We start from the raw sequence: 144,179 nt of genomic DNA on the forward strand, positions 1-144,179 counted from the left end.
ATGTTTTAAGTAACTTCTTAGATGTCTCTCAGGCTGTATTCAATATTATTTTAATTTTCGACAATCACACACACTTAATAAGCTACTTTTATGAACAAACTCAGTGTCTTCTTTTCCCTGACGCTTGGCCATTATTCTATTAGCTCTCTGGTTTTTTTAACTGCAGGACTACGCTGTTTGGCAGACAGTGAAGTGTCAATATAGCTTGTGCTCAAGTTATTTCCGGCACCATTCCCTTATGCTATGAGGGTTTTTTTTTAAGTTAATATCTTGAATAATAATCTTATCTTTAGAAATAACAACTTCATTTTCCTTACAGGACAGAATGAAATGCTGAGATAAAGGCCGACTGTATATTTTCAAAAAAGTTCTCTTACAAAAATCGAAAAGGCCTCATGACCGCCCTGAGAAACCTTGGCGACCTATAGCGGGGGTCAGGACCCCCAGGTTGGTAAGTAACCAGTGATATACACTGATGAACAGCAATACAGGTAAGAGGAGAAAAATATGTATTTTAAATTTTTAAGTGAACTGTCCTTTTAAGGGATGAAATGAGAAACAGCTGTGTGAAAAGAAGGCAACAGCTTTGAAGGGATAGTTCATACTTTTTTTTAAGTGGGGTTATCCACTGACAGCATATTACATACATTACAAAATCAATATTAGTTTAAGTGTACACTATATTTAGAATATTTTCACCACTTTCCCTTGCTGTCAGACAGTGATTTCCGGCGGAAAAATAAAGCCATTATATCACTCAATTTAAAGCCAGACTCCATTGAGAAAAACAGTGATTTAGCACTGCTTCAACACAGGAGCTGTTGGTCTATCACTGCCTCACTCAGATATTTTGTTTGTGTAATTGTGTGACTTCAGCGTTCAAACGGGTTAGTTCAGAATCACCAAAGTCACACATTAACACAAATAAATTAACTGATCGGGGTAGCGGCAGACCAGCAGCTCACATGTTCAGCAAGCTTAAATGACTGTTTTTGTCAGTGGAGTCTGGTTGATTTGACAACGGCAGAGATGGGGAGCTGAACCGTCGAAATGGGCTGTCTGACGGAAAGCTAAAGCAGTGAAAATATTCTAAATATAGCGTAAACTTAAATTGTTATTGATTCTTTTGGGTGGGACTTTTAGAGGTCGCTAAAATATGTTTTGTTGCTGGCCCCCATCCACAGCAGTACATTGCTTAGCTTCTGTGCTAGATTCCAGCCTGCTTCTCCAAACTGGGGGCATGCTGGCATACATCTGCTTTAAATACTAAACTAGCTATGGAGACATATCCCATACAACCTCACTTTTAAAAAAGTGACCTGTCCCTTTAAGCCATTATTAGTATAGCTGATAACCTTGGCAGTTTATTACCTTTCAAACAAACTTACAAGTCTCTAATGGGTGCAAAACTTCACTCCAGTGTACCTACCAACACATGACATAATGTACTTTATGATCAAAACCTCTGCCACAAAGGAGGACATAAAATCAGCAGCTGTTGTTTGGTTGTAGTGCAAACCTGCATGCACCAGAGTCATGCCCCACATAGTTAAAAGCCACAAGTGAATGTGTACTTTATCAAACTCCTGCTGCAGCAGTTACAGCAGCCACCAGCTGGGACAGACAGTCTGCTGGATAATAAGACTACCACAGCAGCTCTTGGCATTAGCTTGGATGTAGCTTTGACAGGGGCATTAGCATCCAGTAAGCTCGTTAATGACTTTCATCGTGCAGAGCGTTTAGAAAGTTGACGGCAGCCTGTACAGATCCGCAGCACCGCCAAATAAGTTAGTGTACAATGGGAGCAAAGCAACAGTGTTATAAAAATATCCCAAACATTTAAAAATGGCGTGTGTAGCTGGTTAAAACCACCTGCCGAACTTCAGCTATAGCAGGTTAACCGATTAGCTTCTAGATGCTAGCTAACTCTGTTAGCATTAGCTACACTGCCATGGACGGCAGCTAATGCTAAGAAGGGGAGGTTTCCTGCTAAAGTACTTAGCACACTTGTCCAATGTGTAATGTAACATTCATATCTCACAGTAATTAGCTGTAAATGTAACGTTACATTTAATGAAGTTGTAACTTTAGCCAGCTATGCTACAGACGTGAGCTCCCTCCTGAAGCACACAAGTTTTGAGCTAGCCTGGCATTCAGTGGAAACGATAGTAACGCTGCTGCTCATTACCGTTATCTGGGCGTTTATTCTGAGCTGATTCTGACGTCTCTCCTCCTCCATGGCAAGCTCTATTTTGTCAAGCTGCCCTCGGACCATCTCCCGCTGGTGGAAATGGAGAGCTGGGTGCAGAGAGGCCATGGTAAAGAGCAGCGCCAACTGCTCCAGAGGTCCTGCCGCTGGCTCGTTAGCCGACGAGCCGCAGGTCTGCTCCGACCGCCCGTACACACTCCCGTCCTGACACGGCGGGTGAAACGAGTGGTGGTGAGGGTCCCTGAATGGATGAAGGGAGTAGTCATAGTTTTTGTAGAACATGGCCGGGTCTACATGGCTCAGTATCCGAAAGAGTATTCCAGCACATTCCCTGCTGTCAGACCCGAGGAGGGACAGGCAGACCAGGAGTTTAGACCTCACAACCGGATCAATCACGTCCGTTAAAAGCCCCAATTCGCTCGGACTATTCGCCCGGAACTCGAAGTCTCTTAAAACATGGTAATCTTTCCTTGTAAGATCCTCCAAGTAAGATCCCAAAAAGCGGAGCTCCAGTGCTTGGCACATATGTAGCAGTCCGCACATGAACTCGATCCGCTTAGCGGGGTTTAGATGTAGGCCAAACCATTCGAAGACAGTCTCCTTGTTCAGCTGGGATGGACACACACCGGGTCTGGGCGACTGATCCAGTCCGTCGGACACCGAGGAAGGAGGTGCCGCCCTGGGAATATGTTGGTGCTCCGGCTGATCCAATGAGTCGTCCTCGGCCGTTTCGTCGCCTCCTTCCTCGCCCGTTTTCATCGGTAGCTTCATTTTCAGCATTATCAGCGCTGCGAGAGAGGCTTCAAAGTGTGAATGACGGACCAAAATACATTACTGACAACTTCCACCGGTTCGTAATGCTGAAAAGAGAGGCGAACTGTCAGTCGTTTTACAGTGTTTTTACTATTAGCTAATCATCTGACGCGACGATACTACTGTAGCTTTTTCCTACGGTACCTTCTTCTTCTACTCCTTATTTCCGGCAGAGTAGCTGTGGACAGAGGGCACATTACTGCCACCGCGCGGCTGTTAGTGGAACTGCTGTAATTTAGCCTGCATAAGGGACTGTACTTTACTTATCAGAGGAGGAGGAGGAGGAGGGATGGCTCGGGTCAAATTGCAACATCATTCATTAAAGGCTTTTTTTAATCTCGTGGGACATTCAAATAACATTGAAAGTATACCGATATATATTTAGTTGATCAAGGTATTTTCAAGGCTCAAAATGTGGGGCCCTTGCATCACAGCATCACACAAAGAAGTGCACAACTCTGCTTCTGAACATGATATTTCCATATAAGTTATGTCTATCATCAGTTTTTAGGATGCTCTTTAACGTATAACCATCAGATATGACTTGTTCTGCATGTGTATGTGCAGTGAGGCAGTACCCTTACCCCCAAAATGACTTTTCTTTGAATCCAAACATTAATTTCTGTAACTGCTTATCCTGTTCGGGGTTGCGCTTGGGCTGGAGTCTATCCCAGCTGACACTGGGTGAGAGGCAGGGTACACCCTGGACAGGTCACCAGACTATCACAGGGCTGACACATAGAGACAGACAACCATTCACACTCACACTCACACCTACTGACAATTTAGAGTCACCAATTAACCTGCATGTCTTTGGACTGTGGGAGGAAGCTAGAGCACCTGGAGGAAATCATTTCACCCAGACCATGTAACGGTAAATTGTTGAAACGTTGCCTTTGACATTGAAAAAAGAATATTCCACTAAATCCATGATGGTATGCTTTTAATAAATGATGCAGGAGGGTATTAGGACCAACAAAAAGTACCGAGGTTGGGCCCATTTTTGAGTTAGATCGACTGACTATTGACCCTCCTGGAACCTACAAATACTTGTCCTTGAGCCTCCCCGATTGATTGATTCCTCCCCCATGATGCAGCACAGAGCGCCACAGGAAGTCATTCATAATTATCTATTATATTTAAACGGTTTTATAGTGACTTGAACGTGCAATTATTCCTTGCAACACTGCCTTAACTGTGCAATAACTGGTGCAATAATTCAACTGTGCAATATTCTTCTACTACAGCTATTATTATAAGTCATACCTCTGCTATTATTACACTCATATGATTATTATTGTCACATACACATAATATCATATATTAGTATAAACACATATATACTACCAAAATGCTGTTATTATTATTATTATTATTATTATTATAATCATTATTATTACTAAAAATAAATGTTACTGTAGCTTTTGTCATATGGATCACTCTGCATTTATCATGTTGATCTGTTCTGTACGACATCTATTGCACGTCTGTCCGTCCTGGAAGAGGGATCCCTCCTCAGTTGCTCTTCCTGAGCTTTCTACCATTTTTTTCCTCGTCAAAGGTTTTTTTGGGGAGTTTTTCCTTATCCGCTGTGAGGGTCCTAAGGACAGAGGGATGTTGTATGCTGTAAAGCCCTGTGAGGCAAATTGTGATTTGTGATATTGGGCTTTATACATAAAACTCAGTTTACTAGTCAATTCTTACCAACAACTCTTGAATGTAAATATCTAACATATAATGTCTAGTGATGGCCAAATGAAGCCTCATGAAGCATTTTCTTTATTGTCTGAGCTGGTCACGGAACCTAGCGGCATCAAGGGGAAACACAGCAGGACAACAATGAAACTTAAAGGATAACTTCGGTATTTTTCAACCTGGGCCCTATTTCCCCATGTGTATGTGTGCGTATGATTCATAGGTACAACTCGTTTTAAAATTGGTTCAGTATTGAGGGAGGCGGATGCAGCCGGGAGCTGTGAAACGAGCTAAAACGGTAACGGGGGCAAATGCGTCCCGCATAAGTTTGTGCATTAAAAGTGCTTTTTTTCATTACTGACCGGTTCAGATCGCCAGTGCTATCTCTGTAAATAGCATAGTAAACGTTTCCCTTACCTCTGGGCTGTGTGTGACGTCATCTTGCGAGAGCTTTGCTCCACTGTGTCTGTAGCTCTCTCTACTCGTGGGACAGCTTTTTTCTTGAGGAAGAGGTGTTTCGGGATTGGATGTCTTCTTCGGCTGGCAGTAGTCATCTTGGGAGAAGTGAGCACTGCAGACCTGATGGTCTGCAAGGCGCAGTGTCTGGACAGGAGTGTTAGCATCCATTTGTAGCACAACTAGCCACAACTTCAGCATCTCGCCGTTCGACAAAGGCAGCCTATGAAAGCTGTACGGGGTGTTGCACAACATCCTGTTCTTGCAATTCGGATAAGCACAAACACGAACCATTGTTTTCAATTGATGCAGTAAAACTCTCAGCTGTACTCTGGGACAACCAGCTCCGCTCTGAGCGGCGCTCAGCATGGCTCCTCTGTTTTCTTCCAGCAACAAGCAAAGGGAAACATTTACTATGTTATTTACAGAGATAACACTGGTGATCTGAACCGGTAAGTGGCGAAAAAAAGCACTTTTAATGCGCAAACTTATACGGGACGCATTTGCTCCTGTTACCGTTTTAGCTCATTTCGCAGCTCCCAGCTGCATCCGCCTCCCTCAATACTGAACCACTTTTAGAACGAGTTGTACCTATGAATCATACGCACACATACACATGGGGAAATAGGGCCCAGGTTGAAAAACACTGAAGTTATCCTTTAAGGCAGCAAAAGTCTGAGTGGGGCAGGTGGGGGTGGAGGTAGTGATGGCCAAATGAAGCTTCATTAAGAATTTTCTTTATTTTCTGAGCCCACTAGATGGCGCTTTTTGTTCAACAAAAGGCTGAAAGCACACTGAATTGCCATTCTTTGAGCCTCTCTCTTTAAACCATGAGCGCCATCTAGTGGGCTCAGAAAATAAAGAAAATGCTTCATGAGGCTTCATTTGGCCATCACTTATAATATCCATACTGTGCATATTTCTTATTTTTATCTTATCGATAATCTTAATTTCTATTTTATTGTATTTTAATGTGTTTACTTTATTTTTTACAAACTTCATACTCATCTAATAAAAGAAAATAACCTTACACTCCAGCCACCCCCTCCTCTGATCTGATAAGCAAAGAACGGTCCTTTAGGCTAGGGTCGACCCAGAGGAAAATTTCCCTGCTCACAAAAGTCTTTTCTTTGTCTTATCAGACATTAATCAGCTTCTTAGATGGAGATACTAAATTCTGATCTGTTTCTCCTAACCCTCCCTCCCCCACCAGAAATAAGTAGCAAAGGAATAAATCAGCACGAGTGTTCATATCAGAGGTTTCTCAACTCAGATAGTTGAGACATGAATGTGATCACTGAGAGAAATTGTGCAGATTCATTTATGAGTCAATCAAGTTTTCTTTTGGGTCTTACTGTTGTCCCAAGAGCTGACTATTTCAGTCAAATAAAGATGAGCAGTGACAGAGGGGAAAAAAAACCATTTTAAGATCTTAAATTATGATCAGGCAGAGACAAGAAGGCTATTTCTCTGGAGTCTAATTTAAGAAGTATGGGAAACTGGTCAAAATCCCATATTGTTGTTGTTATATTGAGCTCAGTTATGTCTAGGAGAAACAGACTGGAAGAAGAAGAGATCTTATTTTGAATGTTCCTGTCCCCAAAGTGAAAGTTAGTGCAGATACTTTGTTCCAGTTAAAACCCAGACAGCAGCACTGGTTCTGGGGTAAAAGCTGTAACTGATTATATCAGTTTTGGGGAGTTTATTGCAGTAATCCAGCCAACTTGTCATGAAAACACACAAAAGAAAACAGCAGTGAGTATCTGGCTTTTACAGAGAAGTTGATTTATAGATTTGATTAAGAAGCAAATCTATGTCTCCTCTCTTTTCTTTCTTATGAGAAAGTTTTTGTATAAGGGGGTGAAAATTACCTTAAAAAAAAAAGGTGTTTCTCTGGCTTCATTTGGCCAACACTGCCCTCTAGAGGACACATGTGACAATTACAAAGAAGAAGACAGCAGGTGAAGGTGGCTGCTTGGTGTAGATGTGTCAGTGAATGAAACCAGCTATTGGAGTATTTGCATAGTCTGGATCTGTATACACAAACAGCTGCCTCCTTTTTCATAACTACATTTCCTGCTGCGTGCCAAAAAAACTTAATGGATATTAAAATTAAAAGTTCTGTATTTCCATATGAGGAGTGAAGTTAAAGAACAGCTTGAAAGTGGAGCTTAAACAATGTCCAAACATCCACCAATTTAAATTAAGATGTAAAGACATGACATTCAGGAGCTGCCTTCTGCTTACTGTCTCTACTTCTGTGACATTAATAACAGTGTATTGATATGTAAATAAGTAAGTAATAAGTTAGTCATTTATGGGTATGTGGGTGAACATGTACCGGTATATACTGGAGGAATTACGTTTATTAATATTTTGTATATATTATGTATTAATTTATCATAATATAAAAAAGATAACAGAACAAGTTGATTAAGATTTGTATGTAATGTTAATATTTATTTAGATTTTTTGTAAGGCAAGGATAATTGGTAATTTATATTATATGATATTATATTATATATATAATATAAATAAAAATATAACATAATATAATAATAATAATAATAGCAAAAAATATATTATATTATATTATAATACCATACATTACATTTAGTAATTAATAATTTATATTTATGTGGGTTATTTTGTGTTATAAAGTTAACTGTTGTATATTTAGAATGGTCTAAGGTTTATCTATATGAGGAAGTTGTCTTTTTCTTTTCACTTAATGACTTATGGAGAAGGGGTGGGATTTAATACGTTAATACTTCCTCCCACTCCATTTTGGATCAAAGAAACTTTACATTGACAACTGCTTTTACATTATGCTTTTATTATTTGTAAATATAACGTTCACTCTGTCTGTCCGCTTGGTTGTGTGTCCATATCTTTTTTCAACATGTTTGAAATAAATATCAAATACAAATATCAATATCAAAAATAATTACCCTATGTGCTCCATTTCAAACAGAAAGTAATGTGTAGGCTGGAAGATCATTGGCAATTTTCACATATGATGTACATTCATTTTATTGATTCTAACACTGTAGTTCCCACTAGTGGCCTTTTAAACACGTTGTAACAAAAACATTATAATCCACAGCTTTCTTTAATTCATTCTAATTTAATTCCTGCAGGGAAAGAAGGAAACAAAACAACAAAACACAGTCCTCGCATCCCAAACTGTCCTGATACTCCTCCTCGCCTTCCTCTTGGAGCTTATCGTGGTCCCGTGTGTCGTCCAGCCTGGTGCGGTCTGGTTGGAGAGGAAGTGAAGGCACATAATTGGGAAACAACAATTTAAGAGCTATGATTGTGCAGTCTTTTTTATTTGGTTATTTCCCAGAGCTCAGACAGAAACTGGCAACAGCAAGGCCCTAAAGTGGCACAGAGGGAGCAGCAGCCCTGATCACACTGGTCTCTGAGAACATCTTCACTGTGCTGCTCCAACAGGGGGCAACGGCACCTCACAGTTCCTTGTCTCTGTATGAACACAGTGCCAGCCACTGATGGGCAGCTCCACAGCAGTTCCTCAGTGATGGAATCTGATGATGTATACATCTAATTAACATTTGTAATGAGTATATGTCTGGGGTAAATGTACTTCTCATGAATATTTACATTTTATACTTCTACTTCAGTAAATTTCAGAGGAAATATTGAACTTTTCACTGCATTATTTTATTTTGACAGTCATTTGATGCATTGCTATACATTAAAGGTTCTATACCACATTCAGAACATTAATATGGCAGCAAGCCACTATTTTCTTTGTAAAGATACAGTGGAGTGATAGCATCCTGAGGAGAGAATGAAGTCATACTACCTCTCTGTGTGCTGTAATCTGAGCTTCTTCGTCCAGTGTTTTGGTAGATGATCAGGATGCGTGTCACTCTGCAGTCACACCTCCAAAACACTAGATGGCAGCAGGGTTTCTGTGATGTGCTGTAAAGTTTAGTTGGTTCAAACACACATTAAACACACATTAAACATGGCTTAATAGAGACAGTTTCAAACACAAGAACACAAATCAGCTTCACTATAACTCGCAGCATTCACAGACAAACACTTGTCTTTATCTGGACACATTTTCCCCACAAATACAACATGCTAACTTTATTAGCACAAGCCTATGGCATTTTACATTGTATAAATTAGCCTAGTGGCTAGCAGACTTTTCCTCTACTCATATGAAGCCAGGGACAACAGCAACATTTAACAAAGGTAACGTTACAAAATTCAGCTCCATTACAACTCACAAGGTTCACTGACAAAACAACTGTCTTATACTAAACACATTTTCCAAACAAATACAACATGCTAACATTATTAGCACAAGCCTATGGCATTTTACATTGTATAAATTAGCCTAGCTACTAGCGGAGATTTCCTCTGCTCATATGAAGCTAGGATAAATCACACACAAGACTTAAAATGCTATTTTTGTGGAGGCTTTATTGTCTTCACAATTTATTGTTTCTTATCAGTGGAATTAAAGTAAATAAAAGCTTTGTTTCCATTGAGGGAAATGGTTTCAGCTGACAGAGACAGACAGGAGGTCTGCGTTGCTGCGATGTGTAGCTACATTTCTGGAGAGGTGCACGTCAGGCTACAGCGTAGGTTACTGTGGGTATGGTGTCGATTCGATGCATACTGCAAGGACAAATCCCGCTTTAGCTGCAAGCAGCTGATTCAGCCACCTCCATGTTGAGAGGTGTGTGCAAGGTGATCTCTGCAAGTCGCACATAGCTCCTTTAAACGGGTCAAATCAGCTCCACCTCGACCAACTGAAACAGTAAAATGGTACTCACATATTGCACTGGTCCTAATAATATAAGAATATAATTGTATAGCACCCTGTGACTGACTGCTATACAATTATATAAGAATATAATTGTATAGCAGTCAGTCACATGGTGTTATTTTCTACTCTGAGCACTTTTACTTTTGATACTCTAGGTACATGTAGCTGATGATACTCATGTGCTTTTGCTTCAGTAACACTTTCAGAAACATAATATTTTTTTATTCTGTGGAGGGCCCCGCTTAACTGAGTTACCTTGATTTGAGTGTTTCTCAGTTCTTCAAAACTTACTTTAGAACAAGTCCTTCAGCTCCAACCTGCCAAACACGCAGGCTTCTGCAGGATAAGGTAGGCTAGGTGTTAGTGCTTGTCAGGGATCATCAACTACATTTGTCCAAGAGCCAGTGTTTTTCTAGGCAGACACTGTAGAGGTTGGATTTTCAATGAAAAAAGAAAGAAAGTATTCAGACCAAATTAGCCAGTCATTGTTTATTTATTTGATCAATAACAAAATAATAACATTATTTTGAAAGGTTAAGAGAATGTAATGTTGAATAAGGGCATGTGAAAAAATAAAAGGAAATGTTAAATAAGAGCATGTGGAAATAATAAAAGGAAAGGTTAAATAAGAGCATGTGAAAAAAATAAAAAGATATTGAATAAGAGGATGTGAAAAAAATAAAAGAAGATGTTGAATAAGAGCATGTGGGGAAAAAAAATAAAAGAAAATGTTGAGTTTGTCCCTATTCTTGCATGAAGATATGGCACAAACTGTATTATAAAAGATGAGATAGTTTCAGCTTCACCAATCCACTCTGTACCATGTAACCAGCAAAAATATGGCTTTATCAAACCACCCGAACCTGACTCAACACGCAATCTGCCAGCCTTATGCATTATAGAAGCACAACTGTTCTGAGGACGGAGACACAGACTGAGCACCGCAGTGTGTGAGACAGAAAGGAGATAGATAGAGACGGGGGAGGAGAAGGTGGAAGGTGGACTATTTCATGCTTTGTTTCTGTAAGTTATCCAGATATTTTCTAATCAGCCCTGTGGGTTGTGGGTCAATAATAAGCAGAGAGATGGATTTATAATGTCTTAAGTACCTGCAGGTCAAACGCACATATTTGGGGTTGGTAAATTATTCCTCATAAGATTATTTCCATCTCAGCGGTTTTTGGGGATGCTAGCTATCATAACACATGTTCCTCCCCAAATTTTATGAATTCATTAATATTCTGCGGGCCAGATGGGAAACGTTGGTGGGCCATATGTGGCCTGTGGGCTGCCAGTTCACAATCACTGCTCTGTGTTTTTCTTTCATGAGACACCAAAGCCAACAGTGTGTTAGTTCGTCCATTGTGATGGCAGTGTCAGCAGCCAGAATTGGGCCAGCTGAATTGGCCTTCTTCTCGGGCATCATTCATGCAGAATCTCAGCTGAGTCAAACTGGATGTGGCCCAACTTATTGTGCCGAGTTTGCGTCAAAGGCAAAGTCATTTTTGATAAGTTTCAGCCAAGGCGGGAAACCCGACACAGCTGACTAATTTCATCTGACATGCTGAGTTTGGGCTGATGCTGGGCCAGGTGATTTTGGCTAGCTGGGTACTTAAAATGTGAATCTTTAAAAATGGGTCACAGATAGGCCACTGAACTTCCAGTTCAGTAATATCCCAAACAGCTGGGCACAGTCGCAATCATAAGTTCTGGCTGTAATGACAGTTTGGTCATTGACTGTTTAAAATAATAGATGCAGCCATTGTGTCGTCACCTGTTGATTTGTGGACTCCCATTTTGAAGTATCGAGTTCAACATTTCAGCTGTCACCATCTTGTTTTTCGGAGCCAGAAGAGACCATGTTTGGACAAGAGGGTGGAGCTGTGGAGGACTGAGGGCTGGGTCTGACTGACAGATTGTGGTGATGACAGACACAAAGCAGCCGTACCCTTAATTACGCATAACTTTAGACCTTAATAAAATATATATGGGTGAGTTATATAAAAATTTCCCCCCTTACAGTTGTCATGAAGGGGGAAATCAAAACTGTTTTTGTACCAGGCTGTCAACTTGTTTGTTTCTGTTGTAAAGTTGGGCATTTTAACATGGGGGTCTGTGGGGATTGACTCGCTCTTGGAGCCAACCTCAAGTGGTCATTCAAGGAACTGCAGTTTTTGGGATCCCGGTCTCACTCCAAAGTTGTTGAAAACCGTCCTTTAACCTTGGCATGATACGTGGCTGGTCACAGAGCCTGGAGGCATCAAGGGGACACACAGCAGGACAACAATGAAACTTAAGGCAGCAAAAGTCTGAGTGGGGCAGGTGGGGGTGGTGGATAGTGATGGCCCAATGAAGCCTCATGAAGCATTTTCTTTATTTTCTGAGCCCACTAGATGGCGCCTTTTGTTCAACAAAAGGTTGAAAGCACACTGAATTGCCATTCTTTGAGCCTCTCTCTTTAAACTATGAGCACCATCTAGTGGGTTCGGAAAATAAAGAAAATGCTTCATGAGGTTTCATTTGGCCATCACTAGTGGTGGATGGTTCCAACAAACACCGACGCTGGTTTTTGAAGGAAAACAAAACAGTCAAATTGCAGTGTTGTAGCTACGAAGTGCTTTTATTTTGAAAGAGACTGTATGCAAACTGTACATTTTCTGTGAAAACAGAAGTGTGTTTTGAAAACAGACAATGCATGTAACGGGCAGAACTTGACACGGCGTCCCAGAACGTCAACAACCAACACACCCAGGGTACCTTGGATGACTTACGTGGACGTGGAATGTCCATGACCAAAATATCTATATGTGACGAGGTCAGAGTGAGAATGTGTTTTTGGCACTTTTGCGTTGGCTTTATTTACTGGCCCCGGAGGTTGCCGCTTTAAAATATTGTTAATAAAATGAAATTATCGACAGCATACAGAATTATTTTTTTATTCTTTCATAATAATTTTTGGACATCAGTGGAACCCTAAAGCACAGAGGAATAAGATATTACCAGTAGTGATGGCCAAATGAAGCCTCATGAAGCATTTTCTTTATTTTCTGAGCCCACTAGATGGCGCTCATGGTTTAAAGAGAGAGGCTCAAAGAATGGCAATTCAGTGTGCTTTCATCCTTTTGTTGAACAAAAAGCACCATCTAGTGGGCTCAGAAAATGAAGAAAATGCTTCATGAGGCTTCATTTGGCCATCACTAGTTATCAGACCCTGGAAACAGACACAATATTTGTTCGTAGATACATTCATTGCTGGATTGGGTCTGCACATGGGAAAAAATATGAGATACTTCCATCATTATCCTTTAAATTAATCTGGTTAATGACCAAGCCTTTGAAAGTTTACTCCATCCACAAACTCACTTCCTTCCTTAGAGGCAACAAATCAAAAGCGACTAGAGATTTGTCATTTAGATACAAATTAAATGAATTCAATACTCGTATTTTTGCAAACATTTACATTTATTTAGTCACTTTTAATGACTTTTAAATCAGTAATGTATAAATCATTCCACACAGAGTCTTACAGAGGTCCAACATGTGCTACAGTTCCTAAGTCATCTCTTGCCACAGACTTTCTTCAACCTGTAATTTCATTAAACTCCTGCACTGCTGCAGCAAAAACATGCTGGCTGTTAAACCACAGGGCTGCTCCAGTTTAACGTACGACTACTGCGCATGGTTTCAACTCTCCCACACGTGATCCCCTCATTCTAAAATAAAAACATGCTGCTGTATTAGCTGGATTAGCTGACATTATTTCAATCATCAACCTGTGTGTAGTATTAAATAAATGCCAGATGTGAGCAGTGATTCACTGTGATTAATATAAGACTTTCACACACACACAAATGCATTTTCACACTGTGGTCACTCCACACACATCAGACGTGTGTGTGTATGTGTGTGCAAATCCACATTGGGTCCACACTGGTCTCGGCAGTGTCACATTCTGTGGTGAAGCTAGCCATGATTTACAAAGGCTGCCCTGACACTCCCACCACTCCCTCTGCCAACCAGAGGGAGGACTGTCACTACCAAGTCAGGACTTCACTCTCTTCACTTTCTCCCGCACAGTGGCATTCATCATTGCCTACCAGCAGCTGGGAGAGAAAGGTAAGGCCCTGTCATCACTGTTGTTCTGCATGTGCTGTTATGTAGAGGGATTGTATGGAGGGTACGTCTGTCTAATCAGAGTGCCAACTGTTTCATATATCTGTACAGGCTGTCATCATGTTGTGATGCACATACATGTACATCACAAATTATGATCTCAGTCAAAGTGATGTTAGTCATACGGAGACTTGGCTGTTGCTTAATTTAATCAGCAGCTGTATATACATATGTCTATGCATGCATGTATCATCACTGTTTTTTGTATCCTCTCCCAAACTTGATGTTACCATGGCACGGGTTTGGTTTGGCCGCAAGTGACCGTCAGGACAAAGAGAAGACAAGCTAAATATACAGCATAACTGCATACATCAACCTCTGTGATTATGGGTCAGCGAGGTTGTCTGCCTAAGCGCAAGGCACCAGCATCGCTCTCTCTGTGTCTCTTGGCATTTCGACGTTATGCTGTTTGATACGTGCACAGTCTGAAATAACTTGGTCCTCCATCCTAATTACTGCATGTTCAACTGCTGAATGAATTGGACATGATGGAGAAGGTGTGTGGGGTGGTGTTCAAAGATAGTCATGGCAAAGGGCAGCTATTTTCGGGTTTGGGACATATAGTTTCAGCATGTAAAGATAAGTTCAATGCTGAATGTCAGAAAAGTATAGTCTTCAGAAGTAGTCACCAATTATCTGTCATAGAGGTTTTACATGATGGCTACGATACTTTGCCAACTGTTTTTCTGCTCGGACTTGGAGTCATTCATGTCATTAAAATACCTTTAAACAAGTCTATGTACGCAGAAAGAAGAATCAACACAATTGTCGTCTTACAAAGGAAATATAGCTCATGGCGGCTAATGACTTGAGTTACATTTTAGCATTCATCATTACCCTTTAATGTCAGCTGAAGCGATACAGTTCTGCTGTACTTAAAGGGACAGTTCACCCCAAAATCCAAAAAAACATATTTTTCCTTTCACCTGTAGTTTTATTTATCACTCTAGATTGGTCTGGTCTGAGTGTTGGAGGTATCAGTTGTAGAGATGTCTGCTTTCTCTCCAGTATAATGGAACTAAATGGTGCTCGGCTTGTGGTGCTCAAAGTCAGAAAAAAAAATAAATAAATTTGAAAATCTCAGCAGCAATGTCTTCTTTCAGAAGTCATGACCTGAATACTCAAGATAATCCACAGACCTTGATGTGAGCAGTTTCATGTAGAAACTATTTTCTTTCATGCAAATCACTGCGCAGTAGGATGTGTGCATCTACTCATGGACAAGAGGCTCGTGCTTGTGACTGCCATTGATGCGTTAAGAGAACTGGAAACAGCATTGAATGCGTGGGCCCGTTTATTCCTATGAGAGATGCTCAGTGGTGCATGAAATTGTTCAGTTGCTGTGTATAAAGTTACCTGGATCCGCAGATGAGTGTCAGTAGACCATAGAGCAAGTGCACAAGGGACTTACAGTGGCTGAGTGTGACCGATTGGCCAACTACCGCAACTTCTGGTTTAGCGCTCCAGTTTCTTGAAAGAGGATAAAATTATTTAATCGTGCGGCTCTTCTCCAAACTAAACTAAGCTAAACTAAACTAAACTAAACTAATGGCTCAAATCTTGATAGTGAAACGAGTCATTTTGTGGCAGTTGTGATGCTTAAAAAGATGTATCCAATGATTATCTGATGTCTCTTTTTCCAAGTCAATGGGAAAAAGTCTTTTTGGGCCGCAGGGCATCACATGACGGGGTAATTACAGTGTTTGGCCACTACAAAAGCATTGCGCACTTCCTGGGGGCCTGGTGACAGCGTGAGATGTAAACATTAGTGGCGTCCTCCTCGACTGAGCTGTAACTTAAGCTAGCTCGGTGGTGCTAGCTAAGCAAGCAGTAGATGCACTGTTCCTTCTGTGTGGTGGCAAGTGTAGTTCAGTAGAAAGAAAGTAGTTGCTACATGAAACTGCTCACAACTAAGTCATTATGTCTGGAAAGAGACATTGCTGTTGAGTTTTTCAGATGGGTGTTTTTGGCACTTGGAGCTAGTGATGGCCAAATGAAGCCTCATGAAACATTTTCTTTATTTTCTGAGCCCACTAGATGGCACTTTTTGTTCAACAAAAGGTTGAAAGCACACTAAATTTCCATTCTTTGAGCCTCTCTTTTTAAACCATGAGCGCCATCTAAAATGAAGAAAATGCTTCATGAGGCTTCATTTGGCCATCACTACTTTGAGCACTACACGCCATCTAGTTGCATTATATTGGAGAGAAGGCAGACACTACTATCTCCAGCACTACACACACCTTGATTGAGAAATAGCCCTACAGGTAAGAGGAAAACATACAGTATATTTTTGATTTTGTGGTGCACTGTCCCTTTAAGTTTAAAGGACCATATTAATGTTTTTGCGAGCCCTGTTTGTGACCCTACCACTCCTTACAATTCACTGTGATTCAGTCACACCCTGTTCCCTACACACACCCTGAGGGAAAAATCTAACTTGTATTTTTTACCTGTTATCCAGCAGAGAAATGCTCTTTTGGTGGTTCCCCATTTATCTGCTGTCTCCTCACAACTTTAAAATGTTTCCCAACTCACTCTGCTCTTTTTCACTGCTGCACTAGCTGTGACAGGCGCAACAAATCTGTGGACACATTGGGTTTAAATGTTGGTTTTATCAAACATTTTATTTTCCCAGGTAGACATTTGTGAGATCATAAAAATACCTTTGAATAAACAACCTGCTGCTGGATAACACATAAATAATACATTTGATTTTTCCTTTAAGATCTGTGTAGAGAACACTGTGACACCAAATCCCAGAGTAATACTGAGTGGTGGTCCCACACAAGCAAATACATGGAAAGCATTGACTGCACAGTTGTAAAACCAGAATCAAAATGTACAGTTGTATGTAAACGTTTGGGCACCCTTGTCAACATTTTATTTATTTACTGTAAATAGCCAAGTAATTAAAAGATGACCTCATTTCCAAAAGGCATGAAGTTAAGATGAAACATTTCTTCAACATTTTAAGCAAGATTACTTTTTTATTTCAATCTTTTCCAGTTTCAAAATAACAAAAAAGTTTGGGCACCCTGCATGGTCAGTGCTCAGTAGCGCCCCCTTCTTCTAAACACTTCTTGTATCCAGCTCAGAGGCTTTCAGTTCTTCTTTGGAGGATTTTCACCCATTCTTCCTGCAAAAGGCTTCTAGCTCTGTGAGATTCTTGGGCCGTCTTCATGCTCTGCTCTTTGAGCTCTATCCACAGATGTTTAATGATGTTTAGGTCAGGGGACTGTGAGGGGCGTGGCCAAACCTTCAGCTGGCTCCTCTTGAGGTCGTCCATTGTGGATTTGGAGGTGTGTTTAGGATCATTGTCCTGTTGTAGAAGCCATCCTCTCTTCATCCGCAGCTTTTTTACAGATGCTGTGATGTTCGCTTCCAGAATGAATCCATTCTTCCCTCTACCTGTGAAATGTTCCCCGTGCCACTGGCTGCAACACAAGCCCAAAGCATCATCCATCCACCCCCGTGTTTAACAGTTTGTTCTCCAAACATACCTCAAAGTTCTGTTTTACCTTCATCAGTCCACAGGACTTGTTTCCAAAAAGCATCAGGCTTGTTTCGATGTTCATTTGCAAACTTCTGACGCTGAATGTTGTGGTGAGGACACAGGAAAGGTTTTCTTCTGATGACTCTTCCATGAAGCTCATATTTGTCCAGGTGTGTCTGCACAGTAGAACAGTGCACCACCACTCCAGAGTCTGATCAATCTTCCTGCAGGTCTTTTGCAGTCAAACAGGAGTCATGATTTGCCTTCCTAAAAATCCTACGAGCAGCTCTCTCAGAAAGTTTTCTTGGTCTTCCAGACCTCAGCTTGACCTCCACAGTTCCTGTTAATGACATGACAAACTGAGGAAACAGCTCCCTGAAAACACTTTGCTATCCTCTTATAGTCTTCTCCTGCGTTGCCACTTACTGGTTTTTCAGAGTGCTAGGCAGCTGTTTAGAGGAGCCTATGGCTGCTGATTGTTGGGACAAGGTTTCAGGAGTCAGTCTAGTTATAAAGCTTTGACATTTGCATCACCTGGCCTTTCCTAACAATGACTGTGAACAAGCCAGAGCCCTAACAAGCTAATTAAGGTCTGAGAGCTCAAATGTCTCGGATGCCTAAATTTTTGCATGGTGCTCCTTTCCTTTTTTTTCCACTCTAAAACTGTACAAAACAAAAATAACACACTGATCTTGCTTAAAATGTTGAGAAGCATATTTCGTCTTTAACTGCACTCCTTTCAGTTTATCTTCTACTTACTTAACTATTCGCAGAAAACAATATTTTGACCATGAGTGCCCAAACTTTTGCATGCCACTGTAAAAAGACACAAAGAATAGTTGTGTAAAATATATCTAAATTAGAGCAAACAGGATTCAAAACACTGGCCTCTTAAATAAGGTATTTGATCACATTCGAGCCCTCTGTCAGAAATGTTGTGCATCATGTCAGGAATATACGGCACTGTTAGCATTGCTCTCTGCAGTCATCTTTGTCAACCAAAGGCGCTGAGCAATCCTAACAACATCTGTGCACAAGGAATGTTCTGTGATGCTGAAGCCAGTGGGGGCGGTTGATGTGGCTGGTACACAGCACTTCTGGTCTGCCAAATGTAGAGTGAGGTTTGGAGGAATTCAGGTTCACTACCCACCTATCCACACTGTGTGTCTGTAATGACGGGTGTGCTTTAAAATGAAAGAGTGAGGCACTGAGGAAAGGATGTATAGATGGATCCAAGGGAGGAAAAAAAATTAAGCGTATTTCTGAATCCTGGTCGAGACACTTTTAGAAATAGTGAAACATTTGAAACATTCTCCATTGGCATGCTGTCTCAGTGTTATTCACTGTGGTGTCACATGGTGTGACTCCTGGTCCTTCTCGCCTTGTTCTCCAGGGTTTCTCTTTTACTGTGATATTTCTACTTATTCGTGAGCAGAAATATTGTTTTCCCAGGTTTCATTCAATACCCAATGGTAACTGAACTGACATAGAGACGTGGCTGAATTGATTCTTAAAATCCACACGCAGACTGTGTTTGGAGCTGTCTCCAATGTTAAGCTTTATGACCACTGGAGACAGTTGGTATTTATAGTTTGTCTTACCATTGTTAGTCATGTTTCCATCCAAATTTAACACAAATTTCTGCAGAATTTCCAGGATACTGACTAAAGAAAATGAGAGTTAATGTGTTGAGCAGTGGAAAGTGCAGACTGATTCATAAGGCATTTAGTTTATTATAAATTCCATGTGAGGTTCATGTGATTTTAGGCATTAATTCTGTAAACCACTGCAGAAGACCATCCATTCTCTAGATAAAATGTTGGCATTGTTCATTTCTGAAACCATAGATACATTTAAATTGCACATTATTAAGTAGTGAATACACTAAAACGTTAAACACTACTGTAGTTAACATGTGGTTAGTTTCAGGCACAAAAACCACTTTGTTATGGTAAGGAAAAGTTTTGGCTTAAAATACCTGCTCTTCATGGTACTATCCTGGCTGGAAAAACAGTGATGGATCGTCAAAAAACACACAGTTTTGGTGCCTGAAAAGCCACTGGAAAAACAGTGATGAGTTTCTAAAAACACATCCATGTTTAGTGCCTAAAAAGCTGCTCAAAAGTCAGTGATGGGTCACTTCAAACACCCATGTTTGGTGCTTAAAAATCTGCTTGTAAAACAGTGACTGGTTGCTAAAAAACACTCACCTTAAGTGCCTAAAAAATGCTTGAAAAACAGTGGCGGGTCACTAGAAACATCCATGTTTGGTGCCAAAAAATCTGCTTGTAATACAGTGACGGGTTACTTTAAACACTCACGTTTGGTGCTGAAAAAGCCGCTGGAACAACAGTGATGGGTTGCTAAAAACACCCACGTTTAGTGTCTAAAAAAGCTGTTGGAAAGACAGTGACGGGTTGTTAAAAACACACATTTGGTGCTTTAGAATCTGCTTGTAAAACAGTGATGGGTTGCTAAAAAACACTCACCTTAAGTGCCTAAAAAATGCTTGAAAAACAGTGGCGGGTCACTAGAAACATCCATGTTTGGTGCCGAAAAATCTGCTTGCAAAACAGTATTGGCTTGCTAAAAACACCCACGTTTGGTGCATAAAAAACTGCTTCTTAAATAGTGACAGGTTGTTAAAAAAAGAACACCCACGTTGGTGCCTTGAAAGCTGCTTGAAAAACAGTGATGGGTCACTAGAAACACTCTTGTTTAGTGCCTAAAAATCCGCTGGGGAAAAAGTGATGGGTTTTTAAAAACACCCACATTTGATGCCGAAACATCCGCTGGAAAGACAGTGATGGGTTGCTAAAAACACCCACGTTTGGTGCTTTAAAATTTGCTAGAAAAACAATGATGGGTTGCTAAAAACACCAATGTTTGGTGCCTAAAAAGCTGCTTCTTAAATAGTGACAGGTCATTAAAAAAACACCCACTTTGGTGTCTTGAAAGCTGCTTGAAAAAGAGTGACGGGTCCCTAAAAACAGCCACGTTTGGTGCCTAAAAATCTGCTTGAAAAACCATGATGGGTCACTAGAAACACTCTTGTTTAGTGCCTAAAAATCTGCTGGGGAAAAAGTGATGGGTTGTTAAAAACACACACATTTGGTGCTGAAAAATCTGCTGGAAAGACAATGATGGGTTGCTAAAAACACCAATGTTTGGTGCCTTAAAATTTGCTAGAAAAACAGTGATTGGTTTCTAGAAACATCCACGTTTGGTATCAAAAAATCCACTTGTAAACAGAGTCGGCTTGCAAAAAAATACCCCTGTTTGGTGCTTAAAAATCAGCTGGAAAAACAGTGATGGGTGGCTAAAACACAACCGGTGTTGTTTGTCGGTCTCAGACAGTGGTCTGAACCATCATCCCCTCCACCTCCAGATGACAAATTAAGCTCATATACTAAATTTCTTTAGAGATGCTGATAAGATACATGTGAAATGTACAAATGTGACACATCTACGAAATGATGGGTTAAACTTCTAATGAAACAAAACGATGTGTCCCAGCGTTTTCACTCAGGTTGGATAGAAAGACATTCACTGAAACTCTCTCCGCCATGAATTTAGCTGCTATATTCTAAAAAGCTGTCTTAAGACTGCACTTGTTCTTTTTTATCCCAACAAGTCCTTTGAACCAAAAGATTCTCATCATTTGTCTTTGCCTAAAAACAAACCCTACAGTTTCTGATGGCTGTTGTCCGAACAACACCGTTTGTTGGTGCTCTCCAAAGCCGTTACAAGTCGCAATTATATGAACGTTTCCTGATCTGCCATCACTATGGTTAAAGTTTGGTCTTACACAAAAGCAACTTAGTCAGGGTTAGAAAAACACTGTGGCCATCCTGAAAAGAAACCAATGCTGAGTTTTAAATGAACAGTGATCCAACCATCCACCCTGACCTTCCCCTGATGAGGCTCTGTTCACAACAGAGATATGCATTTGTTAAATGGGTATCATATTTGGACGGTGGCTGGTGTTGCTGTTTTGTTGGGAGGACGGCCTCTTTTATTCGTATGATCAGCAGGGACACAGCCGGGCCAAAGCTGATGAGCGTAAATCATTTTCTTATGTTCATATTCACAAGCTCAAATGAATGAGTTGCAGTGTTGTTTAATAGGAAACAAGAATTGTGTGTGTGTGTGTGTGTGTGTGTGGTGAGGGTGACTGGCTTCAAACTGGCTTCAGAGCCGAGGAGTCTAACGCAGCTGTTAATCATGCCAATAACTGCTTGTGAACTGATTTTGAATCGAGATTCTGTTACTGCGTGGCCTATTTCTCACCTCGCATGTTTCCATAAACATGTTTTAGTGCAGGGTTTAGCTGTCAAATGAGAGATTTGGTCTCACAAACTTTCTCATTTGACAGCTAAACACAGTTGACAGCTGCATTTGAGACTCCTCGGCTCTGATCAGTTATATTTGATGCGCCATGTACGATTCTGTGCCAGTGCCAATAAAGGCAGTAGGACAGGAGGACGGACATGACAGTTAATTTCACTGTGTAGGTCAAATCAAAAAGACGTTTAAAAGCCATTGCCGTTATTCAGTCAGCAAATTAGACAATATTAAAGGGGAACTGTTACGCTCATTTTCAGGTTCATATTTACCTGCATTCATGTTTTTTCCTCATACTGTCTGTGCTGTAACACCTGTCACTTTAAGCCCAGTCTGCCCTGATTGGTCAGCATTTTCAGGTCTGACGTATCTTGCCACATCTGCACCATCTTCCCAACATTTACAAGAGGACCAGATCAAATGCCTTGTGTGAGAAAGCTGCTCTTGATTGGTCAGAATTTCCATGTGGGAAAAATCCAGGAAGTAAAGCAAACGTTGCAGAAGAGTACACTTGCAAGATAAATGTGACACTTTCTAATGTCACAATGGAGGGACAACTACGCAGGTTGATTTTAGCGCTGCTCATCGTGGACTATATTGCTGTCATTGTTCATTTTAGTCAAACCATACAGTTTGAAAACGAGGCGCGGCTCCAACTAGAAAACAATGTTTTGATGCATTGGATGTGCTGAATGTGCATATTAAGGCAGTACAGGAGGAGGTGCACATTAATAATCCTCCAGGACTGTAACATGCTCATGTTTAACCCAAACAATGTGTCATGTGACTGCAGTTGCTTCACATCCAGGTCGGAACACCTTCTCACCACAAACCAACCGCACCAGAGTTCCTTTGTCAATGGATCAAGACCATCTTGAGTAGGAGGTCTCAGTCCGGTTGTTTTGGTGCACACCTGAGTGTGATTGCTGTGTTCACACCTGCCCAAACGAACCACACTGAGGGGGCAAACAAACTTGATTGAACCGAACCAAACAGAGCAGGTGTGAAAGCGTCCTAAATTGGCAAGCAAAATCCAAAGACAGTCACAGTAATCACACCCATTAATCAGCACTATCACAGCAGTTTATCTGATATCTGGCTCAGTGAAACTGTCCTAATTTATTAACCTGAATGAAGTTAATAATATACAATAATATAATAATATTGGTTACACATATGAGTCTCACACAGTGCACATTCAGTCCTTGCGGGGCACTCTCAGTTTGCCCATTTCAAGCCTGCTTGTTGCCCATGTTGCCCACATATAAGTCATGTGTGGTGCACATGTGCATGTTGACTGGGCATTTACACACTGTGATGTCTTTATTCAGTAACTTTGTTGGTTAGTGTTGCAGATTAACTCTTCAGTGATGCAAAAACAATCCTGGATATTATCAGTTAGATTGGTCGATGCACTGAAACTGTCCTGCACAGATGAAGATTTACCAGTTTCATTTTGTTGTTTTCAGTTATTTCAGTTGCCGTCTTTGCACACTGCAGTGTTTATTTCTACTGTTAACCAACTGGTTGGGGGTAATTAACTACGCTGAAGCCTCAGGTGGAAGGATTTGGTGTAATATGGTTCTGTAACAGTAATTCAAACAAGAGAGGAAAAACAGAGAGTTACGGGAGCTGGGAGGAGACTGTGTAGAAGAAAGGTTGTGGTAGTTGTATTGCCTTCAGCTGACTGATCCTCCCCTGCCTTTCAAGCCTCTGCCAGCACACTGCAGCCTGCGCTGCCATGTTTATATTTCTGTTTTCCCATCCCAGCATACTGCTCACGTTGTTATTTTCTCCGGCCCAGCCTTGTGGTTGGTGGAACCATGTTTGCGCTGCAAACTGAACACAGGGAGAGCTCTGCACAAAACACACTACTAGACCATATGTCGCATGGCACAACATGAAAACTCACAAAGGCATTTTACAGGAAAGAGGAGGCGGAGAGAAGAACAGTGGGGATAGAAGAGAGATGTGGTGATTTCACAAGGCGGTCATATCTCTTATACTGAATGTGCCAACTCAACATTACAACAGTCTGTTCATTGGACTTTTAGGGACTGTTGGAACGAGTCCTTCTAATTCTTAGAAATACGGGCACAGTTGTATATGATGTGTGTAAGTGTATTAAGATGAAAGTGAACAGTAAACAGTGACCTCAAGTTGTTGCAGTTGTTACACTCATGTGGAGGTGTATCGTGTAACGACACACTGACATCATTGATACAGGTGCAAGGTTTGGTTACAGCTGAGCACAACATATTTTAGAGCACAAAAACGCAACAGAAGAATTCAAAGAATCAATAATTTGCAGCTTGGTGTTACATAACTCTGTTTTATTATATCACTGTATCCGTATTTGGACCAGTTAGTTCTGGGGATTCTTATAAGTTTAGTGCAGCTACACTGTGCAACATGGATTTAATAAACTCAGGTACCACATCAAGTTTGATGGCTACAGACTGAACGATGACAGCGCCGACTGAATCGCAGGTTACGGCGTACGATGCAACAGCTTCCCATACTGAGTGTGCAAGAACGCTGCACGGGTTATTACTTCTCCAACTGTTAAGTACGACATAGAGGCTCACATTATTAAGTAACCTAAAGTTTTGTGGGCACTATATAGCGATGGCCAAATGAAGCCTCATGAAGCATTTTCTTTATTTTCTGAGCCCACTAGATGGCGCTCATGGTTTAAAGAGAGAGGCTCAAAGAATGGCAATTCAGTGTGCTTTCAACCTTTTGTTGAACAAAAAGCGCCATCTAGTGGGCTCAGAAAATAAAGAAAATGCTTCATGAGGCTTCATTTGGCCATCACTACTATATACTGTGATGTGTCCATGTGGTTGCTCACCTGGCAGCTGCAACTCCACTGCTATTTCCTTCCATGCTTTGTCCTTCTTTACATGATCATGTTCAGAGCCGGAGGACACATCGTACAGGCAAGGCTTCTGCTGCCACAACTCTTCGAGGTTAGTTAGTTGGTCGAATCCCACACATTTCTTTTAGCATGCTATCTGTCTGTTTGTTGGGTTTAGTGCCAGTGCGTCATTTCATGTTGCATTTCTATTGGTTGGTTAGTAGACGTCGGTGGTAATAGCAGTCACACAGTGAGATGGTCATCCCAAATTTATGACACTGTCAGAATGTTATCCCAACACCATGACAGATGCCATCTTTGAACCTCTCACTGCGCCACGTTAGACCATCGTTTTAGAGTCACGACCAAAGATATCGCCACGTTTCTTTCACGTTGGTCATCTTTCGTCTGGGACAGCCCAAAATCACACAGAGTATACCGGCTTAAGAGGAACTGCCGCACTAATAACGACATACCTTCAGCGACTTCTTTCTGGTTGCATTTGCACTGCCAATTGGACACTGAAGTGACGTATTGTAAGTTGGCTATTAGCCGGTATATTCAATGTCACTTTTGCTTTGACGAGTCAAAATCATTAACTGCCATCATCGCTTATATGCTCAGTAAAGCCTGGACTGCACTGTCGGTCCATTTGTCCATGTTGTCATCCTTTCTTTTGCTTTTTTTTTTTTTACAAGCTGTTTGTGTTTTGTGTTTTGTCTGTTTCTAACACAACAAACAGGGTTTTTAAAAATGCTGGTTGCCAGTGCTGCATGGACTGTGTTTGACCAATCATCTTACACTTAGGTCCCTCATGGTTCCCATTGTGCTGGGAGAGCAGCTACTCTGAAATAAGAGCTACATAAGTCCCTCAAAACCTTGTTTTAAGAGCAATGTCCGTTCCTTGATTCTAGTTCTTGTTGAAAAAAGAGGGCTTCTTAAAACTATGAATAGTTCCTCTGGTCTGAAAACACCCGAGAAATGTCCACTCATAGGCCTGAAAATATCTCATGTGGTGACCAGTGCATGCTCACTGTGTGGCTGAAGGATGCAGGACTCAATTCATTTGTGTTTGTCCAATCAGAAACATTCTACACTGATAACACTAAGTTAAATTAAATTCAGACCCTTTGTGGTAGTCACAGCAAGAGGGATCCCGGGTTGGGGGAGCCCTTCTATGCGGAGTTAGCATGTTCTCCCTGTGTCAGCGTGGGTTTCCTCCAGGTGCTCCAGCTTCCTCCCACAGTCCAAAGACATGCAGGTTAATTGGTGATTCTAAATTGTCCGTAGGTGTGAATGTGAGTGTGAATGGTTGTCTGTCTCTATGTGTCCTGTGAGACCCCTAACAGGATAAGCAGTTATGGAAAATGAATGAATTAATGGCAGATGAATTTGTTAGTCAAAATGCAGGTAAATTTCCTGAGAGACTAAAATGGCTCTCTCCACTATTTATAGAGCCTTCCTGAGATACTTTATGTGAACTGCAGTCATTATGGCCTGAGGGAGGGTTCAGCTATGGGGGCCACGAATGTACTACAATAAATTTGATGACTGTAATATTGAATGTTGCTGGACAAAAGGTCAATGACCTACCAAACACGCACATTAAGTTTCATTCAATTCTGACCATTCCTGAAAGATCTGTTGCCAAGGACTGAAGTGTTGGTCAGTTGGAAACTTTGGCCTGATAGCGGTTGGAGAAAAGGTCAGGAGGTCAAAGAAGTCTGTTTTATCATTGCTGAAATCCTTTTTTTTTTAATATTAATGTAGCCACGTTGGACTGGATCGAGGTAGACCGCTCTGCCACGCAGCCATGTTGCTGTGGTCAGTATGGAGCGCAATATTGCTACTGACCCCGCTGGAGGCTGCAGAGGAGGAGGATGTCCGAGCAGGTAGGGATGACTCTGTTATAGAGAGAATAAGAGCAGCGTTAGATTTTGACCTCTTGAGTTCTGAACATAGATATTCAGTTTGCATTTTTAAGATGTTCGTCTTTGATCACCGTGAGTGTGTGTATTTATGCGTGTGCAGGCTGCAGCACGGCTGTAAATGACCTGGTCTATATTGTCGATGGCTCGTGGAGCGTCGGCTTCTCTGACTTTGACACGGCCAAGCTGTGGCTAATCAACATCACCAGCCAGTTTGACATCAGTTCCCACTACACACAGGTAACATGAACCACATTATATTGTAGTTTCCATTCACATTTAGCAGTAAATGTTCCAATTAACTTGTAGAGTCAGTTCATGACCAGTCTTTTTGGCTCATTATAAGTAAGACTACATCTACATACATTATGTTTGTCTGCTGCAGGTGGCTGTGATCCAGTACAGCGACACTCCTCGTCTGGAGATTCCTCTGGGGAAACACCAGGGTGGAGTAGAGCTCATCCAGGCCATAAAGAGCATCACCTACCTGGGAGGAAACACGCAGGCAAGCCAAGATGTATTCTCTTTAAAACTCTATCAGTCCTACAAATAATTTGCATGCAGGTACTATGAGAATATACAACAGCTGTGAATATGTTTACATGCACATACATTTAGAGATATCAGTTATTTTTTTGGCGCAGATTGAAGTGCATCGACTGTGTGCTCGGCGGCAGGCAGGGGCAGGGCCCAAGGTGTGCTGATCCCTGGTGATGCGGACAATTTAAGACATTATAGTCCAAATCCAAATTGTTTGTTTAGTTTTCAGGTAGAAAACCTGACAACTGTGGTCAGAACATTATGTCTGGTTGCTCGTCCATCCATCCATCCCAATCTCATGCATATGTCAAGAATGTCTTAAAGGGAGTTTCTTCAAATTTGGCACAAACATCCACTTGGACTCAATGATTAAGTAATTAGATTTTGGTGCTTATGGGTCAAAGGTCAAGGTCACTGTAACCTTGTCTGTCTCCTTCTTTTGAATGCATAAAAGTACACCTTGAGAGAATTATTATTATTATTTTTGGCACAAACATCCACTTGGACTCAACAATTAACTAATTAGATTTTGGTGGTCATCGGTCAAAGGTCAAGGTCACTGTAACCTTGTCTTGTTCTTGTGAATGCGATATGTCAAGTACACCTTGAGAGAATTATTATTATTAATATTATTATTATTATTATTTGTAATTTGCTGCAAACATCAACTAGGACTCAAGGATTAACCGATTAAAATTTGTTGTCCGAAGGTCAAGGTCACTGTTACCCTGTCTGTTGCATTCTTGTGAACATGATATCACAGGAAGGCGCTGAAGGCCTGTCCACTTGGACTCAGTGATTAATTTGATTAGATTTTAGTGGTCATAGCTCAAAGGTCAAAGTCACTGTAACCTCGTCTTTTGAATGCGTACTGTACAAGTACACCTTGAGAGAATGATTATTATTATTATTATTATTATTATTTTGGCACAAACATCCTCTTGGACTCAATGATTAACTTAATTCTATTAGATTTTGTTGGCCAAAGGTCAAGGTCACTGTGACCCTGTCTGTTACATTCTCATGAACGTGATGTCCACGATTGAACTGATAAGATTTTGGCGGTCATAGCTCAAAGGTCAAGGTCACTGTAACCTTGTCTGTCTCATCTTGTGAACATGATATGTCAAGTACACCTTGAGAGAATTATTGTTATTATTATTATTATTATTATTATTATTATTATTATTATTATTATTTTGGCACAAACATCCATTTGGACTCAACAATTAACTAATTAGATTTTGGTGGTCATTGGTCAAAGGTCAAGGTCACTGTGACCTCGTCTGTCTCCCTCTTTTGAATGCATACAAGTACACCTTGAGAGAATTATTATTATTTTTTAATTTGTCGCAAACATCAACTAGGACTCAAGGATTAACTGATTAAAATTTGTTGGTCAAAGGTCAAGATCACTGTGACCCTGTCTGTTACATGCTCATAAACGTGATGTCACAGGAAGGCGTTGAAGGCCTGTCCACGATTAACTGATAAGATTTTGGCGGTCATAGCTCAAAGGTCAAGGTCACTGTAACCTTGTTTGTCTCCATCTTGTGAACATGATATGTCAAGTACACCTTGAGAGAATTATTGTTATTATTATTATTATTATTTTGGCACAAACATCCATTTGGACTCAACAATTAACTAATTAGATTTTGGTGGTCATTGGTCAAAGGTCAAGGTCACTGTGACCTCGTCTGTCTCCCTCTTTTGAATGCATACAAGTACACCTTGAGAGAATTATTATTATTTTTTAATTTGTCGCAAACATCAACTAGGACTCAAGGATTAACTGATTAAAATTTGTTGGTCAAAGGTCAAGATCACTGTGACCCTGTCTGTTACATGCTCATAAACGTGATGTCACAGGAAGGCGTTGAAGGCCTGTCCACGATTAACTGATAAGATTTTGGCGGTCATAGCTCAAAGGTCAAGGTCACTGTAACCTTGTTTGTCTCCATCTTGTGAACATGATATGTCAAGTACACCTTGAGAGAATTATTGTTATTATTATTATTATTATTTTGGCACAAACATCCAATTGGACTCAACAATTAACTAATTAGATTTTGGTGGTCATTGGTCAAAGGTCAAGGTCACTGTGACCTCGTCTGTCTCCCTCTTTTGAATGCGTACAAGTACACCTTGAGAGAATTATTATTATTATTATTATTTAATTTGTCACAAACATCAACTAGGACTCAAGGATTAACTGATTAAAATTTGTTGGTCAAAGGTCAAGATCACTGTGACCCTGTCTGTTACATGCTCATGAACGTGATGTCACAGGAAGGTGTTGAAGGCCTGTCCACGATTAACTGATAAGATTTTGGTGGTCATAGCTCAAAGGTCAAGGTCACTGTAACCTTGTATGTCTCCATCTTGTGAACATGATATGTCAAGTACACCTTGAGACAATTATTATTATTTTTATTTTGGCACAAACATCCACTTGGACTCAACAATTAACAAACTAGATTTTGGTGGTCATTGGTCAAAGGTCAAGGTCACTGTGACCTCGTCTGTCTCCCTCTTTTGAATGTGTACAAGTACACCTTGAGAGAATTATTATTATTAGTATTATGATGGCACAAACATCCTCTTGGACTCAACAATTAACTTAATTCTATTAGATTTTGTTGGCCAAAGGTCAAGGTCACTGTGACCCTGTCTGTTGCATTCTCGTGAATGCGATGTCACAGGAAGGCGTTGAAGGCCTGTCCACTTGGACTCAGTGATTAATTTGATTAGGTTTTAGTGGTCATAGGTCAAAGGTAAGGGTTACTGTAACCTTGTCTGTCTTCATCTTGTGAACACAATATGTCAAGTACACCTTGAGAGAATTATTATTATTATTATTATCATGATTATATATATTTTTTGATTTGGCACAAACGTCCACTTGGACTCAAGGATGAAATGATTAGAATTTGGTGGTCGGAGGTCAAGGTCACTGTGACCTCACAGAACATGATTTTGTCCGTAACTCAAGAATTCATATACTGATTATGACAAAATTTCACACCAGTGTCTGATGGCATAAAATGATAAAATGGTACATCCAAAAGGTCAAAGGTAAACTTCACTGTGACATCATTATGTTCTGCATAAAATACTTTTCTGTCTATATTTAACACCATAACTCGGCAGCAGAAGGGGAAACATTTGGTCAGATGCAGAATTGGTGACACTAATCTTGGATGCTCATCTTGAAACTGTGCTGCTTGTGTCGATCTTCCCTGCTGCCCGGGGGAAGATGTGTGTGAAGCATCCATGTTTTCACAGACATGGGTGTAAACTGTAAGTGCAACTTGACTGGTTCTTGGAGGCACACAACCACAGGGCAGTAATTCTAGTTTACCATTACCATTTTTGTGTTTCCTTAAACAGCTGGACACTCTAATTTATTTTGTATCCAAGACTTTGGGGCTCCATACATGATGTGGTCGCTGCAGCTGCACTAATGACTCCTACTGGTTGATCGGGGCATCTGCATGAGGCAGGGTGGTGGAAGAAATGTTAATGTACTATAAAATTTACTATAAAATCACTTTGCTACTTTCAGTGCGCCATCCAAAAACAAGTAAACTAATAAAGTGGAGCAGGCTGAGGCTTGTTATGGAGAGGGAGGCTACACTTATAGGCAGGTGCAGGTCCAAGGGTGGCAACGCTCAGTTACCACAGGTGCATCTGCAGCAACAAGACCACACAGCAACACCACAAGCAAAGAAATCCTCGATAAACACACACACGCTTAGTTTGGTTACTTTGCTTTGCATCATGAAAAGTAGAAATCCCTTTGAACTTCACATTCGGCTATTTACTTTCTCCACTGAGATTTTCGTGTTTATATAATTTTACTTAAACTCTGGTGCGATGCAGCTGTCAGTGGCTTGTTTTCATTCACTCCACCTGCTCATTATTGCTTTCTGATGTCTTGCAGACCGGCAGGGCCATCAAGTTTGCCGTGGACCACGTCTTCCCCTCCTCCCAAAGAGGCAACCAGGTCAAGAACCGCATCGCTGTGGTGGTTACTGATGGCAAATCTCAGGATGACGTGGTAAATGTCACCTTGCTTTGTGCTCGAGTTAAACCAAGTCAAGTTTATTTGGGTGGCCCTCATAGCAGCAGAGTCGAGGGGCTCCAGGAGCTCCTTCATCTCCAGAGCCTCAACAAGGAAACACTATCAGCTGTGAAAGCTGTTGGCTGTAATGTTGTTATTGTATTTTTGTCATACGTCTTTCAGTATAAACACTCTGCCAAGGGTCTAAATACAAAGCCTCTTCACAATGGGGGTAATTTTCACATCAAACATCCTATGTTTCTTTAGGTGGATGCCAGTATGGAGGCACGAGCTCAGGGCATCACGGTATTCGCTGTTGGAGTTGGCAGTGAGATCACCACCTCAGAGCTGGTATCCATCGCCAATAGACCATCATCCACCTATGTCTTATATGCTGAAGATTACACCACCATCGACCGTATCCGAGACTCTATGGAGCAGAAACTCTGTGAAGGTGAGGATCTAGCTCATCTATCTTCTTGGCATGTTCATTGGGCCTTTTCCTAATTCTCCTGGCTGTGGTACAGAGTTGCAAAGTGAGAGAACAGAAGAAGTATTTTTCCCTATTCTGTATTCTCATTTGAAGTTTTACTTGAAACAACGACCTCTAACAGATAATGTTACTTCACAGAGAAACACAGGACTCTCAATAATGTAACAATCATATAGGTTTATGTGATGGGAACCAGTTTAACTATAAATAAATGGGACTTTTACTTCTGGAACCAGGGGGTGCCCAAAATAGTTCCTCCCAGTTCCCACTACTTTTCCTTTGTTGTGACTGACTCAGCTGGTGCAAAGTGCTCCAGGGATGATGCTTTTCTGAAGGCCGGCACAGAAATTAGCACAGTCCTGGTTCCCTCCTCAAAAAGGAAATGGGATTTTTCCATTTGATTTCGGATTATTTCAGAAAATAAGCTCTGTGGCAAACAAAACATTTATGATACTTTTGTTCAGCAAGATACTCTTCACAAAATTAAGACCACTTTCAAGATTTTTGGAGCGCCAGAAGTAAGAAGCTAACGTTAAGCTATGAATGAACTACATCACAGTTTCCTGACCAACATTGCCACCACAACCAGTCTTTAAAGCCATGTTCGACCTGATGACACTCTACTGTCTCATTGAGCCACTTGTTAGCTTCAAAAATTCACTATATTTAAGTTGTAGAGCAAAACATGAAAGTCTCTTTAGCTTGTGTTGACCACAGACCTTATTTCAGGCAAAAACCTTTTAAAAAAACCCACTGACTTGTGAATTTTTATATATGTATTTTTACCCAACACATTCTCACTCCGACCTCGTCACATATTGACGTTTGGTCATGGACTTTCCACGTCCACATACAATGCGCAAGGTACCCTGGGTGTGTTGGCTGTTGACGTTCTAGGACACCATGTCAGGTTCTGCCTGTTACATGCATTGTCGTCTCTCAAAATACACTTCTGTTTTCACAGGAAATTTAATGTAAAATACAGTCTCTTTCAAAATAAATGCACTACGTTGGTACAGCGGGAACTGCCCATTGGTTCGACATCCCATTGGTTCGACATCCCATTGTTCCGACCATAATAAACTCATTGTTCCGAAGTCCGTTCCGAAATCATCATGATGCCCTGTGGTTAAGGTCTGGTTAGGTTTAGGCACAAAAACCACTTGGTTAGGGTCAGGAAAAGATCATGGTGTGGGTTAAAATGAAAAAGAAAGTGACAAACACATAAGCCGTGAGCCTGCTCCGCCTCAAGCCGGTCGCGGCGCACCATACGCCCGCCGCGAGCCGTTCAGCACCGCGGACAGTCGGACTAATGGGATGTCGAACCAATGACATGGACCCGGTACAGCACCGTGAATTGGCGTTTTTTCTTTCCTTCAACAAACACACGTGGTTAGGTTTAGGAAAAAAAGAACAGGGTTTGGCTTTAGAGTCTCACAGGAAGTGAACACCTCTCTCTTGGGTGAAAGTCTGTGTTTGTTGGACCCATCCATCACCCCTCCTGCCTGCCCAACTTGGACATTCGGTGTCTTAACCTTCGTCCTTGTCCCACCGCGTTTCCCCCTGACACTGTTGTGCGCTGTTTTTGGTTGGTTTCTGACGCTGCAAGTCACAGCCCAAGCGCCGAATCTTGACGAGGAGTGAGACCGTGCTCTTTTACCCGGTGCAGGTGATTCAAGATGGTCGCCACTCAGACCCCATTGGCCTTCAATTGACCTTGGCAACATGAAAAATTCGTAACTAGGCACCATGAGGATCCTTTTGTCTGGCTCAGTTTGTAAAACACATTAAACAAATGCAGGTCCTGCAAATGTTTTTGATTTCCATGTTTTCATGTTAGCTAACGTTAATCAGTTCTCACTGAAAATTGCAACATTGACATTACAGGGACAGGGACAGTGCGGTACAGTCCATATATAAACCTGCTCACAACAAGGTCTGTGGATTATCTTGAGTAGCTGGGTCATGATTTCTGGAAAGAGACATTGTTGTCATTGTGCCATATAGTTCTATTACATTGGAGAGAACCACAGGTTAGAGGGAAAACTGTATTTTAGATTTTGGGGTGAAGGAAGCAGAGTGTTAACTGCAGATGTCTTGGCGTGTGGTAGCAGAAAAAGGACAGGTGTACTTAATAACATTGCTAATAACCGTATCTATTCAGTTTTGTTCCAGTGGCCTGTTTCTCTGCATCATGGCCCACTGCTGAACTGAGCCTGCACTTGTGTTTTTCCTGGAAACATATTGTGCTGTTGTACGAGATCCAGGGAGTTGCGCTCGCTCGTTTTAAATTCCACCACAAAAAGTACATTCAATTGTGTTGTTGACAAAAGTACAAATCAGTTCACCACCAAATGACACAGTTGACCCAAACATGAAATGATTTTTTTTCTTTGCATATCTATTTAGAGGTTGCTTAGCTGTCAGAATAAATTACACTTCTCTTCCTAGAGTCTGTGTGTCCCACACGAATCCCGGTGGCATCTCGTGATGAGAAAGGCTTTGAGCTGATGGTAGGTATGAACATTCAGAAGAAGGCCAAGAAGATCCCAGGCTCTCTGATTTCTGAGGGAGCCTACGCTCTGACCGCCTCCACAGACATTACTGAGACCACCAGGTAGAATCTGTAATCAAGCTCTCCAACATCTATCATTTCATTTTATCTGTGTCTATATATTTAGTTATTTTGCTTCATCCTTGTACTAGGGAGATTTTCCCAGAAGGCCTTCCTCCGTCCTATGTGTTCGTAGCCACCCTGCGTCTAAAGGGACCCGCTAGCCAGCTGACCTTTGACCTTTGGAGGGTGCTGTCCAAGGATAAAGAGATCCAGGCTGCAGTGACACTAAGTGGGAAGGACAAAACTGTCTTCTTCACCACGACCAGCATAAAGGAAAAGGAGCAGAGAGTCATCTTTAAAGCCGGCTTTGAGGTCAGTATTTGGATTTAGTTTCGTGTCCATATCAGATCAATATGGCTTTTGGCCCGGCTTTGATTTCCAAGTACTGACAAATGTTCTTTTCCCAATATTACCAAGTGTAAAAACACCTGAGATCTCTGCAGCTGCTAGTAAATCCAATTTAGTTCAAGAAAAATGACTCTCCCTCTGCCTCTGGACACGGCTACAAAGACTTTATCGGTCTGGCTATTGCATCACTTTAGTTTCAGCTCTGTTGGTCAGCCTGGGTTTGCTGCTGCACAGATTGTTGAGTGACTCCCACTTCATTAAAAATGATAGAAACTGTAGAAACAGAAAATGTGCCGCAGTTGAACAAAAGGGCCGAATCAAACCAGGACTTCATATTCTCTGTTTATTGAGTTATTTCAAGGTCCAGACAGATAACTTGATCAAACTCATAGGACTTAATAGCTCTGTCTTTCCAGGCCTTTCTGTAGCACTGTTACAACAGGAGGTAACATAAAAGTGAGTTACAATCTATAACACAGAAGCCAAAATGGGCCAGTAAAGTAAATTCAAATACAGAGAAAACATAGAAAAACTAACACACACAAGGAAACTGAACTTAACATATAGAACCAGAATGTTGGGGTGTGTTTTCATGATACTCTAATCTCTTCTCAGTCAATCTCAGTCAAGGACAGAAAAAAAATCATAAGAGAAAAAAAGTCCAAAAATAAAATAAAATAAAATAATATAGATGAAAAGAAAAAAAACCTGAAATAAATAAATTCATTCATTAAAAAATACAAATAATAATATAAAGAATTGTATAAATAATATATAATAATATAAATATAAAAGAAAAATGACGAAATAAAAAATAAAATAACACAAGGGAACAAAAATTCACCTTAAAAGACATCTTTATGTTGACCAATAGCAATATTTGTAGTATTCAATTATAAGTAAACAGAAAAATTTAGAATAAAGAAAGGAAATGGAGGAAATGCTACCACCAGTCTTACACAGCAGGATGTTTCTATGGGAACTCAAAGTATTTAAAACTAAAGTCCAATTTGTAGGCAAACAAATGTTTACTCAATAAATAACACTTAATAAAAACTAGCGACATAAATAAATACAGGCAAAATCTATAAACTAACAATTCAATTGTGAAATTATTTTTTTTATTTTTTTTTATGTTGTTTCATCTAGTTTCTTTTCACAAAAACAATACTGGTTGATAAACAGTTTTCAGGTAGTAACGCATTACGTGACATTGCACAAGTAATAATATCACCTGAAATCTTATTGGTAATTATATATTATATATATATATATGTTTATATTAGTCAGTACTGCTAAAATGCATATTACAGTCACCCCAAAACTGTTTGTGCACACTGTCGCTTTTTATACCATGTTAACCAACTTTCCGCTCTTAATCTGTGACTTTTTTCCTCCTAATTATGAGTTTAATTTTGTAATGTTTTGACTTTATTCTCGTAGTTTTACGACTTTATTCTCATAGATTTACGAATTTATTCTTGTAGATTTGCGAATATATTCTTGTAGATTTATGAATTTATTCTCATAGATTTACGAATTTATTCTCATAGATTTATGAATTTATTCTTGTAGACTTCCGACTTTTTTCTTGTAATATTTTGACTTAACTGTCGTAGATTTACGACTTTGTTGTCATAGTATTATAACTTTATTCCTGTAAATTTACGACTTTATTCTTGTAATATTTATGACTTTATTCCTGTAGATTTACGACTTTATTTGGGTAATATTATGACTTTATTCTCGTAGATGTACGACTTTATTCTTGTAATATTTTGACTTCATTCTCGTAGATTTCCGACTTTTTTCTCGCAATATATTTTAATTTATTCTCATAGATTTACATCTTTATTTTCCTAATATTACGGCTTTATTCTTATAATATTCTGACTTTATTCTCAAAATCTAAAATGCATTTCTTTGTTGATTGTTGATAAATTGTTCAGTGATAATTACTGTTTTTTTAGACATAAAATACTGAAAATCAAATAACTCAAATTGCTTTTATTTTCTTTTGGACATTTTCAAGTATTGTTTGACAGTGTTTATGCAGCATTTGGGATCTAGCACATAAGAGTTTGTAGTGTCATGTAATGCTAACATGTTAGCACATTATGTCTCAGCTCATCAATAACTTAATAAGTTGAGACAGTGTAACCAGATAACTGCAGTGAGAACATTTAGCCCTAACTCAGTTAATGCAGCTGCTTAAACTTGCACCATCAATAATATCCTCACAGTGGTCAGACCGATGATCCGTGAAGTATCTGAAGATGACGGAAACATAACTGTCACACCAGTTTATACTGGTCAATATAAAGAGTGTGCTGTGCTCCTGTTATTTTCCTGCCCCTGAAAGAAAGAACATATTGTGTTATTAGAGTATACTCTGTCTCATCCAATCTCGGGTTTCCCTTCATGTTGGTTTCTGTGAATGAACCTGACTGGGACGACTTGCCGAGAGCCAAACTAGCAGTTATTCAAACATCATCCCTGTTCAGTTCAATACGCAGCTGAACCAGTGAAGGTGTAACGTGATGGACGCCAGGAGGAGGCTCAAAGAAAACGTTTCCTACTCTAAACCACTGGATTTCCCCAGTGGAAACTAGTCGTTGGATGTGTAGCTCTTGGAGCGCATGTCTCTGTTTCCATCGCAGCACAAGGTAATAATACATCCCGTCGGATACGCCAGGTTGTGTTTTTCCAGAAGGCACCCACCACCCTCTATCCTAACACACCTAGAGTCTAGCGTAGAGCGTCGAAACAGGGTTGTAATTATGTTCACTTTGTGTTTGCACATGTTTGATTTGATTTGGTTTGATGTGGCACAAGGTAGAAGCCTGTGATTTGTCACTTGGAAATGACGGCTGTGGCTCAGTCCCAATGAAACAATAGCTGCTCTGTTTCTCTCTCCCTCTGGATGGTTGGAGCTTTAAAGAAAAAAAAAAAGATTGTGATGGAAAAAGGAAGGAGTTATTGGTCTTAATACCTTGTTGGTCATAACTATTTGTGGAGCGTTTAGGGAACACACGTTTTTGGCCTTAGTGACAAAATTAGATTAGATGAAACACATGGGCGCACGAGGCTGCCAACAGAAACGGAAGGCTGAGTGAAAGAAGATTTGACAAGTTAATAAATGTTTTCACGTCAAACTTTGCTCCCGACTCAAAGCACGAACAAAGATATGTTTCAGCCTCAGAGATGAACAGCCTCTCTGTTAATGTATCGTCAAATAACCGTGAGAAACAAAGGGATTCATGAAACACATATTTGTGCTTTCTTTCAGGCTTTGTATGACGGAAAGTGGCATCAGCTCAAACTCCTGGTGAGACCAACTCAGGTCACCAGTTTCCTTGACGATCAAGCGATCCGGGAAATGATGCTGGAACCGGTGGAGCCCATTTACATCAACGGGGAGACACAGGTGGCCAAGAGGCGAGGAACAGACATCACTGTGCCTGTGAGTCAAAACAAAAAAAGAAGTGCAGGTGATTCTTGTGTCTGACTCATGAAGCAAATTATAGTTGACTTGAGAAACAGTTTCAAAACGTATGATAATAGAGGCCACAAATAATAATTGTGTTGTTCCAAACAGGCTTTTGTTCTGAAACTTACTGAAAATTATTTTAAATATAGAATAAAGTCAAATCTGTCCCAAACCTAAATAAAACAGATCATCACACTGACACAGTGATACCATTTCCACCTGGCATGAGCCTGCAGGAGATCATGTGTCTATATATGTGTGTATCTGTTTGTCTGCAGCTAATGTGGCACACTACTGGACCAATCAGCCTATTATTTTGTGTGCTCAAAGACCTTTCATGGTTGCAGTGAATCACAAGTGAGGAAAAAATGGTTTTATTGATGACTCCTCACTCCCTTATGAGTTGTCTGACTGAACTACTCTTACTTCGAGGAGGAAGGTCCCTAGAATTAAAATCAAAACCTTTAATAATAACCTCCAGTGAAAACTGAAGCTTTGTGATTTATAGCTGTGGTACTGCTCAGTCTGTTCAGTCCAGGACAATGTGGCTCTGGCAGACAGAGCTCGCTGACCCCCCTGCATGGAGAAATACAGAGCAGTACTAGCTGTCCCACTGACTGGCATTCCTTTGATCCAGACAAGATTGGTACTGATAATCTGTTTATTAAACACACATTCAGAATCTGGTTTGCCATTCAGACACATGTGAATAGTGTTACTGCACTTCACAGCAATCTTCCTTCCACACCAGCCCTGCCTTAGCAAATGGACTTAGAGATGGCGTAAGAGATCTTTATGAGAGTAACAGACTAATGTCCTCTGAACGGTCACGTCAAATCCATTCCCCTAGGGCCCCAATCACACAGAAAGTGTTTTGCAGGTTGCACTTGTCACTAGTATAAAGGCTGCCACCCCATCACGTCCTAACCCTAACCTTCCTGTGTAACCAATCTACTTATTTTTCCCCCGTAATCAGTGTGTAGTTGCTGCCATGTTGAGGCAGAGGGTACTGTGTGTAGCTCTGGTTGAGGGTGAGAGGCTGTCAGCAGATAAACAGAGATCTGTGTGGGTACATGAGACCCTAAAAAAGAGGCTGGATCATGGGGAGTACCACCAGTTGGTCCAGGAGCTTCTCCTCCGTGATGGATGTTTCCAGGCGTATTTTAGGATGACTCAGGGGCAGTTTGACAACCTGCTGTCTATCGTCGGGGCGTATAGCAACCACTACCACCAGTTTCTCCTCCACTGTTGGTATGCTCACATGACATCAGAGGACAATGCAACATGCTGATTTAGCTGTTAACTCATCGGCATCACACATATTCCACCAGAGCAACTGTCAACAGACTGATTTCACTGGTTGCAAAGTAAATGGAAACACAGAGATTTTCACTGTTGAATTCTGTTTGATTTTGAAAGATGAATCAACGTTGATTTCACAGTGTTGTTTCATAAACCTTAAAATGTTGCTTCAAAATTGTTTCAACGTTGAACCAGCTCCTTCTGAAATTTCAGTGTTGGTTTATGTGAATTTTGTTAACCTTCTTACAACCATCGTCAGGCACATAGTGGGGAAAGACTCACAAAGCAGACTCACAGACTCAGATAAAAGTTCAGGGTCTCTAATCAGGCTTAGTTCGGTGCACGGGTGATCAGTAACGTGCAATGTTATCATTCGACAGGCAAAAGGGTGGTCAAAAGACAAAAAACACACTCACTAGGAACACTAGGAAACTGCTGCAACTCTCATTCAAAGGTAAAGACGATCTGGCAACAAAGAAGGGGAAGACACGGACTTAAATAAACTCAGACAAGGGGCGTCAATGAGACACAGGTGAAACCCATTAGGGTGGAGCAAGTAATCACAAAGGAGGGAAACTTCACAGGACGTGGGATCTGAAATGAGATGAGACAATGGTTACCAAAATAAAACATGAAACACAGGGATGACGAACTTTAGGTAGCTTGATAGGTCATGACAACCATCAGAATTCAATGTTGTTACAATGTTGAAACAACAACTGACATAATATCAACAACATTTTAACATTAAAGGTTGGTCATGTGCCATCTGGGGCGGTAAAGTGTAGACCTAGTTTACACAAAGTAACAAGCTAGTGTGCAGGAATGTTCATGTGTTGCTTGGCAACAGTCCAGTCCCAATCCAGTTGCCGAACTATTTGTGTTGGCTCAGCCAAATCAATCATTAAAAAAACAAACCTGTTGCTGCTTCTTACTGTTAAATGGTGCTTGTAGAACTGTTGTATGAAGGCAATATCACACTCGAGGTTGTGCTCGAGGTCGGCTGTGATTATCTTCGACCTGCAGCCTTGTGCCTACGACTGAATCACAGCCGTGCTGATACACAGTGCAACAGCACTCCCTCTTGTGTGATATTTCTTAATTATGTTGGGTTTGAGATCCCCTGTTCAGTCAACCCTGTTCTGACTCTGAAGACATCGAAATCCAGCACTTGGGCGGTGACTTGCTGCGTCAGACACTGGAAAAAAAAAAGCCTTCCTTTAACGTTGGCATGATATGCAGCCTTTTGCTGTTATAGTTTAATGGCACTCTGTGGCGTCAGAGGGAAACGCGGTGGGACAAGAACGAAAGTTAAGGTGGTGAAAGTCCAAGTAGGGCAGGTGGGAGGGGTGGTGTATGGGTCAAACAAACAATGACTTTCACCTGGGGGGCGGTGTTCGTGTCCCATAAGATTCTAAAGCCAAACCCTTTTCTTTTTTCCTAAACCTAACCATGTGTGTTGTTAGAAGGAAAAAAAAATGTAAATTGGCAGTGTTGTACCGGCGTAAATTTCCTGTGTATTTTGAAAGAAGACAATGCATGTAATAGGCAGAAATTGACACGGTGTCCCAGAGCGTCAACAATCAACACACCCAGGGTACCTCTTATGTCGTATCTGGAAGGTCCATGACCAAACGTCAATATGTGACGAGGTCGGGGTGAGAATGTGTTGGTTCACTAAAACTAGTCTTATTAGGCAACACATCTGACATCCCTCTTGCCAAAAGAAACAAGTTGGTGTTAATCAAACTGGTCGTGACTGTTGGTAATAAGTAATAGAATTTCATTAATCACTTATTACCTTTTCACCAAGTAACATTTCCCATTTTCCTCACCACATTTCCATTCAGGTGGAGATTCAGAAGCTGCGTTTGTACTGTGACCCTCATCAGAGTGAGAGAGAAACAGCCTGTGAGATTTACTCTGTGGTAAGATCTCCACTGTCTCCTGTATAAACTGGAATCTCCACTATAAAGGTCACATTATGTACTTCTGAATATGGAATGTAATAATAACCATTGTTTTTTGTCTTGTTCTCTTTCTCTCACACTACAGGATGATGAAAGGGTAAGTGGCAGTTTCTATCCTGTTTCTTACACCTTTTTAATCTGACTTTGCTTCAAAGTATTTAGCCACCTATGTGGTGCAAAGGTAATGATGTCACACCTAATTAGATACTGCATTACGGAAATACCTGGCAACGTTCGATTCATGCTGAGAAGTCTTCTATAGGGCCTCAATTTTGACCTTTCAGAGGAAAGTCTTTTTATTTAAACAGTAATAAAACCCTAATGTCCTAGTATCATATCTATAAAAGTCTCTCTTCAACCTAATGAGGAGGCTTTGAGCGTGTTTCAACTGCTAAATGAGTGTGTTTGTGTTTCCTCAGTGTCCTTTGAATCGAACAGAAACAGCGGAGGAAGAGGATTGCAACTGTGTAGTCGGGCCACCAGGGGAGCGTGGCCTGCCAGGACGCATGGTAACACACAGACTGCTTTGTTCTATAAAGGCCATAACACACCGTCGGTGAATGCCACGCATCAGAAAATACACCCTTATTATTTTCAACTAGTCCATAGCCATTGGTAGCTTTGTCACCTTCTACCTATGCCAATCCTCAATGCCTATGTGCAGTTTCACATAGATTGACCACGTCAGTGAGTAGAAAAACGTGGGACAGACAGAATGACTGACTGACAGAATGACACACTGACAGTTTCCGTGATTATGTACAGCATACCATACCATGACTTAGTCATACCAAAAATTAGAAACACCAACATTGGTCCACAGGGGGAGCCACAGCGATCGCTCGCATTTTAGCCATTTTGAAGCATTTTTCTGTTGTTATAGCGCCACCCAGTTGCCAATTAGAGTTAAATTTCTCCAGTCACCTTGAGGCGTCCTGTTCTACATATCTACCAAGTTTAGTAAAAATCCATATGGCGGTTAGGCCTAGATAAGAAATGAGCTCTCTAGCGCCCCCATTTTGTTTGATGGGGTCAATAATGGAGGGGTCCCCTCAGATTATGTGTGGTCATATGCCTACAAAGTTGCGTGGTGATGGGTGAAACCCTTGAGATGTTCTACACCTTTATGTGATGAGCCACGCCCTCCGCAATATTCATTGCCTTATAGAAGCTCAGTTTTAGTAAGTTTTCCAACTTTTGCCAAGAGGGAACTTTAGATATTGGTCCCTAGATTATGTTCACCCAGTTTCATGCAGATCGCTCAAACTTCCTAGGAAGAAATCCATTTGAAGTGTTTTTCAAAAAATTCAAAATGGCGGAAAATCTATATAAGCGGAAGTCATGGGTTCTTGAGGCAAATGTGTTCCTCATGAGGAGAGGCATCTCTGTGCAAAGTTTCATGTCTCTACGACATACGGGGCATGAGATATGCCCATTCAAAGTTTGACATTTTAATTGGTTGCTATAGCGCCCCCCTTTGGCCAATTGATGTAATATTGCTTCATTCACATCCTCCCATGACCCTCTACCACTGTGCCAAATTTCACATGGATTGACCAAGTCAGTGAGGAGAAAAACGTGGAACACACACACAGACATCATGATATAGTAAGATGTACAACCCCACACTAGAGGCAGCTAGACATGTATCTGCGCTCCTTTTCACTTCACGCCACTGTCCTATTTCCAGCTTTGCTGTGTCCGCAAATAAATGCATATTTTCGTCATTCGCTCTATTAGGGGCTGTTTCAAGCTAATGTATAGGCAAAGGAAGTACAAATCTTTCAGTAAGTAATAACTTAACGTGGTTGTCTGTTGACGAGCTGCAGCGCAATCGTCCGGTGTGTGCTAGGGGCAACACTTGCCACATGATGTGCTGCACCGTGGCACATCATGTGCAAAAATGAAGTTAGATAAATGTAACATGCACCATTATTTTAGATTCATATTTTTTTCATGCTTTTATTGCTGCAATAATACATGTCATTATACTCCAGGTTAATACACACACACTAGTAGTTATTTAAACACCGATCCACAGTGGTGTATGTGACTGTAAATGGAAAGGGAGGAGAAACCACAACAGGCAAATTGGAAAGCAGAAATTTGTGTTTTTGATGTGGAACTGGTGCATTACACCAAATGTATTCCAGACCTCATCCTCTGTCCTCAACTAATGACCTCCAATGACTGAGTTGTAGTGACTCACTTCTAATGACTTAAAGTAGTATTTGTTTACCCAGAGAGGTTTTTTGGAATCTCTCAAGAGTTTAAAAGATGGGGGTTGACTTCTAATACTACTCAAATTTGTGTGGCTTTGAATACAAAAGCCGACTTACTGGCTCCAACTGATCTTGCATTGCGTCATCTGATGTTTGTTTGTTTTTGGGCCAAATATGTCTCTTCTGGTTGTAAAGATTGCTGACCACTGGCCAAAACTATCAGAATTAATTGTAAAAAAATTCATGGTAATCCATCTAATTAGGTTGAGACATTTCACTCAAAACTTGTCATGGTGCCAGTGGAAAAGTCAGGAGATCGCCACAGTCATTATGGTATACTGTATGGAAACCATGACCATGCATTGATTAGTTGTTGAGATATTTCAGTCTGGACCAAACTGATTGACAGACTGACAGACCAATATGGCCAGCCATAGAGCCACACAGCTAGCATAGCTAAAACAACAGGGATCTATTAAAACCTATGTATTTTTAAATAACTATCCAATGGTACAATGCACTATGTCAAAAGATAATTTTGCTGTATCATGATGGGTTGTTTTCATGTTACAGGGTTTCCGAGGGGAAAAGGGGAGGGAAGGACCACCAGGACCTGATGGTAAGCCTGTAAGTGCTAATCATTTTCTCCATCACTTTCTTTCTTTTCGCAACTTCATACTGTCATCACCAGTCTGTTAGATATGTCTGCACATGACAGAATGAGCATATGTTGTCTGTGTTCCCAGGGTAAAGATGGGATACCTGGGGTACCTGGCCCTCCTGGATTACCAGGACTGAAGGTAAAAAATCATTTGCAATACCTTTGAATCGCCACAATGCAAGTCCCACTTTTACTGCACTGAATCACTAACAGTGTATAATTGTGCTCTGACCCTGTGGAGCTCCTTGGATCTGTATTATTCCCCCTTTATGCTCTCTGTAAGGCACATTATCCCTCAGTTTGGCTGTCTCTTGCTATGCTGATGATATTAAGCTTTATGTTTCTATGGAACCTTTAACCTGGCTTCTTTTTACAAAAGGAGGAGAGGATGTCTCACAGTTTCTTACAGATGAAACACAACATAACTGAAGTTCTAAAAAATGCTTTAAGTTAAGATTTTTGCTAAAGTACGGCGCACCGCATCTCTTTCCAACAGCTCCAACAAATCATCTCTTGCTTTGTCTCTTTTGGTCTTGACTACTGTAAGGCATTGTGATCTTGTTTAAGTGAGAATCTGGAGCACAGTTACATTTAGCTCATAATTCTACTACATGATTACTAAGTGAGACACCACTGTGAGCCCATATAACCCAAGTGCTGGTTTCAGTACATTGACTTCCTGTTGAGTTTGAAAATTGAATGTAAGGTGTTACATGGTGTAGCCGATATATAAGCTGGGATCTGACTCTGATTTTATGCTCTTATCTACTGTCTTCCCTTGGCTGTGCAGGGTGAAAGTGGCCCGGCGGGACTAAGAGGGGATTCAGGTCTAGAAGGTCTCAAGGTCAGTCTTTACTGAAGCAGCAGTATCAGTGCTGTGACTTTTCTAATCTGCTGCCAGTACTGATAATACCTGTTCTGCTGATACTGTCTAGGGTGACAGAGGGGAGCCAGGTTTATCAGGAGAGCCAGGACCCCCAGGACCCAAGGTGAGACTCTCTTGATACATCCATGATTAAAACAGAAAGTAAGCAAACACGTAGGTCTTTGTAAAACACAGACACTACTAACTAGACTAATAAACTTCATCCAACATACATGACACAGTAAGGACGGGCAGTTTAAGTAATTTCCATATTGGAGTTGCAGAGTACTCTAGTCCAGCAACATAAGAATAACATTGTAAATTGGCCAACAGTTGAAAACAATTGCAATTTGAAATTCATTTAATGCACAACAAGGCTTCATTTAGCTCATTAAACCATCAGTGATGTTAACATAAGAAATATCAGCAAACTTTCTGTTGCTGCCGTTACATATGTTAGATGCAGTGCCGAAGCACTGTCACCGAGCTGTTTTCCACCCCGTCTCTTTAACGTCTGCCTGGTTAGCATGAGCTAACACAACGGCAGTGGCTAACATCCAGCACTGAGCCATTAAATGCTCCCAGCAATTTCACACCAACACTGAAATGGCTGGACTCTGTCGTTAAACCCATTAATAACTGTCAGGTGTCGGATGCTAACAGCTTTGTCACTGTGTGTGTGTGTGTGTGTGTGAGTGTGTGTGTGCAGGTGGATTCTCACCAACCGTCCCCAGTACAGAGCTCAGGCTCCTGAAGCAGTAGTGGCTTTTAGGATCTCATGATAAACAGAGAGAGAGTGATAGCGGGACAAGGAGATGCTTAGCGAAGCAATAAGCTGTGTTTTGCTCTACCATGAAATAAGAGTTTACATATTTAAAAAAAGTGACTCTATATTTTATTACTATTTATTACTTATTAATTACTCTGATTACTCTATCCATTGAACAAAGAGAGTGCCCTAGCAATGAGTCCTCAATCCTTGAAAAGAGTTAGCATTTTAGCACTCCTGGTTCCCTCGTCTTGAAGTTAGTGTGTTTTTGGTGGGCTATATCGACCTCTACTTGAAGTATATATTCATGTGCAGTAAATGAAAGTGGAAGCAAATCAGTCCTGGCTACCCCTCCTAACATACCCCAGTGTTAGGAGCATTACTCATATATACTGTACATAGGGACCCTGAACTTATTTTAGCACCGCCACTAGTGGCTAGAACTAGTGGTCCTAATGAGTAGGCTTATTTCACCACACACATACAGAGCACTCACTGTGATCATCTTGTTCCAATGATGAAGCAATTTGTATTCCTGTTGGTAAGAAATCTGCTGAGGATGAGGCTTGTTTGGCATCACACCGTGTCCACAGAGCCAGCTGGACATTAACGTGAGAGTCTGGAGTGGTCCTTCAAAAAGCATTTTCTATTTGTCTCTCCAACTGAATACCATAATGAGCAATAAACCAGTACATGAGGCCAGAATTTCTCTTTTATAAAAATTCAGTCATTATTTCCCATCTCATATGATCTAATTGGACTAATTAGAGTTTAATTTCATGTCAAGCAAAGCCACAGTGGGTGTTAATGGGAAACCAGGTCTGATTCTAATATGAGATAATACTCTGGGTTTAAAGTGAGTTTTAGTCCTGATTAATTGCAATTATTAAAAAAAGAAAAACTACTGAATAGATATAAAAATGATTAGATTTGAACATATTAAATGTCACTACAGAGCAGATTTCTTTGCACACAGGGTCTTCCTGGTGATAGAGGCGAGCCGGGACCTCCAGGAGAAGCTGGACCGATGGTAAGATCCAGCTCTGTCCAACAGTCACGTGTCTCCAAACTGCATTAAACCAGTGTAACTGACAGTTCCAGTGACATGAAAGCATGAAATCTGAGGTGTCAGTTCATGAAAATAAAATATTATGCCAGTGTAACAACCTAACCACGTCAGGCCAGATGCACGTTAAATAAGCCTGCTATAAACTCAAGTAAAGAAAACAGCTCTTTAATTCTGGAGGTTTGGCTTCCTCTGTGCATGTGTGAGTGTTTTTGGGACTTCCTCCTGTCACTGCAGTCTCTTGCAGTTTTTGAAGTGGGACACATAATTACTGTAATGGTGTTGAATTTGGCTGCTTCTGCTCCACTTTGCCTCTCAAAGTGTGTTTGTTGTCCAAAAAGGGGGAGCCGGGACTGCCGGGGACGGGCGGACTGGTCGGGCCGCCAGGACCAAAGGTCAGTACAAACTGTAGCTACTGGGTGGGGGACACATACAGCACATGGCTCGAGATATGTTGACATAAAGATACACACTCCTTGATGTTGAAGATTTTATTCTGAAAATGTACAGATGAATACTGTATGCTACCGTGATAGCCTCCACTTTTCTGGGGGCCATTACTAGTGATGGCCAAATGAATCCTCATGAAGCATTTTCTTTATTTTATGAGCCCACTAGATGGCGCTCATGGTTTAAAGAGAGAGGCTCAAAGAATGGCAATTCAGTGAAGCTTTCAACCTTTTGTTGAACAAAAAGCGCCATCTAGTGGGCTCAGAAAATAAAGAAAATGCTTCATGGGGCTTCATTTGGCCATCACTAGCTGTTACATCCAACCAGATGTGGAGCGTGGCTGCAGGCTGTTATTCAGGCACAAGAGCCTTAGTGAGGTCCAATACTGAGGGCTGTTTGACAACTCGGAAGCACGCTACTGTCTACTTTTTACATGTCAAGAACATTTTTTACATACCCCGAAGTACTCGGAAGTCCATCCACTGGTTTCTTATTGTGAATATTAAACATGTTCAACATGTTTACAGATTTATGACTAGGAAAAAGGGCTGCCCCCGAATTTTACCATTAGTCGACTAGTCACTCGCATGTTTACTACATTAATGTAATTATTAAATTATATTAACATTAATATAGGCCTATATTTTATCTCCAAGTGCACGTCACACACTGAGCGAGCCGCCTGTTAATGACGCTGTGGGCTAATGGGCATGTAGCTACTTCCATGTTTCAGATGATACGTCATGTTTGTAGTCGACCAATGAAGATGAGTTTACATATCACCTTGGGTTCGTCCTTCACCTTCTCAAAATGATCCCACACTTTGGATTTCCTGCCCGACATGTTATTAACTAGCCTGTGGAATAACCGCAGGTACCAGCCCTGGAAATTAACCTGACTCCTGTCTGACTGCTGAGCGTGGACACTTCCTGCTTCTGTCCTTTCAAAGTAAAGTCCCACACGGTCCAGTCATATAGGTTTGGATTTATTTTGACAGGGTGCAGCTCCTGATAGAGTTTCACATTTTTGTTTTTTTTGCAACTAGCATCCAAGGAAATCTTGCTGACTAATGATCTTTCTGATCGACTAACATTTGGTCAACTGTTAGGGGGCAGCACTACTAGGAAATGTTGACTGTTAGTGCTGAGCTCCATCCCAAATTCATTTTCAGGTTTTCTGCTTTCATTTGACATATGCCAGTTGTATTTGGCATACACCACTGACCTGCTATCTTCCCCTAAAGATCTCCTGTCCCCTCTAAAAAAAAGGTCAAAATGAGTTTGGTCTTAGAGGGTTAAGCTTTTTGTCATTTGGCATGTCTGCAAGATAAATTTGTGCACTCAAGACAATAAAACTACAAGCCACGAATAAATCAAAATGAGAGAACAAATCCTGGCCTTGATGCAGCAACATCTCACTGCCTGACTGCACTGTTTACTGTAACCTTCGAACCTTTTCTGTAGCCACACTGAGGAATTTTAAAGCCATGATGGTGCCGAGCGCAAACTTTGGCACACTGAGTCGTCAAAATATCCAACTTTTTTCTTTTTTTTTTTGGCACCACAAGTGAAAGCAAAACAGTCTCTCCGTCAAAATCTTTTCCCATGTTGGGTTTAACAGCATTATGCAACACCAGACAGAGATTATCAAACAGACGTACATGCATCAACATAAAGTCGCATGGTAAATCTGAAAACATCCTCCACTTCTGTCAGTTAATGTAATTAACACCGCTGCAGCAGCGTCGGCCACATTCATACTGTATGTGGGATGTTCCCCCTGCGGTGACTTGAAAGGAGCGAGCGGCTAAATGAAAGAGCACATGCACACATCTGCGAGCATGTGAGCACGCCCACCAGCTACAAGTGTGCGATGCTATTTTGAGTCTTCTCTGAACTCCTTTGAGTGTTCTAGCAGTTTGACTCACAGCCACCCTGCTCAGTAATTTTGGACTCTTCCTGTTATCATAATAAACTACTTTCCCCGAGAATCTGGAAGTGCTCTACACCAACTGGAGGGTGGTGGTGCACAGGGAGCTGGAACAGCGCACAGTTGGTGTCCATGTGTGGATGTCTGGGGGTGGGGGTATGTTTAGGAACAGGGACAGTGAGCAGCAGTTGCTTTTGAAGAACACAAACTCTATCCAACTGCTAACCAAATGCAAACCAGTGTGTTCTGTGTTTGTTTAGCCATCCAGCCAATCATAAGAATTACTTTGCGTTTGCTAAATACATTATGGGAGAAACTCAGGAGCGCCATGTTGTTGAACTCTGATAGCGAAGATCATCCACCTCAACCTCCGCACCCTTACTTTTTCCCGCTCTAAATGAACATCATAATACTTCCTGCTTTAATAATTACAGGGTAGAACTCTCTCTTGTCTCTTGTGTGTGTGGACCTTGGGAGGCAGCTTAAGTTTCAGGGGCATATTGCAAGGACATCACTCAGGCCCGAGTTGGTCCTAATATCTGACTCCACAAAGCAAGTAGTGCTGTGGAACTTGCAGTCCCCCGGGAAGACCGGATAGAGGAGGTCCATGAGTTAAAGAAGGCCAAATTCCTTGAGCTGTAGAGGCCTGAGGAGGGAGTGGTTGGAGGGTCTGCTGCGAGCAAATCGAGGTGGGCTGGAGGGGTGGATCAACATCAAGGGCTAAGAGGGCAGATTCATGGTGTAGCATGCTGCAAGCCGGGAAATGATCACCCCCAGCTGGGTCGCCCAGGTGAGGGTGTCAGATAACCTAAGACCCGAGATCATCACTGATGACATGTCCATGCCGCGCCATCCACGTGTTTCAAATAACCATCCCTGCCAGCATATTTAAAAAATACTAACAACTGTAGGAGGTGTGTGTATGCTGAGGGTCAGGGACACGAGGGAGACTGACCGACAACTGCTCAGTGTTGCGTGGACAGTGACGCAGAGCTGTTAGTGAGGGTTAACCAGCTGTGAGCACTTACTGTCAGACTCTGTTTCCCCGCTGGGAAGACAGGCGGAGCTCTGACAGCCACTTGAAGCACATTTATGTCCCTTTCAGAGAGTCACAGTGTGGATACCTGTGTTGTAGCCAGACAAGCGGCTGTGCTACAGGAGGCTCTCAGGTGTGTGTGTGTGTGTCTGTCGGGGTGTGTCTACACACAGCTGCAGCCCTGTTGTTTATCGAGGGTGAAAAATATGTCTCTTTAGCTGCTAAATGCTCCACTATGTTCACCAGTTAATCTGCAGCTTTGTCTGTTTGCTGCTGTGCAGATAGTGTACAGTGGGTGTCTCATCAGCTTCATCAGAGTTTATATCACTGAGAGCAGCTGCTGTTGCTGGGAACTGTACTGATGAGGGCGATAGGAGTGAACCAAAACATTAAAGTTGTGGGTGGTGAGACCAAAACAATGAGCTGAAAGGTACATAAATAATCTGTAGAGCTGAGGGGAAACTGTAGAGTTGGTGATGATAAGGTGCCGGGCAGCTCGGTTGCTGGTCCCTCGTGTTTTTCCAAATGTCATTATTATTATTCCTCAGGGGTGGGAATCGGCAGAGGACCCATGATACGATATTATCACGATACTTAGGTGACAATACGATATATTGTGATATAAAACCTCTGTCAACATCAGTTTTACCTCATAAGATAAAGTTTTCAGTCTGTTTATTGCAGCAAAATGTGACACAGAGCAAACAGACTGACTAACACCGTCATAACACCTGTCAGCAATGTTGCATACACCTGACAGACTGAACTGTGGGCAGATTAAACCCCCTCTGAGAGGCCAGATTAAGGGTGATTCCCAATTCTCATTCTTACCCCTGTGGTCCTCCAGAATCTTCGTTTCAAGGGCTATGTAGCCCTCAGTCTTGGCCCTAGCCCTTACTCCAAATGAGAACTGAGACGCCCCTACCCCTCACGTGAACTTGCAAAACCAAGTGGAAGGGGGAAGGGGTGGAAATGAGATGCACCCTAAGCACGTGAACAAAACACTTCACATGCAGGTATCCCGCTAACTGAATGGCAACACCAATGTTTGAGGCATTGTCTGTTATAGGAGGTCTGCAGTGTTTGCTCTGGTGCTCTAGTTTGGAGAACATGAGACAGCAGTCTCCAGTCTTCTGTGAGATAATGTGCCATTACTGTCACATGAATCCACTGACCTCCAGGCGTCACAAGTTAACGCCACCCTTCCTGCTGCACTCAGCTTTATGCTTCCTTCTGTAGAGCTTGGGTACGGCTGTGTCGGTGAAAAAAATGTCGTGTTTCTAGCATGTAAAAAAAAGCCTTCGTTTTCAACAGCGCTGTATGGATGCAGATCTTTGCACATGAAGTAGGTGATGGACTGAGTTATTGTCTTCACTCTCTCAGAGTTGGATGGTAGTTTTGTCGAGCTAAGTGTGTCCAGTGTTGGTTTTTCTGCAGAGCAGGTTTAGCGTTAACTTGTCCGTCAGTGGCTAACACTATCTCTGGATGGTGGAGTGTGAGGTGAGCCCTCATGTTTGTAGTATTCCCAGAATATTTTACTCTCATATGACACTGTTTGCAAATCACGTGTCATATCCACGTCCTGCTTTCCTTCTGTGTTAAAAAATCCCAAATAAGTCCAGACAATAAGTTAGACAACTTATTCAAGTAACACTGGCGGTCCTGGACAGTGAGTGACCGGACATGGTGCGTTAGTAAATTCAGCGTGACGCTCTACACTAAAATGAGAGCCCTGTTGGTTGAAGAAACCAACCATTACTTTTCTTTATAAATTATCTAATGGTTAAGTTAATCACACATTCGCTCCGCTCGGCACTCTGCTGCTCCGTCTCCACAGACAGAGTGTCCAGAGTGCGCTCTGCCACTCTGAGAGTGCGCTGCTCTGGATAACCCAACGCTACATTCAGACAGCGCTCTAAATTCACGAATGGTCCAGTTTGTGCCTCTGACAATGAGTGTTTCTGAACACACCACTCACATCATTTTCCTCTACTGTCTAATACAAGCCAACAGAACTCGCTAGCTAACATTGGCTATTGTCTGTGGGGAATTGTTTTGCCTTGTGCTAAGCCCCGCCCACTAAAAAATGTCATGCGGTTTGCTAACAGTAGCTATGTTTCCATCCAAAAGTGATTCGAATCACTGGGAAATGTGCATTAAAAGAAATACGAATCCTGTGTTTCCATTAAATGTATGGACTTTGGTGAAAACTACGAACTCGCACAAGTTTTCCGCAGAACCGGAAACAAAACAAGTCTCATTCTTCTTCTTCTACGTTTTCTGGCGGTTGGCAACCAGCTTGTTAATGCATTACCGCCTTCCCGATCCGGAGTGTGGATATCACCATGGAGAGAGGTGCACTACGTCAGACTTAACTCGAACATAACCGTTTCCATTCCCCGTTTTGCGAATCAACAATTTTTCGAATCAACCAAAACCCGGCTAAAGTGAGCTTATTTTAGTTTGTGCGAATCAGGGGATTTTAATTCGAATTTTGGTGTTTCCATCATAATTTTCCGATGCGATACTTCTAGATGCACATCTAAACAGGCTGATGGAAACATGGCTAGTAAAAGGGTCTATAGGACCCCATATAGTATGGGTCCTCAGACTAAATAAAATCAGGTCGTACGAGTGTATACAACTGTGTGATAACACTTGATCACCAGCGTCTATATGTTCAATATGCAACACTTACACTACATAAGCCTGAAGCTAGACTGCCAGATGGTTATCTTATCACAGATTCCTGGAACAGTCTGATGTTGACCTGACCTGAGTTGCATCACAGATGCCACAAGACTAACAAACAGACAGGAATTTCTTCCTGCAACGTCAGGGAACATTGATCGTCCTAATGATTAACAGGAAACAGCGTGTCTTTAAACAGAAAGCAGCAACGTGTGCTGTAAGGAGGACTAATTGCTTGTTGAGTGTTATGTTGGGGTTGAAAGGGCAGAGTTTTATTATAGACTTTTGCTTGCATTGTTTCCAGACTGAAGGCTTTAATCTGCTGAAGTGGCTCTAACTGCCAGAGTTAATGGAGAATAATGGGTGCATGTGTCCACATGTGTTGTTACTGACATAAATCTAGTTTGAGATTCACAGGGAGACACTTCATACCATGTTGGGTGAGACTAAGATATTTATTCTCACACTGATCTCTCTCATGCATTTCCTGTTATGACAAAATGTAAATCATATGGGATAAATATGTTTATCATGAATGTATTTTCCCTTGCTTTGGCCAAACTGGACAGTTCTGAATGACTGAAGCAAACATGTAAAGTATTTTGGCTGCACTTGTTTGAAGTATTTTGGGTAAACATGTTGGCTTTACTGTAATGTTTGTCGAAGACTGACAAGGACATTTATTTTGGAGCAGTCTGAATATAAATACACCACAGGTGAACGGAGAGCGTCACAGCTGTAACAAGGTTTCAATTCAGCTCCGGTACAAGACATCAGTTGAGCTGAGTAGTGAGGTCTTTCTCAGGTATTTAAAAGGCTCATTTCACAGAGCATCAGCAGAGAGCAACATGTTGGACAATTAGCTGCGGTAAGACTGACATCACAGCTGTGTTAGTGATGTGAGTATTTGTCAGGTTATTCTGTCGTCTGGTGGTGATCTGGCTCTGGGCTGGATTTCTTGGACCAATCTCAATATTGATTGTGCTTGTACTTTTTAAAAGATTAAGCATTTTCAAATTCATCAAACAGTTCAATTACTCTTATTATTACTCTTAGTGTGCATGGTATAGTTAGGCAACAGCATGATGGATCAAAGTCTCCAGAAGACGCCAACACACCACAGTTCTCCAGTTCTCACGCCCCCACGGCAAACCAGACAGTAGAAAGCGAGCTTGGCGGCTCACACTGGACGCAGAAGCACCTTGAAGCGTTCTAATTTTCCATGCATCACTGCTACCTATCTTTTGGCGCTCATCTTGAGCAATGGGGCTGTTCACACTAGACAAGCCACGGCCCTGAGCTTCACGGCTGGCTGGTGATCTGCAGCGATAGTTTGCTGAAGTAGTTGGCTAAATGACATTTGACATATTGGGGTGCTTCTGCATCCAGAATGAAGCAGTGACGCCTGGTGCATCGAGTCCTGTTCCTCCTTTATCTCTGCCACTAAACATGTGATCAGTCTGTTCAATAGGCCACTCTTTCATTTAGCTTATTTTGAAGTTATTTAATTTAAAGTGTTTTATTGCCGATTAAAGGTAGTTTTAAGCAAACACTCTCCGAACTTACTTTAACCTTACTTTTACCTCGATCAAGAAAAGGAGCTGCATATACGACCACTTGTTGTCATGTGTCTGAAGCTTTGACGTGACAACAAGTGGTCATACATGCAGCTTTACCTACAGCAGACACAAGAGGTATATAGTTATGGTATGGCTATGGTATGGACAAGGATATGGTTGACTGGTTTCACCATTTGATTGGAAGGAAGCAGTCCATTGTGACGTTTAAAGCCTCAAGGTTCTCATACTATTTTACAAACATAAAGTCTAAATGCTGTTACAAAGCCTTCCCTCCACAGCCAAGGACACAATCATGGTCTTCATCAATTTCGTTGTCATAAAGGTTTAGTGTTTAGGGTTAAGAGGTTTCTAGCAATGGGGATGTAGACTGCAACTGACCAAGGTCCTGCCTACACATGTGCTTAAAAAAGTATTTTCCTCTATGTTTTGGCCTCTCGTCCACACGTAAAGAGAGTTTTAGGTCAGTAAAAACAAATGTTTTAAAACAAATTCTAAGGTGCAGATTTTTTAAAACTCTGGTCACTATTTGTAACCTGTGAGTCAGGGCTGCAGCTACGACCCCATCGAGAACACTGAGTTCATGTCCTCGGTATTGTTTCTGGGAATTTGGAAATATTAATGATCCGAGAAGGAGTTTACATTCTACGGTTAACACATAGAGGATTTTTGTAAGGCAGCATTTAGACCACCATGCCAGGAGGTACACATATAAGCAGTATAATGTTGCATTCACATGGAATCAGGGAGACGGTAGACGGGGTTCGAACGCATCGTCATGGACAGAATTTCAAAACTTTTCCATGACTTTACTGTCCTGCCGTTCTGTCGGATGTTTGTTTGTTTGTTTTTTCCGATGCCTTCCAAAACTGCTATCTGCCTAATTCCATGTGAACACGGCATAACTGTGAAATTATATGGATTAATTAATCTGAAGTGGAGGCTGTCAGTATGCCTACAGCATAACTATTAGTGTTATTTTTAATATCACAGATGTCTTGTGACAGTGTTGTGAGATTTATCTCACCAGAATACGGCCTGTAAATACGACTGTGTCAGCGCAGCATTATGCCAGTTCCCAAACAACTGCCGGGGACAGAAAACCCAATCATAGTAAAATAGTGAGAAAAAAAATCCAGATGTCATCTGTGCAGAACCAAATTAGCTCGCAGTGTGGTCACCGCCTGAGGAAACATCCTCCATCGACTGTAAATAATTTCTGTCCGCCCATCCATGACAGCTCCATTGAATGTTAATGAGGCCTAAACTTAGATATACTGTATGAGGCTTAAGGCTATCAGCATAGTCTTTAATCACACACTCCCACACACATGCACATAAAACTGCCTTCTTTCAGCGACATACTATACATCATCTCTCAATTTCAACTCTGGATTTGATGTTTCACACTCAAGTGAAGCAAGTTAAAAATGATCAGCTCTGTGGTAGGTGTAGGTCTCTTATTATCAGGCACAGAGCTTTATACACCCAAAATTATGGATTTTCAGATGCAGCTGTGTGAGGTTTACATGTCACAGAGAGATAAAGATACTGTACATCACACTTCCTCTCCCTGTAATTACTAATAGCATAACTGTTACCTGTAAAAAGACGTGGAAAATGTGTTTCAGTGTTTAAAATGGGAATTTCATACAAATCCCCTTATACAATCAGAGGGAAGCCACTGGGTTTATTTTAAACCCCTGTGCTTGTAATTTTGTAGTAAGTTCAGAGACCTCCATGACTCCATATGGAAGTTACAGCTTCTCCAGCCTGCAGGCTGTGAGACCTCCAAATCATCAGCTGTTCACCATAAGTACAGATTTACGGAGTCCCCCAAGGGTCACAGGGCTGAGGAAAAATCACTGATGTGGTAAAGCGATAAATAAACTGAGCGCTCACTTGAGCAACAGGCGGAGGTAGGACCAAGTCATTGTTTTGCAAGTTAAGTTTCAAGTCCTTGCACTCAAATCCAAAGTCCTAAACTTTGAGTTTTGAGTCCTAAACAAGTCAGAAAGTGCTCCTCACCAAATGTAATAACATTTTATCAGCAGTTTACAAAAATCCTGGTTGCTTTTCACAGAGTTCCCACAGTCATGGAAAACCTGGAAAAGTCATGGAATTTCACCATCAAGCCCGGTCTTACTCTGAAGTTGAGCGGTTGAGTGGTGACTTGTGGCGTCAGAAACCAATGAAAGAAGGCGTCTTTTAATTTTGGCATGATATGCTGCTGGTTAGCCATTACAGTTTAACAGCGTCCAGCGGCGTCAAGGGGAAACATGGTGGGACAAGGACGAAGCAAAAATCTGAGTGGGGCCGGCAGGAGAGATGGTGGATAGGTCCAACAAACAGTAGTTATGTTTCCATCCAAAAGTGATTCAAATCATTGGGAAATGCGCATTAAAAGAAACATGAATCCTGTGTGTTTCAATTAAACGTACGGACTTTGGTCGCGCGAGATTTCGGCAGAACCAGAAACAAAAATTCTTCTTCTTCTACGTTTTCTGGTGGTTGGCAACCAGCTTGTAAATGCATTACCGCCTTCCCGACCCGGAGTGTGGATATCACCATGGAGAGAGGTGCGCTACGTCAGACTTAACTCGAACATAACTGTTTCCATCCCCCGTTTTGCGAATCAATGTTTTTTGAATCAACCAAAACCCAGCTAAAGCGAGCGTATTTCAGTTTGTGCGAATCAGGGGATTTTAATTCAAATTTTGGCGTTTCCATCATAATTTTCCGATGTGATACTTCTAGGTGCGCATCTAAACAGGCTGATGGAAACATGGCTACTGACTTTCACCCGAGAAAGCGGTATTCCCGTCTTGTAAAATTCTAAAGCCAAACCCTGCTGTCATTTCCTAAGCGTAACCATGTGTGTTTGTTGTTGAAGAAAAAAAAAGGTCAATTTGCGGTGTTGTACCGTTGTTGCAGTGCGTTTATTTTGTAAAAGACTGTATGAAAACGTTAAATGTGTCCTGTGAAATCAGAAGTGTATCTTTAAAGAAGAGAAACTGACACGGTGTCCCAGAACATCAACAACCAACACACCCAGGGTACCTGGCACATCGTGTGTGGACGTGGAAAGTCCATGACCAAAACGTCAATATGTGACAAGGTGAAAGTGAGAATGTGTTGTTTAAAAAGAAGATGAAGAAGAAGAGGGTTAAAAAAGAAAGCTGTCGTCACTTCCAGTAAGTGCACATATTGTACTACATTGAAGTCTGGTAACGGGGGTATGCGATTTAGGACACACTATATGTTAGACAGCACGCATAAACATACCATCAAACTTATTACATTTGTGTACATACGTGTTACATTTATCAGTCCGTTAGCAAACTCATTTTTATGCTAGCTTCCCATGGTACAGTGTGTACGTTTTGTCCAAAATCTGCTGCAAGAGTTAAAATTCCGAACATACTCGAGGCATATTCTGGGCCAAGAAAAACCCCAAAAACAGAGTTTCACAAACTCACCAGAGATCATGAAGATTCTCAGAGGAATGAATGGACTTCAGCTTGCCTCGCATACGTACACAGAGCTATATGGAAACAGGGCGTTATGGTGAAGTGAACATTACTCAAAATCTTTGCTACAACTCATTACGTTATGTTACGTGCAATAAAAGCAAGTACCGTGGGCTTAAGCTAATAACAGTGACTAGCATAAACCTTCACTTGACCTGGAATTTGATTGAGACTCGCCATCTTGAAGGATGTCTCAATTCGTTAAATGCGCTCCGAGGAGTCGAGGACAGAGGAGGCTTTCGGAGGGGAGGGAAAAGAGGATAGGACTTCTATAATACAGCTTATCAAGTCTTGCGTAAAGCAGTAACGTCATGCAGCGTTCAATTATAGACAGAGCAGACGGCCACTAAACACAAGAGCCACAGACCACTTAGCTTTCCTGCTAAAGTCTCCTCTTTATCTCAATTAGAAAAATGAACCTGCACTGCAGCTTGTGGAACAAGTGACCAAACAATACTCACCCAAGGCTTTTTACAGTGAGAGCCCTTACACCCAAAATAATGTCTCCAGAAGAATACATTATACTGAAAACATGTTTTAGCTGTACCATCACTCATTAAGCTGTTTAATGGGGTGATTAATCAGAGTGATTGTGGAGGCACATTAGGTGCTGTTTTACTCCTGTAAATGCTCAGAATGAGGCAAATGAGACACCTCCCTCGACACACACTGACCCCCCCACCCCTGAACACACACAGGCAGGATATGCTATTTATAATGGTAGAGTGCACAGACATGCTTCCTGGGGTTGTGACATACAGTAATTTGGTGTTTTGAGGAATTAATCAGCCGAGTCTGCACTTGCTGCCCGTCTGTTTTTTCTCCTCTATTTTTGTTATAGAGGGTGGACAGGTTTTCCTCTATAGAGCAGGAAAGGAGCAAGTATGGGGGAGGAAAATATACGGTCTATATGTTAAGGTTTGTAATATGTGAAACCCAAAAGCAGACCCAAACGGGAGAATAAGAGTTTATGGAGTTTATTAGTTGGGCTAGGTGTTAGCAGAAGGCTGAATGATCAAGGCTGAGTAGATGGAGACTGTAGACAAGCAGGTTGAAGCAGACTGAGCTGACATGAGGGGTAGACACTGGCGAAATCCAAACACAAAGAAGAATCACACCAGAAAAATTTAAGTGACAACCCTAACCATTAACAGTTTAGAGGGGCTGACAATAACTACCATTGGAGCAGATGGGATAATCTGGCAAAGAGTGGATGTGAAATTTGGGTTCTTGTACTGAGGCTGATGACGAGGAGATGAGTTGCAGGTGTAACGTTCAGCCAGGTGCTTGATTAAAGTAGCCAGAGACACAAACCATGTTTCCATCAGCCTGTTTAGATGCGAATCTAGAAGTATCGCATCGGAAAATTATGATGGAAACGCCAAAATTCGAATTAAAATCCCCTGATTCGCACAAACTAAAATACGCCCGCTTTAGCCGGGTTTTGGTTGATTTGAAAAAATGTTGATTCGCAAAACGGGGGATGGAAACAGTTATGTTCGAATTAAGTCTGACGTAGCGCACCTCTCTCCATGGTGATATCCACACTCCAGGTCGGGAAGGCGGTAATGCATTAACAAGCTGGTTGCCAACCGCCAGAAAACACAGAAGAAGAAGAATGCGAGACTTGTTTTGTTTCCGGTTCTGCGGAAAACTTGTGCAAGTTCTTAGTTTTCACCAAAGTCCGTACATTTAATGGAAACACACAGGATTCGTATTTCTTTTAATGCGCATTTCCCAATAATTCAAATCACTTTTGGATGGAAACATAGCTACAGATACACACAGTAGCAGAAAGGGGAGGGAAACACTAGGAAAAGGGGAACACACTGTGGGTTTATCCCAATACCTGATGGCACTTTTTAATCTAAAATATTTTGCACAGATTTTTCACAGTGTCCATGTTTAGAGAACAAAAAGATACTTCAGGAAAAGTTTGAGGGTTCGGTTAAAAATAACAAGATATGGGACACCATTAAGTGGGATTTATACTTCTGTGTTGAATCGTTGCCATAGCCTGACATGTACCTTCCTAGAAATGTAACTACACGTCATGGTGACGCAGACCTCCTGTCTGTGTTTGTAAGCTGACACCATTTCCCTCAGTGGAAGCAAAGCTTTTATTTACTTTATTTTCACAGATAAGAAACAATAAATTGTGAAGACAATAAATCCTCCACTAAAATAGCATTTCAAGTCTTGTGTGTGATTTATCCTGGCTTCATATGAGCAGAGGAAATCTCTATAACAATGTAGAATGGCATAGGCTTGTGCTAATAACGTTAGCATGTTGTATTTGTTTGGAAAACGTGTTTAGTATAAGACAGTTATTTTGTCAGTGAACCTTGTGAGCTGTAATGGAGCTGAATTTTGTAACATTACCTTTGTTAAATGTTGCTGTTGTCCCTGGTTCATATGAGTAAAGGAAAAGTCTGCTAGTAGCTAGGCTAATTTATACAATGTAAAATGCCATAGGCTTGTGCTAATAACGTTAGCATGTTGTATTTGTGGGGAAAATGTGTCCAGATAAAGACAAGTGTTTGTCTGTGAATGCTGCGAGTTATAGTGAGGCTGATTTGTGTACTTGTGTTTGTCTCTATTAAGCCATGTTTAATGTGTGTTTCATGTGTGTTCTGAATCAACTAAACAACTAAACAGCTCTGCCACCAGCTGGTGTTTTGGAGGTGTAACTGCAGAGTGACACAGACACACCACCGCACAAGTATAAATGCTCACAATGGTGTGGGCCACATGTGTAGGCTACGGTGTAGGCTCCACATAGAGTTGACGCGCAGGTAAATCCGCCTTTAGGCCTTCTCGCGAACAAGTCCCTGACATACTTTAAACCATTCACTGGGGCAGAAACCCACTCCCAGCTCAGAGTGAGCAATATACAGTGTTTAATTTGATCCTATGTTGTAAAAAGATTTAGTCAGACACAGACTCTGTTTTCTTTTGTTCTGCCTCCTGTCTTTATCTTTTATTGACTTTTCTTTTAGGTCCCCCACCACAGTTCATTCAAGCGCATTTAGACTCAGAGACGTCACAGTCTGCTCAGTCTTTAACAATGTGTGGCAACATGAAGTAGCAGGTTATTCTGCTTACAAGACAGTGTTGGACCAGCCTCTGTGCACTTGTCTATTTTCTCTTGTTCTAGGCATCCAGAAATTTATGTCATCTTGTCATTTATTGGGCCGTGGTGGGCGCCTTGGCTGTGTAATTATGAGGTCTGCTGCTCTTACGGGTTTATGTGCGTAGTGTGGCGAGACACTTCAAAAGAAAACAGACGCAGTGGAGAGCTAATTCAGTTGTTTCCTCACTGCCAACATGCAGAGCTCTGCACTTAAAATATATGGTGGTGGGATCTGGTAACCCCCGTGTCTGCAGAGGGCTCGGACACAAAGAAAGTGCTTAAAACCTCATGGTGTCACAGTTAAAGCCTTGCAGAGCACCGAACCATGACTATAGTTAGATCATGACAAATCCAGGTCAAGAGGAAGACCAGGTTTAACAATGAGCAGCTCCAGAGGGGAGGCCGTATCAAGAGCCAGTCAACTTCAGTGACCTCACAGCATTGTGTTTTATATTAAACCCCTAAAAGACGTTTTGAGACAATACACACAGACATACTGAGAATTAACGGAATTGTTTTATTTGATCATGTTAAGTTATTTTAAACGTCCTTATTTTGAAGTGGGCCATGTGGAGGAAACATGTCTGTCATAATGTTTAAACGTCTGGGGCTCTATTTTCTGAACCCAGCACAGATTACAGTCAAGTGCACCCTACTCATTGTGCTGGGGGCTTGCCTTTAATTTTTTGTTTTTAAGATTTTATGTTTTAAAAGAAACGTTTGGGGCATTTGCTGTTGTTGTACGGTGTAGATATAGACTGAAAACATGAGGAGAGAATATGACATTCAAGACATTAATATAGCGGCAAAGAACTGTCTGCTATGTAAAGATTTAGTTGAATAATGTCTACTTGGGAGGAAAATGTAGTCATGCTTTGTGTGTTGTAATCCCAGCACCGCTGTTGGTTGTTGTGGTAGCCGGTCCAGCTGCACATGCATGCGAGTCCCTGTATGTGTATCCCACTGGCTGACTGATCATTGCCACCCGCACTGCGCTCATATGGTGGTGATAATGGCAACAGTGTTTTTGCAAAAGCGTAGTGCCCACAATCCACTTCCTCCCACATTAACACCGTCAGCTGTGTCAATACTGTTGCAGCTGTTAGCACTGTTAACTGCTAGCCACCAGCTCAGCCAACCCTAGCTGAGTAGACTGATTCCTAGATATGCTCTAAATGCCATATCCAGCTCCTTTCAGCATAAGTTTGGTGATATTATCCAGGTATTTTTGCTTTATTGTCAACAACCTCTTGGCCATACCCTCAGAAGATCTGGCATTCAATTCCGCTGTTATGCTGATGACACCCAGCTCTATCTATCCACCTAGCCTACTTCCACTCTTCCACCCAGTTCCCTTCTTGGCTCTCGGACAACTTCCTCAAACTTAACAGAGATAAAACTGAGGTTCTCCTTGTAGGTCCTGAATCTGCCTTGGCTAAACCCCATAGTTTCTCTCTGACCACTGACAGCTCCAAAGTCCGTCCATCCCCTCAGGTTAAGAGTCTGGGTGTCATCCTGGACAGTACATTATCGTTCACATCAATCAGTCTGCATACTTTCATCTACATAATATTAGTCATCTTTGCCTGTCACTTACACCTCACATTGCCACTATCCTTGTTCATTCTTTGGTTACATCTCACATTGAGTATTGCAATTCTGTCCTCTTTGCTCTCCCTCTCTCTAGTGTCTACATAAACCACCCGTATCATTACCAGAACCCCTCCTTAGATTATGTCTCTCCTGTTCTCCAGCAGCTTCACTGGCTTCCTGTTGAATATCGCATCGACTTCAAGAGTCTGCTTCTCACCTTTAAGGCCCTTCATAATCAAGCCCCTTGCTACCTGTCTGAACTTCCTCTACATACCCTCACGTACTCTTAGATCTCACTATCTGCTGCTTGACCACCATGGATTCTAGAGCCTTCAGATGTTCTGCGCCCGCCTCTGAACGCACGACATTCACAATATTGACTCCCTTTCTACTTCAAAACACAACAGTGAGCCACTCTGTTGCACTCCCTGACATGTTGCTTCATTACCATGAACACACACACTGGAGCTTATTTTGACTCAATTTCACACACACCATCCTGCTACCAAATTCTTACCAGGACACCAAATGTGGATTAATCCTCCGCTGAAAATAGTCCCCCACAAAAGGACTATTTCCTACTATTTGAGTAATGTTGGCTAAAAACTACAAAAAAAAGTATATATTTGTGAACTGTTTATAAAATGTATGTCCTCAGAGGGAACCAATGGGTTTTGGGCTGAGAACCACGGACAAAGCATGGGAGTATGGATCTAGAAATACACACTGAATCCAAGAGAAACATATTAACTTGTGACTTCTTTCTAACTTGATCCCAAGATGTTAATGACACAAAACATGTAACATGATTAACACAGTACAAAGATGAATTGTAAAACAAAACTCCTCAAAACTGCAACATCTAATTGAGGCTTAAATATAGTTTTAAGGTGTTCCTGATGATATTTGATGCAACAAAAGTCAGAGAAAATACCAGCTGATGTGAATGTTGGTGCACTAGAACATTAAGTTTGATATACTGATGTGAGAATCAACAGATTCTGTTTGCATGATATAAGCAGACATGTGTGAGAGCTCTGCAGGGAATATCATGTAATTTTACAAATGAATGGCTTGCAGTACCAGAATATATTTTACAGCTTGTTCCACAATGTCATTGCCAGTGTCAGCGAATTACCGCAGCACACACTGGAACATGTTCACATACCGCTTGTGTCGTAATACATTCAGCAAAGACTGTTTAACAGTATAGAAAGGTCTGAGGGAAACCGAGCAGTGGGTTTTGGTGCCGTGTGGATGCTTAAAACTTTATTTGCATGTTGTGTTGTGGCTTAAAATGTGTTTGTTTGCTGCTGTTCATTTTTGCTTTAACGAGCACCCGCCTCGCTGCGAGATCTCTGACCACAGAACTCGCCTGGTGTTCTTGCGTCAGTATCACTGGCACAGATAAAGTCACAGCACGCCTTATTCAAGTGATTCCCTCAGATGCAAGTAGCACAGATGAATGACTTTTCTTACTGTATGAGTTACTTAGTAGAGACTTCGGCCATTCAAAGGATGGATGGCTTTCATAGGTATATCGGCAACAAGGGGGTTTCCTCAACTGTTTCAAGAAGTTTTTGGTGTCAAATCACAGGACAGGTTTTTCTGTGGTGTTCCACAAGGTCTTGGTGTCTTAATGTGGTATTTTAGAGAGATTTTGGACCATTTTTTTTTTTCAATTTAGAGTGGTAAAAAATGCTGAAATTTAGCCCCAAATCTGAATTATAAGTTGTATCAACCCAAACCTTGCTGCAACAGCTTATGAGAAATAATTTAGCATTGGAATGGCCATCATATACTTTCATCATACACTCACTTGAATGGGTGCTTAACCAAAACAAAATGTTTGTTAGAGATTTGTGACTAGAAAACTTGAAACATAGTGCTGAGCTGCATCTCAAATTAATCTTTAGGTTGTGAGCTATCAGGTGATTTATACCACTTCCATGTGGAATATAATGTTGACCTGCTATGTCCCCCAAAATATCCCTTGACCCCCCCTAAAAAAAGGATCTATGTTGGGTTTCAGTAGTGATGGCCAAATGAAGCCTCATGAAGCATATTCTTTATTTTCTGAGCCCACTAGATGAAGCTCATGGTTTAATGAGAGAGGTTCAATGAATGGCAATTCTATGAAGCTTTCAACCTTTTGTTGAACAAAAAGAGCCATCTAGTGGGCTCAGAAAATAAAGAAAATGCTTCATGAGGCTTCATTTGGCCATTGCTAGGTTTCAGAGGGTTAACAATATTAGAGACAAACATTGCTTAATATCTTTAATTTGAAATGAACCTCTCTCTTGTTGAGAAAGGCGCACGATTGAGGATGCGAACGCGTCACAGAAGCCTAATAAGTGGACCTTGAGTTGAGATGTTTTGTCATACAGCTTATCTCTGGGGTAAAAATGTCCCTCACATGATCCTTACTGACCCAATTTCTGAAGAAAACTGAAATTTGCAAACTGACTTGACTTTTATTTTAAGATGGATTAGATGAAATTCAACTCTATTGTCAAAGCTTAATTCATTCACTTGAATGATGGTACAGAGGACCGTGGCCCATGAAAAGGTCTGTGGTCGACTGACTTATATCACTGCCAATGCAAGTTATATGTATTGTGCCATCTGATACCTGAACCTGCTGCATTGGGTTCAGTTATAAAGCTTCAGTGGATACATGTGTATTTTTATCTCATCCCTGCTTCCGTCTTTCACAGGAAAATATAAACAAGTGATAACGATCAGACACTGTACAGCTAATGTTCTCCTGTAGAGCTCAGTCACACAGTTACACCACCTGTAAGGTGAAAGGTACTGACATGTCTTTTTGGTCCTCAGGGGGAGAGAGGAGTGATTGGGCCACCTGGTGCTGCTGGAGCTCAAGGCCCCCCGGTGAGTTCATACTGATCATATGTGTCACAGAATGCTGTCTGAATATGAAACACTAAATATGTGATATCTGTCAGGGTTGAACGGTTCAGTTATTTCATATTGAAGCTAAATTACGGCTCTGTAATGAATGTGCAGCAATTACAAGATAGGAAAAATGACAAAGATCAGTGTATTAATACAAGTTATTGGAGCATAATTCCCAAAGTGCTCAGTGTTATAGCTGCTGATGAATTCAGAGACTGCGCACAAAATATAATTCCTGTTAACTCAGCGTTCTGTAGATATAACAAGCAGCTCCTTTTTAAATGGTCCAATAAAGACTTGAAGGAAAGAGTAATCAGGACATAAACACGAGAGCTCGGGTTCATTGGCCCTTTTACACACTGCTGTGTGCTAGTAAACTCACCGCCCACACACACACACACACACACACACAGTGCAAATACACAAGTGCACATACAAGGACACAGAATGGGCAAACAAGGACAAGCAAGGAAATGGCCTGAAAGAAATGCAAACTTTTTTTTTTTTTTTTTTTCTAATTTTCAGGTCATTTTCTTGTCACCTTTTCTGAATTTCTCGCCAAGTCGCTCTATGCCTTTCTCCTCATGTTTTCATAAACCAGTTTACTCAGTTTTTAAAGGTTTAAATGTTTGTTAAAGTCATCTGAACGCAGCACAAGAAAACAAACGTCAATCCAGGTTTCAATAGTGATGGCCAAATGAAGCCTCATGAAGCATTGTCTTTATTTTCTGAGCCCACTAGATGGCGCTTTTTGTTCAACAAAAGGTTGAAAGCACACTGAATTGCCATTCTTTGAGCCTCTCTCTTTAAACCATGAGCACCATCTAGTGGGCTCAGAAAATAAAGAATATGCTTCATGAGGCTTCATTTGGTCATCACTAGATTTCAAAGGTTTAAAAAATCTGACCATATTTTCCATAAAGCAACAAAAATGAATCTGAATATCCTGCGATGTTTGTTATAAAATACATTTATTACAACTGCTGAAGGCCACGAGACACCATGGAAATGCCGTCATATTAAAGGGGATGTACAACTATTTTAAATGTCAAAGTCAATTTAAAATGTCAACAACACAGCTGTTGGATGTTACACCATGTTTATGTTCACACTTTTACATCCTCTGTCTGTAAGTATCAGACTGCTTAACATCACTGTCACACCCCATAACCACACACTCACACTTTATAGGAGGCAGTGTGTAAAGCAAAGCACACACACATATGCATAAATGTATTTACACACACAAACACATTTGCTTTTTGTTTCTAATTACACAGGCTTCATTACTGATATCCAGACACCCAGCATGTCTGGATGTAGGTTGCACACACTGTACAAAATACAGTAAACACCCATGTTTACATGTGCACGTACCCTCACACAAACCTCCATAGGTCCGCAGCAGCAGACAGCGTCGCATGCAGAGCCGCTCCACCAAACCCTCCCTTCCTAATCAAGCTGATGTTTACATGGAACGCTGGGAAACAAATACTGTGAATGAAGGTTTTATGACTGTAAATAGTTTTACTATACTGCACTGTCCCACGTCTTATTGCCTTGTAACACAGGCTGCATTAAACTGTCTGCGCGTTCATTTCAGGGTGTTTGATTATCACATAAAAGTAGACACAAACAAGCAAACAATGCTACGTTGGCAGAGGATGCTGTGTTCAGGCGCTTTGTGTCTAAACTAATCACAAATGTGTTTTTCTACTTTTAGAAGCTAAGCTAGCAGCTTCAGTGTGTCTCTACTCTTGGTGCTAAGTAGACTGAACATGATCTGGCCGTTTTTATCATAAAGGCACAGAGATGATACATTAATAGATGATAGCTGTAAGCCCAGTCATCGTTTAGGGTGCCAGACGAAGGGAGGAGCTATGCAGCAGCAGAGGCACAGGAGCTCCAGTGCACACCTGTAATGTCCAGATGAACCTCAACTTTGCTGTTTAATCAGACGTCTGTGAATAAATAAGGTATTTTGCATTCTAGCTTCCTGAGGTTCATTCCTTACGATTTACAATTAAATTGAGTCAGGTTTTCTAATCTGATTTTTGACTGGATAATAATAATCTTTATTTATAAAGTGCTCTTTAAAACAGAGTTACAAAGTGCTTTACACGTCAATAATTAAAAGAGACATGAAAACAAGAACTCATACAAACACTTTGCAAAGAAAAATTAGGAAATAAAAAAAGAGTTTAAAATGAACTCAAAACTCAAGTAAAATCAGGAAAGGCTCTCCGATAAAAGTATGTTTTCAGAATAGATCTAAAAGAGGTCACTGACTCGGCCGACGCATTTGCCGATTTCCTCGGGCAGATTGTTCCAGAGCCTCGGGCGCTGACAGGAAATGCTCCGTCCTCTTTAGTTTTCAGCCAAGCCTCTAGAACAGACAAAAGACCTCGAGGACCTAAAGGTATGTCCTGGGGCCGTATTCACAAAGTTTCCTAGTGCTAAGAGTTGCTCCTAGTCGCGGAATTCTAAGAAAATTCTTAGTTTTTGTGATTTCTTAGGATTTCCCCTTAAAGTTAAGACTAGCTCCTGGTAAAGATAAACATTATTCTCAGAGCATCTGTTAGGAGTAGAGAGGAGGACTTTTAAGAGGCTTAAGTGTTTCTTAATCAGAGGAGAAAATGGTAGAAACACAAAGAGGTCGTAGAAATATTCTCCAAACACTGGGTGACAGTGACTCAGTGAAATGCTCCAGATTAGATCGTGCAGGAAAAATGCAACAGTACAACAGTGATGACTTGAGTCTGTCTCCACCTTCCACCAGCAATCACTTCTAAGCGAGGACTCCTTGCTTAACGTTTGTAGGCTAAGTTAGGAGCTTTCTAAGAGTCTTCTCGGAATGTTTGTGAATACGGCCCCTGGTGTGTGCGGTACTAAGAGGTCGGAGATATAGCTGGGAGAGAGACCATGAAGAGCCTTAATAGTAATCATTAGCGATGGCCAAATGAAGCCTCATGAAGCATTTTCTTTATTTTCTGAGCCCACTAGATGGTGCTCATGGTTTAAAGAGAGAAGCTCAAAGAATGGCAATTCAGTGTGCTTTCAACCTTTTGTTGAACATAAAGCGCCATCTAGTGGGCTCAGAAAATAAAGAAAATGTTTCATGAGGCTTCATTTGGCCATCACTAGTAATCAGTAAAATCTTAAAATCTATTCTAAAACATACTGGGAGCCGGTGTAAAGAGACTAAATCTGAAGTGATGTGATCATGTCTCTTGGTTCTGGTGAAAAGCCTGGCAGCTGAATTCGCACATTCTGGAGTCGATAAATAGATTTTCAATTCAGGCAAGAAAAGAAATGACAGGATGACAAACTGGTGTATTAACTGGTTTGTCAAACTAAAGGCCCGATCACATTAGTATTTCAAGCAGTCGTAGTGTTCAAAATCACAACCTTGTTCAGTCGTTCACTCCCTGTAAGTTGGACAATGAGAATTCAAATTCACAATTGAGACATTTAAACTGTGAGACAAAATGGCTGCCTCACAATCTGTGGATCTGCTCATAGAGGAGATGTCAATGTGCTGTGTTATTACATCAAATTTAGATTTGCATAACTCTGACATGAATTTGTACCATTGACGAAGTTCACTGTCTTGAAAGCACTGACACTAAAGGGATAAGACCCAGACAGTCCAAACAGAAGGAATCTATCATATTGATTTTCAGCCTGGTCTCATTTCCAAGGTGCCAAAATACACTGCTTGGTCAGGCACCCTTTAGCGTCTGTATGAGACGCAGTTGGTCTTTCAGCCAGCTCTAATGTAAACCCATGTGCATCACTATTAGACAGTCAGAGCAACAGACATAGGATAAAAAAAAGCATAGCAAATGTCTGCTTTGGGGGAGGTGGATGGGTCCACCAAGCACAGGACTCACTACTGAGTTGACTAATGCCAAACACAACACTTTTCCTAACCCTAACCAAGTAGTTTTGTTGATTAACCCTAACCGCCAACCCCTTCTTTGTCATGTGAGTCTACTTTGACCCTTTCTGTGTCGAGATAAAATGGAAAAGGCTGCCCCTGGCATCATTTTCCATATACTGGGGGCTTCTGCCCATGCGTCAAAATATGATGAGTAGGGATGAGGTCATGATATGGTGTGATATAACCCAGCAGCTGATACAAATACAGCTCTTAAATGACCTGTTTGAACTAATGATCTGGTTAAGGACGGAGGTAGCTTGCCACACAAGTGGCAACACCTTTTCTTGCAAGGATGTGAGGAGGACTTTTGCAGTGCCTCTTTAAATAAACTTGTTTCCAGGTCAATAAATACCATGGTAGCAATCTTAGCCATATCTAACAATGATGTACCAGATTGGTTGTTATTCGAAATTGGAATTTAAGAAGCTTGTAAGCAGCAGAGAAAGAGAAGCTTGTAAAGCTGACTTTACAACATATTAGACTAAATGACTTGGGCTTGGTTGGGTTCTTTTGTGTTTTGACTTCATGGCATTTGACAGCATTGTTCTTACGGCATTTTCTTATGACATCAGTCCAGAGCTGATTCACAGCTGTTGTTCAGTCTGAAATGTAAAGTCTTTGGTATTTTCCTGTCTCCTTACCTCCTCCAGCCTCTCAGTTCTGTCGTCTGTCGTCCCACCCTTCCCTGTTCTGTCCTCTGTTCACCTCAGGGTGAAGGGATGATGGTGTTTCGATGAACGGCATCTGCTAATGACAGATCATATATCCTCGTGTATCCACAGACTTGCGGGTACGCTGATGAGAGATGGATGAGTAAGATGAATGTTACGATGCAGGGCCCGCTTCACTCTAATGTGTTTGTGAATTACTTGTTATCACCTGGATCGGGGCTCATTTCAAGTATCACCTGGAGACCTTCTCGTCGGTATCTGAAAAGCCACAGAGCTTGATTACATGTTACTAGTTTACGTTTTTATCACAGTGACATTGAAATATGACATTTGCCGACATGTTTTACAAAGTGATAGACTCAGAGAGGAAAGCAGAGAGTACACAGGAAGTCTTTTTGATGTAAGCAGAGAAAAAGCCCCGACGTTGTTACCGAAGTAAAGCCACCGTGTCAGACACCCACTGATATTCGGATCTGTGAGACTTATTTAAACCCCAGAGGATTACACTTAGTTTACTTTATCACACATACACACACAGCAAGCGTATCTGCGGCAGAATCATCAGTGCAGGTTCACATCATCTGCATCTAAAGCACTTTGATTCTCCAGTATCCATTTCTATTTGCATGGCAGGTAGGGAGTCTGCAACGGAACCACTTTTCATAAGCTTTTAACTATTCCTAGATGTCTAACATCTGTTAGATGATGCATTACATGACAGGACGTGGCATAACGTAACCCCTATTCATATTTACTTTACTTATATCAGTGCCATCTCCTGAGTTTGCGAGACAGTTTCCAAATAGCGAGGGTCTACTTGTCAAGACACAAAATTAGTTACAGAAACGGTGCACGTTGAATCTGATGGATATTTCCATCAATTTGTTTGAGATGGATTTTGAATTTGAAAAGACAGAAATGAAAAGAATCAATAGAGAAATCTATATCATGTAATCTTGTCATCTACAGGGTGTCCAGGGACCTCCTGGCGAAGCAGGCCCAAGCGGACCTCAGGTAAAACTGACTTGAACGTAACTTGAATTGAAGTGTTTGTGAATTAAACTCCCTTCAGTTGTTTATTTTCTGTTATTTTTTTTTTTAATGTGTTTTTAGGGAGTGGTAGGGGTGCCTGGACCACGAGGACCGCCTGGAATAAACGGAACACTGGTGGGTAAAACATCATCACTCTTTCAGTTTTTTTCAACATGCCGAAATGATTCAGTGATGATTCCCCATATTGATACCACAGTTAGACATTCACACCACACAGAATGCTTGGAAAGAGATTGGGGAGACAGTGGGATGGAGTCAAAAGAAGGCTATGATGTCAGGCTTTTTGCCTCACCTTTACATGTGACCAGTCAGAGCAGCAATAAACACTTTTGCTCTTAGGGCCCAGATGCAGCAAAGTGACAGAAAAGGTCTAGCGGTAACAAAAACTGACAGCCTGATTGTTTCGTCACCATATGTTGCCTGTGGCCAAAAAGTTTCATCTTGGGCACACCACAAAGACTACAGCAACTTCAACCAGCACATATGTTCTGCACCTGTGTGAGAGGGAATCATTTTCCATACCAGCAGGTGGCGGTAGTCATAATTCGTCATTCAATTCAAGACGCTAGTTAGCCAGTTAGCACATAGACAACACAACCTGATGTTGAATGATAGTTAAGGTGCGCTAGCAAACGAAAACACAATTACGAAACATTTCTGCTAAAGTGCACAATGGCTAAAAAAAAGAAAACATACCTAATATGAGAACTTTGTTACGATCTCATGCCCTTTTGATTTTAGCTGTTTGCTTTCCTCACTTCTGTTTTTCTTCTTATGCACCGAGCTGAACTATTAGAGTGATTTCACTCACCAATGGGCTCCGCTAGCCTCAACACCAATTCAACATGCCACAGAAAACCAGTGTGACTAATGTTCACCAGCGCCCAACGTTGCGACATTGACTGATAGCCGGCTGACAATTTGGTGTGTCAGGGTCCTTAGACTCTGACACCCCCTACTTCCTAGTATTAGTGTTACTAGGATGGAAAAAATAGGCCAATCTTTGTAATTAAAGGGGAATTTATACTTGTGCTTCAGCTCTATGTAGAGCTTATGCCGTAGCCTACACATGTGACCTACGCCATTGTGAGCATTTACACTCATATGGTGGTGTGTCTGTGTCACTCTGCAGTTACACCTCCAAAACACTAGTCAGCAGCAGGGTTTCTGTGAAGTGCTGTAAAGTTTAGTTGATTCAAAACACACATTAAACACACATTAAACATGACGTAATAGCAACAATGTCAAACACAAGTACACAAATCAGCTTCACTATAACTCACAGCATTCAGAGACAAACACTTGTCTTTATCTGGACACATTTTACCATCAAATACAACATGCTAACGTTATTAGCACAAGCCTATGGCATTTTACATTGTATAAATTAGCCTAGCAGCTAGCAGACTTTTTCTCTACTAATATGAAGCCAGGGACAACAGCAACATTTAACAAAGGTAACGTTACAAAATTCAGCTCCATTACAACTCACAAGGTTCACTGACAAAACAACTGTCTTATACTAAACACGTTTTCCAAATAAATACAACATGCTAACATTATTAGCACAAGCGTATGGCATTTTACATTGTATAAATTAGCTTAACCACCAGCAGAAATTTCCTCTGCTCATATGGAGCCAGGATAAATCACACACAAGACTTAAAATGTTATTTTTGTGGAGGCTTTATTGTCTTCACAATTTATTGTTTCTTATCTGTGACATTAAAGTAAATAAAAGCTTTGTTTCCACTGAGGGAAATGGTTTCAGCTTACAAAAACAGACAGGAGGTCTGCGTCCTGTGACGTGTAGTTACATTTCTGGGGAGGTGCACGTCAGGCTACAGCGTGGGATCCGGCGTTGATATGACACAGAAGTTTAAATCTTGCATAACAGTCATATTTAGAGTGATAATGATGAGCTAATAATGAGGCTTGTTACTAGTATGTTTACTATCTATTGTAAACATACTGAGGCCTTAACTCGTGCACAGTGCAGCTCTTTGCTAGAGGGTGAAAAGAAGCAGCTGGCAACACGGAGGTAGCACATGTCTCTCAGTATTCTCCCCAGCCAAGTAGAGTTAGCAATGACAAGGACTACAGTACATAGGGAATTTAGCATTCCAAATTGGAGTAAACTGCCTAAAAAATCTTGACTAATTAAGACTATTGATTATTGTCCCAGTTGGCAATGTTGGACGGACATTTGTTCAAATTTTACCTTGTCCAACAGTCAGCCCACATGGGCTCCCCACAAGTGATCATGATACTGATCCTACTTCTAGTCCATGCCTATTTAGCCCAAATTGAATCACTATGGAATCCACACATTTAAACATATTCCAAACTTCTACCTGACTAACAAGTGAGTAATAGGGTCCACCTGTTTTAAAATGTATCTTTGAGTGATGCAGTCTTATCTCCTAGACTACAATTCACATTATCTTCTCTGCAGTGGGCTCATAATGAGATCATTAATTTAGCCCCGGCACCGTATGAGTCCGTTTGATTTACTTAGCAGTGCCATTAAGGCAGTGAGTGGCTGTTAATTTAGAACCAAAGTCAGATGAGAGTGCGTACGGCTGTACACACAGTCAGGGCACCCCCCTCTGGTAAACAAGATTGCACACGGCTAGATGCAATTACAGCAGAGCATTGCGAATACACGGACCTCTGTGGTGTTCAGGGGACAGTATGTTTATAGCTCTGCTGCCCTCTTGTGGTTAAAGTAAGACAGTACAGATGGATGAAGTGAAGAGTCACATTACACACATTAAAGGACACATTTTCATCATGGAAACCTGTTTATAATTTATGGTCATGGATGAACATATAAAACATAAAATGATTCAGTATAACATCAGTATGCCATTTAAATGGATTGAATACCAGCTCTATTAATTCAAAGTTGGTCTTTTTAGACTGGATTTAGCAAAGTCTTTCACTGTAGCACATAAAGCCTCGACAGTTTTAAACTGGTGTAGCCTCATGCATAGATCTAAGTGCACAGAGGTCACCTTTCCACAACCACAAGCTTCATCCTTTCTTCATCCCCCTCTTTCTATTCCTGTCAGTAGAAAAGAACTCTGCGATGACGTTATGCCTGCAGTGACTTATCTGACACACACATACAGAGTGAGGAGGAGGAAGTAGGATGAGCCGTCCCTTGTATCTAGGCAACCACATATAATAACTATACATAGATGTCAAGCTAATTGTCAGTTGACCCAGCCAACACCAATCAAATTTGGCATTTCGAGTGTTCGCAGTCCTGGTTTGACTCCTTATTAATCAATAGACATTAAGTGGTATGGTCTTTTTTTTATTGCTTGAAATGATGTGTTTCATTTTCCTATGTTGTCACAGTCGCTGTGTTTCTGCAGCAAACTCAAATTTAATTCTGGATTTTGTTAACGTCTGGTGCGCTCATAAACTGAAAGGGCTTAAAGTGTTCAGATAAGAAATGCCAGCACAAATCAGTCAAACCCTGACGCTCTGAAACCTTTAATTTCTAAATTGTGAAATTGTGTTATGACCAGAACAATATGAAGAAAATAGGTTGATCCACACTGAATACATGCTCCCAAAAATGTAATTCTCAACATGTGACTAAGAAGGTCAATGTCAAGCCCCACCAACATTTACGTCATGGATGAGTTTTAAACCTTTGATTAATGATAGCCAAATGAAGCCTCATGAAGCATTTTCTTTATTTTCTGAGCCCACTAGATGGCGCTCATGCTTTAAAGAGAGAGGCTCAAGGAATGGCAATTCATTGTGCTTTCAACCTTTTGTTGAACAAAAAGCGCCATCTAGTGGGCTCATAAAATAAAGACAGTGCTTCATGAGGCTTCATTTGGCCATCACTAGAGGCTGGAGCCTATCCCAGCTGACACTGGGCAAGAGGCGGGATACACCCTGGACAGGTCACCAGACTATCACAGGGCTGACACATAGAGACAGACAACCACTTACACTTACAGTCACAGCTACGGACAATTTAGAGTCACCAATTATCCCGCATGTCTTTGGACTGTGGGAGGAAATGTGAGGAGTTATTTGCCGATTAAACCCCATCGTGATGTGAATATTCAGAGGTAGAGAAGCCATGGCCGTCTACTGGCGGAGGATACTGACGTTTGCCTGGGATATTAGCGCCAATCGTTGAGTGCAATATCATGTAGGTAGCCCTCAAGTGATGAATGTCAACAGGAGGCAGCATTTTCAATCAACTCATAAATCCAGGACTAATTGTTTTAAAAAATGATTAGGAATTTGGAGTGTTGTGATGGGTGGGCTTTACCTGGGATTCACACCTGGTTTGAATCAGGTGGTGTCTATATAAGGAGGACATCTATTCAGTGTGTGGGTGCTTTTATTTAGTTACTGTAACTTTGATTTATATTAATGGGATGTGCAAACATTCCTCTACAGAAGCAGGTTTACAGTTGGTAAACAATGGCGGAGAAACTGGTGCTCAGTCGCTCGGTAGGACCAATGGACTCTCTGTAGTTAGTATTCATTTTTGTTATGCTAAGACCGACGATACACAGCAGGTTCCAAGACTGTCCCAAACTCATCCTAAAATATGCCTGGAAATAGCCATCATCGAGGTGAAGTGCAAAGTGCTGGACTTTATCAGAGATCAGGAGTGCCATGCGAGCACGCATACATGGCATCCTGACAACTATAGCAACTGATTTACACATTATTGATCAACACTCATGTTCTCTGCTGCACCTCAGCAATATACTGAGAGCCTTTCCTTAATACTGGTGACTTGTTATGGTCATCTGAAGGCAGCAGGTACCTGATCCATCTGCAGTCTCTACCTGGAGTGATGTGCACTGTCATGCACTGGTACCAGAAGATTTGAGACGAGACTTTTTGTCCCTACAATTTCAGGTGTTACCATGATTAAGTGGCAATGTGATGTCCTCTTGTGTGTCCTCAGAGGCTCTGATAAGCACAGAGTCTCCGTCATGGGAGATCATTTTTACATTTTATATTGTGTGCAACCAGCATCAGTGTGTTTGCGGAATAACCGCAGAACCTTGTGTGAATATGTGCACATCAAATGTGTCATTCTGCACAGTTTCTTCTGCACATCAAAAGGCACGTTGGAGACCGGCACATTGAAAAGTGTTCACACAGCTCCACGAAAAACTGTGAATCGCTTAAAAGTTCTCGTTCAGCTTATAAATTCCTCAGGACCGTCCGTTCCTGTCAGTCTTTCAACTGGGCTAAACACAGAGGAACCTGAGTACCAGCTGCAAATTTTTTGTCTAGACGAGGCTGGCTAACACATCGCCTGGAACTCCACACTTTTTAATTATAACACAGGCTGTGATGAGCAACATGGTGTGATAGAGACTGTTCAGGTTTTAAATTAAAGCTGGAGAATAATTTCTCTCCTAAGTCCAAGACATAAAATTTCCTCAGAGGAAAACTCTCTGCAGGATTCCCAAACTGTCTGTGTGTCATGACGGTGAGAGCTCTGTGATTAAAGGGGGTGAAAGTGATAAACTGTGATTGCCACAGCCTCTGATGCACCCATCTAAACAATGTCTTGTTTTCTTATATCATCCCCTGCCCAACTGCGGCACCAGTGCGCCATGAGAGCACGGCCATGAAATTAGCAAAACAGGGTTTGGCACACTCCCGACCCTTGGCAGGGCGCACCTGATTCCGATCTGGCTGTGCAGCTTGGTTCATAATAATAGAGCCTGCGGTGCTCTAAAGACACACAAGAGGACACCGCATTACCACTTTATTATCATAATACCTAAAAGCAGGGGGACGAAAAGTCTCATAATACCCCATGTTCCAGTGCCAGTGTTTGACAGTGTGCAACATCACTCCAGTTAGAGACAGCAGATGGAACAGATAGCTGCTGTATTCAGATGACTGTAATAAGTCACAAGTGGGAAGGAAAAGCCTCCACTATAGTACTAAGGTACACGAGTGGATATGAGTGGGGATCAGTAATGGGTACGCCTTGATCTCACATTGTCAGCTTAAATCAGTTGCTACAGTGGTCAAGACGCCATCTATGAATGCTGGAATGGCACTCCTGATCTCTGATAAAAAATGACAAGTTGCCTTTTAAAGAAAATGCTTCATGAGGCTTCATTTGGCCATCACTACCCATAGATCCATGTTACAATGCCCCACTTTACAGTAGAAATAAACATGTTTACAGCCTGGTACAAAAAAACAGTTTTGGTCTCTGTAGCTAATTCCCCGTTCATGACAACTATAGGCAGGTTGGATTGTTACATAACTCGCCTGTTTAATTGTTATTAAGGCTTTAAGTTATGCATAATTAAGTGCAAGCCACTTTGAGTGACAAGTTCTCTGCTAATAGTGTCCTCGGCTTCTCAGTCCTCCACACCACCAGCCTCTCACCAAATATGTTGACTTCTGGCTCCACAAACTCGACATGACATGATAGCTATGTCCATTATTTTCAGCCTATGACTGTGATGTCATCACGTTGACAAAATCTACACACAGAAAGACAGACATATAAATGCCTGGCAACATACTGAAATGGCATCTGTGGTAGTTCCCGATACACTTGGTGTCACCAAAACCACATTTCACCCTGATGACACACACACAGACTCATGAGGTGAAAACAATACCAGCCGTTGTGATGTTGTCACAGCTAGTAATAACTGCAAGCACTGCTGATTTTTGCTTCAGTACAACTCCATGGCATCATAGTATCAAATATTTTGATATTAAATTTAGAACTGGGATTTATTGGTATTCATATTAGGAACATTCTGTGATCTGAATCAGCAAATACACCATTTTGTGTAGCAATATTACATTTATGATGAGTATCCATATTTTTATGGTTTGGCTTTTTATTCAACAGAGACACATATTACCTGTTTTTCCCTCACGGTCAATCAGATTACTGGACAGTAGGTTTATTTGTGTGTGTTTCTCTCGTGAAGGCATGTGGGAAGATAGAGCTGGGCTCTTGACACAGCAGAATGCTTTGTTGAATACGTAAACTGGTGTGTGTTTGCGCGCACAAAGCGTGCAAGTGCAGACGTGCATGAGTTTGTATGTGAATGTGTGTGTGAGTGGACCTGAGCCATCTCATTTCTCCCTCAGTGCCTCCTGACTAAGCCGTCACGCACTCTGTCACATTCAGCCCAAAGCACTGTGCCTGTCTCTTTCATCTCATTCTCTCTTTCTCCCTCTCATTCCCTTCCTCTCTTGTCCCCTTCCCTCCCCTCCCTCTCCCTTTCCCCTTCTCTCCCCCCAATATCTCCCTCTGTCCAGGGAATCCAAGGGCCCCGGGGGCCGCCCGGAGAGATCGGCCGCGATGGTCCCAAGGTCTGTGCGTTGAACGTTATAATTAGTTATTATGCTAATGGCCTGCTGCTCCCCAGCCGCTCGGCTATTCTCAGCCTGTTCTAATGCTGTACCCTCCCTCCCTGTTCTCTTGATGTTCCCGTGGAGAAAACTGCATTTTGCTGAGAGGGAGGCAACTTGTTTGGAATCAAATTGTAGGTGTTTTCTGAGTATGTGATAAATGCTGTTCTGCCAAGGACGGTTCATATTTGGACTGTTGGTGTGGGTATTTCTCTCCTTCAGACAGCAAGTTTGACTCTTTCAGACATCTCTGCAAAGTGAAGTTTGACCATATTTTACTTAATTAGGGGTCTGGTTACAGATTGAAGGGGAACTCCAGTGATTTGTTATTGCACTTTTGGTGGATTTGCAAGAGGCAAATAAATTAAAAAAAGAATAGTCAAAGATGGTGACTTTTAGCTCCCTAAACCAGCAAAAATGACAAGTAAACTAAGCTTTATCTGCAGAATCACTGGAGTGCTCCTCTCTGCAAAGACAAGCACACGGGGCATTTTCATATTTCCCTGACCTTGAAACGCACATTTCCTGTCCCTTTGGAATTTGTATACTCAGCACAGCATGCACAACACAGAGATGGAAGGAGAGTGAGGGAATGATGGGAGCTTCATGCATATGAAGGTGAACATGCACTCTCTGACAGCGTGCCGCTGAGAACGAGAACCAGCGGAGTCGCACCTGATAATTTGGTGATATGATCAGTCAGTAAGCACACCTGAATAGATAAACACACAACATGAATAAACACTTCTAATTACACACAGCCTAACACCTGTATGGGAACTTCCCTATCAGCTGATTAAATCCCCAAAGACGTCTGAAGGCTGTGTTCCCTCTGCAGCAGATAATTAGAGATGGAACACACAACATACGAGGAGAGCGGCACCATTACACACAATGATCTGCCGTGGTGTTACTTTGATTAAGTCATGCATAACCAACATCAGGCTGCTGCTAAACAAACGACACAAACCACTGCAGCTCCGCACACATCAGACCTGTTGGTTAGAAGCTGGCGTGGCCATGGTTTACTTGAGTCATCCCTAGAGTGGAACAGGACTGTGTGACTTATAGCCTAACACTTTCAGTATAGAACCAACAGTAACCCTTCAGACATGGTACCTAGTCCCTAGTGTTTCCACCACAAACAGTCCTCTTAAATGTGGGCGGGGTTGTTGTCACTCACTGCTCCGTCCAGCACTCGCTGTATTTCCTCATCAGCGGTGACACAGATGGAAGTCTGCACCTGGTTTATCGTCCACAGAACGAGGCTGCACGCCCACATTTTCAGAACAAAATAGAACAGGCTGCAGTGAGAGTCTCTCTCCATGGGATATTTAATAATAGCAGCTTTGTGCATTTAGTCTTTCTCAGGCAAGCTCAGGGGTTTAGTGTTGCTGTAGCCCACAGGAACAATGCTCTGCAACGCTTTTTTTTTTTTTTAGAATATATGCAGTACACATAACCCGGCCAAAATTAATTTATATAAACACTTGAAGATCCACTCATTACTAAAAGTGTCCGTCATATAAAAACTAAAAGTTGTCACAGTGAAATTTAAGGTGTGTTGATGGATTCATGTCATCACCTCACACAGTGAGTAACATTACAAGTAAACATTCCACCTTAAAAGTTGTACTGATATCCAACTATAATCATAATTATTTTGAATAGGGTGACTTTTCTTACTTAATGAAATAGTTTTGAATAGATTTTTCGGAGTTGGGTTTTATATGATGTACATATCCACAACTACAGTAGATGTCAGTCGGCATGCCCCCAGTTTGGAGAAACAGATGTAAGTACCACTATGGAAGCTAACGTGTTGTTCACACTGGACACAGAGAATGCCCCAATGTGTCCATTGTCTCACAGCCGTCTGTCAGCAGTTGCCTGGCCTTTCACACCAGAACAGTGGTGTGAGGTAGTGATGGCCAAATGAAGCCTCATGAAGCATTTTCTTTATTTACTGAGCCCACTAGATGGCGCTTTTTGTACAACAAAAGGTTGAAAGCACACTGAATTGCCATTCTTTGAGCCTCTCTCTTTAAAGCATGAGCGCCATCTAGTGGGCTCAGAAAATGAAGAAAATGCTTCATAAGGCTTCATTTGGCCATCAGTAGTGTAAGGCAGTTACAATGGACCCCAGTCCATGCTATCCTGCACATATCGTCTTGTCACATGATGAGAGACTTGATACTGGATAAGATCAACATACATGTTACCCAGAAATCATCACTGCATGTCTTTAACAGAAAATACCAAAGAAAATAAAAAGTATTAATTTAATTTCTAGAATATTCTGTAACTATAAATCGACTAAACATATAATTTTGTCATAAATGTTACTATTTTACAAAAAAGACAAAAATAAACATGATGGAGTTGGGTTTGCCTTTTTAAAGCCATATAGAGCAAATGGTTCCGTTTTTATTTTAATGAGGGTTCCTCTTTGAACACAGGCATATTTTCAAGGTGCCAAGGTCCCTCATAAGGGTTCACTCTCCACCCAACATATTGCTGGAGCACCCCCCATCTCACAGGCCCCAGTGCAACCACACTGCCTACACTGGCTAGGTATGGCCAAATGAAGCCACATGAAGCATTTTCTTTATTTTCTGAGCCCACTAGATGGCGTTTTTTGTTCAACAACAGGTTGAAAGCACACTGAATTGCCATTCTTTGAGCCTCTCTCTTTAAACCATGAACGCCATCTAGTGGGCTCAGAAAATAAAGAAAATGCTTCATGAGGCTTCATTTGGCCATCACTAACACTGGCTATATTTACACCCCTGCACCAGAAGCACATTTCTCTGCACCTGTCAGTGAGCAATTTTGTGCCTCTGCTCGTTTCTAATCACACATAGAGCTCTGTCTCTGTTCGCACGTGTTAATAAGATGCATATTTTATCATTTATTATAATGAGATCATTTAAATCGTATACATCTTAATACTATTTATAATATATTATCAGTTTGCTTTCTTGCAAGATTCTTTCGTGGCTTGCGGAAAAAATAAACCAGACGCCTAAACTATCACTGAAGGTCGTGAGCCTGCAGCCTGTGTGAACAGCCCAACTGGTTAACATAGGCATGGAAAAGAAGTGGCCAGCATTCTGTAAAAGGAAATCAGTGTGCTTCACAACATCTCTGCATCCAATGTGGACCCACCATAAGCAATGTATTACTGTGGTTTAGAGGCAGCAGCACAATGTATTTAAAAAAGGCCTGCCTAAAAAATCAATATCAGTCTAAGTGGAAGCTATATTTAGAATATTTTTACCGCTTTACCTTGCCGTCAGACAGCTCCTTTCCTTTGGCAGTTCATTTAAACTGTAGAACTTCAGTATTCCTACGCATCGCTCTCTTTCTGCCCAGTCAGTCTCCCTCTGTAAGTTTTTTCTTCTCTATACACTGGTTCATGAAGGTATCCTTCTGTCTCCACTATGAGCAGCATTTTGTCATCCCTGTTGGTACCACATGTTTTTTTAATTTTCTTGAACCCTGTTACCTCTCAGTGACAGCTTACCGACTCCGAACCAAAGTTGGGAACACACTGGTTTGATGAATCACTCCGCTGAAGGAAGGATAGTGAGGCATTCACGTGCCGTTTACCAACAATGGCTTTATTGCAGTCTTCACCACAAAACAACAAACATGGCCTCCACATGAGGGTAACAGGAGCCCTGAGCTCATGTAGACACTGTTTTCTGCTGGCTGTCATCACTTTTTGCCACATGTGATCTTCGACATGATACATCTGAGAGAGAGCTCCCTCCCCATCGCACAAAAAGAAGCACACGTCAAACTCATAGTTGTGCTTATGCGTAGGAATGCAAAAGTTCTATGGTGGAGAAAATGTAGTGCCAAAGGAAAGGGGCTGTCTGTCGGCAGGGTAAAGTGGTGAAAATATTCTCAATATAGTGTTCACCTAAACTGATATTGATTTTTTTTAGGTGGCTAAAATCCGTTTTATTGCTGCTCCTGTCCACAGCAGCACATTGCTGAACTTCTGTGTCAGCACTCTTGTGCTCCTCCAAACTAGAGGGTTTGCCCATCAACATGTATTGTAGGTAATACACTGACTGTGGATAAGTACCTCATACAACCCCACTTCAAAAAATCTGAACTGTCCGATTAACAAGTACTTTTAATACTTTAAATACTACTACAATGCAGTGAGCCCACATCAGCCACAACAGTCCAGAATTATCCAATAATTGTTATGTGGTGTGGAGAAGGACCCAAACACAGGAGACAGCAGACCACAGGCGTTCACAAAGATCATGCACAGAAACAGCAACTGAACATTACACAACCAAAACCAGGACCCAACAAAGACTGATCTGAAAACCAGGACTTAAATACAAACCAGTTTGACGAGGGGACGAAGTGCAGGTGGAGAAAAAGGGCGGAGGAGTTCAGGTGAGGGGAATAAGGTGATGAGGCAGAAGAACAGGCAGGATGCTGATTGGCTGGGAAAAAACTCAGGAGCAGGGAAGGACTAATGAGGCTAATGCAGGGCAGGTGTGTAGCTGGGTAAATGAGGGGAAGACACTAATTGGGGGAGTAAGAACAGGTGAGTGATACTAATCAGTCACATTTAAGTCCACTTTATAGTGAGTCCGCCATTTTGTAGTGCTGTCCGAATGTATAGTGGGAATTGATCTATGGCTAAGCCACGCCCCCCTCCACTCACTCGGACAAAATATCAGCATTCAGTGCCCGGCGCTATGGCAGGTGTCACAGTACACGGCATTTCACAGGAGGCAATTGATGATTTTTGGGGACATAACGATCAGATGTCATTGAGAAGTAACCAAAAGGGCCTAAACTACGCATTGGAGGGATATATTCATCATTTTATTGTTGAGAAGGTCGATGAAAAGCTTAAATTACAAGCCAAAAATCACAGTGTACACTTGTGAACCGCATCTCGTTGCCGTCACCATCAAAAGACAACAAGTTAAAGTGCCACTGAAGTTAAGAGCTGGGTCGCAGCCAGCTCTGATTTGTGCTGTAATGGTGTAATGCATAATGTTATACATTAAATTCACATGTTATTACATGACTGATGGGTAAAACAAACTTCGACACAACAAATTTATTTTGAATTTACTTACATTAGTTGGACAGGTCACGCTGCTCTCTCTTCTCTTGTCTGTGTGCCAGTGTAACGTAGTGTATCGTAGAGTAGTGTCTGAAAACGGTTTTGCATGTTGCAGATTAGCTCAGTAGTTTTTGCTCTACACTCTTTATATAGTGAGTAGTGAATGAGTGAATGATTTCGGACACAGCCAAAGACTAAGGTGGGAAAACACACAAAGACAGGAAATAAAGCCAGACATGACACATGAGTGACTCTTCAAAATAAAACAGGAAACAGCTCAAACATGAATGAACACGAAACAAAGAAGAACCCAAACAGAAAATTAGAAAATCCTAGAGATAAGACCACAAACAAAAAATCCTGAATCGTGACGTCATTGTTACACACACACATACAAATGTCCATTGAAGACAATGTGACACCAAGGAAACAGGGAGCAAAAGAAGAGGGAAAGCATGACAGAAGAGTTGGACGATCTTTTTTATTGAATAGCCATAAAAATGTGGATTACACTCAGAAAACAAGACACAACCAACCAAAATTCTGCTTTTGGCAGTTCATTATTTGTCAAGGTACGAATGTACATGTTGCCCCTCTGAGCCTCTCTGTATGATTCAACACAGCGCTATCATTTTTCGTACTTAGAGAAGCTGTCTCTCTTCTAAATTCCTTGAGCCGCTTTCTTGATACACCACTGTCACACCTTGTGCGATCGGCACAGCTGTTGGAAGAGGGAAGAGAGCAGTGATGTGACTGGCTGAGAGGGTAATGATTAATCACCACATACTGTGATTTATATTCCACTTCAGACAACCTCTTTGTGCATGCTGTGCTGCACTCTGCGCAGCTTGCAGCTACTCTGATATGCTCTCGCTGACCCGTGTGCTGGTCTTTGTGATGGTTAAAATAGAGCCCTAAGATTTGTCAGGGATTAGAGTTTGGAATGAGTGTAATCAACACAAGGCCCCCACAAGCATTGTCAGCTGTGTGTGTGTTTTATTTAGGGGACGTGTGGAGATCCAGGGCTCACCGGTCCTCATGGTCCACCAGGCCAGAAGGTGAGCAGCCGATTATCAAACACATTGTATATTTTCCTTTTTCCCTCTGTCTTCATCACTTTCCAGTGCTGCATCCTCCTTTTTTACATCTCTTTTGTTTGCATTACCTCTGTCTCTTCATTTTATCTTTTGTAGATAATTACAGGCATTACATCACACCAAGGGTTTGTCGAGAGTGGGGACAAACAGTAGTTAGCCCATCTGAGGGGAAAAATCCATCTACAGACGCTTCTTAAGATCTCTAATTAAGACATATTTAATTTATTTAATCCATAAACAAACTCAATTTATGGTTTTAGGGGTTGAGTTATGTGCTGTTACTGTTTCTTGAGGAACAACAGTTTCACAATCCAACCAGCACTTCTATGCAGCCTGTATGACTGAAGCAAGATAAGAGTGTCCTCCCTGAAGAAAACGACACCATAGGTCATTTGTACAAGCAGCTTATTACTACCCATATTTACCTTTACTGTTAGGTGGCGAAATCTAGCTGCAGTAGTAATTATGACAGGAGCAAAAGCGAAAGTTTGGGGCAGGTAGTGCTTCAAGACGCTTCATTTGGCCATCACTAGTAGCAGGGTCAGGTATGTAGGTAATGTCACATCACATTGCATATTACAGTATACCTACCTACCTATCAGCCAAAAAGCCATTGGAAAATATGGGAGAGTATACCCACTTACTCCTTTTTAACCTTCACATCTACCTAGTAGTACACCCACCTCATCAACTACCTCTCCACCTATGGTCATGGGCTGGAGAAATCGGTTGGTGAGCACAGGTTTTGGTTTCTATACAGACACAGTGGTTCCAAACCTGGCAACCTCAACAACTAGACATTAAAACGTCAGCATGTAACTCCACCATAAACTTTGGAGAGAGCCAGGCTAGCCGTTGCTCCGTTTCTAGTCTGCATACTGAACTAGTCTAATTGCCTCTGGGCTCTAACTAGTAGCTGATGTGCTGATGTACAGACAAGACAGTGGTATCCTCTCATCCATCTCTTAGCAAGAAAGCAAATAAGTGTGTGTTTCAAAATGCTGAAATACGCTTTTAAATCAACTTTGTGGCCTAAAGTTTCTATCCACTTCTGTTCTGGACTTTCTTCATATAGTGTCTGTTTTTCACTCCAAAGCAAGAGAAAAGGTGTAGGAACCAGTTCAGGTTCTCCTTTTCCTCTCTCTATTAACCCTTTCCACCAATTTAGCTCTGATTCTTGAACTGGTTCCAATCAGGAGTCTTGGAACCTTGGTGCTATCTAGCAAACAAGCCCACGTTTCCACCAGTTTTGTGTGACGCCATTGTAATCAAGTATGTGTCATCAACAGAGGTTGTTGCACAATGCATGACAGACGTAAACTGTGGTAGTGAAATACAACTTTTGTTCTGTTATTACAGGTATTTGTTTATGCCTGTCATAGGTGCAGCATCAAAGACAGAAGGACAGTTTGTAACAGTCTTGTAATGAAACAGACAAGTGAGACACTATGCAAGATCAGCTCCTGGGCTTGAGGCTTCCTGGGGCACAGGCTTAGTCTGGAAGCTGTGGCGAGTCTATGGTGTCTGCTGGGCGCACACAAACAGCAAAAAGTTCAATAATGTGCAGTGTTACTGTGAGGGAGCAGACAGGAGGCCATGTTAGAAGAGCTGAGGATCTGAAACCATGAGGAAAACCATCATATCTATGAGGACCCGACAGTAGGTTGGTCGGAACTGGTGAGGAGTCGAGGAGCAGGCGGTCTTAATGAGTGGATGCTGTGGTGCACACACAAAGGCAGGATGTGCAGCCATGTGGTGAGGTAAGCCACAGCACAGGAAATCACAGGCAGCAGAACAGGTGAATTCACAATGTAGAGCTAGTCTCGCCACCAGACAATCAGAGATCTCCGCCTTCTGATAGTCTGGGGACACTCCTTTCTAAAGTGTGTTTAACACACTGGCTAAAACGGCCGGCAACAAAGCAACGCCTCTTGCATTTTTGAAAAGGACACGCCTTCTTGGAAATGTGCGCTCCCCCTTTTCTCGTCCGCAAGGAAACAAACACACAGAGAGCTTGAAAATGGATGCCGAGAGATTTAACTCCGTTTTATCAAACGTGTGCTCATCCGTGAAGAAAATATTTTTTCCAGCGGATGTCTTAGTTACAACATGATTGAGCTAACTGGAGTAGTTTCATGTCGTATCCGACAACGGGAGGCTTTTAACAGATGACGTCCTGATGTTAGCTTTGCTGCTAGTGTTAGCTGTCCCTGTCAGCTGCAGCCACTGATGCTTTCTAGACATCGTGATTTCCTAAAACTGAATAAATACCACACATAGCAACACAAAACTGCTTTGCTAGCTCAATCATGTTGTAACTAAGATATCCGTGATAGCTAAACGTGCACACAGAAATAGTAATGTTTGTTCAATCATTGTGTTTATAGACTTTACAAACATCGGATTAGTCCAAACGGTGATACAGTGATGTGAAAAATGTGATATATAGGCTATATATATATATAGCTAAAAGCTCTGCTGGTTTTCTACCCGGAAGTATTTGTAAACAACAAGGCGATTCCCTCTATAGTCTGGCTGGACGGATGAGTCATGGCCTTGTAAAAGATTATGTTTGTTTCTTTTAGCTGGCGAGAATGTGTCGCCGCAAACGTGACAAACATCCACTGAACTTGCATTTTCTGCGAGCACGGCTGAGCCATTTTGTACCGCTACACGTGTTTCTAGTGGGACTATGTTTACAAGCACAAGAGTTCAGCGAGCCACCGAAGGACCGCCCTGCAGATTTACTATTGGTTCTGCAACGTAGGGAGTTTTTTTAAACTCTGAAATTGTATCCGCCCATCTAAACACAAAATCAGGGAGAAAGTCATCAGTCTTTCGTTAAGCAAAGCGTCTAAAGACTGACTTGTGAGTCTAATGTAGAGCTAACTGGCAAAGGTGAACAGAAACCAGGAACACAGAAGCAGAACTCTTCATCAGGAACAAAAGGCGAAGTGGTTTACCAGGGAGCAGGCAAAGCAGGAGAGTCAGAGACGGAAAAGGTCGGCAACAAGGAAGCAGTCTGGAAATAAACAATCTAGTAAAAAGAGTCTGTGAAGCAGGAGTATAGTATGTATAGTGGCAGGGAGTAATAAGGCACAGGTGAGAGGAACTGGCTTGAGGAGGTGGGTGTGGTGGACCAGCAGGAGCGGGAGATGTGTGGACAGGTGATAGGCTGGCAGGTAGGTGTACTGAGAGTATGGCAATGTATGGCAGGTCAGAAGTACACACTGTGACAATACCCAAGAAAACAAGCAAGAACTTCCTTTTTTTGTCGGACAGTTTCTCGCTTGACTTCTCCATTTTTGGCTTCTCCGTATTCTCTTTGCACTTTAGGTCAGTTATAACCAGCTGAGAACCAGCTTTTCAGATTCAGATGAATGCTATGAATGATTTTAGAATAGGCGCAGGAAGTGAAATGGAAGCAGTTCAGTGTTGTTGGAAAAGGGATACAAGTGTGTCCCACACTGCTGCCTGCTACGATTGTCTCTCCCTTAGCCTTCCTTTGCCAAAAAAACATACACTATTTGCATCTTTATTCCCCAGTCCCAGTTATTCTATACTGACGGCTGCATGAGAGTGAAAATTTCAAAGTTCCACATGGCGGTCAGATTAGTGAGGGTACTGCTAATTCCGACCCGAGGGATCAGGGTGCGATCAGGGTGACAGCTTTTGCCTTTTCTGTTTTCTTAACCAACCTCATTCTCCGTCTGTTTCCTCTCATCCTGCCAGACACTTCTTACTTCACCAGCCTGCACTTTGGATCCCGCTCATGAGTGACAGTTATGCTTTTTTTTTTTTGTTTAAGTGACATGTTTTGAGCAATTAAATGTCAATCATGGCAATTTTAAAAAAAAAGAATCCGAGTTGTCTCTGTTGTGCTACTTAATTACAGGTAACCTTGGTTGTTTTGAAGGTGCCATCCTTCCAAGCATATATTACTTCAGCTTTTTGGAAACCAGTAATGAGTAATGAGTCATGAATAAAAGAGAGCTTGAAAAGTTTTCACTCAAACATCTTTATAACCCACATTTAACCAGCCTTGATTACTGGCTAAGAACATTTTCTTTCACGGCAGCAGCCTGGGAAGTTGTCACAGGGGGAAAGAATAGACAGCCACACATACACAAACACACACACACCTGGAAACTACTCAAGTTTTATATTTCCTTTTATCTGCTCCCTTGTCAGGTTTTTAAACAAAGACATGATGGTAACAACTGTTTTCCATTTAGTGTGAAATAAATGGCCAGTTTGAGGAACAACAGAACATGTGAACTGTGTCTGAATGCCACCTATTAATTTCCAACATTGATAATCTTTCACCACTAACAGGGCTCCCCAGGAGAGCCGGGTTTTCCAGGGCTGCCGGGTGACATGGGGATGCCGGGGTTCAAAGGTCACAAGGTGAGCGTCAATTCATACAATAACATACATGAACCAATTATGATAGATGACCTGGTTGGTTTTGTTTGGACTTAACGACGCCAACAAATAGCAACTGAGGCGACACTTTATGAATGATTCATAGCTTTATCTGTCAGGAGTTCATTTACATGTTGTACTGTAGAAATGTTGACAGCTTAACATAATACAAACTTGTTAATGTATTATTCATTTCTTTTTGCTTTAGATGACATGATTACTTTTAATGGTGCTAAAGGTTGTCCTTCACACTTCAAAAGCGGTACGCCCAGGCTCATAAATACAGTGCAAGCAATCCTAATCCGGATCAGTCTCTTTAACATGCTGTGCTTTGTTTTTCTGTACAATATATTGTCAGCAGGACAGTGATGCTAATTTTCTGTTACAATTTACTCAAACAGCATGCTGTTGTTTTGGATGTCACACTGTCAGTGTCAAAACAAAGACCAGAAATTACTGTAAGTTGGACATGTTCTGATGTTCAGTGTCTTTCTAGGGGGAGAGAGGAGAGCCGGGCCCTAAAGGAAATCAGGTACTGTGCTCTTTCTTCACACTTTTACTGAAAGGTCATGTGCACAGTTAAAGGGATCCCCCAAAATTGAAAATACATATATTTCCCCTTACCTGTAGTGCTGTTTATCACTCAAGATTGTTTTGGTGTGAGTTCCTGTGTGTTGGAGATATTGGCTTTAGAGAAGTCTTCCTTCTGATGTCCTTCTGTCAGAAGCCATAGTTCTCTGCCAGAAACCGGTGGATTGCCCCCTCTGGATTGGGAGAGCGTTACTGTATCAAGCATAGGAGTTCAAGTATCTTGGGGACTTGTTCACAAGTTAGGGTAGAATGGAGCGTGAGCCGGAAGGCAAAGCTTCCCATTTAGTTGTCCATCTACGTCCCAACCCTCACCTATGGTCATGAGCTCTGGGTAGTAGTGATGGCCAAATGAAGCCTCATGAAGCATTTTCTTTATTTTCTGAGCCCACTAGATGGCACTCATGGTTTAAAGAGAGAGGCTCAAAGAATGGCAATTCAGTGTGCTTTCAACCTTTTGTTGAACAAAAAGCGTCATCTAGTGGGCTCAGAAAATAAAGAAAATGCTTCATGAGGCTTCATTTGGCCATCACTACTGGGTAGTGACCGAAAGAATGAGATCTTGGATACAAGCAGTGAAAATGAGTTTCCTCCGTGGGGTGGCTTGAGCCACAGAGATGAGCCTCAAAAATTCTGGGAAAAAGTTTTATGGACTGATGAGACAAAGATTAACTTTTTCCAAAGTGATGGAAAGGCGAAAGTTTGGAGAAAGAAAGGATCTGCTCATGATCCCAAACATACAAGCTCATCTGTGAAACACGGTGGAGGTAATGTCATGGCTTGGACTTGCATGGCTTCTTCTGGGACAGGCTCTTTCATCTTCATTGATGATGTAACACATGATAGCAGCAGCAAAATGAACTCAGAAGTCTACAGAAACATTTTGTCTGCTAATTTAAAGAAAGATGCAACCAAACTGATTGGGAGATCCTTCATCATGCAGCAAGATAACGACCCAAAACACACTGCCAAAACAACAAAGGAGTTCATCAGGGGCAAGAAGTGGAAGGTTTTAGACTGGCCAAGTCAGTCTCCAGACTTAAACCCAATAGACTATGCATTTTACCTGCTGAAGAGGAGACTGAAGGGAGTAACCCCCCAAAACAAACAACAACTGGCTTGATGCAGTTATTGAAAGCAAAGGATTTGCAACTAAATATTAAGTCTCATTCACTTTAATCTATTTTAAGTTTATATGTTCCAATACTTTTGCTTCCATTACAAATAATGCTATCTTCTAAGTTGTGTATCAGATTCAGATGTAAATACCTGGAAATAAAAGCTGAAATGTTGATCTCTTGTCTCATATTCATCTTTTGATGTCAAACCCAAATGTTTTCAGTCTACAACAAAAGTAAACGAATTGGACTCACTGTTCCAATACTTTTGGAGGGCACTGTATACACTCTATGGTCAGGACACGAGAGACGTGTCAAGAAGTGCAGTGTAGCCAATCAGAGGCAGAATACGGCCAGTCTTTCCAAGAAAAGCCAATAATGAAAGCGGCGAGCAGAATAAACTGAAGGATTAGTATATTATGTCATATGAAGTGCTTCCCTTGTCTATATGCCTCAGTGTGGTGCTGACATCAGTCACATGACTTTTCCTCAGTTTTATTATCCTTAAATTTATCCAGATCTCTGCAGAAAGAAAGTGTGTTGCTCTTCAGAGCTTGTAACTTATACGGACGCTAACGGGCTACTTGGCCAATTCATTAACTACACTACTGGAAAGCTATCCGACTCAGAGACTAATGACGTTACCACAAGTGATGGCCAAATGAAGCCTCCTGAAGCATTTTCTTTGTTTTTTTGAGCCCACTAGATGGCGCTTTTTGTTCAACAAAAGGTTAAAAGCACACTGAATTGCCATTCTTTGAGCCTCTCTAATAAACCATGAGTGCCATCTAGTGGGCTCAGGAAATAAAGAAAATGCTTCATGAGGCTTCATTGGGTCATCACTAGCACCATGCTACTGAGAAATGCAATTAAATTAGTAATGTAAATACTTGTAGTGAGGCTACTGCCCAACACTGTGTAATATATTACATATTACTTATTACCCTTATTTGTAAGCCATAAGTAACTTTACAGTATTACTCTCTGTGTAGAGTAATGAGTTACTTACCTTACCTTATTACACTACTTTTGGGTTACTTTCACCAAAATCACCTCAGAAGAACAAATGTTCATTTTAAATGGATGAGGGTCATGTTGTTTCACAGAAGCTCCAGTTTATCACAGTTCATTTCAAATCGAGTGCTGCAGGTCTGACCCATTCATTCATTCATTCAGTCATTCATTCATTCATTCATTCACATTAAGTGGTTACCAATTTGGATTAAATCACCTGCTTATATTAATAGTATCATGATGATATAGAACAATTATGTAGCTTAGAGCGTTTAAAATAAATGAATATCCTTGGACACAGGGAGGGTCAGGCAGAGGAACAAAGCCTGAGTCTGAGATATAGATAAACATTTGTGGGCCTATGATATGAGACACAATACACAAATATTAAGGTTAGCAACAAAAGGAATGGCATGATATCAAGTCATTATGACGAGCACTATGCTGGTTCCTGCTGTGCCGGTCAGCTACAGCAGCGCTGCAGAGAGAGTTATGCAAAAGAACGGGACTGCGTGCTGTAGTCGGGAATGTAAACAAGGAAAAACATCCAACATATATTAACTTCGCCCGTATTTGTTGATCACCGGGACGGGGAGATATGTGAATGGAAACACGCTGGGCAGGATAATGTACACGACCACTGGCACCTTTATATAATGTAACGTATACTGAATGATATCACAACACACTGGTGGCGCACTCGTGGAAGTGGATCAGTGTGGATAAATGAAAAATAAAAACATTAAACAGATAATTTTGGGTGGTAATGAGTAACCTGAAATTGTAAATGTCATTATTACCTGAAATCCTGTTGGTAACCTGCTATATTACTTAGTTACTGATAAAAGTGATGTATTGCTATAATTCATAAAGTGTTATCCCCAACACTGAACATAACAAACCACAGAGAGGCTCGGATTACAGCACATACATAGGTAGCGTGACTCTAGTGATGGCCAAATGAAGCCTCATGAAGCATTTTCTTTATTTTCTGAACCCACTAGATGGCGCTTGTGGTTTAAAGAGAGAGGCTCAAAGAATGGCAATTCAGTGAAGCTTTCAACCTTTCGTTGAACAAAAAGCGCCATCTAGTGGGCTCAGAAAATAAAGAAAATGCTACATGAGGCTTCATTTGGCCATCACTACGTGACTCCATTTGCTGCTCAGGATGCCAGTACTCCATTTCATTTGAACATAGCAAACTGCTATATTAATGCTCTTAATGTTGTAAACAGAAACTTTAACACTGTAGCAACAAGATGCCACCCCGTTGTACGTCCCTCATTGTTCAATTTGTGAGTGGTGCTGTGTTAACAATCAAAGCATGTGATGAATGCTCTGATTCGGTTGCTTCCCTTGACGTGCACTAATGGAAAACAGTGTGAGAGCCCAGAGGAGCAGAGGAAGGAGAGCAGTGTGTTATAGTGCTGCGGGATGCAGTTGGAAAGCCACACACGAGATAAAAAGTCAGGTTTGTTAAAGGTCACAACTAGCCAATTCCTATCCCCTCTCTCCCTGGGTTTCTCTTATTGCCTGCTAGTGGTAATCATGACCTTTTCTCCACTCACTCTCTCTCTCACACACACACACACACACACACACACACAGAATGAAGACATGGACCAGCACACAGTAATACACACACCTAAATAGACACACCCGTTGTTGCACACATCCAATCTGACCGATACACACACAGACACACACAGACACACACACACACACACACACACACACACACACACACACACACACACACAACATGAAGCCATACCAGCACATGTGTAAACACACTCACACAAACATTCAGTTAATAATGATGTATCTCTTTGCAGGGGGAGCGAGGCAGAGATGGAGAGCCGGGGACTCCTGGTGTACCTGTGAGTGCAGAGTCCTCCTGCTTCCACTGGGTGGCAGCGAAGCTCATGTTTCTATAGCTCTAGCAGGGAGTCTGAGTGTTAAACGTGTGTGTTTGTGTGTGTGTATGTGCAGTTACAAGGGACCAAATGTCCCCACAAGGGCATGAGGAGAAGGAGGAATATATTGGCCGGTCGGTCCTCACTTACAAGGAGCTAATTTGTGGTTAGAACTTGAGTTTTAATTTTTTGTCTGTCTGTAGCTAATATCATAAATCCCCCTGATACAAGTCACCATAAAGACTTTATCACAAAATAAATATGATTATAATAAACTCTACTAATATAACACCTCTCTGAAAGTGACTTTACAAGGTGCTTTACAAGATTAAAATCAGACAGCATATAAAAACACATAAAAATGCAATAAAAAGACTAAACAGAAAACACTACAAGCAAACAGCAGCACAGAGCGGGGCACAATACAAAACTGACTAAATGAGAAGAGACAAAATAAAAATGAGAGAATAAAACAGCACAGAAGCTCCAAACTGTGATATAAGATCAGAAAATCAAATAAAATACGTTCTGGAAAAGTAAACTTTCAGCAGGGACACAGGATGAGGTAACCGACTAAGCCGAGGTAATCTGTTTAGGAGATGTGTTCCAGACTCTCGGGGCCCTCGTGGCAAAGCGATGACTTTAGTGTTTAGACTCAGAACAACCATATGAGGATCACCAGTGGTGCTGGCAGGATTATATTTCATAGTAGGTCGCACAGGAACTGCCCATCCACTTGTAGGGTACCTTTACCACGTACAGTAGGTTCCCTATGCAGTCTACTCAGGGAGGGAGCAAGAGATTAATATTAACATTATAGACATAACACCATAAAACTCTGATTAGCCTACCACCTGCATTTCAAAGACAATGATAAAACTAATTATAATAAGAAGAAGAACAATGACAACAATAGCCATATAATAAACTTATTTATATAGCACCTTTCCATACAATAGATAGATAGATAGATAGATAGAAAGAATCAAACAGTATGTGGACAGTAATATACATGTAAATACAAGAAGACAAAAACAGATCAAAATAAAATATATGAAAATATATGAAATATGAAATATATACAATAATAAGTGGTACAAACATTTTAAAAACACAAGAGAAATATACAGGAATAAAGTAAAAATTGTGAATGTCAAAAGACTTTAAAAGACTTTAAAAGAGCTGCAGCAGCTTGAAATGTAAATAAAAAGTAAAAGCGTAAGTTAGTGATGGCCAAATGAAGCCTCATGAAGCATTTTCTTTATTTTCTGAGCCCACTAGATGGCGCTCATGGTTCAAAGAGAGAGGCTCAAAGAATGGCAATTCAGTGTGCTTTCAACCTTTTGTTGAACAAAAAGCACCATCTAGTGGGCTCAGAAAATAAAGACAATGCTTCATGAGGCTTCATTTGGCCATCACTAGCGTAATTAGAAAGAGTTTCAGACCTGTATCAGAAAGTCAGAGCTAGTTAAAGGCTAAAGTGGACAGATATATATTTGGCCTACTTTGAGCAATATTTAGCAAACTACTTTCCTTGATATCTATCCGTAATGTGTTTCAATGCTTTGGGGCGTCTTTGACAAAGGGTCCCTGATCTTCTTCTGGCTGTTGCTGTGAACCTCCAATAAACCAGCAGCAGATGATCGCAGTGCTCTTCGAGGCAAATAGTTAACAAGGAAAGAAACCTGACAACAACAGCCAGCAATAGCCCAGAGAAACGTACAGGCATTTAGCAGACAACAAACATCCTTACATCATAACGTATCGTTACAACGTTAGCAGACTCGGTGCTTGTACTGCTGCTCTCTGCATATTTGCTGCTGAGGCTTGTTTGTTTTCTTATTTCAAAAGCCTGAAAAATGCTCAGTTGTTTTCGTTTGCACATTTCTAACTACTGTTGCTTGCTAACACACAAGATAGGTAACACAATATTTCTAGCATCACAACTGAGGGCCAGAAATGGTTTATCATACCCTGACCTCTGGCTTGTGACATGTGCAGCAATTGCGGCATCCAAACGTATTTGCATCATAGTTATTGAAAATAAAAATGAGGATCACAGTGTTACAGTTCAGATTGTTGGCAACAGTGGAAAGGACCCACACACTCAGGCAGGACAGGCTGAATTACAGGCGTTGAACTAAAAATCGATGGTCAGTTTACAGACTTAGAGCTGGCAACTTCAAGGCACTCTGAAGACGCACAGATATCTGTCAAGGTGAAGTCAGGAGGGCAGGTCAGAGACAGGCAGCTGGTCTGAGAGTGCGATTACACCATCTTGTAAAACAACAAAATCAATTCATTTCAAGGGAATCACCACTTTCCTTTGCTGTGGTATAAACCGCTCCACAGACGGGGCATCGTTGTTGGACAGTTATTAGACACACACAGGTACAAATGTCTTTAATAAACTGTGCTGGACTCTGTGTTCCTTCAGGGACAGAGCTAACAAGCTTGCTAACTGAAAGTTATTGGTGGCTGAACTTCTTTAACTTGGCAAGTAAGCGAGTTCAGAGAGCTATCGCTGTCATTTTTCCATCTTTTTGACTTGTCACAGCAGGAAAAGTGCAGGTAAATGTACAGAGCCTTTCTATTCCTCCGATCACTCAAATTGCCTTTACACTATGAGTCACAGTCACACGTGGTCGAGGCTATCATACAAGATGCCACCTGCTTCTCAGCCTCAAGTTGAACCCACACGCACCATTGTAACAGACATTGGGAGCAATTCAGGGTTCAGTATCCTGCTCAGGAATGCTTCAACATGCAGACATGAGGAGACGGGGATCAAGCCACCAGTCCTCCAATAAGTGGACGACACACTCTACCTCCTGAGCCACAAACATTACGACATGCAAGGTACCCTGGGTACCAACCAGAACGGTTGTTGATGTTCTGGGACGCCGTGTCAAGTTCTGCCTGTTACATGCATCGTCTTCTTTCAAAATACACTTGAATGAAATGCACTACGTCAGTACAACACTGAAAATTGATTTTTTTATGTTCCTTCAACAACAAAAGCATGTGGGTGGGTTTAGGAAAAAATAACAGGGTTTGGCTTTAAAGTCTTACGGGACATGAACACTGCTCACCTGCGTGAAAGTCAGTGGCTGTTGGGCCAATCCACCACCCCTCCTACTCACCCTACTTGGGCTTTTGCAGGCCTAACTTTCATTCTTGTCCCGTCGCATTTCCCTCTGACACCATTAAACTATAATGGCGACCAGCTGTGTATCATGCCGATAATAAAGGATGGCTTTTTCGTCAGTGTCTGATGCCTAAAGTCACTGCCCAAGCACTGGATTTTGATGACTTCGGAGTGAAACAGGGTTGGCCCAGTGTTAGTAACAACATTAACAATGACTCTGTTCTGTTCAAGTGTCCCAGTAAACCATGACAATGTGAGCCAGCGTAAACAATACCCTAAAATGGGTGAAGTCAGGTTTTATTGGACATCCAGTAAAAGGGGACAAATACGGTTTTGCACCCTGGGTTCTTATTAGCACTAGTGATGGCCAAATGAAGCCTCATGAAGCATTTTCTTTATTTTCTGAGCCCACTAGATGGCGCTCATGGTTTAAAGAGAGAATCTCAGTAGTACAAACTTTCAACCTTTTGTTGAACAAAAAGCGCCATCTGGTGGGCTCAGAAAATATAGAAAATACTTCATGAGGCCTCATTTGGCCATCACTAATTAGCACCCAATCACCCGAACCCGACACGATTCAAGCCTGGGGGCAGTAATCAGAAATTACCTAGGTTGGGCCCAGTCGGATTCATGCAGAATTTGTTGCCCCAGAATTCTTTCTTTGTTCTCTGAACCAACTAGATGGCACAATTGGTTTAAAGAAAAAGATTTGACAAATGGCAAGTCAGTGCCATTCAGAAGGGTGGGGCAATGGCCTATGTCACCCCCCGCCGTTCGAAAGGGAGTCAGGTTCAGATCTCTAAATCTGGAGTGGTAGAGATAGGTGCCGCGAGCCTTCGGAAAAGCTGGTGGGACCCCCAGGGAGAGTTCTGTTTTCTTTGTGAAGGGTGGGCTCAAAAAAGAAAGAAAATGGTTAATAAGGCTTCATTTGGCCATCACCATCTACAACTGAAGAAGCTAAATAGAATTATTATTGTGCTTTTCCTGCTGTGACATGTCAAAATGTCCTCTGAAAAACTAGCACTAGCATGTTAGCTATTAGGTCGCCAGCCATCAGACTTCAAAAACTAGCCTACACCAAGAAAAATACATAAAGTGTAAATTGGTACAGTAGGTGCTAAATGTCTGGGGGACCAAATGACAAGTGGCTGTTTCGACACATTGGGAAACAGGTGTGTAGGAGCTGTGTGAGCAGGTGACTTGTGGATAGATAAGAAAGAAAAGTTCCTCAAAAATATTTTCACAGAGTGAAATCAGGCTTCATGAGGTGAGAGAGACAGAATTGCACTATTGATTTTACATGTTTATCCACGTTGGGATAATCATCCTCATCAATAACTGGCAATGAGCAAACATAATGATATAAATTGCTGTGTGATCTGCAATTTCCAGCTTTCAAGCCAAGCTTTGTAATTTATGTTTTAATAGCAATGATACCAAATGAGTAGCATTTAAGAATTGATCAGTGAGTATCGATTACTAAGGTATCGATTTTCACATCCCTTGATGGGGTTTACACAATGAATCCAGTCAGAGGTTTGTGTGTGTGTGTATGTGTGTGTGTGTGTGTGTGTGTGTGTGTGTGTGTGTGTGTGCAGCAGCAGCTATATTGCATCATGTGGAGACAAAGTTGTGCAGTCTTGTCTGTGACACTTGAGACAGATAAAACGATTGTATTTTCGGTATGCAGCTTAATGTTCACACTCTGTAATTCTACAGTGTTGAGAGCAGCCCGGCTTCCATGTGACACACTCTCAAGGCTAAATGCACCAGCAGTGAATCACAAGTGTGTCACCGCTGAAATGAATATGACATATTTTTGTCTTCAGACAGACTTCCTAATACTTGCTGGGTAAAATAAATATGCCTCTGCACTGCAGTTCAGGAGAGGGTGTGTTCTGTTCTCCTGGTTTCCCTCCTCATTACCACTTGCCTTCTACTGGGGAGTAATGTGGCGTTCAGATTACAGCGCGTTGCACAGCGCAGAGCTCTGTGTTTTGCAAAGACACGTAGACTACAATGTGAGCGTTGCTAGGAGATCATCATGGATTGAAAGAGCATCTTTGTAACAAACCTGGTAGCTGCATCTGAGGGCTCATATTTCACAAAGCAAATGTTTAGTTAGTTGGCAGCACAATGTCATCAGCAGAGCTTGCGGAGCTGCAAAGGAACTGAAGAATAACATACAAACTTTTCATGATTCTGAGCATCTCTAGGATTTAACATCCATGTTGACATGACATAGAAGAAAAGACAGGGTGGCAGCCAATCACAGGAAAGAGTCCCTAAAGGGAAAGGGATTATTTCTTGAAAAGAGCAGCTAGAGGCACAAAAGTTTCAACTTGGCACAAAGAGATAAAAGTCCTCTGGGAACACATGGGCACCGAAACTGGCTACCATTGCTGCAGTTGGTGATCAGTGTGGATATTCAACTTCACAGTGTGTTTATACGTGTTATCCAAAGAGGCAGGAGGTCTCATCTCTCAAGAGTCTGTGGCCTTGTTTATGTTGAGCGTGTAAATTTACATACTGAGCTCCAAAGGGCCAGTTAGCATATGATGTTGCCACTATACTGGTGTTACCGTGCATCGTTTTAGCCATTCAAGTCCTGGCAGCTTGTTAAAATTCTGGGAAGCTGCTGCCTGAGAAAACCAGCTTATTTCTTTTTCATTGGCTTTTTTCTTTGTGTTTGAAGTTCTTGTGTAGTTTCGTGAAGTAGAAAACAAATCTGTGCTTCAGTTGCATGAGAGAGGGAAAATGGCCGTGATCAGTTGATTTCACGGGGTGTGCCACGAAGCCAGAGTTCTCTGTATCATGAAGGTGGATCTCTTTCATCCTGGCGAGGCCTGTGTGGTAACTTATGCTGCACAGCAAACCTGGTCGGACCAGTTTGTGTTCAGCAGCTAAAATGCGCCTTTCACTAACCAACTCCTTACAAATAGGCCCACTTAAAGTCTCTGAGTGATATAGATCCTCAGCTGAGGGAATACATTCTCAGTGCAAACTTACCTTGCAATCTCAGTAGTACAAACTATACGCACTGAGTTGCCTTATTATTTTCTACAGTATATCAGTGATGTTGAAAATCTCATCAAGAATACAGTTATTTTATTCACAAGGTTGTTCTTGCTCTCTCTTATCTACCGATTATGTTTGTAGTGTTCTTGGGACATTTGCCCACGCTGGCTCTTAAAGAGGCCATCTATTAAATCACAGGTAGTGCACAGTAGTAACTCACAATATTATTAAAGTTATTATAGGTCTTTAAACCTTAACACTACCACTTTTCACTGATTATGTTTTTATGCTTGGTCTTGACTTTACAAAACCCATTTTACACTGCTTGTATTTTACAGCCGAATGTCCCCATCTAGAGCAGTGGTTACCAACTGGTCCAGCCACCATGTCCAGATTTCTCCTTAGTTATTAGTAAGGTCCACTCAGGTCCATTCAGAATGGACCCACGACCCACAATCACAGCCAGTCCCACTAGTTGGGAACCACTGATCTAGAGCCAGTGTTTGGTTTGTCCATTCTGGGCTGCTGTGGAAACATGGCTGTGCAACATGGTGATCACTGTAGACAGCGACCTGCTTCCTCCATAGATATAAATGGCTCATTCTAAGGTGACTAAAACACAATTCCTATTTTCAGTTGATTATAACCTTCAGTGAACATCTTACTATATAATGACGAAAACTGTGTGTGTGTGTCTGTTCCACGTTTTTCTCCTCACTGACTTGGTCAATCCATGTGAAATTTGGCACAGTGGTAGAGGGTCATGGGAGGATGCCAATGAAGCAATATTACATCAATTGGCCAAAGGGGGGCGCTATAGCAACCGATTGAAATGTCAAACTTTGAATGGGCATATCTCATGCCCCGTATGTCGTAGAGACATGAAACTTTGCACAGAGATGCCTCTCCCCATGAGGAACACATTTGCCTCAAGAACCCATAACTTCCGCTTATATAGATTTTCCGCCATTTTGATTTTTTTGAAAAACACTTCAAATGGATCTCTTCCTAGGAAGTTTGAGCGACCTGCATGAAACTGGGTGAACATAATCTAGGGACCAATATCTAAAGTTCCCTCTTGGCAAAAGTTGGAAAACTTACTAAAACTGAGCTTCTATAAGGCAATGAATATTGCGGAGGGCGTGGCTCATCACATAAAGGTGTATAACATCTCAAGGGTTTCACCCATCACCACGCAACTTTGTAGGCATATGACCACACATAATCTGAGGGGACCCCTCCATTATTGACCCCATCAAACAAAATGGGGGCGCTAGAGAGCTCATTTCTTATCTAGGCCTAACCGCCATATGGATTTTTAATAAACTTGGTAGATATGTAGAACAGGACGCCTCAAGGTGACTGGAGAAATTTAACTCTAATTGGCAACTGGGTGGCGCTATAACAACAGAAAAATGCTTCAAAATGGCTAAAATGCGAGCGATCGCTGTGGCTCCCCCTGTGGACCAATGTTGGTGTTTCTAATTTTTGGTATGACTAAGTCATGGTATGGTATGCTGTACATAATCACGGAAACTGTCAGTGTGTCATTCTGTCAGTCAGTCATTCTGTCTGTCCCACGTTTTTCTACTCACTGACATGGTCAATCTATGTGAAACTGCACATAGGCATTGAGGATTGGCATAGGTAGAAGGTGACAAAGCTACCAATGGCTATGGACTAGTAGTTATTATATTATATCCCAGTTATGCCAACACCTACTCCTACACACTGAACCTTCAAATCTGCTGTTTAAGAGCTGTAAAATGTGCAGCTGTTGCATTAGGAATTCCCCTCTCACTTCGATTTAAACAACAGCTTTTTTTCTGTAGTTCAAAGGCAGAGGTAGACGAGATATGACCGATCAATTTTCGGAGTTTTGTGGGAATGCGCACAGAGCCTGAGGAAGAAAACCTGGGTTAACAGAGCAACTACCTTCATGGCACGTGTTATCTTTGACTGAGGCTTTAACGGTTTGTTGAGGCAACTAATGCTAAAAAAGCCTGGCTCTGGTAAACTTGCTTCATGGTACAGGCTTTAGGTTGTCACTACTGTGCATCAGAGGACATTAGCAGAAAGCTGAACCTTTTTCGACTTCGACGTTGCCCCGCTGAGCTTTCCTTTGAGGTTTTGAGTAAAGGTGGGAGATGCCATCCTGTTTAATTTACAATAAATGGCACCCTGTTGTATCTCCAGTGTTTGAGTCTGTATGTGTGAATGGGCAGAGCCATGTTTCTGTGTTGTGCTGTGGGCATTAAATGCTTCAAAAAATACTTCAGCTGATACAAAACTTCCTCATAGCAGTCTGAGGGAATGCTGGTCTGTTTGTTTCTCACAGCACAAGCATGGCTACAATCACTTCCCAGTAAAGGAGAACATATGGATGAGAAAGAGGAAGCATTTTAAGGGAAGCAGAACACTCAGAATCTCAAAAATAAAATGTGTCCTAACACTATGACAAACTCCTCCAGAGTTGGTGTTGCCACTGGATGGTGTCTTTTGAGGACTAACAGATCTGCAGATGCATTTTTCATCACATTACAACAAGAAGCAAAATAAGAAAAAGAGCTTTAAAGAATGCATTACAATAACCAATCTAAAATGTTTTGTAAGCCAGCGGTTTTGACAGAAAAGAGAACGGTTCTGCATCAGCAATGCAGAGCAGCGAGCATAGCTCCTCTGACATACTAACTCAGCCTTTGATATGTAAGCTGAAGTTTCTAACTGTCTCTCTCTATTTCCCCCTCTTCTCTTTTCCTCCCCACCCTTCCCGCTCTCTTTTCTTTCTTCCGTCAGGGCGAAGTGGGACCCAGGGGAAGGAAAGGAGAGGTTTGTCGAATTAGACTTTGCAGTATTAGATATAATCCATTCTGTCTTATTCTGCACCGCAGTGAGAAGCCCTGTCAAGCCTGCACAGCTGCTATAGAAGACTTACAGAGCCAATACCTCCAGGCCTGGGGAAATCTGGCCCCCCGGGCAAAAATATACATCACAAAAGCCCTTGTTTCTAAAGGCGCACACATCTGAAATATCAAACACTTAATGTACTGTCTGCAGAATCACAATTTATGGAGATACAGCTTCTCTCAGTTGTGCAAGTGCCGTATCATTTGTGGAATATCATTTGATAACAGTGCACACTGTATTAGCATGCTTCTTGATCACAAAAAAAAAAAGTAACGAGAGTAAAAAAAAAAAAAAATGGAATGCTGTGTATAGATCTAATTAGGATAATTGACGATCTGCTAAGCCAGCCCTCCTTACTGCTGCTACACCTGTCTGTCAAACGTTCCATTCTTGCATGCTTTGCAGTTTGCAATGATCAGGTGGCAGATTTACACCTTGAAATATGGAGTCATTTTTGAAACAGTGGGTGTTTGTTTTCAGACAGAGGTAGAAAAAGGCAGCCTCTCATTGCTCGCTGGAGTCCGCTGGCAGATTTTATCAGCTGTAGCTATCGAGCTAAGAAAGCTAGTTTAGCTCCATGCTGTCTTTTAATGTTTCCAGTTGACTTATTTTAAAACAAGCCCCAAGAAAATGAGTCTTAAATACCCACTTGGCTACTGTGCTAACAGACTGAGGCTAAAGCTACATGTCTCACGCATAAACTCAGCAGCCATACAAGGTGATGATCCACGAAGACATGGATTTAAAGACACAGCATTGGTCTTGTGTTAACGGTGACCCTGAGAGCTTAACACACTGTAAATTATGACAACACATGCAAATAGGTTTGGCACAAGCAAAAGTGCTGCATGACACCAAAAAGTGATGCACATGCTAGTACTCACTTGTTGCCATGGTTTGTAGCTTATGAAGGTATCAAAGTTGGCTAGATATTTTAACAATAAGAGAAAGGCTAACGCTAGGTTAATGGAAATACCAAGATTGGAGTCACCAATTCAGTGTCTGACCAAATATCTCCTCTTCTGTTCCTGATGTGAGGCTGAATAATGGCCAGAAAAGTGTTTTTGCAGAACATTATGTTGTCACCATGAGGTTGACCTTTGACCTTTTGGATATAAACTGTCATTACTTCATCATTTTATTCCATTCCATAACCACAAAAATTTAATGACTTTATTGTTGAATCCAAGTGGATGTTTGTGCCAAATTTGAGAAAATGCCGCCAAGGCGTTCTTGAGATATCCCATTCATGAGAATAAGACAGACTAAAGGTTGCAGTGACCTTAACCTTTAAACCAGCAAAAATATCTGATCAAATCATAGTTGAGTCCGAAAGGATGTTTGTGCCAAATTTGAAGGTATTCATTTGAGGGTGTTCTTGAGATATTGTGTTCACAAGAATGAGACAAACCAGGTAACGGTGACCTTGACCTTTAACCTATGACCACCAAAATCTAGTCAGTTCATTGATGAGTCCAAGTGGACGTTTGTGCCTATTTTTAAGGAATTCTTGCAACACCTTGAAAACATAATGCCTCCAGCTATCGGCTGTATGGGGGCATAAAAAATGACATTTGATGGATAGCTGATTTTAATAACTTCATAATCCACACTTTTCTTAATTTGCAGTGTGTTGAGCTGTAAGGGCCACCGTATGTATTGCATTGCTGAGTTAGTGAGCCCGAGCATTTTATATATTTATAAGGACAAATATACGATTAGACTGTTTTTGTTACGTTGCTCTGGGGCAGGATAGACTCCCTAAGTTTAGCTAGCTCTGTTAGCATCCAGGGCCAGTTAGCCAGACATGCTAATGATTGCAGCTTGTATTGGAGCAGACAAATAAAGTTTCATCCATACCTTACACACAGGCTGTGCTCTTGTATTATTGGATTTGGAAAGGTTACAAAAAGAGACGCAACTCTCAGAACTCTTTAAATCCTGAGCATCTCTTATTCAGCAAAGCTCGTCACTCGCTGGCAGTTGATCTTTATGTAGGAGATGACATAATTTAGTCAATGACTGTGAAATATGACTCTATTTCACCTTCTCTTGCTTCTTCAGCCAGGAGTGACAGGTGATGTAGGCCACAGGGGGCCTGAAGGAAAGAAAGGGGACATGGGCCACATGGGTGCTGTTGGTCCCAGGGGATTTCCTGGCCAGGACGGGTTGCCAGGCCAACCAGGCCAACCAGGATATCCGGGGAAACCTGTGAGTGAACCTCTTCCTAACCATCTCCTCTAAGCGGATTAAAAAAAAAAAAAAAAAAAAAAGGGCTGAAAGAAACAGTCAGTGATTTCCTGTCTGGATTGGAGGAGTTATGTTTGGGGGTAATGGGAGCGTTTCTGTCAGTGTGTGTGGGCTACGTGAAGACAGAGAGTGGAGCGTTGAGAAGATCCTGTAAATCTGCAGGCACGCTCAATCACAGGTTGAGCCTGTTTTCCCAGTCCCACAGTGGATTCAGCTGAATCAAAGTGTAATTGTGTGTTGCAGGGCAAGCTTCCCTCAGATGAACATCTTCTAAAGCTCTGCACTGATGTTCTGCGTAGTAAGTATCTGTTTGTTTTTATGTCACTTTGCTGAGAACCACAGTATGAAAGCCCGGGTCTGAAACTTCCCCCCAGCCCCAAGTGCTGCTGAGAGCTGTCTCAGACGTGGAGCTGAACTTTTCTTTGATCGATTTACACTGATTATTACAAACTAGGGTTAAAGCAGGGTATCTGGAGAATCATTCAGGCGATTATTCTCTCTCTAAAGGCGATAACAGGCGTCACAAGCGTGCGTCCAAGCAAACAAACAGTCTCCATGGAAACACTGTCCGATGTTTGGTGAACAAGTGTTAGAGTGTTAAGAGAAAACTGAGACAGTCAGTTGAAAGACACTAAAGCTCCATAGAGAGGACGGGAGCTGTTGGTGATATTTATCGCTACAAACAGCCTCTTTATCATTACATGTATTTATGTTTTGCAATTGCTGATAAAAACTACGGTAGGCTATTTATGTGACTGAATGGATAAAACACTAATATCCAATCAAAATCTACAACTGTTTTTGGATGTAGCTGTGAATGACAAATATAAATAAGATCCCCTCCATTTACCTAAACCAGCAAAGACAAACTTGGTAAAGTAAAAGTCTTTTGTCCAACGATGGAAAAGCTGACAAAGCTGCAAAATTGAATTTTCATTTGATTACATGCAGTTTTTGTCAGTTCAGAAAAGGACCCAAATGCAGCTAACTAAAGTCCAAATGACAAAAGAATTACCAGAACTAAACTGAAAACCAAACAGGATAACATGATGAATACAGGGAAGAAATCCAAAACAGAACACAAGAGACCAGGCAGGAAACAGAGCAGGAACAAGGGAACGAACACAGACAAACTGACAAAGAACAAATGGAAACACACAGGTATATATACACAGAAAACTAATCACAAGAACGAGACACAGCTGGAGGAGGAGGACACAGGCAACAGGAGGGAAATGGAGGCCCAATTCCAATCCGATCCCTTATAGACTCACTGACTTAGGCCCAATTCCAATCCTGCCCCTAAAGACTCAAGCCCTGAACCCTCACTGACTTAACTGATGTCAGCTGTAAGTGATTGAGTGTGAGAGTCTGAAAGGGCTCCGGATGCTACAAATAGGAATGGGACAGCACTTGTCCCCCTCTCTACAAAATGTTGTTGACACTGGCGGCTCTGGGCGTGATCATTTATCGGTTATTGTCAGCATATATTCCACACACAAAGAATATATATCTATAGATAGATAGATAGATAGATAGATAGATAGATATAGATATATATTCTTTATGTGTGGAATATAACCACTGGTATTCCTCTGACTTCATGTGTGTTTATGTACCATCTTAAATCCTTGTCAATGTAATGTTTCATTGTTTATCTATCTGTTTTTTTCGGTCTCCTTCCATAATGTTACCGTTTGCATATCTGCCGACCGTGTTTTCGTTTTTTTATAACACTTCCGGTGTTCCGAGGGCAACCCCTGTATTTGACATCACAACGCTATGAACTGTGGGTAATTTCCTTACCGTAAGTCCGCATCGATGCTGACCTACGGTAAGGGGGCATAAAGGGCTCACTCACTGACTCACTGACTTGACGATTTGACAGTGGGACAGCCCTCACACACTCACGCACTTCACATGAACGCGCCTCTAAGTCAGTGAGTCTGTAAGGGATCGGATTGGAATTGGGCCTTCGAGGCGCGTTCATGTGAAGTGCGTGAGTGTGTGAGGGCTGTCCCATTGTCAAATCGTCAAGTCAGTGAGTCAGTGAGTGAGCCCTTTATGCCCCCTTACCGTAGGTCAGCATCGATGCGGACTTACGGTAAGGAAATTACCCACAGTTAGATAGATAGATCTATCTATCTATCTAGATATATATTCTTTGTGTGTGGAATATATGATCACGCCCAGAGCCGCCAATGTTAACAACATTTTGTAGAGAGGGGGATAAGTGCTGTCCCATTCCTATTTGTAGCATCCGAAGCCCTTTTAGACGCCGTTTACACGTTACCGGCTATTTTCATAAACGGACATTTCACCGTCTCCGTTTTCAAAAAGATCTTCATTTACACTTACCTGTGTATATATACACAAGAGCATGCCAAACCTGTAGGTGGCAGTGTAACGAGAAGCTCAAGCCTTCCATGTATCCATTGTCACCATAGCAACATAGGTCGCACTTTTTACACAGGCGCAAGTTCCGGCGCATACTGTGACATGGGCTGCCTATAACTCCGTTTATCTCCGTTTATCTCAGTTTACATGCAAACCCGCAACCGGAGTTTTCCAAAATCTCGACTCTGGCCAGAGTTTTTAGAAAGACTCGTTTTCAGAGGATAAATCTCTGTTTGCGTGTAAACGAAGGGCACAAACGAAGGAAGATGTCTCCGTTTATAAAAATCACTGTGTACATGTAAACGGTCTCTCAGACTCTCACACTCAATCACTTACAGCTGACGTCAGTTAAGTCAGTGAGGGTTCAGGGCTTGAGTCTTTAGGGGCCGGATTGGAATTGGGCCGGAGATTGGCTAACAACAAGGGTGTGGAGGGGAACATTCAGGTGGAGCAGACGAGACTAATACACAGGTGTGAAGGGAAGACTCTGGGAACAGGGAAGGACTAACAAGACAGGTGTGACAGAAAACAAGCGGGAAAACACACAAAGACAGGAAGTAAAACCAGACATGACACATGAGGAGAGAATCTACAAAATAAAACAGGAAGCAGATTAAACATGAATGAATAACATGAAACAAGGAACACAAACAGAAGACTTAAAATGATCTAAAGATAGTTCGTCCAATTTGCAGTGATGTTACAAATGCAACCCAATCACCAGCAAAAATGTTAGCATTTTACATTTCTGCAAACCCAGGATATGTTTGTTTTGTTTGTTATTATAGCAGAGAGGTGGAAACTTTACATTTCAACAGTGCTTTGGTTAATTTGTGGTTAGGTAATAAAAAACACTTGGTTATGGTTCAGAAAAGATCAGTTTTTGGCCTGAAATACCCGATTTTGGGGGCAAAATCCTACCTGAAAACACTGTGATGTCTAAGTAAAAAACAATCGCTCTCTGTGTGACACGCCATCCACCTCCCTATGACGATGTCGGCTCGTGTACGTCACTTTGAAAACGTTGAAATAATACCTATGAAATGTATTTGTGGTTAGCAGAAACATACAATGACAACATTTTCTTCTGGCGACTGGGCTGAAGAATATCAGGTCATTTTAGTGCAAACAACCCAATATGTCTTCAGCAAGCAGGCTCTTGATTGGCTACTGATTCCGAAGTCATGGCACCCAAAGCCCGATTTCCACCAAGCACTACAGTTCAGTTCAGTTCAGTACGTTTTCTTTCCCGTTTCCACAGTGAAAAGTTGTGGATGGTACCAACAGAAGCGTTCCTTAGCGTCCCCATGTTTGGTCCCCCCTCTGTTGGGGTACCTAGCACACAGATCTGGTACTAAAAGGTGGAGCTGTGAACACTGCAGTCTGATTGGTCAGTAGAGGACGGTCACTCCGCTCAGGGCTGAGTTGTGTCTGGTTTTGAGGCTCATGTTTTACATATATTAATAAACTGTAACTATAAAAATAAAGGATATTTTGTTGCCTCTTGCAGCAGCAGCAGCAGTCGTTGAAAACATAACTTAATTCTCTTGGCTGCCTGCCAGCAATTTCACTGTTTGACCATGACTTTAGTTGTTATTGTCTCTCTTGGATAACATACACTTTTAGTAATGAGTGGATCTTCACGAGTGGAAAAAAAGTGTTGCAGAGCGTTGGTTCTGTAGGCTCTGGCGACACTTACCAAATATGCTATTTTTAAATATCCCATGGAGAGAGACTCTCACTGCAGCCTGTTTTATTTTGTTCTGTAAATGGGCGTGCAGCCTCTTTCTATGGACGATAAACGAGGTGCAGACTTCCATCTGTGTCACTGCTGAAGAGGAAATACAGCAAGTGCTGGATGAAGCAGTGAGTGTGGTGGAAACGCCAAATGAGCCTAGGGTCGAGGTACCATGTCTGAAGGGTTACTTTTGGTTCCAGAGGTACCATACTAATGGTATTTGATGGAAACCAGGCTTAACATGACAAAACCCGAGAATCTTGAAATCCCAAATATTTCATAGAACACTGAATACAACTGAGGAAGTATATGATGTCACATTTCTATGATACATATATGCATACACTGTATAAACATGGATTTTCTATGTGGTTATGCATGCACAATTCTGTGGTCAGACTGTTAAGAAAGCTGTTTTTACATAATATGTAATAAACTCATGGATTACTCAGCACACTCTGGCTGTGCCCTGCAGATCAACTTCCAGCTCTGCTCCAGACTCTGGCCCCCCCACCTAGGTGTGAACCCTGCCAGAGTGTGAAAGGACCTCCGGGCGATCCAGGAGCACCAGGACCCAAAGGCTCAATGGGAACTCCAGGCTACCCTGGCAGGAGTGGCAATCCCGGTTACCCAGGACCTCCTGGAAGGCAGGGTCCTGTAGGCCTGAAAGGTGATATGACCTGTAATTTGTTCAGGGATGATCAACACAGTATGACTGATATGTGTTATCTGTATTTAATGCTCCTTTTTACGTCAGTGGTGTTGGATCCTCGGCGTGAAATGATAACAAAAATCTCTCAATCCGTCTCTTATCCCTGATGAAAACAAGACAATAAATAACAACACAACTTCATGAACAAGAGCTAGGACGAAATTTATTGCTGCTTTCATCAACGATTAAAATCAAAAAAGTGTCAACGATGAACAAATTGGATGTGTTGATGTTCACTGTAGCCCATAAAACAAGATCATTAAAGGAGCGAACATCAGTGAAAGTCAGCAGAGCAAAAGACAACAAATACTGAATGCAAACCCATCTCAATGAGCTGTCTTTGATTTATCACCACTTCAAGACGGGGAGTGGCTAATCAGCTGTGAAAGATGCCAAACTGTACCACTCCTCTGCTGTGTTCCATTTCCACTCGTTAGGTCAGAAGAATGGCAGGGGCGGAGCCAGACGTTGTAAACATTCAGGGCTCGGTCCAAACCTAGGGGAGTCCAGGGGCATGTTTCCCTGATGGAGATTTTCCACAATTTAGCGCAGCTTTATGCACTAATTTTCAAGCCACCTGAGATAACAGAATGCCTAAAACTCTGTACATCATTTGGGAAAAACATGATAATTGCAAAGTAAAAAAAGAATCCTGTAGAGTCTACATCCTATTTTGTATCCAATTGTTCTCAAACTGTCTTCATCCCTCTGAAACCAGAGCACAACATATGTTGAGGATGACTAATTTTCAATCCTGATGTCTAAAAAGGAGACAAACACTGCCTGATCGTACTATTTTAAAGTTACATAACATAGACCCTTTTACTGTTGGTAAATAAGCTTACGTGTTTTGGTGGGCGAGGCTTAGCTGGAGGCAAAACAACTGACCCACCAACCAGAGTGCTCCTCCCCATAGCAACAGTTGCTAACTTACTGGGGTTCATCAAACACCGCCCCAGGCTGTGTTCTCCCAGAGCTCTCTAGCTGGCAAACGTGGATAAATCAGTGAGTTATATTATGTGACTCGAGATATCCAGAACGTATTCCCGGAGTAGTTTTTATTCCAGTCACTGACATACTCGAGGGGCGAGAGAGCTAGCAACCGTGGGAGGGCAGCTCACATTAGTGGCCATGGCTAACGTCAGACATCGGGACAAAACGACGATTTTCACAAGTTTTCGGATATGTCATGTAATACCTGTTCACTCAACTGTAGCCACGTTTGTTCTCTATCACTGATACTGCGTTTTGGACAGACCGATCGATTCAATTCAAATTACGAGAAAGTTAAATCTCCCAGTATTTTCCATTGTTTCCTATGGGAATGAACCCCAGCGAGGCTTGGCTTGTCGAACCCAGCAACAGTAACTAAGGGGGAGGGGGGGGGGGGGGGGGGGCATGGGCGGGTCTTGACAAAGGGTGGATTCTGCAAAGACATTAGCTAGCACTAGCTAGCAAGTTCTGTTGACTTCTTTCAGACAGTGGAGGGAGATGATGTGAGTGGTGCGTTCAGAAATACTCATTTCGAGTGCTGGAGCTCACTCTGACACAAACTGGACCATTCGTAAATTCAAATGTACTGTTTGGTTATCCAGGGCACCGAACTCTAGGCACTCTGTCTGGGAGACGGAGCAACAGAGCGCTGAGCAGAGTGAAGTGTGATTAACATAAAAGTTCATTTGAACCCCTCCCATAATAACCTGGGCTGCTCTAGATGCAAATCAGGGGTTCCCCAACAATGCAAAGTAGATTAAGTCCTCAAGACTTCAGAATATTCGGCCAACAGAAGAACATTAACTCAATTATATTAGATTTATTTCAGGAATAGCATAGATTCAGGACTTTGGAGAAAACATGTGGGGGTGGAGCCCCAGACGCCACCCCTCTGCTCCACCCCTGGACAACAGCAACTTCATAGTGTCAAGCTTGGCTGAAAACACTGCGGGAAGAGGCTGAAATCTGGACTCGAGAGAAGAGAGTTTAATCAGAGAGCCTGTGTCTCAAATTGGAGGCTTGGGAGTTAGAAAGAGGTGGAAATGTACCATCCTGGGAGAGCCTAATGAAAGACACAATTAAGTTGGATTGTAGCAAGTGGAGGATCAACCATTTTGGAGCTGCTATAGGGACCAAAAGACCATTTAATCTCATTTAATCTGACTCTTGCAAGTCCCCAAACTGTATGGGAGTAAAAGACTAAATCACTGCAGTACCCTTTTAACAGTGTGGTTTGGTTCTTTATGAGCCACTCAGTGAACAGATTCAGTTTCAGACTCTCATGTCTGTCAGTCCATCACTTTAATACCTGACAAAGATTGAGATGATATTTTGCAAAGACATTCATGTCACCCCGAAGGTGAATCCCACTGACTTTGGTCATTCTCTGACTTGACACCTAGTGCAGGGGTGTCCAAACTTTCCTAGAAAGGGGCCAGAGTAGATTATGCGCTCTCACACACCCATGAAATAGCCATCAGGAGCAATTTGGGTTTCAGAATCTTGCTCAAGGATACTTCAACATGTGGAGGAGCCAGGGATCAAACTGCCGACCTTCCGATTAGTGGACGACTTCTAAACCACAGCGGCCCCGCGTCATGACACCCGTTAAGATTCAACATATTGGGGTATACTGCAATACTGTCAGCAAGTATGTCTCAACGTGGTGCACTGAAGCTACCGTGACCATACTGGACATAAATGTTACCCAAAAGTTCAAGTAAGAGCTTCAGATAACACGGTTAGATGAATCCAGGTTGTAGGAAAAGAACGAATTAGTGAAATAAATTGCTGTAGTGTTACCTTGTAATGAAAGAATGCAGACTCCTTCACAGCGCTGGACAGAGTCGCTTCAGAGGGAACGCAGCTCCCTGCAGCTCTCAATCTGACAGCTCATTTATAGACGCTCTAATCCTATTTTTTAAAGCAGACAAATTATGTCTCCAGGTGACATGGGACCAAGAGGGCTCAAAGGCAGCAAAGGAGAAGGTTACATCGGACCTCCAGGACCACCTGGACAGCCAGGTATGTGAAAAGCCCATCTATCAGCCTGTTATTTCGGGAATGTCTTCACCCATTAAGCAATTTCAGCAACCTAACCACGGTGTTCTGACATCTGGCCTTTCAGGTCTGTGCATTTTTAACAAAAAATGCATCAAGGCTGTTTGCCCTGGTGCATTTTTAATAAATATGTGGGTGGGCACTGTTTGATCTTCATTTTCAATGAGTACTTTTAGTGACAGCCTGGTAGGTGGGGTGAGGGCACGTTACAGACAGTGAGGGCTGTATTTCTCTGCGGAAGCTGTAATAGCTTATTAATTCATGAGTAGATGTAATTTATGATCCAGCAGGAGCTATTTTTAGGTCATAGTACAAGAACTATGATCAAATTTAATGGAACTTTCTTGCTATAAATGGGGCAGAAATACTACTTTATATTCTTCTATTTTGACTCTGTTTATCACGGCAGGGATTCAAGGCCCCCGCGGCTTCGATGGCATCGGCCATCCAGGAAACCAGGGAATCCCAGGAAAACCAGGACCACCAGGAGATCCTGGCAAACGGGGCAACCCAGGGGTTCCAGGGGTGTGTGATGTTTCCATGTGCTATCAGACCTACAACCTCAGGGAACATTACAGCAAAGGACCCAACATCTGATGACACAGCAGCCTGGGAGAGGCTGCCACTGAACACACCCGCGTGTTCCGGGGAGGAGATTTACTGTAATACTGACTTCCAGAGACGTTTCTGACTGGTGACTCCTTTATGACAAAGTGTGTGTGGAGAACAGCTGCACTGGAGGCAGAAATGACCTCATTAGTTGAGTTTAACTGAAATAGGCTGGGCATTGATTCATGATCATGGAATTCATGATGAAAGACGGTCCGCAGACTAGCGACCAAGCTTACTGAGGCTAACATGGCTACTTTACACTTTAAACCTGCAGAGGTTTAAACAGCAGATGGTGAGGTCTAATCAGGAGGAAGTCAGATGAGCGCCAAAATGGTTGTAACTGACTTTTGTTGGTTCTTGTGTAAATAGAAACAATATAGGATTGGGAATAACATTAAAAATAGCTACCTCCTCTTTTACCTGAGTTACTCTTTATGTTTAAGTTAATGTTACTGAAGGCTTTGCTAATGCTTCCAGGCTAACATCACCAGCAGTTCCATCGGATTTCAAGGCAACACCCAATGCACAGAAAACACATATCTGCTTCTCATTTGGTAAGGCTAATAAGCAGTGCAAGACAAGTGCAACCCCCCCACCCAAATATTTCTGTTTCTTTATGGTTTTTGTTCAGCGTGTTCTCATCCCAACTCGTCCATTGCCAATGCTTTGTCAGTGGACCTACATATCAACATATGACGTCATCAGTTTTCAAAGAAAATGTAGAGTTTCTGCTTGTTAAATGCATACAGTCTTTTTCATAATAAACTCACAACACTTCCCAATACCCCCCCCCCCCAGCCCTACCCCTACATTTGCGCGTTCCCGCGAGGGGTAGTGGTGTCCCAATTCCTTTTTGCGTGTAGGGGTAGGGGGCATAACGAGGGGTAGTGGGTATGAAACTAGCCCTTTGGAGCGAGGGATTGCAAATGTTGACTTGCCAGCGAGGGGTAGACGTCGCCATGGCTACCACCGAGCAAGAGACCGGGAAAAAAGTTCATACATAGCTAAAGTTACCGTCGTCAGGTTTGTTTGTTAGCTAGCTAACTAGCTCGCACTATCTGGCATCTGTCATCTGTCCTGATCTGCAAAATTGTCAGATTTTTCACATTACGATAACACACCAGCTAGTATAACTATGCTGCCTCGTAATGTTAGCTGGTTAGCTAGCTAGCAGAAGTCCCCTGTCGTTTGTCGTTCGTTCGTCTTTACTTCCTTAGGTCAAGGCAACAAAAGCACTCAGTTGGGTTTAGACAAAAACATCATGGTTTTGCTAACCAAATGTAACTTGCCATGACATGTCATGTGGCATATGTCACTGGGGTAGCATGCTACACGTACTAGCATATTAGCATGTTGTCACTAAAAAACAAATTGACTTTTGATTTCACACAGGAAACAAAAAGCTGACCAGAGCTCGCAAGTGTGGACTCACTCGCTGTTCATACTATGGTTCTTCCCCCCTCCACCTGGTGCGTATGATACCCCAGCGAAGGTGCTTCCATGTGTCTTTGTCTCATGCCGAGGTCCACTGACAAAGCGGTGGTATTTTACGAGTTGGACGTGAGAAGGAGCTGATTTATTACAAACAACAACAAGAACTAATATGAAATTGACACGAATAAACAACTTAGCTAAAAATGATAACCAACAAAACTTGCACATTCTGTCTTCATGCTTCTGTGAGGAGTTTGCATGTTCTCCATGTGTCAGCGTGGGTTTCCTCCAGGTGCTCCAGCTTCCTCCCACAGTCCAAAGACATGCAGGTTAATTGGTGACTCTAAATTGTCCGTAGGTGTGAATGTGAGTGTGAATGGTTGTCTGTCTCTATGTGTCAGCCCTGTGATAGTGTGGTGACCTCTCGCCCAGTGTCAGCTGGGATAGACTCCAGCCCCCACAACCCCTAACAGGATAAGATGTTACGGAAAATGAACGAATTAATGTCTTCGTCCCTTTCCTTTTTTGTCCTGCACTCTGGATGGCTTTTGCCTTTTCTTTTTCTCTTTCTCTAATGCTCCACTACACCATACCCACAAATGTTCGAGCATGCTCTGACTGTGACGATCACCCATTGATGAACTAGATGGACTAGAGGTGGTAACCCTACTACAAACTCGACTGTTGACATTAGATTTTTGGATCATTTTCTGCTCATGTTCAATTTTTAAAGGATTTTTTTTAGAAAGAAAAAAACCAACAACAAACAAATTAAAAAATTAAAGGGGTGGGGAGGCACAAGGATTTGTCTATAGGAAGATCGGCCACTGCTAATAAGAGCTTTTCTATTTGGGCTAATGTGACAAAACAGATATGAGATCTGAGAAAGGCTCAAGTCTTCTTTAATTATTTAATAATGAATTTATTCCAGACTTTGAGTCCATATTTAAAAAGTGCATATAATTGCATATTATTAAGAGAAGTGAATAAGAATTAGCACACATGCTGTGCTGGAAGCTGCGGCACCCTGACGTTTATATCAACTACTGAGATTATTCCTGCCTTCAGCACAGATCTGCCTGAGAGAAATGACTGTGTCTACAAATGATGTGAAAATTACAGTACACTCCTTGACAGCAAATTGGGATGCGTCACAATGGAAGAGCGGGACACTCCATTTCCACATGATTATCTTGTGAAAGGTTATCTAACAGTTAGGTTTGGCAGTTTGGTCAAAGATAAGAACCTAAAATAAAGTTCAGAAACTCATGAATTAATGAGACGAACTCACAGCTAAAACCCCTTCAAACAACACAGTTAGTTCGCAGTGCATTATTTCACTGTCAGCCTGCTTCTAGTGCAGCCTACGTGTAAACCCTTCTGGTGGAAAAACATATTCTATCACCTATTGTGTGAAGAACACCAGGGGCTGTGCTAATCCATCACTGTGACACACGGGGTTGTAAGAACCCTGTCACTGTCGGTTTTTACAGATGATATTTGTTTTTATGTTTGCCAATATTTTATGGACTTATTTTTCATTGCTTTTCTGTTTGTGGATTACAGTGAATCCTCAAATAGCTGCCTTCATTTTACCTCAACTGCAGACTGATGCAGGCTTATATTATTGACGGGCTGTAGTTTCTACTGAAAAAAGACTTGGAAAACAGGGAGAAATTAAAGTAAGAATCCTCCCTGTTTATAATACTTTAATTTTAATTGACTCAAACTCAAAACCATATCCATGTCCTCTCTAAGGGTGCTTTCACACCTGCACTGTTTGGTTCAGTTTGATCGATCTCAAGTTGGTTTGCCCCCTCAATGCGGTTCAAAAACATCATCAAAACATTGTTTTCTAGTTGGAGCTGCGCCTCGTTTTCAAACTGTATGGTTTGACTAAAATGAACAATGACAGCAATATAGTCCACGATGAGCAGCGCTAAAATCAACCTGCGTAGTTGTCCCTCCATTGTGACATTAGAAAGTGTCACATTTATCTTGCAAGTGTACTCTTCTTCAACGTTTGCTTTACTTCCTGGATTTTTCCCACATGGAAATTCTGACCAATCAAGAGCAGCTTTCTCACACAAGGCATTTGATCTGGTCCGCTTGTAAATGCTGCCATGAGAACACGAACCAACTCTAGGCAATTATACAACTTTGGAACAACATGAGTCCCTGATTCAGACCAAAGGAGACGACTCTAGGTCTGACAGCAGCCTGAATGTCTAGATAAAGTCAGGATAATCTAATTTCCACAGCCTTAATTCCGTCAGTACAACAGAGTCATGTCCAGCTTGTTCTTATCCCCAGAGCATCAAATATGGCAGTATGGTCACCTTTCTGTGACAATGACGTAAATAAAGAATGAGGAGGACGACATATGGTGGAAGGGAGGCCACTGTTTGTGTCCCGTGAGTAACCAGAAGTCAACTTTGAAATTTATTTTGAAACACGTAACCTTACGTATCACATTCATCACACAGGTCACTTGACATACTTGTTAGATTAAGTTATGTAACAAATGTCCTCATCTTGCAACCTAAGCAAGTAGATTTGTTGCCTAAACCTCGAATAGTTTTGGTGACAAAACCTTTGTTTCCTGTGAACACTGAAGTTTATTTTGAAAAGACACAATACAGGTAACCAGTGATAACGACATACAGTCCCTGAACGTCCAAAACTGATGCAAGTGGGGGGACGCAAAGCGACATACACTGCTCAAAAAATTAGGGAACACTTAAATCACACATCAGATCTTGACAAAAAGTTGAAAATCTTTACCGATTTCACCAACCCAAACCAAAATCATCATCCCATGATCCAACTGGCATGAATTTTATCAACTCATAATGTGACTCAGTGTGTATGGCCCCAGTGTGCCTGTATCCACTCCCAGCAAAGTCTGGGCATGCTCCGGATGAGTTGGCGGATAGTGTCCTGGGGGATCTCCTCCCAGACGCTAGCATAATCATCTTAGCTGTGTCAGTTTACTATATGGTGCTTTACATGTATGCAAATATATTTGTATCTGAATTCTGTGTGTGCAACTTTATCCATAACATAAAGCCCTGAAACTTTGTAAAAGGTTGTGACCTTGTCCTAACAATCCCACAATGCAATGCATCACATTTTCTAGATGCAAGAATCACCTGTAAGTCTTGATGGAAAGTGATAATGATCAGGAAGTGCCCAAAATCTCAATTTACTGCTCATTATTGAGTTGATTATTGGGTGTCCATTACATAAGGAGTACTGACTGAGTGATGTCACCAAGTCACACGCCTATTCAAGACTTGGGAATCATTATTTTGCCACTTGCGCTTGTGTCCAGGCCTTTACTGCATGGCTCTGTGCACTGTGCTGTCATATGATTGGCTCCCTGGAAGCTTGTACAGATACACGCTCCAGAAAGTTAAGATTTCTTACATGTAGTTTGCTCATTCAGTTCAGCAGCTGCTTCCCCTTCTTGTTTCTTCAGTGTGCTTCTTTTTGTTGGACCAACTATTTGACTATTTGTCCAACTGTGTTTACTTTTGTGAAGTTCTACAGTAGGCCCACAATGTGACTGGAGAGATACATTTTACAATCTGTCAATGCTTTTAAATGACTCAACTCTTGCAGAATACGTGTTAGCATTTCTATGCTGACATGCTTCCAGCTGGTTGGATAATTAAAACTATGCTCTCCATTCTACCGTCCGTCTAAAGTCCATTTACTCAGCACAAGGAATTCAGATAAGCTTTGTGTTCAGTCGCATCAGCTGTGTGGAGAAATGTCACAACAGTGGGAACAGGTTTAGCAGCCAAATAGAGCAGCTATTTCAGATCCAGATTTAGCAACAGTAAGTTGCTACAGGCATTCAACTGCAGGAATGAGCAGTGAAACAATGTGTGAGCAAGACGCAAGACATGTTTATTATTTACAAATTCAGAGGAATGTTTTCTGTAGCCATTTACGGACAGTATTGGCTGTTTTATGAGAATATGAGAATCGCTCTTGTCCCAGTTTCCCAAGAAAGAGACTTAACATTCCATGTATGTTTAGAACTGATAAGACAAACATGTCAAAGTGTTGGAACCTTTCCAAACGCCTTGTAGAGTAACACACTGGGTAGCACCTCTCTCTGGGCTTCACACGTCAAAATGCGTTTCCAGACTGTTGTTTGTTGCTCTGCAAATTTGGTATTGTCAAATTAAGCTTGGCAGTTCTCAAGGTGTCACTGCTGTAAGAGTAGCGAGCAGGATGAGGTCATTCAAGTTTAAAAAAGTGGGAAGAGTTCAGGTGTGCATCAAGCCAAAAGTCCTGCTGGAAGAGTCATGATGTTAGTGACTGTCCTACTGTCTATTACTATTGTTCTTTTTTACAGTGCATTTTTTAAAATGAAAATATGATTTTACTGTATAAAGACATCACTTAATGTAGTTGTATATTGCCACATTATGCCATCAGCCTCCAGTTCTTCAGTTTAGTACTTTGCAACCATCATGTTATTAAAATTAAAAGGGTGGTAACATGAAATAAAAGTCTAAAGCTAAAGCGAGCAGCACATCGTTCATCACATCCACATCTGAGGTGCTACGTATAGACGAATTCGGCGAGCGATTTGTGTATGCCGCCATCTTGCGGCTGCGCCATTGCTGCGGTGACGTGTCAGTCATCAATTCATTATGCTGTGATTGTGAACTGACCCTCTACAATGACAGCATCATGAATAGCTGGATTGATGATGTTAGACAGTGGCCTCAGGTAACTGATGAAGGTATCTTAAATGAGTACAGATATTAATTTAGAAATTAATCATTTGTTTGAGCGATAAGCAGGAAAGATTAGAGTAATAGGGAGATAACAGTATGATACAGCTGCCATAACCTGGATGACTGAGAATCTTCACCGACCTATCACATCCACAGTGCTGAAAAGTTATATGAAACAGATTAACGATTGAGGCTTTCAAGTAGTGTTAATTTGCCCTAAATACTAGCATAAAGGCATGGGGATATCTTCTGGGGATCATGAATGTGCTAGAGTATTTCATTATAATGTGTATATTAATTGTAAATTGTGTACAATGTTGATATTTTGGCCGGAGAGAGGTGCGAAGGGAAACTTCACAGAATGGGTTCATCCTCAGAGGAACATGACTTTCATGACAATATGAGTCAGATGTTTCTGTGTAAAAATTTAATACTAACAAAAATGCCCAAGGGAAATGTCAAGAACAACCCTAAAAATAACGTTCATATACAGCTAATTTACATTGTTTATATTTGCAGGAAGTGTAATGCCAAATTTTTTATTACAATATAAGATAATGTTACATAATGATGAAAGGTTTGTATCAAACATATCTTGTTACTCTTAAAGTATTTTCTTTGAGCTTTAGGAAAGAAAAAAATGCTGGTATTTAACACTGTCTCCGCCAGAATTTTAAAACCAAAAGCGTTTTTGATCATATTCACCAATCCTTCAAGACCCACAGAATAATTTGTTCTTTGAATATGTAAACAGTATATACATGAAACTAAAGAAGAGACCTTCTGTTTTTAAACACAAAGACAAAAAACAATATATCTTAGTCCATTTCTATTTTGAATTTGTGCATTTTCATTAAAAAAATCAGACAAAAAGCTGAAAAAAATGCATTTTTGTCAAAGAATGTTATTTTCAACAACAAAATCAATTTCACATTTACATGTTTTGTTTTTTCTCCTTTCCTTAATCCAGTTTGAACTGTATAAATGAAAATTATAATAACAATATTTTCTCTGAAGTATAGCGGAATACGTCGCGTTAAGTGTTCTGTTGTCTCTGTCTGTTTGCGTCTTCGTCCATATCGGACTCAGAATGTTGATCAAAACATGAATTGTCAGAGTCTTCTTCCGGTTGCAAGCAGATCTTTTTCTTTGTTTGTTTTTTGACGTGGCAATGCTGCTCTATTTCACAAGATGTGTAACAGCACCCCCTGTCTTGTAACTGAAACCATGGATTGCCTGAATATCTTGTCAGTGGCGGGGCAGCGTTCTGTCATAAATGATGAAAAATATTGTCAATAGCGCGGAAAGTGTTAAATATTATGCATTATAATAAGTGCATTTTTTAATTAGTTATGGGAGATGTAGGATCCAGCATTTTTGGAGCAGAAGTCAGGATCTTTGTCCTTTGCTGCTTCAGTTTGGACCAATTTATTTGTAATCTGCCTGGAAACACATGACTAAACTTCTGGAGTCCCCCTTTAACCAAGTATGAGCTTACACCTTACAACACATGGGGCTTTTTGATGTGAAAACACTGGGGTTGGATGAACCCTAAATGGCCCACTGGCTGGTAGGAGACAGGACGATGTCTCCAGCATCAGTCACATGTTTCCTTCCCAACCACCCGCTCCTTCCTCCTAGCTTATTTGCAGCACTATATCAGTGTCTTGCTTCTTCCGCTTCTGCAGCTGAGCAAGTTCCAGTTTTTCTGCTGAGTACAGTCGCACATTTAAAGCTGTGACTGAAATGTTGCTGTGGTTGGTTTTTAAGGCAGGTATCTAAAAAAAGTGTTCTGTGATGTGTTGTTGCTGAGTAGTGACACCAACCACAAAATGTGTTAGCTTATCATTAACCATCTGCACTGCAGAGGCCGTCCATGCAGTGTGACGGGTTATTTCCAGGGCAGATGGTGAAATGATTTATTATTTCCGCCTACAGGAGTTAAACTAAGCGTATTTCATGAAAACACGTCTTTGCATTTCTTTATGTTCCTCTGTATTTGTAATATAGTATTTCAAAATGCATTTATAACCGTTTCAAAGTAAACATGTCTAATAAATGCTGGAAAAATGCTCATGATGGTATTTTAATACTTATTTTGTACAATTTGCAAATACATTGCAGTATAAGTTTGGTTGTAAAATAATTTTATATTAAATAAACTTTTATTATGTCACACCGACTTTTCCTTGACTTCTTGGTTGCAGGTTTTCATGAATAATATCTCACTTTCAGAATCAGACTCAGAAATATTTTGTTGATACGAGGGGAAACTATGATTCATTACAGTCGCTGTGATGTAAAGAATAGAGGATAATTAGAAGTATGAAATATGAAGCAATTAAATGAAACAAAATAAAAATAAAATGTGTGTTATGCTCATGTATCCTACTCTGCGCAGTACATCGACGCATTCTCACTCCGACCTCGTCACATATTGACATCTGGTTATGGACGTCCACGTCCACATACGACGTGCAAGGTACCCTGGGTGCGTTGGTAGTTGACATACTGGGACGCTGTGTCAACTTATGCCTGTTACATCCATTGTCTGTTTTCAAAATACACTTCTGTTTATATGGAAATGCACAGTTTACATACAGTCTCTTTCAAAATAAAAGCACTACGTTGGTAGAACAGGGTTTGGCTTTAGAATCTTACAGGAAGCGAACAATGTTCTTTGGGGTGAAAGTCAATGTTTGTTGGACCCATCCCCCACCCCTCCTACCTACCTGCCCCAGTCAGACTTTCGTTGCCTTAAAGGGATAGTGCACCCAAAAATGAAAATTCAACCATTATCTACTCACCCATATGCCGAGGGAGGCTCAGGTGAAGTTTTAGAGTCCTCACATCACTTGCAGAGATCCAAGGGGAGAGGAGGTAGCAACACAACTCCACCTAATGGAGGCTGACGGCGCCCCAGATTCAAACGTCCAAATACACATAATTGAAACCACAAAATATCTCCATACTGCTCGTCCGTAGTGATCCAAGTGTCCTGAAGCCCCGACATAAAAAGTTGTTTGGAAAAACGTCATTTGAACTCTGTTTTAGCCTCATTGTAGCCTGTAGCTCTAACTGCTCTAATCTGGGCGCCGTCAGCCTCCATTAGGTGGAGTTGTGTTGCTACCTCCTCTCCCCTTGGATCCCCGCAAGTGATGTGAGGACTCTAAAACTTCACCTGAGCCTCCCTCGGCATATGGGTGAGTAGATAATGGCTGAATTTTCATTTTTGGGTGCACTATCCCTTTAACTTTTGTCCTTGTCTTGCCGTGTTACCCCCTGACGCCACTGGGTGCCGCTAAACTATAATGCCAACCAGCAGCGTATCATGCTGATGTTAAATGACGCCTATTTTCATTGGTTTGTGACACCTCAAGCCACTGGCCAAGCGCTGGATTTCGACAACTTGGGAGTGAGACCAGGCTCTCTTTGTCTTGCTCCCTACGCTTCACAATGAAATGTACTCCATGCACATTATGATAAACTGCTCTCTCTGCACTTCATCATACTCTGTGCACGTCATCATGTCCATGGAAAAGAGTGTGACGTAGAGAGCTGCAGTAATACCTTTGTAATATTGCTGTAATGTGTGATGTGTTTAAAATGTGCAGTTTGGTTTTGTTTCTGCAACACCAGTGAACAGATATAAAAACATAAGATGCATTACAGAGCTTTAGACCTGCTCTCAGTCACTGCAGTCGCCAGGATGGCGGACGCAGTCTTCAGAGCTGTCCTATCAATGTGTTACTCCTCAAACATTTTCAGCATTTATTGACGCACAATCCTAATCGCACAAAATAAACTTTCAGTTTCTGCTGTATTATTTGATATTATTTCTATAACCAGATAAACTGAAGATCAGCATAGGATTGAATAAAGATAAATTATGTGGTTTGTATCTTTGTAAACAACGAGTGTTTAAACTCTCTGTGTAATAAAGATAAGAAAGGACACTGAAATTCATGTACTTCACTGCTGCATAAACAGAACATCAGCCGTACACAGTCACTTAGGAACAAGTAGTAGCCACTCACAAACACAGCACCAATGCATTGTGGGACAGGGAAATTGAACTACTTTAATGTGTGGTTAATGCTGGCATTTTAAAATATTCCTTATTGCTCCTTTTTTTCACATTATATTCAATTTTGGGGGCTGGAGTCTATCCCAGCTGACACTGGGCGAGAGGCAGGGTTCACCCTGGACAGGTCACCAGACTATCACAGGGCTGACACATAGAGACAGACAACCATTCACACTCACATTCACACCTACGATACCGAGATATATATCTTGTACCGCTAGTCAGCCTGTAAATACCGAAATATGATTTTTTGTCCTTATCACCCAGCCCTACAATAGGCCCATTTGAGATGAGGTGCACCTTGCCTGGAAGGTGGACAAGAACAAGCAGCAGCAGCAAGCAATCAAGCCATTTCAAGGAATCCTCAGTCTGTGCAGGATGTGACAGAAACACACATCAAAATAGATCTGATTCTGATGTGTTAAAATGTTCTTAGAGACATATATCCGTTTGTTCGCAGTCTCAAGTTATTTTAATCATGACTCAGTGGCCTATTAAACTGCTTTAGAGGGGATCTATAACTTCTGTTCATGGTTCAAACTCCATTTACACAAGCAGCTGATCAGAGCTGTCCCCCTCAAACTACATGAATAAACTGAAAACATTAATAGTCAGACACATTAAAGATCAGCCAGATATAGTCTGAGCTTCACATCTGTGCAGATGTTATTTTAGCAATCCTCACATCCCACAAGTCTGTGTGTTGCTGAATACTTTAATAATTAAAACAGTCTGACGTTAATATAAATAGACTGTGTGTAGTTTATGATCTGTAATATAAACATATTCGGTTTCTCTAAACACTAAATGTCACCGTCAGCCACACAACATGTATCTGCTAACAGAATAAACCTTCAAATCCCTGCAACAGAAATAAAAAGGGTCATACTGCTGACTCAACATCTGCTAGATCAGGTGAGAGCCAGGTGTTTCCCATCATGCTCTAGGTCTCGTACACTGCAAGACAGGATTTGGGGTTTTAGTCAGATGGACCGGTTTTGATCTGTTTTGAAAACAGATTCAGTGACTCATAAGTCAGTTAACTTGACGTTAGTCAGCACAACGCTCTCTGGTCAGCGTCTGCATTTTATGTTACAGGCACGCACAAGCAGTATGACGTCATAGTCATGTGATGCTCGGTGTCACGTAGTTTGAAATCAGCTATGACTGAACTATGAGCTGAAATGTTATTATCAAGTAGGTGCATTTCAACTTAAAGGAGAAGTCTGGTGTTTTGCACTTTGAGCCCCATGTCTGGGTTGTTTGTGATGAAACAGAGTGGTTAAGACCAGAACAGGGACGAGTCCTACTTTTCTGAGAATTTGTCTTTCCCCTGCCTGGCGTAACACTGCTGCCTATGGCCATGTGTAAACCTGTCCTAAAACCACCCTGAACGTTGGCTTTCAAAGCCATGAAACTCACCGAGTGATCAGTGGTGTTTGCTAGTGATGGCCAAATGAAGCCTCATGAAGCATTTTCTTTTTTTTCTGAGCCCACTAGATGACACTCATGGTTTAAAGAGAGAGGTTCAAAGAATGGCAATTCAGTGTGCTTTCAACCTTTTGTTGAACAAAAAGCGCCATCTAGTGGGCTCAGAAAATAAAGAAAATGCTTTGTGAGGCTTCATTTGGCCATCACTAGTAATAACCCCTGTAATGATCAAAACCTTATCATTTTGCACGAACGTTTTTGTACAGATATAACAAAGTAGTCTAGTGGGCTCATTAAATAAAGAAAATGCTTGACGAGGCTTCATTTAGCCATCACTAGTGTTTGCTGATGTTCTGACATAAAAATCGTAGCAAACTGTGGTTTCCGTGATGATTTATTTGACATTCTGTCTAACCTGTTGGTTTTCTATAGAAGTCTCATTGTCCGTTGGTAGTAATCCGCCACCAGAAACGGAAAGGGGGTTGTTTACGAAAAGGTTGTAGTCATTGTAGTCTTTTAGCTCAGCGAAAGTGCCGGCTCAACAGTGCTGTGCGCTCCTGGAGGAAGAACGAGAGCGAATGGATTACTTGCTTGTAAACAACAGCAGTACGATACCTTTGAACACAACACCAACCTTCTTCTTCTTCTGCTTCTTCTCTGTGTCCCATTACATTGCAATGGTTTCCTGTTGGTTGGCAACACCCACGTAAAGGAGCATTATGGCCATCAAGTGGGCTGGAGTATATAACGCTTCAGGGTCAAAGGAATGATCAAGTGGAAGTTTACACACGGGTGTGAAGCAGCTGAAAAAATAGTTCCACAGTCAAGATGAAGAGCGAAAACACGGATGGAAACCACAGTTTGCTACAATTTTTATGTCAGAACATCAACGAACACCACTGACCACTCGGTGAGTTTCATGGCTTTGAAAACAAACGTTTAGGGTGGTTTTAGGACAGATTCACACATGGCCATAGGTAGCAGTGTTAAGCCAGGCAGGGGAAAGACAAATTCTCAGAAAAGGAGCTGTCGTCACTATTTTGGTCTTACCCTCAAATTCCATCAGATGCGTGTTGGTTGCATCTGCGCTCCGGAACGGCAGCGGAGCCGATACGTTTCAATTCTCATCAATGTGTGTGTTTCCACCGGCTGCGGCTGTGCTGCGTTCCAGCCCCGTCACAGCTGCGGCACTCCAGAGCCCTCCGCAACAGATACGCAGGACTTCTATTTTTGCTGGACGCCGGAGCACAACGCAGCTATTCAGCACAGAGCAGATCGTGCAGGGCAGGAAGTCGTGCACAGAAACAAAATAAAACATACAGTTAATTTTCAAAATAAAATACACAGTGTTCACGGCGGATCATATTTCCCTGCACTACACCTTGAAAACATCATAATGGGCGGAGGCAGGCCTGAAGTCAACAGGTCAGAGGTTTCCAGACGTCATTTCATCCCGTTGACACCATGGACGAGGAGATGTTAATCATGAAGGAGCACCCTGATGTCTTCCTACTACTCCTCTGGTTTTGTGGTTCTGTTTATAGAAACTACATCTTGTTATATTGTGCAATTACGCGTGAATTTGCGAGATCTCGTGGGTCCTTGTGACTCCCGCTGTCCGGCGGAGCTGCACCGTTCTGCACAGCAAATGCAGCCGTTCCAATACGGACACGCATCCAGTGGAATTCCGGCATTAACTACTCTATTTCATCATAAAAAAAAAAAAAACTTGGGGGAGAGGTTCGATGGCTTAAAAGGCAACACTATGATGCAACAAAGCAACTTTGGCGAGCTGGTATATGTACTGCAGGGCTGACGAGGGAAAGTGGAAACAGGTGAGCAGGTAGGCGGGAAAGGACAGGTGATAGGAAAGGCAGGAAAGCAGTGACTGCATGGCTGATTGGGGAACATGGAAACAGGTGAGCAGGTGAGTCAAGTGACTGGGACTGTTGAGAAGATCTGATGGCATCTGGTGGACAGGTAGAGAATAGCAGGTCTGGGGTGTTAGAGGAGAGCACATGGTCTGGAGGAAGTGAGCAGAGAGCCAGGCCAGGGAAAACAAAGAGCCTCCACTCAACACATTTATCTCATTTTAATTAAAGGAGCCGATGTTTTCCATCAATCTGGGTCCTCTATTAATTCAGTCACTACATTCCCTAATTAAAAACTACACACACTAATGTGGAAACCATAAGGCCTTGTGCACTCACACAGGTGTTGCCACTTTATCTAGATGACCTCTGCTCAGTTTGAAGTCGGGTTTAGACATGCTGGAATTACATGAGGTCCCCAAACTTCACTTCTCAGAGATATATGCGTCAAGCATGGGCTTTACATGCCGATACACTCCAGAGAAAGGGAGTCAAAAGTGAAAACACCTGTGTGGTTGATTGTGTCGGGGCATCAAAACTCACAATTGCTATTCAGTCCAAATACATTATTACATCCATAGATATCCACGGACTACATTGTTTCAAATGTTCATATTTCTCCACACATTATTCATAATTTCTCCTGTTCTGCATATAAACAAACTGACTGGCCAATTTCAAAATGGCTCCTGACCTTGTCATTGACACCTTACTTGAGCCAATAGGAGCTTCCAATGCTGTTGCTATGGCCTCAATAGCCAACCAGGGCCTGAGCTGAAGGAACACATTCCCTGTAGCTTAGAGGTATTTAAAGAGGTATTGATTGGCCCACCTCATCCGAGGCTTATGGGTCTTGTAGTCAATGACACTCCAAAACTCCACAGTAGTATTTAATCCATTATTGTCATTATAGACTGTTTTAAATGTACATAAATTATAAACAAATGGCTCCTATGTTGTCTTATGTGAAAAACAAACAGTTGTTCTTATCAATAAGTGCTTTCTAGAGACAGGAAGCTCCTAAATAGACATTTTTCTATGTGCAGATTAGTTTTTCCACACATAATCACACAATCAGTACATTGTTTTACCCTCTTTTTTGAAAAGCGCCTCTTTTTGTAAACCTCAGAAAATTGTAAAAAAAACTTTATTTTTTTGTGATATTGTTATCTACGTTCACTTCGTGATATGGTCCTGTTGTTAGTGATGGCCAAATGAAGCCTCATGAAGCATTTTCTTTATTTTCTGAGCCCACTAGATGGCGTTTTTTGTCCAACAAAAGGTTGAAAGCACACTGAATTGCCATTCTTTGAGCCTCTCTCTTTAAACCATGAGCGCCATCTAGTGGGCTCGGAAAATAAAGAAAATGCTTCATGAGGCTTCATTTGGCTATCACTACCTGTTGTGTTTTCAAGCGAATAGCTGCTAGTTGTCGTCAGCTGCAGCATCTTTTTTTCAAGAAAATAATCAGGCGAAGATAAAAAACAAAAACAAAAAAAACATAATGAACAAACAAAAAGAAATTTTTATTTTAGTGTATTGAAATTTCTAGAAATCAGTCACAGAAGCATGTACAGTGATACAGATCATTAAGGAAACAGACCTAAGTTGCATATTTTAAATGAGACCATGCGTGTACATGTACTAAAAATGGAACAAAACAAATATTTCATTTTACTTTGGGTATGCCTTGAATTTGGATGAATTTTACACATCAAAATGCCACAATATTGCACTGGGTGACATGTTCATTCATTATAATGAACACATGCTGTAGTTTGTTTTGACTCAGTGCCAAATACACAGTATTACTGCCTGATTTACTTGCTAGAGCATCAAATGCATGTTAATACGCAGCTGAAAATAGTCCCATACAAATTCATAAATACCTCCTGTTTGAGTAACTTTTGCTAAAAAACTCTGTGACCAGCTGTTCAAGCAAATTATTGAACCACCAAAAGTTTTTCAAGATTTCCATTTTCAGTACAGCCAGTGAGCTGGGGGGAGCCACACAGACCTGGTCGGGACTTCAAAAAATATTGAGAGGACTAGGACATTGTTTTTGTTTTTTTTATGGGCTTTATTGACAATACGAGGAATATAGAATAACACCAGTCATTTCCTGTTTCTTTCTCTGCTGCTCTCAGTTTCTGTAATTTGCAGTAGTCAGTCTCAGCAAAGTATGAACAAGCAGTTTCTTTGAGTAATTCCATCATGTGCATGCTAATGTTTATCCTGAGCGGGGGTGAAGAATGGAGGAGAGGGGCTGTTTGTCCAAATCCCCTGACAGAGATCTGAGTGGGGTTTAGTGAGTGAGCATTGATCTCCTTTCTCCCTCATTTAAGACTGTTAACGTGCCTTTAGAACGACATTTAATGTGCAAATCCCCCATCAGCTCAGTTCATGCATCCGAACTCACTGAACCTGCTACACACACTCACACACATGCGTCCACTGGCTACTGATATCAGGAAACTCTGCTGTCGAACCGGATGTTAATAATACTCACCAGGGAGGCATTGAAGTTTAATCTTCTCTGTGACTAAACATGTTTTTACCCTCTGTTGGGACAAATCATTATCATGCTGCTGTTTTTGACCAAAAAAAATCTTGGGATAGCATCACAGACACATTTTCCTCAGATCATTTTCGAGCTTCACTGCTGAGGCACAATTACACCCGATTATAAGAGATCTACTTTTGCAGAAATTACATTAACTATTGTCTCCCTGAGGCCACCCCATTAGCTGGATCATGCTAGGTCGATAATGTCGGAGCCTCGGCGTGTGCTCTCATCTCATCTCTTGAGAGATGGAAGGTCAAAATGCATTTATGATGTCCTCACAAGAAACTGTTGCCAAAAATCCCCTTGGGTGCTCTTGATAAAGCAACAGGACACCGATTTGTATTATGATGTGATGTATTATGCAATAACTGTTAAAACACAGTTTATTCAGGCTTTCCTCACAGAAGTCCAGAATGGTACAGATGCATCTCTGTTATATGCAAAGTCAGAAAGGTCATGTGGCTGAGGTTGTTATTGCCACAACCAAGACCTACAGTGGTAAGAGGAGCAAGACGATAAATCCCACAGCCATAAACTGCACGTCTGAGCGAGGTACAACCCATGCTGACAGTGATGGCCAAATGAAGCCTCATGAAGCATTTTCTTTATTTTATGAGCCCACTAGATGGCGCTTTATGTTCAACAAAAGGTTGAAAGCACACTGAATTGCCATTCTTTGAGCCTCTCTCTTTAAACAATGCAATACAAAACTCATACAATGCTTTATATGATATCTAACAAATTAGTGCCCCATTAAAGACGCTGTCACTTTATGTACTTAACGTAAAGATTAGGTGTAATCGGGTGTTTTCATGTTATGTAATTAACATAAAGTTACATAGGTTAGGTTTAGGCTAGTCTCTATATACAGACTCTACATTTAGTGAATGTAGAGTCTGTAGGCAAACCCCGGAGATCTTGCCTCCGGAAGAAGAGCAGAAGAGCCCTGGTTTCCGGTTGTAGGCTGTCTGTAGTCCGCGTGATATTGACCAATCACGTTTGAGCCTGCTGCAGTTGTTGCCAGGTTAAACGGTCCGTGCGGTGAACTAACGAGGCGGAACATAATTGGCGTCACTGCAAACTCTGAATCCATCGCAATGGTTCAGCATATTTACTTATATATAAACAGAAGTCGGAAATGGAAATTCACCTCCTCTGCCCAAATCAAACCGGAATGCCAAAAAATCGGGGGTCTGCCCCCAGAGGCTGTATCGCCGTCTGCCGGAAGTCAGACGCCGAATACAGCCGATGGGTTCCGAGAATGGGTTTAGGCAAGTAAAGTTGTGCAGGTTAGGTTTTGGCAAGAAGACTTAAGTTACGTACATTAGGTTTGGGAAAGTAAAGTTACATTGGTAAGGTTTAGGAAAAGAATCATGGTTGGGTGTTAGGTTAATAGTAAATAAGCAGATACACCCTACACACACAAGAGGGCTTTATTCAGTCTTTATTTGAAATGTAGGTTACATAGGTTAGGTTTAGGAAAAGAATCATGGTCAGGCATTTACATGTTATGTACGTAACGTAAAGTTACATCGGTCAGGTTAAGGAAAATGAAGTTACGTTGGTAAGGTTTAGAAAAAGAATCATGGTTAGGTGTTTTCATTTCGTTTGTACTTAACTTAAAGTTACGTTGGTTTGGTATAGGAAACCAAAGTTATGTAGGTTCTGCATTGATGCAAAGCCTATGGCGTAGGTATGGTGAGCCTGGTCTCACTCCTAAGTTGTCGAAATCTGGCACTTGGGCAGTGATTTGCGGCATCAGAAACTAATGAAAAAAGGTGTCCTTGAACGTCGGCATGATAAGCGTCATTCTAGTTTACCGGACATCAGGCGGAAATGCGGCGGAACAAGGACGAAAGTTAAGGCAGCAAAAGGGGCAGGCAGGAAGGGTGGTGGATAGGTCCGATAATCAAAGCCAAACCCTGTTCTTTTTCCAAAACCTAAACATGTGCTTTTGTTGCCTAAACCCAACCATGTGTGTTGTTGAAGGAAAAAAAACATCAAATGTTGTGTTGTACAGATGTAGTACACTTTTTTTTGAAAGAGACTGTAATATAAGTATATCTTTAAAGAAGAGAACTTGACACGGTGTCCCAGAACATCAACAACCAACGCACCCAGGGTTGACGTGGAAAGTCAATGACCAAACATCGATTTGTGACGAGGCCGGAGTGAGAATGAGTTGGCATGGCAAAACACCGCACACACAAGAACAACCAGCTGATGACGACAGACCACCTCCATGTTTTTTTGTCTTTCTCCTTTTTTTCTAAAGTGCTGTTTGATCTCTGAAGTTTCTGTGAGATACCCGTCTGTTTTGTGCGTTCTTACGATTAAAATATTAAAAGTTGGTTAAATCTTTTATAACGTCTGTGGTCCCCTACTGTTTTAAAATCAGTTAAGACTTGAAAATGCTTTAGTGTGTGCCAGGCTTGAACACTGTCCCCGCAAAGATAAGATAATCCTTTATTAGTCCCACAGTGGGGAAATGTGCAGTGTTACTGCAGCAGACAGTGCGGACAGTGTGAAAAGAAGAAGCATCAGTAAAAACAAAAAGCAATATACAATAAATAAGTTAATGGTAAACATACGAAATAGAAGTAGACAGACTGGATGGCTGTATTCACATCACTGCACATAGTAATATTGATATTGCACATGAGTGAAGACTGTCAGTTTGGTTGATGTAGACTACTGGGAGCAGCGTTGGTTATAAAGCCTGACAGCAGCAGGAAGTATCTCTCCTTCGCACACTGAAGGAGCTGCCCAGTGCTGTCAGAGTGTCCTGCATGGGGTGGAACATGTTATCCATCAGGAATTAAAGTTTAGCCATCATTCTCCTCTCTCCCACCACCTCCACAAAATAGTTTTATTCTTTTTGAAAAACGTAAAAATTATGCACAATAGCTGTAGTTTTATTAGTTTTCCCTACACAGAAGTGAATTTAAATCTCAGTTTGGCTTCAAATATATGATGTTAATGCTTTGTATTGTCAATTATACTTATTTTTGTATGTTTTTTGTCACAGTCTGTGTGTAATTGTTTTTCAACTCTTGGCTGTGTTTGTCTTTCTAAGGAAGTTCCCTAGAATTTACAGTAACTTCCTGATGTTGCTGTCACTCAGGATTGCTACATCTATCACCACTGTCTTGGTTAGCCATCACCAGTTTGTCAGTCTGGATCTGGAAGTCCCACAGGATCTTAGCTCGGTCTTTCTCCATCACCTTGATGGACAAGAGCAGAGAATATGGGACTGTTGGAATATCTATCTATCTATCTATCTATCTATCTATCTATCTATCTGTCTATCTATCTATCTATCTATCTATCTAAGGAACCACAAGTCTGGGTGTTCGGGTGTTTCATTGGGTGTCCCCCAGGGGTCAGTCTTGGGTCCACTTCTCTTCATCATCTACCTCCTCCCCTGGGCACAATCCCCCGTCACCATGGGGTCCATTTTCACTGCTACGCTGATGACACACAGGTCTACATCTCCTCCAAACCCACCACTGCCATCCCTCCCACCTCCCTCACCACCAATCCACCACCACCAGACATCCGGAGATGAATGAGCAGGAACTTCCTGATGCTAAACGGCAATAAAACTGAGGCCCTGCTCATCGGCTCCAAATCCACCCTTACCATGTCACAACACACCCCAGCTCCACCCATCATCATCGACGGATTCCCTGTACCCATCTCCTCCCAAGTCAAGAGCCTCGGCGCCATTCTGGACAGCACCCTCTCATTTGCACCTCATATTCAAAATATCACCCGGACTGCATTCTTCCACCTCCACAACATCTCCAGACTCCGCCCATCACTGTCCCAATCCAGCACCAAAATCCTGGTTCACTCATTTTTCACATCCTGCATCGACTACTGCAACGCCCTCCTCACCAGCCTCCCCACCAAACTCATCAACAGACAGCAAATCATTCAGAACTCGGCCGCCCGGATCACCACCTGCACCAAATCATCTGACCACATCACCCCTGTTCTCATCCGACTTCACTGGCTCCCTGTACAACCACTACAACAACCTTCTCCTCACCTACAAAGCTCTCCACAATCTAGCCCCCACTTACCTCTGTGACCTCCTTCAGGAATACAGTGCTAACCACTGCACTGATGTGCAGCCTGGTTTGAGGACTTATTGACGTCAGTACAAAAGAGAAAGTAGTTTGAATGGAATCTGTTCAGTCACTTTACTGTAGGTGCCATTCATGGCTTTGTTGTGTTGACATCTGCAATTTCCATCTTACACTGTCAGGTTTCGTTCTGACTTTCTTGAGTCAACAACCGTGTCTTGCAATCTATTAAAAAAAAAAGGATTCATTCATCCACGTAGGATCACAAACTCCCTCACCTCCCTTGTATATGCTGACAATGACTGAATCATCAGCACATTTCACAGCAGTATGCTGTATGTCTAATTTCTTACAGTAACTGCTATGGCAACTGCAATGTGTGAACAGTAAAGTCTGGATGTGAGCCAGTGAATGAGTGAAACTAAAGGATATTATCTACCATCATACCCAAGCTTATGTTGCACCATTCAGTTAAGATGTGGGCATGATACAGCTACCCAAAATCATATCACAGTGGCAAAACCGAACTGGCTAAGCAAATACCCTGGAAACATTGCAACATGCATGTTGTTATGTCACTGTGGGTGACACACTTACTGAAGTGGGTGTTTTGAGGGAATGATGAATATCCTGCTGACAGCTTGCAAAATTTTGTTTCAAACCTCAAACCTCTATTTTACATTTATGCAACATGAAGAATAAACCATATTAGATGAGAACACCACAAAAGTAAATGTAGCACAAGATATACAAAAAGGGGTTGAAGGTTGAGGCGGTGTTATAGACAGATATACATTCTCAGGCTGAATCCAATTGTCCACCCTCTGGAAATGCGACCTGAGCCCTCGCGGACTTCAGGCCTATGAGTCCCATCAGAGGATCTTCTTTTGTTGTGTTTTGACCACTTTTCTAGCCTTTACATTTGGCATTACACTGAGCAACCTATAGGATAGGCTGCAGTAACACAATGCATTTTGATTCCCCTCTACAGCCCATGTTTCTACATATTTCTGTATCATGATATTGTTGAATATTATTTTTGGCAGACCCGATTCAAGTACTGTTTTAATAGTATACAGTAACTGTTTAAAGCCCCTACAAGGAACTTTCATTTTGAGTTGATTTTGGCGACCCTGTGGACAAAAGCGGTAGTGTTTTGCTGGAATGAAGCCTACATTTCCCATGAGCTCTAGCACGTATTGTCGTAAAGACGCTTACCTGGCTCGCGCATGTGTTTGTTTTGGGGATGAATGAAACAACAAGACGGGAAAACTTTGCCCCCGCTCCTATCGGGGATCCCAGCTCACCTCTGCCGCGCCCCAGCTCCACCTCTCCGGCGTAAGCGCCACCAGGGGTAAATGCAGCGGTCAGCTGGTAAGGCTGAAGGCCTGTTTGGCGAGCACTTCCACGGCTTCTTGGACTGAGTATGGAGCGGTGCCTCGCCTCTTTATTTCTCTGCACTCGCTGGACCCTGTTGGCGCCTGGCTGGTACCTGTCATCGGCCCGGATGAGGTGTTCCTGCTCTCCTCGTCCCCGCTGGCGCAGGGTGAATCTGCACATCCTGCGGACTCTGTGTGTGGCTCCCCGGACAGCTAATGCCGTGGACCCGCCGGCTCCTGCCAGGATTGGGCTGGTAAATGCTAGCTCGCTAGCAAACAAAACGTTTATCCTGAAGGATTTCCTGACTTCCTGAGGATTGGATTTTCTCTGTGTGACTGAGACGTGGCTGACTGTTGGTGAGTCCAGTGCTTTCACAGAACTTTTACCCAATGATTGCTGCTATTTTAACTCCCCGCGGACGTCGGGTCGAGGAGGAGGAATAGCGACTATTTATAAGAGTCACTATAAATGTAAGCAGCTAGGTAAGATGACGTGTGCCGTCTGAGTGCCGTAAATCGTTTCGTCCTGGAAGCGACCTGGGGCGGACCCGGAGACAGTTTCCTAAAGGTATGGATATACACTATATAGAAATAGCTTATCTTCACACCGATGGTCTCATTTGCTGTTGTAGGTCACGCACAGACATCAGCAGAAACCAGAGACTTTTGCATATCCAGTTAAAAGTTCCTTGTAGCAGCTTTAACATACACATACAATTTGTTTTTTTAGTCAGCTATTGAAAAAAAAAAAAACTTCCACGTATTGCGATGCACTGGACAATTAAATCAATGAAGTCTGCAACCCAAGCAGACCCTCTGGAAGTCTGCAGGAAGTCCACTTTAGGCCCCTTGTGGACTGGTTGTGGATTTTGACAGCCCTAAGCACTCCCAGACTTCCTGGGAACGCACCCACAAAGTCTGCAAGTTTGATGAAGTGCGGACATTTGGATTCGTCGTCTGTCAGTGGCCCTTCGAGTCAAACTATGACGCACTGCGTACCCCTCCAGCGTTAGTTTTTAACGCTCTGGGATATTACATCAGTTTAGGGTTGTTAGTGAACTTCAGTTTTCACAGGACATGTAAAGTTTCCACTTGTTAAGTAGTAATGAAGCATTTTCTTTATTTTCTGAGCCCACTAGATGGCACTCATGGTTTAAAGAGAGAGGCTCAAAGAATAGCTTTCATCCTTTTGTTGAACAAAAAGCGCCATCTAGTGGGCTCATAGAATAAAGAAACTGCTTCATGAGGCTTCATTTGGCCATCACTATTGTTAAGTGCATACAGTGGCTTTTCAAAATAAAATTCCAATATATTTTAACTTTGGTTTTAGATTTACTTTCTTTGCTTCAGGCAACAAAAGCACACGGTTAAGTCAAGAAAAAAAACATCTGCAAGTCTCGAGTCAGGTCCAAAAAGGACACAGGTGGTGACCTGCAAATCTCAAGTCAAAACCCAACTCAGGACCTGAAAGGACCCAGGTGATGACCTGCAACATGGTTTGGTGTAAAGGAAGTATGTTTGTTCCTAGCAAAATGAAGCAAACATCCCTAGTGTGGTATGCTAGACTAGCATATTATGCTACGCAGTTGTTAAAGTCACTCGGTTGATTCTTGGTTTCACACAGGACATGGACATCGATCTCCTGGTGAAAAGTTTCTTTGACCCGTCCACCACAAGTGGACTTTTACGCTCTTTATACCACACTAGTTGTCAAAAAATGACCCTGTCCGGAGCGTCTCAAACCAATGCTAAGGGTGCCTCTGTGTGTCGGTATCTGAAGGCGATGGCCAATACCCAAGTGTTATTATTTGATGAGTTGGGAGTGCTGCAGTAGTCAGTGTAAGTTCTCTGGCAAATTGACCCTTAACAACATTTGTAGCAGCCAAATGCAAAATCATCCAGCAGCAAGCAGAAGAGTATTATAAACAGCTGTGCAGTATTTGGCCTCAAAGGTCATAGGAATATTACTCAAACTAGACTTCCTGGGTTGTATTCCATCACCACACGAGTACCTGAAGTGTCACACTCCTACCAACACAGACCCTTGCTTTTTCTTGAGGGGTCTGAACACACTGATGAGGCAAAGTGCAAGAAGAGAAGTCAGGATGACAAATTAAATGGACAGAGATAATTTCTGACCTTTCCTTCTGAGTCATGCAGGGAGAGATAACATATAAATATGAAACTAATTCCAGGTGCATGAGAGCTTTTAGTAGGAGTCTCTTTAGCACTCCAAAAGTCACAACCTTGTCTGGGAGCCGTTGACTGGTCTTTATCAAACACACATAATAAGTTAGCTTGTGGTCCTCTGCAGAAATTTGCTACTTAGTGGTGCTGATGTTTCAACATCAAGATTGTCATTTCAGTTGGGTGCATATGATTTGACATTAACATGTGTTTCAAACAGATGCACTTGCTCCATCTGTGTGAAGACAGACAAAGCAGTCCGGGGAGGAGACTGTGGCTCTATGGTGTGTTGATACAGTATGCTGCGCTTACAGCCAATCCCTCCCCCTTACACACACTCACACACATACTTCTGTGGTACTTCCTCAGCTGGCTGACTTATCATGGAGTGACTTGAACTCACTGTGAGTCAGACAGCTCTGGCCTTCAGAGTCAGACAACAAGCAGAAGCGTCTCTGCTGGCTAGGCGGTAAGTCAGCTCAGCTTAGCATGATCCTCATTCCCACAAACATCTGCTTTTATTTCCTGTGCTCCTCTGAGATTCTCAGTTAAAGGCAATGTTTTGTAGCTCTGCTTATTTGCATGTCTTACAGAGGCTCACATGCAGAATTTTATAGTTCATACACCTTAAAGCTTTTCTAAAGGATTGATCATTTATCTTTTCAAATTCATGCACACTGCATCATGTTGTAAATGTTATGTTTGACACTACTTTGTTGTTTCTGGCAGATTGTCCTCCTGATATTTAAGATGGCTGCTGAAACTACAACATATGATTACGACTACGAAACATCCAGCTATGAGGAGCCCCACGTCTCACCATGTAATTTGAACAATGTCAACTATCTCGGAGCCCAGCTATCCATCCTCTACTACTTTATGTTTGTCCTCAGTGTCTGTGGCAATGGGCTGGTCCTGGTCATCATCCATCGGTGAGTGGACCAACAAAAACTCTAAGGCTGCCTTTACACTACCATGTCTTGATGCCCAATTCCGATTTGTTGCCTATATCCAATTTTTCCTGACTGCTGTTTACATGTTCTATTCACCTTATTTTTAACAGAGACATGGAGGCAAAACAGAACTTCCATTTTTTTTTTTCACCACTTCAGTCCAGCACTCTTGACCACTGTGTAAATATCCCACGGGATTTGCTACAGTGTCATTACTGCGCGCCTGGAAATATTTACATTACTGAAAGCAATTTTAAGGACTAACTTTAAATATTTGAAGTTAATCGTTAAAGAATAAATCACCTGGAAAGCTGTTGCTGCTCCACATAATTTAAAAGGTAACTTAGCCTACACAGAGCGGTGGAAATGTCCGTGCAGCTGCAGACGTGGATTGCCAGGAAATATCCGATCTGTCTGTTTAGATTACAGACCGATTGGCAGATATCTGATTCATATCTGATATATTTCCACATATGAAGGAGGCCTGAATCTGATCTGACAATATCCGATATCATGTGTTTGTTTCCTGTTTACACGTTCATGTTACAGATCCGATCTGTGCCACTTGAGAGGAAAAAATCGGTATTGGGTCACTTGAACCATGTAGTGTAAAGTAGGCTTAAGTCTACATGAAAACACCGAGAACACACTCGGTGTGTTCAGAAAGGCAGAAAAATAAAATGTGTATTTTACAATCTTGACACATTCACAAGTCACTTGTGGTTCATTCAGAATGGGCCAGTGTCCCACTTTTGGACCGTGACCCACCAGTTGGACACCACCGTTCTAAAGTACACACATTTACTATAACTTGGGAATTACAGTACAATATATATACATTACTAGGTACTAATTAAAGGTTGTGTGTGTGACATTCAGGGCATTTACGTAGCAAAAAATTTACTATTTGCCATGTAAATATATCTAGTGGAGTTATGGTGTCCTTCCATGTTAATGCATGTGTGTTTTCCACTGGCCACCTCATCGCTGCCGCTTTGTACTGTGCTCATACGGCGGTTACCAATGATATCGGGATGTTATTGTCTCAAAAGTAAAGCACCCGCCCTCTGGTAGTGATGGCCAAGTGAAGTATTTTCTGAGCCCACTAGATGGCGCTTTTTGTACAACAAAAGGTTGAAAGCACGCTGAATTGCCATTCTTTGAGCCTCTCTCTTTAAACCATGAGCGCCATCTAGTGGGCTCAGAAAATAAAGAAAATGCTTCATGAGGCTTCATTTGGCCATCACTACCCTCTGGTTCCCCCCTTGTTAACAACTTTAGCTCTGTCAGCACTGTTACCGTAATTTAGCACTGTTTCAGGAGTTAGTACAGTTAGCTGCTAGCTATGTTGAGAACTGTGTCCAGAAAAATTCAAACACCCTGAGTTTTGTGACGAGCCGCTTCAAGCTTGTAAGGCGTAACATCTCAGTCGTGGTTGATAATGCAGCACTTGTGGTTACTGTAGATAAGTGCTGTGTAATGCTACAGGAAACACCTCTTCTGCAGTTACTTTGTCAAAAATACAGCATCAAAAGAGTTACGTGTTTACAGAGCAGCCACACAAAGTGATACGGTAGCCTGATGCAAAGGGGTCCACTGTAGTGGCTTTACACAAAAATGACTTTTTAAATAGCTGTCCACTGTAGTGACCGCTATGCGGTAAAGGGCTAGTATACTGGGTAGTTTGAGTTTAATGTTGCCCCGGTATGAACAAAATTTTATGGAGCAGGCATAATATCTACAGGCTAACAGGCTAACAGGCACCGAGTCTACTGTTTGACTCCATGAACAAATCTAGCAACTCCAACTGTGGAGTACGAGCAGCGGAGTGTGACTATTTCCTGGAGGCCAGTGCAAACCTGGTACAAATTGAACCTGCAAAAGAATCAGTCGAAACGAATTGTTCATTTATGTTTATTAGCTCACTGTGCTTTGCTCTTCCCTCTTCTGGTTGCATCACTCCCTTGCAAAGGTCAACACAGATCCACTGAAGAATGTCAAATGTTTTGAAGGCGCATTTTTGATTGCAGTCAGCACAAACCTTGTGGACAAATACAGGCGTCTTCAAATTAAAAGCCACCCTATGTTTTGCCATGTGGAGCAGCAGCAGCAGTGGGAAGTGTTCGGTTCCTGTTAGCAACAACTTAATTCAGCTCTGACATAGTTGTGAGATAGTACACAGTGAGGCTGATATCAAAGAAATCAAATCACAAACACAATGACAGTACAGAGCCAACGCGGAGATGGCGGACCCCGCCACTAACAATGAAAACAACTGTAAAGAGAGTTAAAAACCAGGTCTCTCTTGAGAGTCCATGTCTTAATGAGATTACATGTTTAAATTAAGGTTAAATAAAATAACAGAATGTAAATACACAAATGCAAATCTTAAGGATTGTACTTTGACACTTGATTCACACATCCTTGATGTCTTCACGTCTGGAGTGTTCCTATAATTCTGTTTTTTTAATGCAATTGAAGCCGTATTTTAGGAGCATAGTTTAACTACCCTATTAAATGAGTAGACAAAATATCAGTTTGTAAAATTACCTTCACATACAAATGATTTTTAACTCCTTCAGCCAGAAAAATGTAAAGAGAGATTTTAAAGAATTTAGTCCACTTGCTGTATTCGACTCTGACATTTGGGAGGCAGAATGTACAGAGCAGTTCAATGACAGGCTTCAGTTCTACACCATTTGGGGCACAGGTGGATATGACTGGAGATGTCATCAGGTTGTCAGAAAAAAGACACACTGGGAGAGCATGAGATGGAGTCATACCAGGAGCTTCTTATGCTTGTGTCCACAGAGGGAGGAGTACAGTAGCTATCCAGCAGCTAAAGTTCCTCTCTCTTTGTGCTCCCTGAGTTACCTCCACTCTGTCACTGTCTGCCAACTCTGCTTCCTCCACCCTGATCTCCACCACTGTTCTCTCTGCCTTTGTGAGCAAACAATTTTTGGTGGTCATGGAAACGCAAATGACAATGTCAGAGATGAGCTCAGCAAAGTGTCCCCGGGCCTCGGACTGTAAGGAGTGTTTATAATGCAGTATATTATATCGGGTTGAAGAGATGCTATGTCAGCTGCACGCTGCCAGGGTGAGAGCTGTTTCTATGGCTCCAGTCAGAGCTCAGAAATTACAACTGAAAACTGTAAACTGGCCTCATTTTCTTTTTTCCAACACTGCTTTAGTGCAGTTTTTCCAACCATGGTAAATACTGAAATTAAATTCAATCAATATCTTTATTATTCCTTGATGCATTGACCTCTGAGAATAGAGGTTGTGATTCACTGCAGCGGGAAATGTTTGCTTTGTGTAGTGTAGTGATAATTCACATTTATAACACCCTTCAGGGTTCTTGAGGGGGATTTAAAGTTAGATTATAGCTGCTGCACAGCGATGGGTCGGTCCGGGCATTTTTAGGCAATTCTGAGCAACAAGCAGAAGAATTGGAAGACATTTAGGAATTTAGCAACACAATCTGCCTTTTGCATCAGCTGAGGCTTGAACTCACAACCTCTGAGACTAAGAATCAATTTCTATCTCACTGAGCTAATTAGTCAGTGACAATTCATGTGTAGCTTCACAAACTGACTAAGCCAGACGTGCAGGTTTAGCAGCCGTCCATGCATGGAACAGCAGATTTCAAACCACTGTAAAAAAAAATCAGTTATTAAGACAAAAATCTGAAAATACACATATTGCATCTAGACAGCATGGAGATGTTGGTAATTTGTTTTAACAATGATTGATTTGCTCCATAAGTGAAAAACTGATGTTTAAAATTGCCATTTTTACATTGACTCCAGTTGTTCACATTAGAGCAAAATTCAAAATGCTGTCAAAAATTCAGTTTTTGAGATAAAATTCCGAAATTTGCCACACATCATCTACCATGACTCTAGAATTTTGTCATTTTTTTCATGAACACTGAAGATTTATTGAGCAAGAATTTGCATGTATATGTTTACAGTACCGTTTACAGTCAAACATTTTGATGCACTGTAGGCTCAATTTTTTTTAAATCAAAAATCAGAGAAACATAGTTTGTGTAGGACAGTCTGAAGATGCTCTGTAGCAAGTCGGATGTCAATTGAGCAAAAATTGTGGGAGGAGATAGGTTTAAGAAGTTTTACAGTTTTTAAGAAAAACAGAGTGATGAACTTCATAATTTTTAATAGGTTTAAATGTACAAAAGTTTCTTCAGTATTGGGGCTACAGTTTGATGAAAGTTGGTTGATTTGTTATGAATTTTCAAAGTTTTGAACTTTAGACGCTTGCTGTAGCGCCACCATCAGGACTATTGACTTGAGTTTACAGCTGAGGATATCTGGCATGAGACTGGACCTTTGTGTAAAGTTTGGTGAGTTTTCACCCATGGGAAGTATGATTAAGGGTTCTTTTTGACAGGACATGATTTGTCCCAACTCTTAAGAATGGGCGGTGTACAGATGTTCTCACACTGTCACCCAAATACAGCTGTGTGCAGGTTATTTAAATTGATTGGTTGGTTCCAGTCCAACAGCTTCAGCAGGTTTCTAAAATATAAAGAAACCACCTCAAGTCAGCGTGAACCATCAGTGTCAAAAATGTCAGCATTTAGTCTTCTTCTCTACCTAACTGTTGAAATGATCCCCTCCTAGGTTTGAGAAGCTGACCACTGTGACCAACATCTTGCTGCTGAACCTGGTGGTGTCCTCCCTGATCTTCATGAGCAGCCTTCCCTTCTGGGGAGTCTACTTGCAGCTCTCCTACTGGAGCTTCGGCGAGGCCATGTGCAGGATTGTCGGCACCGTCTACTATCTGGGCTTCTACAGTTCTGTCCTCTTTCTTACTCTTTTGACCTTCGACCGACACCTTGCAGTTGTGTACTCCTTGACTGCGTCGCAGGTGAGGGGTCGAAGATATGCGGTAATCTCTTGCGCTGTGGTGTGGCTGGTCAGCGGCCTGGCGTGCATCAGACCCATGATTATCCACACCACTTTTAAATTTCTGAATACGACATACTGTCAGGACTATCCTGCTTTAAATTTAACGTCTATTAATGTGGGACTGCTGAGAAAATCTGGATTTTACATTCAGCTTATCCTTTTCTTGATCTTTCCTCTGGCTGTTATTATCTACTGCTACGTTAGGATCGCTATCACTGTCATGACATCCAAGATAGTTGCCAAGTTCAAGACAGTAAGGTTAATATTTGTCATTGTCCTGA

General features: G+C 41.7%; 3 protein-coding genes across 6 annotated transcripts in view; 2 read left to right on the plus strand and 1 right to left on the minus strand.

The window, feature by feature from the left end:
• Positions 1 to 3,168, minus strand: part of zcchc2 (zinc finger, CCHC domain containing 2) — a 38,737-nt gene extending 35,569 nt beyond the window's left edge. For 2 of the 4 annotated variants that reach the window (XM_033638681.2, XM_033638680.2), the window contains exon 1: positions 2,189 to 3,168. In XM_033638681.2, the coding sequence (XP_033494572.1) occupies positions 2,189 to 2,989 (801 nt within the window). In that variant the 5' untranslated portion in view covers positions 2,990 to 3,168. The remainder of the gene's footprint in view (positions 1 to 2,188) is intronic. The other 2 variants (XM_078162808.1, XM_033638683.2) reach the window with 1 other exon arrangement.
• A 10,835-nt stretch (positions 3,169 to 14,003) lies between these two features.
• On the plus strand, positions 14,004 to 114,627 carry LOC117264469 (uncharacterized). Its single transcript, XM_078162608.1, has 32 exons — positions 14,004 to 14,096; positions 26,624 to 26,745; positions 26,885 to 27,021; positions 27,167 to 27,286; positions 31,268 to 31,384; positions 31,655 to 31,841; positions 34,332 to 34,497; positions 34,587 to 34,809; positions 38,135 to 38,308; positions 41,488 to 41,586; positions 41,693 to 41,704; positions 42,027 to 42,116; positions 44,403 to 44,456; positions 44,576 to 44,629; positions 45,281 to 45,334; positions 45,426 to 45,479; positions 47,101 to 47,154; positions 47,532 to 47,585; positions 65,968 to 66,021; positions 71,629 to 71,673; positions 71,773 to 71,826; positions 79,015 to 79,068; positions 85,219 to 85,272; positions 89,647 to 89,718; positions 90,233 to 90,268; positions 94,292 to 94,336; positions 103,335 to 103,367; positions 105,510 to 105,656; positions 105,939 to 105,993; positions 110,306 to 110,500; positions 113,483 to 113,560; positions 114,006 to 114,627. The coding sequence occupies exons 2-32, from the start codon at positions 26,667 to 26,669 to the stop codon at positions 114,191 to 114,193; spliced, it is 2,838 nt and encodes a 945-aa protein (XP_078018734.1). The 5' UTR covers positions 14,004 to 14,096; positions 26,624 to 26,666; the 3' UTR covers positions 114,194 to 114,627.
• A 23,738-nt stretch (positions 114,628 to 138,365) lies between these two features.
• Positions 138,366 to 144,179, plus strand: part of LOC117264483 (C-C chemokine receptor type 3-like) — an 8,689-nt gene continuing 2,875 nt past the window's right edge. Inside the window, exons 1-3 of the mRNA XM_033638445.2 lie at positions 138,366 to 138,480; positions 138,741 to 138,943; positions 143,611 to 144,179. The exon at positions 143,611 to 144,179 is cut by the window's right edge and continues 2,875 nt beyond it. Coding sequence (XP_033494336.1) covers positions 138,762 to 138,943; positions 143,611 to 144,179 — 751 coding nt within the window. The 5' untranslated portion in view covers positions 138,366 to 138,480; positions 138,741 to 138,761. The remainder of the gene's footprint in view (positions 138,481 to 138,740; positions 138,944 to 143,610) is intronic.

This window comes from Epinephelus lanceolatus, chromosome 20 (assembly GCF_041903045.1).
Source record: "Epinephelus lanceolatus isolate andai-2023 chromosome 20, ASM4190304v1, whole genome shotgun sequence".
In the NCBI taxonomy this organism is placed as follows: Eukaryota; Metazoa; Chordata; class Actinopteri; order Perciformes; family Serranidae; genus Epinephelus; species Epinephelus lanceolatus.

Coding starts and splice junctions, on each gene's coding strand:
- LOC117264469 (XM_078162608.1), top strand. CDS start 26,667: ATGTTGCTGTGGTCAGTATGGAGCGCAATATTGCTACTGACCCCGCTG. Junction 31,385..31,654: donor GCAAATCTCAGGATGACGTG/GTAAATGTCACC, acceptor ATGTTTCTTTAG/GTGGATGCCAGTATGGAGGC. Junction 66,022..71,628: donor CTGGAGCTCAAGGCCCCCCG/GTGAGTTCATAC, acceptor TGTCATCTACAG/GGTGTCCAGGGACCTCCTGG.